The 144179-nt window shown below is 42.5% G+C and overlaps 1 long non-coding RNA gene across 1 annotated transcript; it reads left to right on the top strand.

Annotated features, from left to right (window-relative positions):
• Positions 1-36444: 36444 nt before the first annotated feature.
• On the top strand, positions 36445-133516 carry LOC118631731. The gene is made up of 6 exons (XR_004959892.1): positions 36445-36482; positions 71409-71722; positions 75114-75764; positions 98892-98991; positions 131754-131997; positions 133420-133516. It is a non-coding gene; the product is annotated as an uncharacterized LOC118631731 (long non-coding RNA).
• The last annotated feature ends 10663 nt before the right edge of the window (positions 133517-144179 follow it).

Here is a 144179-nt window from a genome sequence, read left to right as displayed (position 1 = left end):
AGAAGACAAAGAACCCAATTAGAAAACGAGCAGAGGACCTAAATTGACACCACTCCAAAAAGGACATACAAAAGGCCAAGCGACATATGAAGAAATGCTCAATGTTACTAATCATCAGAGAGATACAAATTAAAACAACTATGAGGTATCACCTGACACCTGTCAGAATGGCCACCATCAACAAATCATCAAACAACAAGTGTTGGCGAGGGTGTGGAGAAAAGGGGACTCTAGTACACTGATGGTGGGAATGTAGACTGGTGCAGCCGCTGTGGAAAACACTATGGTGTTACCTCAAAAAGTTAAAAATTGAACTGCCATTTGACCCAGTGATCCCACTTCTAGGAATATACCCTACGAAACCTGAAACACCAATCAGAAAGAATATATGTACCCCTATGTTCATAGCGGCACTATTTACAATAGCTAAGATCTGGAAACAACCCAAGTGTCCATCCGTAGATGAGTGGATACAAAAGCTGTGGTACATGTACACAATGGAGTACTTTGCAGCTGTGAGAAAGAAAGATCTCTTATCCTTTGAAGTGGCATGGAGGGACCTGAAGAGTATTATGCTAAGTGAAACAAGCCAAGCAGAGAAAGACAAATATCACAGGATCTCACTTACTTGTGGAATATAATGAACTAAACAATCTGATGAACAATATTAACACAGAAACATGGAGGTGGCGTACAGGCTGACAAGCCTCAGAGGATGAGGGGTTTGTGGGAGAAGAGATAAACCACAGAACTTACATGCATGTATGCATGACCAATGAATATGGACAACAAAACTGGGGATGGGGTATGGGGGAAGGGGAGGAGGGTGACAATGGGGGAAAAATGAGAAACATCTGTAACTAAAACAAATTAATAAATAAATTTAAAAAAACTGTTTTTAAGAAAAAAAAAGAAAAGAAGAAGAAGCTTTGTGTTTCATGTACTCACAACTGTAAACCTCCTTTTGCCCCACCCTGTATTATGTTACAGGGCTTTATATTCTCCCAAAGATCACTGAAACCCTGCTTTTTTTTTTTTTTTCCAGTCATTTTTTTTCCTCCATGTTTATATTATGAAAAGTATTTAAAGTTGTATCTTCAAGTTAATTGACATTCTGTTCTCCAGTGTCTAATGTGCCATCTCATTCAGTGACATTCCCATTCCAAATGTAGTATTTTTCAATTTTTAAAGTTTCACTTGGTTTCTTTTAAAATCTTCCATTTGTTTCTTCATTGTGTTTATATTTTTCTTTAACTCCTTGAGTATTTGAGTATATTTATAATGATTACTTAAAACCCTTGTCTGCTAATTATTATCTCTATCTTTTCTGGATCTTTCTCTACTGATTGACATTTCTCTTAATTATGGACCCATTTTTCTGCTTATTAGCATGTCTGACAATTTTTGAGTGAATGTGGAATATTGTATATTATGTGTTACTGAGTACCGGATCTTTTGTTGTCTTCTTTTTTTTTTTTATCCTCACCCGAGGACATTTTTCCATTTTTTGTTCAGGTAGAGTAGGAGGGGGAGAGAGGAAGAGAGAGAGAGAGAAACATCGATGTGAAGGGACACATCGAGTGGCTGCCACCTGCACGACCAACCAGGGCCGGGGACAAACTGCAACCAAGGTACATACCCTTAGCGGGAACTGAACCCGGGTCTCTCCGGACCGCAGGCCGACGCTCTAACCGCTGAACCAAACCGGCCAGGGCTTTTGTTGTCTTCTTTCAAAGACAGTTTGATTTTGTTCTGCCAGGTAGTTAAATTACTTATGGACCAAATTGACCATTTTATGACTTGTTTTTAAGTTTTACTAAAAAATATACTTTATTCTGGCAATTTTAGAGCTACTATTACATCATAATATTTCTGTATTCATTTCCAAATACTCCTGGTTTTCCTTGAGGACTCTCCACTGTGGCTGGTTAGAACGTGAACATTTATAAGATATGTGCAATATTATTCAGCTTACAGTTTCCTAGTCATTCTTCACCTGGCTTGCTGAATCTTACTGAATACACACATTTTAAAAAATTTAGTCATAGATTCAAGAGAGCTTTTATAGATATATTTGATTCTTTAAAAATTTCTACCACCTCTCTCGTGATTTATTTTGCTCACTTCAGCCATCCTAGCTTCTTTGCACTTCAGTATCAGTCTCTCCAGCTCGGTGAGAATGCCGCGTTCTCTTCGGGTGCCCCACCTTACCCTCAACTGCGAAAGTACATCCAAGTAGAAATTTGGGGCAACTGTAGGGATTATATATTTTGTTTTTCTTCTCATAGAAGATCCTTACTGTAAAACGATGGAAAAAATTTCTTTCAGGTATTTTCTGGTTTTCTCATTATTTTGGGCAGAGGGAAGGTCTGGTCCCAGTCATCCATCAAGGCTGAATGAGGAAGTTGATATACTTCCTTTTGTAAGAGTTAATGGCATTATCCAAAACCAAATGATTCAATTTTAGGGATGAAAGGATAGCACCAGCTAATAGTCAAAGGCTTTCTGTTTCTGCCTCTGTTACGAGCCAAAATATCATAGTGCACTAAGGCTTTATGATGATGTCCTCCTTTCGTTACTGTATTCAGGTCAAATCCAATTGCCAATTGAACTGCTATTACTGTTCTTTCAAGATTGTTCGAATTTAAGTTCTTCTGTCATTTGTACTCATGCCTCCACACTTCATCCATCAAATTTAAGTCAAGTAGGACTATTCTGCTCAAACATCCTGTTACCACTTCTTTAATGTTAGAATGTTCTGCCAGATTTGTTATTTCCTCTGCTAAACTGCCATGTAATTGATCAAAAAGTCCAAATATATTCATTATTTGTATTACAGCACTTAGCATAGTACTTGACTCATGACATGTCTTCCCCTATTTATTAATTGTGTAAATAAACATATTTGTAAAAGCATTTTGGTGTATAGTTATCACAATAATTTAAGTAACCATAAGGCATCTCTCTTCACCTTTGCTTTTTGTTCCAACTCACCGAGTGAAGTTCAGATCTTTATGGCTATCTGCGTATACACATGTATGCTTTGCCAACTCTACTGGATAATTACAATGTAATTGGATAATTGGATAATTGCAATGTAAGTTTTAGGTATCTGATAGTCAAATTTTACTGTCTACTATATTTGAGAAATTTTATCCAAGCCCTTACTGTAAAGTGGTGGATTCTAAATATCTTATTTCCTTCTTGTATCTTTCTTTTGAGCTCCAAACTGGGCATTTTCACTTGAATATGCCACAGATGTCTCATTTTTATTTTATAAAATATGTTTTTATTGATTTTTTAGAGAGAGAGGAAGGGAGAGAGAGATAGAAACATCGACGCGAGAAGGAAACATCGATTGGCTGCCTCCTGCGTGACCACCACTGGAGATCAACCGCAATCTGGGCATGTGCCCTGACCAGGAAATGACCTGGGACCTCTCCGTCCATGGGATGACACTCAATCCACTGAGCCACACTGGCCAGACAGGTGTCTCATTTTTAATATATTCCAAATGGGGCTCATCATTTTTTTTTCTCAATTCTGTCCTCTCTTCCTCTGTTTCTTTTTTTTCTTTTTTCTTTTTAAATCCTGTCTTTGGCTAAGATCCAAAATCCTTAGCATAGTATACAAAGTTTTTCAACATCTAGTCTCTGATGAATTCAACTTTATTGCTCATTACTCCTCTGCCCTGAACTGAAATGCTCTTATATCCCATGCCTCGCCATACATTTTACAACTTTATTTATTGTATTCATTCATTTATTTCTTTACTTATTCATTATTTTAACCTACTAAAGTGGATGTTTTCTGACATCTCCAGATACATTCCCACCCTTCCTACCTGCTCTGGGCCTTGGACTCTTCTGTATGGACTACACTAATGGGTCTCTTTGCCTCTGGTATCTGGTTGGGTTTGATCCTCGAAGGGTCCAGGGAAGAGATCAAAGTAGGAGGTGCTATAGACTGAATAAGTCCCCCTCAAATTCATATGTTGAAGCCTAAACCCTCAATGGGATTGTATTTAAAGGTAGGGATTTTAGAAGGTAATTAAGGTTAAGTGAGGTCATAAGGATGGCGTCCTAATCAGATAGAAGTGTGGCCAAAGAAGGAGAAGGAGAAAAAGAAGAAGAAGAAGAAGAAGGAGGAGGAGGAGGAGGAGGAGGAGGAGGAGGAGGAGGAGGAGGAGGAGGAGGAGGAGAAGAAGGAGGAGAAGAGATCTCTTTCTCCATGTATATGCATAGAGAAAAGATTATGTGAGAACATGATGAGAAGGTGACCACATACATGCACACCAGAGAGAGTGTTTCCTGCTGACACGTTGATCTTGGACTTCCAGTATCCATACTGTGAGAAAATAATTTCAGTTGTTTAAGTCCCCCAGTCTATGGTATTTTATTAAGGCAGCTTAAACAGACTAATACAAGACCAGACTAATAAAACTATAACATATATATTATACTAATACAGTATATATATATTCTGGAAAGGAAACATATCTGAATCAAACTCCATAACTGAAGAAATGTATATGTGTATGTAATTATATATATATATATATATATTTATTATTATTTATTTATTTATATTATATATATTATCCGTAATGCTTGGCAGTAGAGAATATTATGATAAACAAGATAGACATGCTTCCTGACCTTATATAATTCATAGTCCATTGGATAGTACTGTCATATATTTATAAATTCTTCTCACTTGGTCTACCCTATAGGTATTTATGGGGATTAGAAAAGCGAAGTCAGAAGGCTGTTACATCAGAAGTACCTGGGCTTTACCAATAATTCTGCCACTTACTGTACAATTTCTTCAGCTATAAAATAGATGAAATGAGATCACATATACCATTGAACAAATAATCATGAGTGCCTGCAAGTGCCAGACTAAATAATACAGAGCACTGAACGTGAACTGGCATATCATCACTCAGAGCGCTCATAATACAGTCAGGCAATAGAGTGACTGAAATATATTAAGAACTCAATAAACTTTACTTCTTAGTAGATTACCTTTGTAAGTGTTATTTATCTTATGATTTACATGTTTGTTTCTCCTTGTTGTTATAATTTGCAGCTTCCACTCTACCAATCCTCAAGGTCATAGACTGTTTATTCATTTCTGTATTCCTGGTAGTCTTTATAGTACCTGGTAAATGAATGAGTAAATGGGTTAAAATATCATAAGAAACACTATTATTTGATGAGTTATTTCCATGAGTAATACCAGATATCCATATCTAAATCTTTGAACCAAAACGATTGTCTAGTGAACCAGATATAAGTTCATTACTTTCTGTGAGTACGTGACTGTTGAGAACTTTACCTCCAATCCATGGACTTGCCTGAGGGGTCAAGGGAGTTTAAAAAATCTTTGGCACAATGTATATGAGCCAGTCTAGTGCTTAGCATATAGTATATGTTCCTCAAATGCTTGATGCATTGAATATAAATAAGAAAATATCATTTAGAGCCTCTATATAGTGGCCAACTTCCTTAGCCTGGAGGTAAAGAAAGGTCAGTTGTCCCAGTTGATCAGTTAGTAGTAGGAATAGAATATAGACCAGGTACCTTGATCTTTATCCCTTCATAGGAATTCTATTGCAGACAAACTATTCTCTCTTCAAATTGTCAGCATAAAATTACTCATTCCAACATTTGCACTCATCAGGTTAAAGAAATGTGTGGTCTGGAAATTTCTTAGTTATGAAGATTCTAAAAGGAGTGGTCAGTCCTAAACCAATGCCAACAGCGATGGAGGAGACAGAACACGCTGCCGATTCCCAGGGGAAACTAGTTAGTTTTCCTTGCAAAGCTTCAGTTGGTCAGAAGTGTTTAGCAATAAAGTATGGGTTTTAGAGTGACGCACACCAGGGGCCATGTCTCGTTTCCTGTCTTCTCCAAGTTGTGGCTGCCTTCCGCACCACACGGAACATCTTCATCCCTCCAGATTTTGATATAAATAGAGCATTTAGCAAAAGTCCTCAGTAAATGGCAGTGACTCCCCCAATTGGCCTCCAAATAAAAGACAGGCCCAGAATTTTGTTTAGAGAGGTAGACGGTTTAACCTAAGAGTTAAGACTTCGGAGTCAGTCAGATGAGGGTTGGAATCCCAGTTCTGCCACTTGCAACTTTGTGACTTGGGGACGTTACTTAACTTCTCCACAGCCGTCAGAACGGGCTGGGTCAGGCTGCGAGAGTGGACACAGTGATGCATTTTCCAGATCCCTTTTCAGGACTGAAGAGTTTATTTTTCCAGCTGCTGGGAAGGTTCACAGCTCTCTGTCCTGTCCAGGAATTGTCCTTGGCTGAAAGTCACCTCGCCCAACATCACAATCCCCTCCTGTGGGTAGCTTCCATTATGAGTAATTTGTTTGGGGACAGAAAGGCTGGACCTCTGTGTCCAATTTGGGATGATTGGAAGAGGCTGTTCCAGCTTCAGAGCTTCTCACAGGTCCAGCCGAACCCGTGTAGAGACCATACTAGAGTCCGCCTTCTCTCGCTGTCCGATTCCGTTCTTTCCCTGGCTCCACAGGTGTTTGTTCTGAGAACATACCCCCGGAACTGCTCTGTGTGCCAGTCTGAGTCTCAGACCATCTTTTCATGGGAGCAGACTTGCAACCAAGCAATACCCCAAACCTTAGTGGCTAAATAAAACAAGTAATTATCTGCCGCACAGGGCTTTTCTCTGTATGGTCACTGGGCGATTTAGGCTGGACATGGCTCAGCTTTTGTCCATGGCATCTGGGACAAGCTGACTCTAGTTATAAGTTCCTGTTTTAGCTCGGAGAGTGCACACCAACCCTTCCGTGCACTGGCCTGAGGCTGACCCGTGACTTTTCCACCGAGACCCCGAGCAGATTCTGAGAACCAATGTGGTCACCAAGACAAGTGGGAAAGACGGAGGCAAGCATTTCAGGGGTCAGGCTGAGACAGAAGGACCAGGACACATTTCCTATGAGTAAGACTGTTCCCATGTGACAGATGTCATCAATGGGCGGGAACAAAAAGTCAGGGTCTCAGCCAATGAGTATAAAGGGTAGTGTCTTCCTTTATAAAAGATTTTATTCTTACCACATTCAGCTATTTTGATGAACACAGTCATGAATTTTGCCATATTAGCATGTCCACCTGAACACTTATTATTTAAAGATAATAATACATACCTTTTATTTATTTATTTATTTATTTTTTTATGGATATAGACATTTTAATGACAATTTGGTGATACTGAGGGAGTTCAGAATCACAGTAATACCAATAATTTAAAAGTTGTAGTAAACATTCCTTTTCTTTAATATCTTACTGGCTATCCTCGATCCACAGACTCTGGGATTTTGCAAGTTGCCCTTCTCCCATTTCCCCTTGCCCTCCAATGGCTCATCAGGATATTTTCCTAAGCAAAGGGAGTTCCCTCTGCAAGAGTTTGGGATCAGCTCTTGTAAAAATACTTATTTTCCGCACAAACAAATACACTTGTGCAAAGATAGTGTCCAATTCGAAGCCCGTTAGCTAGCTTTCTGTCTTATGTCTCTGTCTTGTAGCTATCTGTGGATTTTTTGTTTGTTTCGGATTACAGCAGCCTGTGGTTACTTTGACTGTCTGTGCCAAGAGGGAAAGGCACAGGTACCGATCAACCCAGCGGCAATGTGGGAGAGTCCGGGCTGCTTCTCATGCCTTCCCCCCTCAGGGCGCACAGACGGATCCGGAGGGCAAACGGGCAGGCATAGATGGGAAAGGTTGCATTTGGCCAAAGATGACGGGCCCAGCTCTTCCCAGGGCTTTGGCCACTCAGGCCTCTTGCAGCCAGCCCAGGACTGAAGAGGTCAGTGTGGAAGCACACCTATAAACACCGAAGCACACCTATAAACAAACATCGCATGGCTACCTATTGAGAAGCTCTGGAAGACTGTAGCCTCACTCAAGCCAAGGCAAATCAAAACAGCAGCTCATCTGTTTGGGCCAAAAGTTCCTGTCTGGGACACGTGATACTTTAAGGAGATGCGTAGTTTTAAAAAAAATGCACACAGTTAAATATATATTGCATTAAATTGTAATATATTTACAGAACTCTAAAAATACAAAACTGTGCCCTGCCAGTGTGGCTTAGTGGTTGAGTGTTGACCCATGCACCAAGAGGTCGCCGGTTTGATTCGCATAATACATACCTTTTAAGTATGATGAAAGAAAAACCAGAATCATTCTCTGAAAATATGACATTGAAAACTGCGTACATAACATGAAACAAAAGCCATTATGTTCTATGTGGAAAATGTTTCTTACTGGAAAACCTAGAGTACATGCTCCATTGTTTAAAAAAATGTTGACTAGCAAATGATGGAGAAGTGGGGTGGCCCTAGCACCTAACTGAGCTTTTCTCTTGACAATTTGGAGAATTGGAAGGGAAGTGATGTTCTCACTGTGTCATTCAGGGTGATTGCATGTGCCCTGACCTTATTGTACCCCTTAAATCAGCATCCCCAATGCTGACAAATTGAAAACCAAGGGTCTCTGTTTTGGTTCTTTTTTTTTTTTTTTCTCTTTAGTACAGTGGTTTTTTTTGTTGTTTTTTTTTTCAGCTTCATTGAGATACAAATGAAATCTAACATTTGGGTAAGGTGTGCTACATAAAGATTTGATATAGATGTATATTGTGAAATGATTACTGCAATCAAGTTAGTTAATACATCCATCACTTCACATAATTACCATATTTTTGTGTGTGTGGTGAGAACATTTACGATCAATTCTCCTTGTGACTTTCAAGTATATAACTCTCTATTGTTAACTATAATCACCATGCTGTACATTAGATCCCCAACACTTATTCACTTTAAAACTAAAAGTTTGTGTCTTTTGACCAATATCTCCCCATTTCTGCCAACCCCAGCCCCTGGCAACCATCATTCTACTCTCTGTTTCTATGAGTTTTGCTATTTCAGATCCCATGTATAAGTGAGATCATGCAGAATTTTTCTCTGTCTGATTTATTTTACATAGCATAATATCTTCAAGTTCCACCCATGTTGTGGCAAATGACAGAATTTTCCTTTGAAATGACTGAATGATATTCATATTTATATATTTCCTACCTTTTTTATGTCTTAGCAGAACTCTTTACATTGCTTCCCATTGATTCTTCTACATTCAGTGAGGTCTTTGGGTTTTTCTCACCTTCTTTTTAAAGGTGGATCTTTCTAAATCTTTCTGTATATAGGCCTTCGATGTTACTTTTGTCTCTTAGATATAAACACCTTAAGTGTGTCAAAACTCTATGAGTAGATCAACTTTTGAGTATCTCTCATTTCCACAGTAGCTATTCTGAATTAATAGTGTTCTTTTTTTTTTTTTTTTAATTTTTTTGTTGTATCCTCACCCGAGGACATTTTTGCATTTATCTTCAGATAGAGCGGGAGGGAGAGAGTGAGGAAGAGAGAGAGAGAGAAACATCGATGTGAGAGAGACACATCGAGTGATCACCACCCACACAACCCCAACAGGGGTCGGGGACAAACTGCAACCGAGGTACATGCCCTAGCAGGAACCAAACCCGGGATTCTCTGGTCCGCAGGCCAACGCTCTAACCACTAAGTAAAACTGGTCAGGGCAATAGCTGTTCTTAAGATTTTCTTAATCCATTCACTCAATGATGGACAGGCAAGTTGTTTCCGTGTCTCGCTATCGGGCAGAACGCTGCCCTGACCGTGGGGCGTGTCCGGTCAGTCCCACTCCTGGGTATAGAGCTAAAGGAAATGAAGTCACTTTTTTTTTTTTAATCCTCACCCGAGGACATTTTTCTATTTTTTGTTCAGGTAGAGTGGGAGGGAGAGCGAGGAAGATGAGAGAGAGAGAGAAACATCGATGTGAAAGGGACACATCGAGTGGCTGCCACCCACACGACCAACCAGGGCTGGGGTCAAACTGCAACCGAGGCACTTGCCCTTAGCGGGAACCAAACTCAGTCTCTCCAGACCACAGGCCGATGCTCTAACCGCTGAGCCAAACCGGCCAGGGCTGAAGTCACTATTTTGAAAAGGTTATCTGCACCTCCACATTCATTGCAGAATTATTCACATCTACTGCCTCTTGAATTTCACTAGAAAAGTGGTACTTTATAGGGACCTGCAGACAGAAGCAATGAATTCTACTGAACTTGGATCTTACGCCCCAGGATCCTGTTAAAATCATCAGTATCCGCTTCACCCAGAGCAGGCTCTCAAAATCTTGCTTGAAACTGGGCAGGATTTGCCCAGCTATCTTAAGCACTTCATGCTGGTTTGCTGTCTTTTTCTTATGTGGAGATATGCCTGCACTCATTCTGCCCCGTCTCTCTATTACACGCTTGTTCATTTCCTCCTCCACCATTCCAGGTCAGCATCTCAATTTGCCGGGGTGTGCTTTGCATTTGACATAGGCTTCTGGGTCCTCTACTCTGCTTGGGGCTAAAAATGATTCACTGTCTGCTTTGAATATGCAGACAAGAACATGTCATAAAACTCTCAAGAGATTGAAAACGTTGGATCAGAGAAGTTATATGCATATATGCACAAGCAGTGGACACAGACATTAAGTTGGGGAAGGCAGCGGAGGTCGGAGCGGGAGGAGCGGGTCAGTAGGGAAAAGAGGGGGGACATCCGTAATACTTCAACAATTAAAAAAAAGCAACCGGAAACTTTCTGAAGTCAGGGGAAGGGGATTTACACCACTTTGTACAGCTTTGAGAGCTGAAATGTGTACGCGTGTGTGTGTACAAAGAAAGGTGTACTAGCAGGGAGGCAGGGAAAAAATCCCTTAGTAGAGAAATCTAATAAGAATTAAGTGATGCTACCTTACCCTTTCAGATATTTAAGGAACGTGTCTTTCAGAAAGACACTTCATTGCCTGATTAACCTTATTTTGAATTTTTCTTCTCGGTTTGGCACCAAGACACCTACTCAGGTAAGGGAGAGGTGTGACAATCACCCCTTGCTGGTGATCCCATTAACACTGATGGCTGTTATGGTCCCTAGGCATGCATCCTCTTGGGAAACAGTTCAAGGGCAAGGATTTTCATGACTAATATGAGGAAGGACAGGAAGGAGGGGAGAAGACAAGTGAGGAGAAGGAAGAATGAGAGGAGAGGGGAGGAGGAGAGAGAACAGGACAGAGAAATGGAAATGGAATGTGTGAACGCTCTACTCAGATTGTCTCAGGGAATCTCGATGGAAAATAAGAAAACATCACAGGCCCAAACGACTAGTTACTATACCAAGTCCTCTTTCCTTCTCTAAAAAGTAAATGGCTTCATTTTTTTATCTTGACTCTAGAAGTGTTTAAAAGAAAAGAGAAACAATTTAAAACACACACACACACACACACAAACACCGTTTTCCTAAACACTTTGCCAGTTGAACTTGAGACAACTTTTTAAAATGAAAAGTTTTTAATGTAAACAGAGAAGAAAATAATAAATGCTCATCATGATGCCGACTTGAAGCAAATAGTTGCTCAGTCTGCTGGTGCCCTGGTTACCTCTTCAGATTGTTCTCATCATGCTGTAGGTGCTGACAGGTTAGGGACCATGCCTCCATGGTTCACTGGTTTCTCTTCAATGGCTAGAACAGTGCCTTGCACAACGTAGATGATACACTTATTCTGTTGAGTGAGAGAATAAGTATATGTGTGTGTGAATTGTATTTTATAAAAATGAGACCATATTATAACCATAATGTTGCAACCTAATGTTTTACATGTTTTACTGTGTACATTTTGCCATATCAATAAACGAACATTTACTTGGTTTTTAGGTACTCCACAGTGGTCTACCTTTGGCCTTCATGGACATATAATACTTTCTTAAAACAGTCCTTCAATGATGCATATTAAAGTTGTCTCCATTTTTCACTATTGCAAACAATATCGCAATACACATTTTTGAAAATATTTTTGCTATTTTTTTATTCTTTTCATGGGATAAACTCCTGAAAGTGGAATTTTAGGATATAAATCATATATCCTTTTGGCGTTTAATTCATATTGCCAAATAGCTTTTCAAAAGGATTTGGACCAATATACCTTCCCACCAGCCTCATATGAAAATATATTTCCTCAACAGTTTTGATTAAAAGATAGGCATTGCCAACCTTTTAAAATGAGCATTTCTATGACTCCAGGTAAATGAAACTTTCTTTTCAATCCGCTATCCTGTATTCTTTTCTTTCTTTTTGCTATTTGCATTTTTTCCTTTTGGGATTACTTTTGTATCCATTGACCTTTTAAAATCTACCTCTATATCTTTTCTTACTGACTTGCAGAGTTCTCTATATATTGAGAACATCCATCTTTATATTATCTTATATATTTCAAATATTTCCCCTTTTTTCTGTCATTTGCTTTTCAGTTCTGCATATAATAGTGGTCATGAAGGTAGGGATGCTGCTAGCATTGTTATTTTGGTGGTGTTGGTGGTGATGTTGTTTTTTGGTGGTGGTGGTACTGGTATAGTGATGATGGTGTGTCATTTTATTTTACTGAAGTCTAAATTGTACCAGTATTTCCTGTTTCTGCCTTCGGTGCCTCCCAAATACCATTGTCATGTAGTTTTTTAAAAACATATATTTTGTTCTAATGCTTTTATGATCATACACACTCACATGCATTTTAATTTTCATATTTCTGGACTTAATCAGGTAATCATCACTCACCATCTCAGGTTAAAAGACAAGGTTGAATCGATTGTTCCCTATCAGGGAGAGCTGTGCTGTGAAGGTACTGTGTCCCCAAGTAGAGCAGAGGCCATGACCCTCCCAGGGGGCTGGGGAAGCCGAAGGGCTGGTGGACGTGTAGGAGTATGGGTCATCTGGCATCTGCATAGGAAGGTTATTTAGGGTAGATCGCTGTGGCTTGACACCCAGAAATATATTCCTTAGAGTGTCAGTTACTGATAAGCTGTCTTTCCAAAGCCCGGGGCTGTCACTGATTGATTGACTTGGAAAAGTAGGTTCATGGAGAGACTGACTTGTTGATCAATTCAACAGGTTTGAAAGCAGTCTGGTAGTTACCTGTTACCATGGCTACAGACAAATCAGTCTTTATCTACTATTGTGGGAACTTTGACAATTCTCAGTAGGGATCTAATTTTTTTTCTCTCTAAGTGATGCGAAGAGAAGGGAAGATTTTGATTGTGTTTTAATGTGTTTATTTCTTTCTACAATGTGAGTTCCTTGAGGTTGGAAACCTTGTTTATTCTTTACTTCCAGTCCTGGAACATAAAAATGTTTTAGTAAGGTGAATTCTGGAAGCCAGGCTCTCAAACACCCACCCAGGCTATGTCCATAAACAACCATTTAAATGACCATGGATTCACAGTCTCTTTGGATTTTGGCACTGGGAAGATCTTCTTCTTATTATTATTATTTTATTTTATTTTTATCCTCACCCGAGGACATTTTTCATTTTTTGTTCAGATAGAACGGGAGGGAGAGAGAGGAAGAGAGAGAGAGAGAAACATCGATGTGAAGGAACACATCAAGTGGCTGCCACCCGCACGACCAACCAGGGCCGGGGGGACAAACTGCAACCGAGATACGTGCCCTTAGCAGGAACCGAACCCGGGTCTCTCTGTACCGCAGGCCGACGCTCCGACCGCTGAGCCAAACCGGCCAGGGCGGGAAGATGTTATTAAAAATCATCAAACGACACTGCTTCACATCCCCAATGACACTCTAGTTCTCTTTGAGAATTCAGGCAAAATTGACAAGAATCAGAAACATTATGATGTTTTCCATCATCATAACAGCCAATATGGTTTAGTACTTATCCTATCAGTCAGTATTAAGACCTTTTACATGGGCTCCGTCATGAGATCGTCACAGTAATCTTGAATGGTACTTACTGTGTTTCTGTTTTACAGAGAAGAGAACCATGTTTCAGAGAAGTAATCAACGAGTTGCATGGGAGCTTAGGTGAGGGATGGATGGAACTAATATTCATTTACTGAATATTATACACAAAGCTTTTCAAAATATGCAGACCTAATTTCCAAACTTGGTTATATCATATTGACCTTCGATAATTGAGAAGAATTTAATTGTAGAGAATGCCAAGGAACAAATGTTAACTGGCCCTCTGTGTCATAACATTTTGTAAATATAAATTTCCTCTTTACAATAACCCTGTTTGGTGGCTACTGCCATCTACTTTTTATAATATTGAACCCCAGGCCAAGAGAAATCAAGTAACTTGCCAAAGATACACAGTGACTGAGACAAAATTTTAAACATAACGAAGCTGTAAAAATCCAGTGACTAGATTATGCTGCTTACCCTCTTCTTGTGTCTAAAACAAAAGTTTTCAACCTGGTAGACTCTGATTTTTGATACGATGACTGAATTATGAGCATCTTAGTTAAGAAGATTACAGGATGGGGTCCCAAAATCTTATTCTCTTTCTTTTCATAAATTTAACCTATAATCTGAGTTTGGCTGATTCACACAAGTTTTGTGACTCGACTGAACTCCATCTCTGTACAACCCGATCCCTCATGTCGTTGCTTTGATTCCTATATAACAATGACTTTTCGAATTCAATGTTATGTTATTTTCTGATTCAGTCATGGTCTTAGGGATAATTAATCAATGGATGTTAAAGTAGAAAGAAGATGAGATGAGCTGCCTAAGTTAAGGGGGATGTCGTTAACAGAGTCTCCCCAGGAGAAGAAGTAGCGAGCCCTGTGTCTCGGGGGGTTTCCACATTCTCAGTTCAGTCCTCCAAGTAGTCTCTGATTGGCTCTTGATGACAATGTGGTTTATTCCAATAAATGCTGTACTTTGCCAGATGTCGTATTGCAATCAAGAAAATGACACTAAAAAGTAGTCTAGTAATCTCATGGTGGTCACTAATTTCAGCTGAAAAGCTTTTACTATGCTTTGTGGGATTTCAACCACTCTTTGGCAAAATTAAATGTGTTATTCTCATGAGGTCTTTTAGAATAAGGGTGATAGTTAAGTTTAGGAGGACCAACAAGTGAAAATATCATTAGTCATAAGTACAGGCTATCTATCCCAAAGTGGCTACAGAATGGCTCCCCCACCACCACCCCGGCACAGAGACTCTATCACCTAGAATGAGCACATCTAATAAATATTTGTTGAATGAAATAATAAATGAGGGTTAGGTAACTCTGGGTCTTTTCTCTCAATCAATCAGTCTTCTCATCTGTGCAGATATTTGGCATTTTCATCTGGAAAAAAAAGACATTGATTAATTCAATGTTCATTATATGCTACCATCTTGAAGACACTTTTGAGTAGAGGGAAACAAAAATGAAAAAAGAAGAGATTTCTGTGCTCAGAGGCCTCAGAGTTTAGTTGTGGAGACGGACATGTCGACAAGCAAATAAAGCAATATAGTAATTCCTCTGGTAGACGTATAAACTGCAGTGTGCAGGAAATGCCTCTCTGCCTGAGAGAGCTATGTCAGAGAACCTTCTTGGAGAAAGAGGTATTTAAGTTAACTAGTATAAGAATAGATGAAATGCAATGGTTCTCCGAGCCAATGGTGGGTACTGGAAACAAGGAGAAGAATTAGGAGAATATATGAGGAAGCAAAAATGCAAGAGAGTTGGGTGGGTGGTGAGGTCAGAAGGGCTTTGCAGAATGTCGGTAGGAGATGCTGTTTACCTTTGACATGCAAGTCGCTCCTATTTATTGAGTGCCAGTATATGTGAGTCATTCAGCTAAGTGCGGAAGATTCTGAAAATTAAAGAGATATTCCTGGCCTCTGTTATTACAAAGATTCTGATAGTCCAGGGTGGAGAAAAACAAATTAAACAAGTCATTCCAATCGATTGTGGTGAGGACAATGGTAGAAAAGTACAACAGGCTTTGGCAACACATAACTTAAAGAACCTAACTAATTTGGGGGAAAGGGAGATTAAAAAGGTAAAGAAACCGGGACTTGAAGGATGATTAGGAACCAGCCAAGCAGAAGGGACACAGTAAACTGAGAGAAAATGTTGAAGAATGTTCAAGAAACTGGAAGATCGATCCATTAGGTCTGAGATCTTAGGGTTTCAAGCAAGGTGTGTGAGAGCTGAAGCTGAGGAGATGAGATGGTCAGATCACAAAAGGTATTACTAGCCACATACTGAGTATCAGTGAACATTACTGCAAAGAGCTACAGGTGTCAAAGAAGTCGTTTAAGGCACTGAGCAGGGAAAGAAAAGCAGTTTGCCCTTCCATCTCTCGGCATGGCCGAGTCTTTGTGTCTAGCCGCAGGAGCTAAATGATGAAGGAGGCTATAGCCACAGATTCTGGCCTCAGAGACAGGAACTTCAGTGCTACTAACCGAACTGCCACCGGAGTCAGCGTCTCTGCTTTCGTAACGCCTCCGCGTTCACGGTCTCACGCAGTTCCACGAGAAAGTCAAGGGAGAGCGTTATTATCCCACTGGGCTGAGGAAGAGGCCGCATTTCTGGCCAGTTCAGGCATATGGTCAAGGTTCATTAAGTGCTGTGTTGGTTTTGTAGCCGAGGCAGCCCCAGACCTCTGGCCTCCTGCCTTTTCCACTGCGTTTACTGTGTGGGTTTCCAAAGGCCCTTGCAAAGCCAAGTATTTTCATGAAGAATTGATTTCTTTTTCTATTCCCGTCCTCACAACGACACAGTCCTTCATCCCCCACTGTTCAGGCTGTTCCTAAAAACACTCCACCATGTTACCAATGGAGGCACCTTGCGGAGCCAGAAGCCCCCGTGAGTGGTGATGTAGGGCGGCTCTGGAAAGATGCCACTGTCCTTTGAGGGCTTCCCAGCCTGGCCTCAAGGGTTAGGGGACACTTTGCCTTCACATTTTAATTTGTTCGGATGATAAAAGCAATATGGACAAGAAGAGTCAGATCTCGGCTTTTATCACCTACCATCCAAGCCGGGTTGCCATTTCCACCTGTGGCGAATCAAGAGCTTGCAGACCGGCCCAGCCAGCTGGGAGGTGAGAGCTGGACAGGACCTCAGGCATCTCGTCTGTTCCCCATTTTATAGCTGGAGAAGCTGAAAGAGAACGTGACAAATCTAAGGTGACATAGGTCACTGGGGCCTGGGTGTGGTTATCCGCTGGTGTCCTGCCCTCGGGCCTGGCTATTCGCAGTCCCATGCTTGCAGTATATGTAACGCAGGAGCACTCAGTGTGTGCCAGGCACTGTCCACGTGCCTTAGATATAGTACATGTGAAACCCTCCAAAGAGCGTGATGGGGCGGGAACTATTATTTGACACACCAGGCACAAAGCTATTGAGTGAGTTTCTGAACCCTGCAGAAGTGGCGCATGTACTGGCATGTGGCCCAGCAGGCTGGCTCCAGAGGCCAAGCTCTCACGCATTACAGTCCACCACCTGTGGGTGGAGGACACACAGCGGGTACCACAGCACTGCAAGGAGGGAAGTGTCCAAAATGCAATCGAGGTGGACTTCATGATTTTGTGGAGAGACTCTGTTCTGTCAACCTACTTGAATGACTGTGAGCACTTTGATTCTCAGTATATTCCTGCTTGAACCGTGATGAGAAATCAAATCTCAGCAATGACCAGAAGACTAACCATAAGCCAAATGTTGCTGATGACATTAAAGCATGCTTAGGCAAAATTAATGCAGGTAGAGTGTTCAGCTTACTTCCGGTGATCATTCCAGTCCTTTCCCTTGGCACATCCCACTCTGAAGGTGGTGTTCCAACCGTAGGGTGGCTAGTTTTAAAGTGTGCATTGGTCACGTGGCGCTGCATTGGGAGGCGTAGCAAGATGGGTGCAGAATCTGAGATTTATGTCCCCCAGGAATGGTGGAGGAAGTGTGCAGCTTAACATGGGAAAAGAAGACATAGAAAGTGCGTGAGGCGTGGTATATATATATCTTTGAAGAACAGCTACACAGGCGGGGAATAAATGCTTCCTGCCCTGCTCCAAGGCCATATATTTCTTTTTAAAATATTTTTTCTTTATTGATTTAAAAATGATTCTAATTTTATTAAAGCTCTTTGACATGGTTCTGGTTTCCAAAGGAGAGGGAGTGAGAGAGATAGAAACAGCAATGAGAGAGAGAACATCGATTGGCCGCCTCCTGCACGCCCCCCACTGGGGATCAGGCCCACAACCTGGGCATGTGCCCTGACCCGGAATCAAACCAGTGACCTCTTTGTGCATGGGTTGACGCTCAACCACTGAGCCATACCAGCTGGGCAAGGCCGTATATTTCTGAAGTGGCATAGGTCACTCTAATAATAAATGTCGCACAAAATAGAATGGGACACATCATTAGAAAAAGCAGCAACGTTCCACGTCTATTGCTATACACAGCAGAAATTCGATACAAATTTCCCAAGAATTATTTCAGGCTTGGGTGGATGATCAGATGGGGGAGATAAGAAAGTACATTTGGCTCATGCGATTACCTCATTTCCATGAGACTTTCAGACTTTGGGAAATCTTTCGCCAATGTGATGTATTCAATATTGCTTCCCGGTCCTCGAGTGTATATTACTGTAAACCAAAGACGCATAATAAGGTGGGGCCCTGCTTCTCAGCATGGAAAGCGTGACGTGCAGCTTCAAATGAAGGAGTTAATTAACCACCACTTACTCCTAGACATGGGGCAGCTTCTGTAGATGGCTGGGTTTCACTTTTGTGGGTGGCAAAAAAAAAAAAAAAGAAAGAAAGTTAGTATAAAGCAAAATACGTTGTGGTGGCCACTAATGGAATTCCTTCTTTTGCTGCTTGGCCTGGTGTCTTGGGAGTAGAAGCATCTCTTGTCGATGGTGAATAGAAGCAGACATGAGTTATTATTATGGTCTCTGCCTCATAATTTCTGTGTCACCAAGACGTACTCTGTTTATTAGTGCACTCAGAAGGCTTTGGAATATTAGCCACATGAAGTCTCTCCCCATGGATTCTGTTTCCACGCTCTGCTGTTCCAGGGAACACACTGAAGAATCCCGTTCCTGGGGAGGAATAGCTCCAGCCTGCTGCTTTGCTGGTTCTGCAGGCCAAAGGGAAGGTTTCCTATAGGGCATTAAGTCAGGTGTGGTCCCCAGGGACCCTGGGGTTAATCTCCCTCTTCCCCTTTACACATTTGAGAAACTGAGACCCAGGGAATGAAGGGGACCACTTCACAACTATGGAAGATATTAGATTTGGATGTCATATTTCACATTGTTAGGATAAAATAGGGCTGATTACATGAAGCACCTCGGCCCTGTTTCGCACGCTGGGGGAACCTAGTGCCCTCCCCGCTCCCTTCCTTACCCAGAGAGGGAGAGCGAATCTCCAAGGACTGGGTACGGTACTCTGGTCTCTGCACCATGGTGGGGATGCGGCAGGTTTTTGGGGGAATGGGGAGCAGATTCTGATTCTAATCTCTTCATTAAGATATTTTAAAAGCTCCTAAAGGACAGGGATCAAACAAAATAATTTATTTCTCTTATGCTGGCTCCCCACAGCGCTGAGGTTAAGGTCAAAGTCCTAACCAGGGCCCAGAGGCCTTGTGCGCCAGAGCCCTGGGTACCCCTCCTCATTTTCCTCTTCCCCACTGTTACTGCATGGGCTGAGAACAAAGACAGCGCTCAGCAAGTATTTGTTAACGCGTTATCTCCGCCATCTCTGTGCCGACTCAGTTAGGAGCAGTGGAGTCGTTCCTTAAACTTAAAATCCTTCAGATTATTTGGATACGTCCTACATTATTCAAGGATTAAAAAAATAGTAGCATCAAATACTGGCAGGGCTTGGTGAAATTACTTTATTAATGCACTGGTTGGTGTGCACCTGGTAATTATGTTGCAGTTGCAATTGGCAATGTGTACCAAAAATCACAATGAAGATAATATCCTTATACTGTGGAATACTACATGACCATAAAAAAGAAGGAAATGTTACCTTTTGTGACAGCATGGATGGACCTGGAGATTGTTAGGGTATGTGAAATAAACCAGTCAGAGAAAGATAAATACCACATGATCTCACTTATATACAGAATCTAATGAACAAAATAAACTGCCAAACAAAATAGAACCAGAGGCATTGATACATGGAACAGACTCACAGCTGTCAGAGGGGAAGGGGATGGGATGGGAGACTGGATGGAATGAAATGAAGAGATCAGCCAAAGAACAGATATGCATAGACACAGACAACAGTGTGGTGCTGGTCAGAGGGAAATGGGGGTGGGGCTGGGTGGAGGGGGCCATGGAGGGAGATGAGGACATCCGTGATAGTGTCAAAAATAAAAATAAAGTGTATTGCTTGAAAAAAGATAGCCTTTGATCTAGTAATATCACTTATGGAACTTTATCCTAAAGGAGGAAAGTAATGGAAAATAAAAAAGGCCATGTTAATAGAGATATTCTTTAAAAATTCTTATAAAATTGCAAAAAAGAGTGAAACATTTGAATAAAGTATGGTTCCTTCATTTAATGGAATGTTATAAATAATTAAATATAATAATTACAGAAATAACAGTGACATTTACAAAATAATGTTAAGAATATCAAATAATATCTCCACTCTGATAATAATTATATAAATGTAAACCTATATAAACAATAATAGTAGGTACTTGGGAAAAATAAAAATTGTTTTATTAGATAATAGAAGTATGCTGGTTTAAAATCAAATATACACTCAGTTTTAGCCAAAGTAAATATATCTTTTAAAAGAAATGAGAAATGAATTAATAAATAAGGAAATGTTACTTATTAGAAACAAATTTTAAACACAATTTTAGTTTTCTGATTTCTATCTGGACAGGATATCGCTTCTTCCTACTGAAACGTGAAAGTGGGGAGGCACGTGGACTGTTCTTCACATGGGAGGTGGGCCTGCGCTGTGTTTTTGAGTTCTCTTTGTTACTTTCTCTATTCTTTTCTTTCAATAAAAAATATCTTCCTCCCAAACTTCACCTCTTATTACTCACCCTCCATCGCTTTACCCAAATGCTTATCCTCTAATAAGCGTCCTGAAGTCCTCCTCAGTTACTATCCCGTTGACTTATTCATAGGAGACTTAAAAAAATACTTATCCACCTATCCACCTATCCATCCATCCATCCATCCATCCATCCATCCATCCATCCATCCACCCATCCACCCACCCACCCATCCATCCATCCACCCATCCACCCACCCACCCATCCATCCATCCATCCACCCATCCACCCATCCACCCACCTCTCCATCCATCCACCTATTCATCCATCCGTCCGTCCATCCATCCATCCATCCATCCATCCATCCACCCACCCACCCACCCATCCATCCATCCACCATCCACCCATCCACCCACTTATCCATCCATCCACCTATTCATCCATCCATCCATCCATCCACCCATCCACCCACCCATCCATCCACCCATCCACCCACCTATCCACCCACCCATCCATCCATCCATCCAACAAGGAGACTAAGCTTTCCTAATTTCTCAGTGGCCATTTGGAATTTAAGGTATTCATTTGAGGCTTCATGTCTATTTTTCAAAGATTTTGGCAAGAAGGAAAAATGATAGAAACCTGTTGTGTCTTTATCTTTGTTTTTTGTTTTTTTAGTTATTTGTTTTGGCCACAATTCTTGGTGGAGCATTTGTCTAATTTAACTATATTTCTCAAAATACCACGAGCCAATAACCAAATGAATTGCCTTTATTGCATTGAAGTTGAGCTTTAGCATTTTTCCAATATCTGGTGAAAATACCCATTCACATAAACAGAAACTCCATAATAGCTACAAGTGGAAGTTCTGAGGTAATGTCTCCTTTCTCAAAAAAGCTTCCATTTGGAATTTTCCAGAGTGACCCATGAAACCGTCTGAGAGTCTTCATTCCCATTGGGTCAGAGGAACTTAGCGAACGCAGACAGGAGTGATGTTGAATGGCTGCCATGTTCCAATCAGTGCAAGATTTCTGGTCTCTAGCTCACAAAAGGATTCCTAATCACAGATGGAAAGGAAAATAGCAGAAGTGCTCTAGGGTACGGGGGTGGGAAAGAAGAAAGTGGAATAGCATTTGTAGAGTGTCTACAATGTGCCAGGATCTATACATATGGTTTTTCATATCACAGTTCATTCTCAAAAAAGGTATGTGATTTCTCAGAAGGCTCTTAACCCATTTTATAGAGAGGAGAAAATGAGATAAAAAAATATATAAAAAATTAAAAAAACAAAAAACAAAAAAACACCTTGCAAATAAAAAGCTTAAGATTGTCCAACAAGTAATTAACAGAGCCCATCAGGCTGCTCAGAGGCATTTTATAATAGTGATGTTCTATGTAAGTGAATGTTTTTTGGCTTTGGGACCAAATGTAGGTTAGATGAATAGGTAGAAAATGAGTAGATATTTTACTGAAGGACAGGCTAGTTCATGCATTCACAAATCTTTCATTCTCTCCTTTGTCATGCCTATGTAGATACTATAAATCTCTACCTGAAGTTCTTGATGTCTAAGTGCCTTATTTTCCAACCGTCTGGAGGAGTGTTCTGGCAACTAACTCCTCTTTTGCCTAATCACATATCAGGATGGCTGGAAGTGTTAGAAAAATAATGTTGCTAGCTCCCCAACCAATGACTGATAGGAGATGGTGAATAAATACCCCAGCTCCTTCACCCAGAGTGAGAAGACCTTGAGGTGTGACTTCTATGCTGACTCCCAGATTCCCAGTAGGACTCAGCTCTAAGGTCCCTAACTGGTCATAACTGGTTTGACAGTTTATCCTCTAGAAGCGGCCCTCCTTCTTAAATTACTTCCCCACTCGATTACAAGTGTTTGCTGGTGTCATCTCTCGGAGGAGCCGCTGGCCCTCAAATCTTTGTCTCAGAGCCTGCTTCTGGGGGACCCATCGAAGGCAACTCCTTTAGTCGGGAAGTACAACTCAGGTGTGGAGTCTGGATGGTCCAACTTGATAAGGCTGCCAATCGTCTCTGTAGGAATGACTCCCAATTTCTATGTAAGGACTAAAATAGGTCTTTCCTGATGCTCAAGGTGGACTAGGGAATGGCCCATGGACCAAATCTGGCAAGCTAAAAATGATTTTTATGTTTTTTAATGGCTGTTATGTAATACTATAAGTTACATAAATTGTTTTATACATATAATGTTTTGTAAATATAAATACAATGTTTTGTTTGTATAATGTAATTTATATATGTTATTATATAAGTATCCTGAATGTTGACTTTTGGGCCATAAAAGCTAAAATATTTATTATCTGGCCCTTTACAAGAAGTTTGCCAACTCCTGAACTAGACAGTACTAGTTGGAAATCCCACTAGTTCTTTAACCCTCCCACATTTATATTAACTGGGTCAATTTTGGTGTCTGACCCACCCAGGGGCCTGGGCCCTGGGCCCTTATTCAAGGTGTGTTATACAGGGTATATGAGCACCCCATCATGTGACCTGTCCTGAAAACACAGCCACGTTCAATCAGTTGTCTCTCTTTGAAACTTGTAATAGTGACCCTGGAATGGATATAATAGCTAGCAGGACCAACTACAATTTTGAAAATGATGCAGAGAAGGAAGCCATGAAGTAGAATTGGTTTAAGATAGATGGGGTAGAGGATAGAGTGTGGATACAGGATCAGAATTATGAGAGGACAAGACAAACACATGTTCTGAGGATGCTATAACCTTGAAATCATGAGTGAGCAGTAGCCTCCCGAGACAGAGAATAGACGTAAAAAGATTTCAACCCCAAAATCTAATTAAAACAAACTGTCTCCATGACGTGCTATGAATACCCTGAGGACAGTCATGCCTCTGTTTCCATTGTAGCCCTAGAACTCTTTGAATTTACCCAATAAGATTTGACTAACACTTAATAATTAAATCAATGCATTTGGTTTTTTCATCCCATACTATAACGAAACATCTTTTGACTGGCTTTTGTTGCCATTTAATTCTTATATAGTTATGCAAGTCTCTATGAGTTGCACATTGATTCTGCATTTGTATTGGAAGATTGACAGGCCAGAGCAGTGGTAGAGATGCCTCTATAGACTTCTTTTCACCAATCCTAGAGTAGTCATTAAATGCTGATTAAATATTTGCTGATTGGCATACCTATATATATATTTTTTCTCAATTTTTATTAATTTATTTTTGTTACAGATAGATGTTTCTCCTCCCCCTCAGACACCCTTCCCCCACTCCTCCCCCACCCCACCCCAGCATTGTTGTCTATGTCCATTGGTTATACATACATGCATATAAGCTCTTTGGTTTATCTCATCCATCCCCCCGCCCCCCTCCTCTGAGGTCTGGCAGTCCAAACCGTACTCCTTTCTCTGTCTCTGGGTCTATTTTGTTCATCAGCTTATTTTATTCATTATATTCCACAAATAAATGAAATCATATGGTATTTGTCTATCTATGATTGGCTTATTTCCCTTAGCATAACACTGTCCAGGTCCCTCCATGTTGTCTTAAAGGATAATAGGTCTTTCTTTCTTACAGCTGCATAGTATTCCATTGTGTATATGTACCACAGCTTTTTTATCCACTCATCTATTGATGGGCACTCGGGCTGTTTCCAGATCTCAGTGATTGTAAATGCTGCTGCTATGAACATAGGGGTCCATATATTCTTCCTGATTGCTGTTTCAGGTTTCTTAGGATATATTTCTAGAAGTGGGATCACTGGGTCAAACATATATATCTATATATATTTTCAAGAAGGCCTACAGAGTCTATTTAGAGTATATTTATATTAGGACAGTACCGTCCACAGAGTAAAGGACCCTTGCCTTATACATATCTAACTCTACCTCCCTTAGCTCTTCCCTAAAGATGTTATATGTGTACAATATCTGATGACATTCTTATCCTTTCTTATCTCCCTGGTGAATCATCTTCATCTCTTAAGTTTCATAAATTGTCTTTGAGGCACAGTCTTGGGCAATTCTATTCATTTTGCCACTCAGCACTACTATTACAAAAACATCTCTAAAAATATTCCATCGTTCCGGGAAATAATCGTTCCTTTGTCAGGCAGAGGTAAAATGTTTTGTTCTTGGGAATCAATACATACAGCAGCGATTTTCAATATGACAGATAGTTTTATTCCTTGACATGTACCTTCTATAGTTTTATTCCTTGACATGTACCGTCTAAAAGTGATTTACCTCCAGACAACACCATTAGCCAATGTTTCAGTATTATGGTCCAGCAGAATTCTTAGAGCAAAATGGTGTGCTAGAAGATTTGAGAAATGCTCCCAGAAGGCAGAGTCAACCCATAAGAAAACTCCTGTTCTATTTCTGTGGTATTTCGGCCACAGCGCGAGGCTGCGGGGCCTGTCCTGGGGTCCCCGCAGGAGGTGGTTTTGCATATGCCGGGGCATGTCGCTGCTCCTCATGCTCCATCTCATTGTTTCCCATTTATTTATTCAGATGGCTCTTGAGCACATCCCTCGCAAAGCCAACCGCAAAAATGAGCAGTTGCTGTTTATAAAATCCACGCATTGTTATATAATCCACATGACGGCACAAGTGTGAAATGCTGTTAACATGCAGCTTCAACCGCAGTTTTAACACTTGTAGAAAGCAAATGTGTTGCTGGGATGTCCAGGTTTACATTAGAACAATCCTGGTAGAAACGGAAGCTCTATGGGCTGGGTCTACTGCAGTGAAATTGCACCATGCCTGTTCCACGCTGAGGGACCAGGGAGCAGGGATTTAGACCATGTAAAGGGACACAGTCAGTTTTCCACAATGCCCTTGGTTGGTCCTGCCATAATCCAGTGTTCTGAGGTATTTCACTGTGTGCTTATTATGGCATGGTGTCCACTTCGAAATACAAACCTGACATTTCTGCTGTTGGGTCATTTACAGAACTAACTTTCATCTCTCAGGGAACATGGCATCATACCTAGAAAAGCCATTTAAATATGGCAGGAAAAACCAACAAAATAAAATGCGTTAAACACTATAATAACCAGAAATCCTTTGCTTTTGTTTACTTATAAAATCTCAGACCATGAATACCTCTATTTATGTACATATCCATAGCTTACATAATTTTCTTGAATAGAAATATCTTTGGATCCAGTTAACAGGAAATTTGAGTAATAGTGGGTTTCTCATGTGACAAAACACAAAACAAAACTGGAAGGTAGTGGTGGTTCAATGGTTCAATGATGTCGAGGTTCAACTATGATTTACTTGGCTTTTTGCTAAAGGGCTCAGGTGAGTACTGCAGCTGCAGACATCATTTCAGTATTCGAGTGAAGATGGTGCAAGCAACAGGCACATCTTTTTCACTGGGGAAACCAGGTCTTCTTTGAGGCCCAGGAGACTTCTCTTTGCATTTCACAGGCTACAGTTTGAGCCATGGCTACCCTGGAGGCAAGGAAAATAAATCGTAAGATGATAATGATTGATTTAGACAAATAATGCTCAAACACCCAGCAGCGAGCACATCATGATTCAGAACAAAATCCAGGTTCTTTTGGCAAAGAAGAAAGTTGTTCTGGCTACTGGGCAGGCACGTGACAATGTCTGTTAACCCCCCTTTCAGGGCCAGCTTAATGAAGTCTCTGCTCTGATCCCATTGGTTTCCCCATCTTTGCTGCTTCTCCATGCTCAGCCCAGTTAATTCATTACCAAAGGAATAATACTGATGCCCAATTCAGAAAGGAGTCTTGAGGATTAAATGCAAGTAAAATGCTTGTTAAAGCAGCCAGCCTGTGGTAAAGCCCTCAGTACATGTGAGCTGTGTTACAACAGTCATTTGTCAAGGTTGGGAAATTTTGATGTTGCTGTTTCATACAAATTTTAAGAAATGTCTAGAGTTAGATATGGTAGTTTTATGCTCTATGAAATGCCTCGAAATGTTGTGCTTCGAATAAATGTATTTGTTTATGGATTTAACACACATACTGGGCACCATAGAAGCAAACTCTAGGTCAGGTGTTGGAGATGCAGAGATGAAACTGTTGATGAGTTTAATAGTTTGAAGAAGTACATATAAAATACATACATGCATACATGCATACGTACATAGGGAGGTTCATTTGGATGTTCATCGCATAAGTGGTTCAGTGAGATTTGAGATGGAAAGATCAGTTCTGTTTAAAACTTGATTTTACACCCAGGGTATTCTTCCCATGTACAGAAAGGTTGAAATTAATTTGTCAGCAAAAGGCCCTGGCCAGGTAGCTCAGTTGGTTAGAATGTCATCCAGATACGCCAAGTTTGTGGGTTAAATCCATGGTCAAGGCACATATAAAAATCAACCAATGAAGGCACAAATAAGTGGAACAACAAATCAGTCTCTCTTAAATCAATAAAATAAATAAGTGCATAAAAAAGATGTCTGACCAAATTCTCATCTGCAGGCTCCAGGAAAAAACATCCTCTTCCAGTCTCATTCTCGGCAGGAGTGAATTTCTTACGAGTGTAGGACTCGGGTCCCTGTTTCCTCGGTGGCTGTCAGCTCTCAGCTTCGACTGGCCTTTGCATCCTTTGCTCTGTAGCCCTTCCGTCTCTGAGCCAGCAGTGCTGTGTCGGATGCTGCGGGCCTCTGGCTTCTTTCTTAATGCCCGCTGCAGAAAACGCTCTGCTTTTATTTTTTATTTTTCTAAATCCTCACCCGAGGATACTTTTCTATTTATCTTCAGATAAGTGGGAGGAAGGGGGAGAGAGAGAGAAACATCGATGTGAGAGAGACACCTCAATTGGTTGCCTCCCACATGACCGTGACCAGGGCCTGGGACAAACAGCAACCGAGGTACGTGCCCTTGACCAGAATCGAACCCGAGACCCTTTGGTCCACGGGCCGATGCTCTAACTGCTGAGCCAAACCGGCCAGGGCAAAAACTCTCTGCCTTTAAAGGGCTCAAGTGTTGAGGTCAGGCCCACCCTTGTACTCTCTTTATATTAAGATCAATTAATGTGAGACCTTAATCTATAAAACTCCTTCGCAGCAGCACCTGTATTAGTGTTTGAATAAATGGCAGATGCTTGCTTGTACACTGGGGCCAAGAACCTTGGGGGGCCATTTCAGAACCCCACTTCCCATGCCAACAAATTGTGAGAGAAAAAAAAAGTGAAAACCAAATAGAACATCAACCACAAAATACGCTGATGAGAACAGGGTTTGAGTGGAAGGAGACATGCTGTCATCTTTGAAGGGACGTTTAGCTTCCTGCTGTCAGCATTGATGCCGTGCGCTGTGACATTTGTCCAGTGCAGGCGTTGATAGGTGTAAATCAGAGGCTGTGCTTGAGTTCCGGCTTCAGGTCTCGTCTCACCAAGCTCCTCATCTTTCTCCATTTTTTGCCACCGTTGTCATTTGATCACCACCCTTTGTGCCACACTGATTCTGTGTGCTGCATAACTTAGGCTGTTGACTTCCCTCAGTGACTCTCACTCAGTCACGGCCGTGCCCATGTCATACATTCTCTCTAGACCTTTGGGCCCCTAAGTGGCGGAGGGTGTGATGGATTCTGAAGTCCATTTGCTTCACCTCCGTATTTTGTGTGTCTTTAAGAGAGAGAATCCGTCATTCCGGAGCATGTGATGGAAACACACGTCTTAGAACTCAGCACCTCGGACTTGCAAGCTCATCCTCCAAACCCTTCACCTGCGGGGTCAGTAACGGGAGACACATCCCACCCCCTGCTGAGAAAGGGCCCCTTGTGGCAAATGCCACCTTCTGCGCTTACTTCCTCCGTCCTTCTATGTTAATTGTGAATGAAGTGGCCAAATCATCTTAATAAAATTGGCCTCTAAACTTGTAAACTTGCATGAGTCAGGGTCATGTGCCCTGTAAGACTTTCTTCCTTCTGTGAAAATTGAGTTTCACTTGGACATTCTCGGTACAATGTAACAATAGGATGCTCTGTTTCAAGTTAGTCAGACCCAGCTGCTATGAAAATAATATGTTTGAGAAAATGGACTTGACATTTGATGGCCTTCCCATCCTTCTGACAGGATATAATCAACTCATTAGGGAGACACAGAAGCCTTGCTTGTGCTGCCACGTCTTTCTGGGCATGACTGGCACTCTGTCCCGTGGGTGGGGAGCTTTCGGGGAGAAGGGCTCTGTCGCCTGGGAGCCAGCGGCCAAGGGACCGCACTTACTTTCTCTTCCTCTGTGCACCGCCCTTGATCTGATGAATGGGAAACATTACTTTCTTAAGCCAACAATTTCTTTTTTTCTTCTCCTCTCTCTCCCCTGAATCTAAATTTATAACAAGGGCTGGAGTTTGACAGATTCTCTCCGCCTTCCTTCGGGAACAGCTGGGACAGCTCTCTTGGGAAAGTGATTAGAAGCAGGAAGTGGTGCTGGGATGCCTGGTTTCAGTTCCCAGGCTTATCCTGCGTTTTCCGTGGGACTCGCTGTGAAGGGCTCATCTCCACCTCTTTGCTCTTCTCCACCATAAAATTCCAGCTTCGAACCCCTGCTGCGCCGCGGTGCTATTCCCCGAACGCACGCTGTGGAGAAAGGGGAAGAGAGCCACTGCTACGGTCTAAACCTCAGCGCCCATGGACCTAGGACCTGGTTAATGTCTTTCGGCCACTTTTCTCATCTGCAAAATGGGGCCATTTTGAAAAGATACCGTGAGTGTCAAATGAGGTCACGTGTAGAAAACACCTCACGGAATTTTTGGCATGTCTCGTAAATTCTGCACTTAGATGCATTTGCCTGGAACTTTTTGTCATTTCTCTGAGTCTTTCCATTCATTCAATCAGTCAGTAAATATGTGCTTGACATTATGTTTTAACAAATACCTTATAATAAGATAATAATATTAAATGTTAAATTGAATTATTACCATGAGGATGATTTATATGCATTGTATGATTTTCAGCTTACAAGGCTTTTATTAAGGCTATCTCACTTAATTGTTTTGATTCATTGCATTATAACCTCCATCAGAAGAGGAACTATCTTTTATGTCATCACTGTTCCCTGAATACCTAGAATTGTTCTCAGTACATAGAAGGCATTCCTTAGAAATACACTGAATGAATTAAGTAATTAACTAAATATCCCTCTAAATACTTTCCAATCTCTGTGCTTGGCTTCCTCCTGTATACTTCCAACCAGGGACCAGCAAACTGTGGGCCAAATGCTGCCGGCTGCCTACTCTTGTAAATAAAGTTTTATTTAAACACAGCCATGCCCATCTGTTACACATCGTCTGTGGCTGCTTTTGCACTACAACAGCAGAGTTCAATAGCTGCCACAGAGACTGTATGGGATACAGAATAAAAAATATTTACTACCTAACACTTCAAGAGAAATTTGGAGACCTTTGCATTTACCAGACATAAAATGATATTTGCAAAGTGCAAATCTAATTGTTTCTCTCCCCCTACCTTAAATCCTCGGTGACTCTCATTTGCCTTTTATGAAGAAATCTAGAACTCCTCTGCAGTCAAGTATGTGATCCTGCGAATCTCTGAAGACTCGTCTGCTCCCCTCTCTGGCCAGGCATTCTTGCTGTCTGTCCAGGGCACCAGCATTTAGATAAAATGTTGCCTGTGCTGAGAGTATTGTTCCTGCCCAGTTCTGCTTGGTACGTCCCCTCTACTCTCTTTCTCCAATTTGCTTACATGATATTTCCTCTGGAATGCCTTCTCTGAAGTCCCCTCGCTAGGTGGGTCTTCATCTAGATGTACACGGTCTGGGTACATCTTGCACTTTTCCTGTTACATCACAGTTGAGCACTTTGCAAATGGTGAAAGCCAAGTTCTTAGGAATTATTTGATTTGACCATAGTCACTCTGCGGATACACTAAAAATCATTTAATTTTACACTTTACATGAATTTAATTCATGGTTTATAAATTATATCTCAACAAAGCTCTTAAAGATCAACCCCAAAGAGGAGAGATTTATTTTTCTACATTTTGCAGATAAGGAAAATAAGTCCACAGAAAATCACAGTTGGTCGAGCCAGGATTCCGATCCAACCTGAGCTGATACAAAGGCCATTTTGCCATTAAACATCCATCCCACTGAGGAAACTGACCCTATGTATCGCCCACTGTTTGATGTGAACCACGAGGACCGGCAGGATCTAGAATGGGAAAATGCTGCCGTGAAGGCCACCACAGTGCACGGCACGCTGAAGCCTGAGCACTTTGGTGAAAAGCAAGGACATGAGAGACGGAAGCTCAGAAAGGGGATACACCTCCCTCAGCTGATTGGAGTGCTGATGACCTTCTTCTTCAGGAAGTTATAAGCACGACGAGCCTACAGTAGATCCCCCGTGGAGCCAAGGGGAACCAGCAGCTCAGAGAGGTGAACTGGTTTGCCTAAAGTCACACAGTTGGAAAGTGGCATCACACATCCAAGACTGGATGTCGAGTTTTCCCATTTCTCTCTGCAGTGAATGGCATGGAAAAACAAGCCCCTTTATTGTGGCAAAACTTACTCACATTTTTACAATGAACTATTTAAAGGAAAAAATACCCCTCAGCATTTTCTCATCAGTAGGTTGTTTCCTGGAATAAGACACAATAAATACATCATAAGTTTGATTTCCTTAGAGAAAGAATGTTCTTTTATAATGAATATTGCAAGCGACAGAGTTTCCAGTGTTGCAAATGACTATTTAAATATGTGGAGAGATGTAAGCTGTTGTAAGGACAGCAAACACAGCTGGAATGTTCAATGACAGACCCGGTAACAATTCTCTTCATCGGGAATGTTGCACATTCACAGCCTTATTGTTCTCCACTTCTAAACATATGTGTTTAAAAATAGACTCTCATTAAGTCTGCGAAGACTCACCCTTCAAGTATTAAGGCCTCGGATGTCCTTAGCATATATTGTTCGAGTGATATAGGCCAGAGAGTCGTGTGTTCCAGGCAGGTCAGCCAGCAGACCCTTCTGGCAGGCTGGTCACCCCCATGAGTGACATGAGAGAAAGGGTTTGGTGTCAGAAGCCTACGAATAGGATTTATGATCTCAAGAGACATACCCCAAAGCAGGCAGAGGAACAGGTGCTTACAGAGGGCATGTTACCTTCCGATGTCTCTCTGAGCCTGGAAATTTGGAGATGCATGTTACTATCTCTATTTTATAGGAAACTGAAGGCCAGTGAGGTTATGTAGATTGGCCAGGTTCACAGAGAGGTAAGTGGCAGAGTTGGCATTTGAACTCAAGTCTGTCTGAAGCCCGAGACAATGTCCTTAATGACTCCACGCATGGCCTCCTGAATGCTATGACCACAGCAGTGTCCTGGCACCAACACTCTGAATGGTATCATCAGGACGGGATGGAAAAATCTGGATCTGGATCCAGACCAGAAGCACGTCTTCCTTCTCGATGTCTTTGGCCAACTTGTCTTTCAAGGAAACAGCCTCGAAGAAGAAGAAAACAGGCCTGATACCATCTCTGCTGCTGCGAAAGAGAGTCAGTGCGTCTTTGCAGCTTCGATTGCTTCACGGCGTGACATGATCTACAAGCCTTCCCCTGCTGACGTCACAGGGTTATTGTGGTACTAAATAGAGTCTCAGATGTAAAAACATGGGAAATACTTGACTCATTTAGGACCATGACTCTGCAGTGACTCAGACCTCCGAGAGGGGTGACAATCATCTCTGCTCCACCACTGTGCTTTGCTTCTGTGGTGATGTACCCGCAGCCCCTGCTCCTTGTCACCATGTCGCAAGTGCTTCCAGCTCTCCCCCCGGTTGCAACATTAAAGCACAGACATTCAACTGGCAGAATCAGAAGCCAACAGATGAATTCTAGGACACTAGTAATACAATCCAAGTCTCCCAAGTGGTTTGGGATTTAAATTCATCTTATCAAACAGGAGCGTGTATCATCTGGAGTCTCACCAGTTTATAGGCTTCAGGGAGCTCCCAGAGCGTCTGAAGTTGCACAGAAAATTGTGTATATGTGTACATGTCCCTTTTGCCGAGTGGAGGTCTCAGAGTTTCCATCAGACTTTTAAAGGACACAGTGAATCTACAAGTTACAAATTTGTTCTCGGAGAGTTCACTGTGACAGTCACCTAAATTAGAATCTCCAGTCACACCTGTTGCTCCCCTTTCTCTTAACCAGCATCCGATGGATCATCGAGTCCTACCTTCTGATATCTCCTAAACTCTAATTTCCCCCCAAACCCATTTTTGTAGTTGAGACTTTCTCAGCATCACTGCAGGAGTATTGAAATGTTTGGAATGGTCTTCCTACTTACATTCTTGCTACCTCTGAGCCGTCTTCAGTAGTATCACAGTGACTTTTCCAAAACACATGGGTAATCTGTCACTACTCTGCTTAAGATGGCTCTCTGTCATCTTCAGGGCAAAGCTCAACCTCTTTCCACTCTATCACGGCCATCAAGGACCCTGGCTGCCTGGCTCCATCACAACCTTTTAGGCAAGTCCATTCCCCCTTCCTTCAATGGACTCCGTTTTGGGTGATCCCTCACTGTCATATTTTGATTTTGCCACTTCCTCTGTCTGGAATACCCTTTTGCTTCTACAGCTAAGAAACTCCTTCTCAGTCTTCAAGGCCCAACATCATAATGTCACCTCCTCCTCACTTTTCCCCTAGAATAGTGAGTGACTCCTTCCTTTATGCCCCTAATCTCATTTCTCTTAGGATTGTTTCTACCAAACTGTATTTCCTTAATTCTGTAGATCTCTCCTTCCCATACTGTATTCTGCCCTTCCTATTTTCAGAGAAAACCCAGATGAGCAAGACCAGTCATTGACCAAAAATGCTTGGAGTACTATAGTTTATAAAGTTTAGTTTATATAGTTTATAAAGAAATAAATGACTGTTATGTAAAAAATTAATAATGTAACAATGAATGTTGATGAAGTGGGAGCGCTATAGAGAACAGAAAGGGGGACCTGGGGCCAGTGTGAAGTTTTCACCTTGCCTGATAAATCACACCTCATCATGGTTACTGCTTTGACCCATGAAATGGGAGTAGGTCAATTACAGTGTATTGGAGAGAACTGGGTCAATGAATACAGGCTACTGTATTGAATTAGGAGTTAGGAACCCTAGATTTTTAAGATTAGCCCTGCTGTCAACTCCTTATTTGGCTTTGGCCGCTTTGGTTCTCCTCTAAGTGTCTCAGTGATCTTAGCAAGACGGCGTTGAACCAGACAATGTCTCCAATCACTTCTAACACTCACATTTTATGAGTCTAAGAAAATAAACCACAACCCTACATTCTGGGCTGGTTTTCTGACCCTGTTTGGCAAAGACAAGTGGAGCTATGACAAGTACCTCACCTCAATAATAAAATGTGCCTTTCATGCTAGGGCCTTCATCCAGGGGGTAGTGGGAAGTAACATGTTGGTGGTATTGCTCTAGGATTCTGCAAAGATACCTCAATTGTGTGAAACACTGGCATGAGTGTCTAATTTCCCAGAAGAGTTTTTATGGGGCGCTCCTGAGTCTAAGATCCCCCCCTGCTCTGCAAGATCATCCAGTATTATGACTCAAGGCTTGGTAAGTTAATAGGAGGGTCAAGAAGCCAAAAGGCCGTGTTGGAAATCAAAATCTTAAATCTGGACCAAACCCCAAATCTGGCTTGAGCTCCTGGGAGCATATAAGCATGAATCAAATGTCCTTCTCTTAGAGACAACAGGCAGAAAGAAACTTTTATCGATGTGTTGTGAACTATTCCTCTCATGATAAAAAAAACAAAAACAAAAAAACAAAAAACAAAAACCAATGTCACCCCAGTAAATTTAATTAGAAGAAAAGAAAAGAAAACAACAACATTTTGGTGTAGTGAGAGGATACCAGTTTCAACCTGCTGTGTCAGTTCCCTTAGGCTCATCACATAATCTCCCTGGGCCTCAGTTTGCACATCTGTGTAATAGGGACAGCCTTCCTTTTACTTCTCAGTGTTGGAAGAAGCAGGTGGGTCTTTGTATGTAAAAGCACTCTGTAGGTGGTGAGATGAAAATACCCTTAAAAGGGTTGGTGATACTTGGGGGAAAAAATCATAGAAAATTCTAGCCTCTCTCCAATTCTTGACTCATCATATTGCTAAACCTGACTGGTTTATCTTCCCAAGATGATGAGTTTGGAACTTAAACTTGAGTCGCTTAATCTCTGAAGAGAGAGTCAAAGAGTGCTAGAACCCTGAACGTGTAGTCCTGAAGTTACAGTGATTACTAAACATCAACACTTACAGTGGTCACGTCCACTAACAAATAACGTTTACTCTCCACCAGACACTGATTGCAGAAGAAAGTAAAAACGAATATTTATTTGCTTTGGATGAGTTGTATATTTGAACCCGTATCAAAATCACAGGGAGCAGGGACCTGGAATCAGCCTCTGTAGCCTGTTCAGCCTCGCTCCCAAACCCTCACCTGGCATGACTACTTTTCTCCCAGTCCTGACTACCTCTGTTAGTTTTCCAGAGCTGCCATAACAGATGACCGAAAACCGAGTGGCCCAGCCAGGAGCTCCTTTGCCTCCCAGTTTGGGAGGCTGGGAATCTAAGATCAGGTGTTAGCGGGGCCAGGTAACCTCTGACGGTGTTAGGGGAGATTCTGCTGCAAGCCTCTTGCCTCGCTTCTGCTGGTTCTTGGTTTGTGGGCGCATAGCTCCAGTCTCCACGGGGTGTTCTTCTCCTTGGGTGTGTGTCTGTGTCTAAACTTGCGTTTTTGTAAGGAAGCTAGTCACATTGGATTAGGGGTCCCCCTACACAATATGACCTCATTTCAACTACTTACATCTGCAATGACCCTACTCCAAATAAGTTCCTAGTCTGAGGCGCTGGTGGTTGGGACTTTAACACATGAATTTGAGGGGGGACACCATTCACACCAAAATACCACTTTTTTTTTTTTTTTCAAAAGAGAAATCTTTCCCCTTTGGACTCTTTATCTCTACCGCCCACCATCATGGTTGTGGGCTCCCTTTGGCTCATTTGATCTATCTCCCTGTCTTACTTACCCTCTGGGTCTTGGGCTTACAAGATTAGTTTATTGAAGTTTATGTTAAATAGGATGGGCAATGGATAATGGATCCTATAAAAGGAGAGATAAAGAGAATTAAGAGTTATTTGAGGTGGACTGACATCAGGATGCCTCGGGGATATCTTATTGGCAGCATTAACTTCCTATCGGGAAATAGCCAATAACTTAATATAATACAAGTGTCTCCATTCTTTCCCTGTTTTGATTGACATGGCTCTCTTCTATCATTCTACTTTAGGCATGGGGAGAAGGATACCCAACATTTCTTGCAACATTCCCACTACTTTTAGTATCTTCCAGTACAGGGGAACTGAGGAAGAGACTCTCGCCGTGTATTCATTTCAACCTAGGTCAGTGGTTTTCAGCTGCGTTGATTTGCTTCTCCAGAGGACATCTGGCTGTGCCTAGACCAATCCTGGTCGCTGCGTTGAGGAGAGGTTGTATCTAGTGGGTATAGGCCAGCGATGCTGCTAAGCATTCTCCTATGTACAGGATAGTCCTGTACAACAAAGTGTCGACTGTGACAAGATGGAGAAACCCTGGACAGGTATGTGATTTTGCTTTTTAGAATGACTCTGAGCAAGAATTCCTAATGCCTCTAAACATAGGTGGGATCTTCTAAGTCCGTTTGACATTTGATCTGTGGGTTCTTTGTAGAGAACACTACGAAAGAATCCTCAGGACTCAGATCGACTTGGTATCTATCACCATACGCATTTGTTCTATTGTTACCATTTATCAAAGATGGGCACAGAACTAGTTGATTTCTAGGTCCCTTTTAGTTCCTGAAGCCAGTGAATTTCTAGTTTTAGAAATAATGCTACCTCTCTGACTATATTTAAAATCCAATGACCTCACCATTATCTTTCTACACATAGGTCCATAATATTTTTAAAGGCAGATAATCTTTAGGGGGTGACATTATCAGTAGTCTGACTTTGCAAGCATGACACTTTGTAAGTTACCTATTATTTAGTACCATGAAGATCAGCTCAGACAACAAATGATGTACCTGGTATGAAGCGGTGGACATTGGCTTAGGGGAGGAACACTTTTATTCTCAAATACCACATTAAAACATTAATATCCAAATTGGTAACCTATATATTCAATAAGATGAAATAATAATCAGAGGCCTGATACAAAGTCAGCTTTCAATATCTGTTTCATTTTCTGTGCCTTCTCTATAATTTGAAATATTTGAGAGAGAGGCCTTGTTGAATAAAAGGCAAGAGAGGTAATAATTCGTAGGCATCTACATGTTCATAAATGACACTTCAGTCTCGTCTCATTTTATTTCACAACAACCCTCTACAGTGATGATTAAACCCTCTATTTTACAGATAGGAAATTTGTGGCTCAAATAAATTATCTAATGTTCAAAATCCAGGATTGGTCTTGAGTTCCTCCTTGCACCATACTGAGGATGCTTCCTAGTCTGCCACATTGTTTCAATTAGAGGGGAAAATCTCATGTACCAATAGTCTCCAAGAAAGTAATTACATTCCTTTTGTGTTTGCAGATTATGCTGAATCTGACTGTGGAAAGGATTCTAGGAACAGCTAGTGTATTTATCTGCATAATTAGCCTGATGTAATTTTTAATCATTTTCTCCTCTTTAAATTGTTACTTTTATTATTTAAAAGTAGTTTGGTCTTTTAAACAGCATATACTTAAAATTAACTTATACAAATCTGTATTATAATTCCAGCTCGGACACTTATTATAACAATACTAACCTTATTGTGAAAGGTTAAAAAAAGAAAATCATTTGAAAGTATCTAGCACAGGGCTTGACATATGGAAAAGTTTCCATGAATGTTTAAACGTGCTACATAAAAATAGTGGAGGATTAAAAAAAATAATAATGAGTTTTCATTTTGTTAAAAAAATGTAAAACTCAATCCCCTCATCATACATATTAATCTTACTACTTGAGGTGGTCATGATCATTATTGCATGAGGTAATTTGAGATTCTGTAGGATACAAGGTTCCATGGAAATTTCCAGTGTCCTGAAACTTCATAGGGTTGTTGCAACTTAAAATATGAAACCACTTGGAATGGATGAAAAGTTCCTCTGAAATCTAGTATCTTTTTTTCATTTATGAATTCATTTACTTTAAACAAAGTGCCAACTGTAGGCCTGGAATGCTATTTCTGTCTCCCTCTGTCTACTGGATGCATGATATTCTTTAGAAGCTTTTTGAATTTTAGTACTTTTTAAATTTATAATTTATTTCTTTGATCTATCATTTATGGTGTCTAAAATGCTCATTTCATCATGTCTGTCATGTATTATTACTTCAATATTTTGTTCATTTATCCAATCATTTTGTTATCTAAGAGATATTTATTGAATGCTCAATTGTGCAGAATACTCTAAGGGGGAAGAAAAAGGTGAACTAAGAATGCCATCTATTTTTTTTTTTTTTAATTAATTTTTGTTACAGATGTTTCTCCTTTTTCCCCCACTGATTCCCCCCTCCCCCTCCCTCCCTGCCCTTTCCCCAGTTGGTTGTCCATGTCCACTGTTCATGCATACATGCATATAAGTTCTGTGGTTCATCTCTCCCCCACCACCCCCTCTCCTGGGGATTGTCAGTCTGTACCCCACTTCCACATCTCTGGGACTACCCCATTCCTCAGACTGTTATGTTCATTATATTCCATAAATAAGTGAGATCATATGAAACTTGTCTTTCTCTGTTTGGCTTGTTTCACTAAGGATGATACTTTCAAGGTCCCCCCATGTAGTCTCAAAGGATAAGAGATCTTTCTTTCTTACAGCTGCATAGTACTCCATTGTGTATATGTACCACAGCTTTTTTATCCATTCGTCTACTGATGGACACTTGGGCTGTTTCCAGATATTAGCGACTGTAAATAGTGCTGCTACAGACATGGGGGTACATATATTATTTCTGATTGGTGTTTTAGGCTTCTTAGGGTATATTCCTAGAAGTGGGATCACTGGGTCAAATGGCAGTTCAATTTTTAATTTTTTGAGGTAACACCATATTGTTTTCCATAGTGGCTGCACCAGTCTGCATTCCCATCAGCAGTGCACTGGAGTCCCCTTTTCTCCACACCCTCGCCAACACTTGTTTGACGATTTGTTGATAGTGGCCATTCTGACAGGTGTGAGGTGATACCTCATTGTTGTTTTAATTTGCATCTCTCTGATGATTAGTGATGATGAGCATTTCTTCATATGTCTCTTAGCCATTTGTATGTCCTGTTTGGAGAGGTGTCTATTGAGTTCCTCTGCCCATTTTTTAATTGGATTCTTTGTCTTCCTTTTGTGGAGTTGTATGAGCACTCTATATGTATTGGAAATTAACCCCTTATCTGATATATCATTGGCAATTATGCTCTCCCATACAGTGGGTAGCCTTTCCGTTTTGATGATTGTATCTTTCGCTGTGCAGAAGCTTTTGAGTTTGATGTAGTCCCATGTGTTCATTTTCTCCTTTGTTTCTATTGCCTTAGGTGATGTGTCTAAAAATTCTGCTGCGTATGATGTCTGAAATTTTGTTGCCTACAGTCTCTTCTAGGATTTTTATGGATTCATGAGTTACATTTAAGTCTTTAATCCATTTTGAGTTTATTCTCGTGTAGGGTGTAAGTTGATGGTCTAGTTTCATTTTTCTGCAAGTAGCTGTCCAATTTTCCCAGCACCATTTATTAAAGAGGCTGTCCTTACTCCACTGTATGCTCTTGCCACCTTTGAGAATGACATCTATTTGTATGGGTATTATTTTTGTCCACCCAATTTGGAACATCTGTAGCCATTCTGTAACCACAACAGATGTTAGTCTGGAGAAGCCAACACACAGGGGAGACCAAGCCAAGAGAACCATAGAGAAATACAACCAAAGCCATTGTAACACACCAATTCTGAAACCTGCCTTCTCTTTGGAGTTCTATTCCCACAACCTTCATGAACTATTTCTATATCATATAAGCTGAATTCAGTGCGATATTTCTGTTATTTGCAGCCCAAGATATTTTAATTGATATACATACTCTTTACTCTTGTGTTACTGCCTAAATTCCTCAAGATTAGGAATGGTTTATGAGTTCTGACGTTGATGGACACAGTTTGGAACCTGTGGGGGGTACCCAGAATTTGAACCCAGATACTTCTGATTTTATAGATCAGGATTTCACATAGCATTAAAAATAAGGATTCTTAATGTTTTCCCCATTCCTTAAACTCTTCTTTGAAACCCATCTAATATGAAAGGTGACCTTCCAAACCGGTGTAAAAAAAGTTCTTTTTTACTTACTAGTTAATGTCAACATTATCTACACACATTTTGCTCTCTTGATTTGAGAAAAATTCCATTAATTTAGTGCCTGATATTAATAAAATAATTGTTTTTGGTAAAGGAAGATAATTTTCAAAATTTGAAGTAACCACGATTTTAAAGGCACTTTATTTTTCATAAATTCTAATATTAGTAGTAACAAAGCATAGCAATAAGTATTTGTATCATGGGTTTCAGTCTTCAGAGCTTTTTTCTCTTATTTATTCCAACCCAGCAACCTCGTGTAGTTAGAAAGAGTGGACATTTGTTGATTTATGACTGTCCAGCATCCATTAATTTGAGGCACCTAACTAGCCCCCCCCCCCTTTTTTTCTCAGTGAGACTATAAATCAATGTCCACTGCTCTCCTAATAGAGGACCAGAGGCCCTGGAGGCTGGTGCAAACTCCTCCCTCCAGACTCTCTCTTACAGGTTTGTGAGCTATACTTAGTCAATCTGGCTCTTTCTCCCACAACTTTGCATGATGTGTCAAGTGGCTCGCAGCAGGGAAAATCAGTCTGACACTTTCATTCCTGGTGTGGCACTCTGATGAGACACTAGGATGCTTTTGTTGCCTGGATCCTGTCCTTTTGCACTTTTTCTCATCCTGGGCACTAGCTTATCAGTTTCCTTTGTGAGATCTTTGACAACATTCCAGTAAATGTCCTTTTTGCTTAATTTAACTAGATTCAGACTGGGTTGCTTCCAGGAAGGAACTCTAACAATGGAGAAAATGTAGTAGTAGCCTTTTAAATCTCTATATTGTGTATGAGAATGTAGAGTTGCAGTTAAACAGCAAAAAGTGAAGGCAGACCTTTAATAAGATTCAGAGTGTTCTGATATTTCTATTGCTCTTTCAGGTAACTCTTTATTTTTTTAATATCATTTGGGTATTCCTTGTGTGAAAGCAAGAGTTGAACATAATTTCACCTTGAACCCTGCATAAGCTAAAATTATCTTTGGCGGAATTAACAACAACAACAACAAAAATAATTCAAAGTAAAAGTGTTTTAAGCAAGATAATTTTTTTTCTCTCTTTTAGTTAAGCTAAATCTAAAGGTAAGGGCTGGTTTAGCAGACATGAAAAGTTGTCAGGTAGGGCCAAAGCTTCTTCTAGGTAACCTTTCAAATATTCCTAGAATGTGGCTTTTGTCCTCATGATCCAAGGTGGCCTACATGTGTTTCCATGTCCAAGGTCAAGGAGAGAACTGCAGAAGCGCATGCCCATATCCTTTAAAAAGACTTACTTGCAATACCACTCAGCATTTGTGTTTATACTTCATTGTCCAGAACTCAGTCATATTATATTCATAGCTGCAAGGGAGTCCTAGAAATACATTTTATACAAAGTAAAGGTTTTAAAGTTTAATTTTCTTTTTTTTGTTTTTTTTTTATCCTCACCTGAGGACATTTTTCTATTTTTTGTACAGACAGAGTGGGAGGGAGAGAGAGGAAGAGAGAGAGAGAGAAACATCGATGTGAAAGGGACACATCGAGTGGCTGCCACCCGCACGACCAACCAGGGCCGGGGACAAACTGCAACCAAGGTACATGCCCTTAGCGGGAACCGAACCCGGGTCTCTCCGGACCGCAGGTGGGCGCTCTAACCGCTGAGCCAAACCGGCCAGGGCTTAAAGTTTAATTTTCATTGATGATTATATATATATAATATATTATTTTTATATATACAAAAATATATAAAAATAATATATTATATATAATATTATATATCTATATCCTGATGAATTTTCTCAAACTAAGTCCATCTATGTAAGGAACACACCCAGATCATTAAACAGACCATTAAATGAGAATTCTTTTAATACAGAGAAAGGAGGGAATAGATACTTGGTGGCAACTTAGTCTCTGCCACAACCCCACACCACACTGAACCACCGTAATCTGCTGAATATTTGACTTAAGTGATCATTTCTTTTTCTAACTGGATTATGATCCAATGAGTATTTTCATCATTGCATCCCCAGCAGCAAGCTCCATGATCAGCACAGAAAAGATGCTCAGTAAATGTACGTTGAATAACTGATTAAACAAATGAACTTCTTAAACTCCACCAAAGCTGAAATAACTGGCTTGTACCTAAATTGACAGGAAACATTTCATAAAAAGTTTAAACTTTTACAGGAAAGGAAGGACAAAAGTGATATCAAATTTGAGCATATTTCCTTGTGGTTACTCCTGAGTAATTAGCTACTAGATTTCAGGCATTAAGCACTTTATATAGATCGTCTCATTTAATTTGCACAACAACTTACGTAGTTCTATCCATGTTGAAAACTAAGGCTCAGAGGGATTAAGTTTCTCATTCAAAGTTACCTGCTTAGTAGTATCCTAAAATTCCTGTTCCTGTGTCACTTCTCTATGTAAAATTTTTAAGTCTCTTCCTTTGTCCTTCTTCCTATAAGGACTCGTGCTAGGTCCATTTCTTTTTTTTCTCTGTTCCCCCAATACTCTCTATGTCTTAGGTCTTTTTGTATTTATTTTTATTAAATTTATTGGGGGTGACATTGGTGTATAAGATTATATAGGTTTCAAGTGCATGTCACTATGATACTTGATCTGTATATTGCATTGTGTGCTCACCATCCAAAGCCAAATAATCTTCTGTCATCACATATTTGGGATCCTTTACTCCCCCTCACCCTCTTCCTTCTGTTGACCACCATACTGTTGTCTGTGTCTATGAGTTTTTGTTTGTTTGCCTTGTTTGTTCATTTGTTGTTTCAGTTTTATATCCCACATGTCAGTGAAATTGTATGGTTTTTAACTTTTTCTGTCTGACTTATTTTGCTTAGCGTGATACTCTCAAGATCCATCCATGTTGTCACAAATGGCAGTATTTCATCTTTCCTTATGGCTGAGTAGTATCCTGCACAGTAGTAATACACTTTCTAATCTCCATTTTACCTTTCCATACATGCACATGCTATTTCAATTTGCTAACTTATTTGACCTTTAGGCCTAATATTAGATGTGACTTCTAGGAATTCTCGTGTGTCTCCCTGTGTTAATTTTCTCCCTTTTGTAGCCCTACCTTGGGTCACCTCTCATCAAAGCGATACTCAGCTTTATTATGATGCTAGCTTTCTTGCTCAATGGCCCTGGGTGATAAGCTTGATAGGAGGACTGTATTTTGTCCACGATTTGCTACTCAAACACAAAATAACCTCCTGGATGATTGAATGAAGGCATGAATGAAGTAGCAGAGCTATGATTCAAAGCCTCTTCTGGGCAAGTCTGAAGCTTGGATGTCTAACCCTGCCTATGACATGCAACTCAATGCAGAGCCCCTTCTCAGCAAGAGAGACCTGTCACAATATATAGGATCCAACATGGGCTTTATCTTCCCTAGAACAAATTTAACCACGTGGATTTGACACAGAATGTGACTTTCCCCTATGTTATGAAACATGTTCTTTCACACTGTATCTCTTTTCTTTAAAAAATATGTTCTTATTTATTTTTAGAGAGAAAGAGGAAAGATGAGGGAGGGAGGGAGGGAGAGAGAGAGAGAGAGAGAGAGAAACATCCATGAGAGAGAAACATGGAGCAGCTGTGTCCTACATGCCCCCTACTGGGGATGGAACAACCTAGGCATGTGCCCTGACCAGAATCGAACCTGCAACCTCTCAGGGATGGGACAAAGTTCAACCAACAGCCACAGTGGCCAGGGCTCTCATCTTGACCCAAACTGCCATAAAATGTTTCTTTGTTGAACTTGTATCACGATGCTTGCTTTCCACTGTGTTCCCCTTACAGGGGTGCCAGTCCCTCAAAAAGGAACATTCAAGGCACTGGAACCCTAATGGTCAGGGGTGAGGCTGGTCAGTCCTAACCGGGTGTGTCACTGCAGAGCACCGGTTGCTTTAGCAACTCCATGGACGGAGGTCTGCACACTGCCGTGTGCCCTGCGGGCCAAGTGCAGAGCTAGCATCCCTCACCCTCCGGGCATTTTCCATCCTTAACTCTTGAGATTCTGCGAGCTGCATAGGCGGGTTTGATTTGATGTCAAGAGTAGGTGAACTCAATAAATAAGGCGATTTCCCACTCTTACTGTTTCATTTCCAACCGAGCCCTGTCCAGACATGGCAGAGGCCATCGATCGCGGATGCAAAGCTGTGACTACGGCGGCCGGAACAGGGTGATATACGTGCTCTGTCTTGGTTTTTATAGAGCAGCTGTTTCTCAGAGGATCAAGCTCAGGTATCGAGAGTGTGAATTATGAGGCCTAATCAACTTGGTCATGCTTTGTGGCCTGGGAAAAGCCGCAGTGTTTCCCTTTTATGATTTGAGAGTGCACTTTTGCAGCCTGCGGAGCAATTAGCCAATCTTTGAAATGGATACCCTGCAAACACAGCGTGTCCTTGGAGAGTCACCACGACAGGTTACCGTGGGAGGGGAGGACATAAGGCGGTCCCCACAGCAACTGTCTTAGCTCTGGCGGAACGGCCTGCAGGGCAGGGGAAGAACGGACTGGAGGAGAGAGGAGATAAAACTTCCAGATGGACAGGAGCATCAACCCAGCATGGTTTTCCCTCCCCCCATGAAATCACCAACATGTCAAAGAGATTTCACAGCATGAAGACTAAAGGTTAAAAAAGATCACACTATTTACTTTTCTTTGAAAGTTCACCTATTTCTCTGATTGTAACGTTGATTTTGTCAGGCCCAGCCTCATGTTTGTGTAGCGGAAGAGAGGCCCTCTGGAAGGGTCAAGGGAGACCGGAAATTGAATATCCCTCATGTCTAAATAAGAACTTGAGCCAACCTGGAGTGGGAACTCTGTATCCTCGGTGTGGTTATTTCTCTCCTGTGCATTTTTAAAATTTAACAAGATAAAATATATTTCACCCAAAATTAACCATTTTAAGGTGAACAATTCAGTATTTAGCACATTCACATTGTTGCAAAATATGTCCATCACTCCAAGGAAAACCCTAAAGCCATTAAGCAGCTGGTCCCCATTGCCCCTCTCCATGGCCCCTGGAAACCTCCAATCTGCTCTCTGTTTCTGTGGATTTAACTTTTCTGGATATTTTATAGAAATGAAAGCATACAATCTATGACCCTTTTTGTCTGACTCCCACCCTTGCACACATTTAGAAAAATAGTATTAAATTAGATCGCTTCATGTCAGGTGAAAAGATAATTCTGTTCCATAACTCTGGTTCCAGAAAGCCACAGATTATTACTTTTTTGATATGGGTCCTAAAAATATAAAACAAAAGCCATCGACTATAAAGTATTATTGTTTTTAATATCTAGTACCATCGTCCACCCAATCTCCAAGCTTCAGACTTAGATGTCAGCCTGACTCCTCCCTTTCCTTCACCTCCAGCATCCAGCCAACCACCAAGTCTTCTTTCCAAGTCCTTGAGGATTCTTGAGTGTACTAATGTTTCTCTAATATACCGTCATTTACAAAACTTTCAAGAACTATTATTTCCTTTGGGACTGCCAAAATAGCCTTTGAGTTTGTTTCTTGACCCCCTCTAGCCCACTTTCCAAGCAACTTTTGGGTTTAAACACACATACACACACACACACGCACACACACACATTTATTACCTTATTAAAGAGCCTTTCAAGTTTTTGCTGCCTTCAAAATAAATCTGGACTGGTGTAACCTCATGGGCAAGTGACTCTGGCTTTATTCCTCTTCATTCTCCGTCTTTCATGCCTTTCCTGTGATGCATCATTTATTTCAAACTTCTTTCAGGTCTTGACAGCACCCTACTTTTTTGTTTTTACTATTTCCTTTTCTGGGAAGCTCTCGTCCCTCACCCTTCTTCACCTGCACATCCCTTACATTTTATTTTAGTACTTAGCTTAGCTGCCGCTGCTTCTAAGATGTCTTTCCTCCACCTCTCATCTCTCCAGCATCCACAGTTGTTACTCTTAGCACAGATCAACACTCTAAAATAGACTTTTAATTGCCTATTTTGATGCCTGTCCCTTCCCTGAACTGTACACCATTTGAAGAGAGGGGTCATGGCTCATTTATTATTGATTCCTCAGTGCCTCATGTAAGACCTGTTACTATTTATTGATGGATCATAGAATATTGAGAAAGCTTAATTGACTGGTCCTGAGAGGCCAGAGACCAAAGATTTACTATATAAGGCCATGACCTATTATGATTCTTAATCATTTGGATGAAATAATGCTCATCTAGGGTTAAAGACTAAATGTCAGAAAGTTCTTGCTCAGCTGTGCTGGAAGAAGCAGAGTCTGAGTAGTAATGGTTTTGGTCATTATTTCCATTGAGACTATTGTCTCCCTGAAATCTGGCCACGCACACACATGTAATTATCTTTCCCCCTTGTGAAAATTTTATAAGACTTAAGAGTTGGTTTAGTCACATTCTGGACTGGCTTCCTGACATTATTTTATGAAATGGAAGAAGAGAATTGAATGCAACAGCCCTAAAGGAAACTTACCCAATGAAACACATCTTGTGCCAGAATGGGCCAGTAGTTAAATGTGTCTGTGTGGTCACCGAATCTACTATCCTTGAGTTGGGGTTTGGAAGACCATCTTAAAGGACTGAGACTGATTGATCTTACTGCCACAAAATAGCCACAAATGTTTGTTGGATGTGTTTTTACAAGATTTGCCCCCCATGCAGAATTGGCTATGGCATTATGATCATCATAGGCAATTAATTGGGAGCACATCTGTCTTTCTTTGAGGATATGGTTGCTTCTCAAACTCTTTTTTATATCTCTTGGATGTAGCACAGAACACTGTACAGATTAAGTACTTAAAGTGATATCTTTAATCACACAGACTAGTCAGTTATGCCACAAGAGTGAAATTGTATATGATTCTTCTTTTTTCTCTAATGCTACTGTAGTTTTATAGGTCTCTCTCAATTATTGTTGCCATTATTATATACATTAATAAGTTCACCTTGCTCCATAAGGATAACAGTATTACTGATAGCATGTTATCTTCTAAACTCTGAGTGTTTAATTGTGATCCGGAATCAGAGGTGATCCTGAGACCAATGGTCATGGTTCTACTTGTTAGTCTTCTTTATTATCAAAAACCCAGTAGGAAGTATGTGTTATTATGAACAAGTCAATACAAAACACACATTTATTGTGAAATTATATGAGTCTCATATATCAAATGCCAGCTGAGGCTAATAAAAATGGTTGAAGTGAAATCAAGGACTGTCTACCCAGCGATGACCAGCATTCCATGTGTCTGGTCCACTGGATCACAGTCAGGCCTGGAATCTATGGGCCTCCTGTGTAGGGAGCATTGTCTTGGCTCTGTTGTGCCTCTTGGTGAAGAGCATTTTTTGGTCTCAGTGATTCCATTTTCTTGGAAAGATAAGGGTGCCTCTTAGTTTGGCGTTCCATACTTGAGAGAGAAGGAGGTTTATTCTACCCGTGGGAATCTGAGAGATCAATTAGAGAATGTCGTACCCAGTCAGTTCAAAGGAAGGAGAAATCTTCCCACATTCTTTATTCTGACTCTATTTCCCAAAGAATGAGTCTAATTATTTGAGTGAGTCATAAAAATTATCAGGGGTTATCATGCTTTTCTAAGTGTTGTGCTTCCATCTAACAGATTTCCCTCCCCTGGAGAAAATTAAGGTGGAGATGGGAAGAGTTTTGATGATTTACAAAGGGGAGAGCATTCCAGGATATGAGTGACAGTGGAAAAAGAACTAGTCATGCAGCCACGACACTGTAACTGTGTGGCCCCAGGTAAATCATCTCACCTCTTGGAGCCCTTGTTTAATCAGCAGATGCAGAAAATAACATGCCTGACTTTTTTGTTTCCTCCTAAAGACTCAGAATGTGAAATAGAAATACTGTTTACTAAAATGTCCATTATTATTTTTATGGACTTTTTGTATTCATTTTAAGTAATAAAATTGTATAAGGTAGCTCGACAAGGAAACTAGTTCAAGTATTCAGAGTTGTGCTTATCCTAATGGGACCATGGCATCTGCCTAGATAGGGAGAACATTTTAGGGCTCCCAGTTTAGTTGAGCTTCTTCATCCTGATTATAATGGGTGGTCTTCCTGGAGGAGTGTAATGGACTGAATGTTTATGTCTCCCCTAAATTCATGTGTTGAAACCCTGACACTCCGCAATGTAACAGTGTTTAGAGGTGGATTAAGTCATGAGGGTGGAGCCCTCATGAATGGGATTAGTGCCCTTATAAACAATCCCAGAGAGCTTCCCCATCCCTCTGCCATGTGAGGACACAGCAGAAGATGGCCATCTATGAACCAGGAAGCAGGGGCCTTCACCGGACACTGAATCTGCCAGAATTTTCTGCCACCTCAATCTTGGATTTCCCAGCTTCCAGAACTATGAGGAATTTCTGTTGTTTATAAGCTACTCAGTCTATGCTATTTTGTTAAAGCAGCCTGAATGGACTGACAAGGAGCTAGTCCTACTTTCTTCCTCCTCCTCATTGATTCCAATCAGGCAACGACAAAAACATATCCATGCCACATTAGTGAGTTTCGTCCTTTTTCTTGTCAATTTTATACAAGCAATGACTTCCCTTTTACATTACTGAGAGAACTCTTTCATTTTGGGGTTAGAGACTCTATATGCATCTCTGTGCCTTAGTTGCTTCATTTGTCAGAGTGGGCCAATAATTGCCATTCTTCTTACCATAAAGGGAAATTGTGAGGTCTCCATAGTAAAGATGCTTTGAAAGGGAAAGAAGTAACTCAGTGTGAATTGTTTATCTTTACCTTCTTTTTATACCACAGCACAGTGCTAGGCAGCTAAGAGGCATGCATGTATATAAGTAATTACTGAATGACTTCAACGATTCGAATTTCAAAGTTAACCTCTCAGTTAGATTGGAATGACCATTGCGGTTCTCTGCAGGTGGACAAGGCTGATGGGTTCATGCACTGCGAGGTTAGAGAAGGAGAGCTGCATCTTTCCCATGATGTGTCCCGTGCTCTCTCTTAATTAAATCAATCATAGTCTTCTTCCGGATACACAGACCGGTGGGCAACATTTTAGTGACAATAGATATATAGCGGGTTCCTTAACTTGGCACTACTAACATTTTGGGGTGTATAAGTCTCTGTTGGGGGGCCCCTACCCACTAGAGGCCAGTAACAACTTCTCTCCAAGTTGTTGAGAGTATTATAGATGTGCCCCATTTTCCCCATTTTGCCCCTCCACCCATCTCCCACCCCCCCCAGGCCTTCACCTAGCTGTTGTCTGTGTGCATGGGCTATGCACATACGCATATACGGTTTTTGGTTCATCTTTTCCTGCCTTCCTTCCCGCCTTCCCTCTGAGATCTGTCAGTTTGTTCCCTGCTTCCACGTCTCTGGTCCTATTTTTATTTATTTTATTTAAAAAAAATTTCAATTTATCTTTATTGTTGAAAGTTTTACAGATGTCACTCCTTTTTTCTCCCATTGACACTCTCTTCCCCATTCCCACCCGCCCCCAACCTTACTGCACTATTGTCTGTGTCCACTGGTTTTGCATATACGCATATCAGTTCTTTGGTTTATCTCTTCCCACCTCCACACCCCCCTTCCCTCTGAGGGTTGTCAGTGTGTTCCCTACTTCCATGTCTCTTGCTCTATTTTGTTTGTAAGCTTATTTTGTTCATTATATTCTACAAATAAGTGAGATCATGTGACACTTGTCTTTCTCTGACTGGTTTATTTCACTCAGCATGATACTTTCCAAGTCCCTCCATGACGTCTTAAAGGGTAAGAGATTTTTCTTTCTTATAGCTGCATAGTATTCCATTGCATAAATGTACCACAGCTTTTTTATCCACTTATCTACTGACTGACACTTGGGCTGTTTCCAGATCTTAGCGGTTGTATGTGCTGCTATGAACATGGGAAACATATATTCTTTCTGATTGGTGTTTCAGGCTTCTTAGGATATATTCCTAGAAGTGGGATCACTGGGTCAAATGGCAATTCCATTTTTAATTTTTTAAGGAAACACCATACTGTTCCATAGAGGCTGTACCAGTCTGCATTCCCACCAGCAGTGTACTAGAGTACCTGTTTCTCCACATCCTTGCCAGCACTTGTTTGATGATTTGAGGATGGTAACCATTCTGGCAGATGTGAGGTGATACCTCATAGTGGTTTTTGCATCTTTCTAATGATTAGTGATGTTGAGCATTTTTTTCACGTCTCTTGGTCATTTGTATGTCCTGTTTGGAGAAGTGTCTATTCAGGTCCTGTGGCCATTTTTAAATTGGGTTGTTTGTCTTTCTTTTGTTGAGTTGTATGAGTACATTATATATTTTGGAAATTAACCCCTTATCTGATGATTCATTGGCAAATATGTTTTCCCATACAGTGAGTTACCTTTTCAGTTTGATGGCACTTTTTTTTTTTTCTGTGCAGAAATTTTTTAGTTTGATGTAATCCCATTCATTAATTATTTTGTTTGTTTCCCTTGCCTTTGGCAATGTGTTGGCGAAAATTCTGCTTTGTGTGATGTCTGCAATTTTGCTGCCTAAATTTCCTTCTACGATTTTTATGGCTTCATGACTTATATTTAAGTCCTTTATTTATTTTAAGTTTATTTTTGTGTATGGTGTAAGTTGGTGATCTAGTTTCATTTTTTTGCATGTACCTATGCAATTTTTCCAACACCATTTGTTGAAGAGACTGTCTCTCTTCAATTGTATGCTCTAGCCTCCTTTGTCAAATATTAATTGAGCAAAATGTCTTGGGTCAATTTCTGGGTTCTCTGTTCTGTTTCATTGATCTATATGCCTCTTTTTGTGCCAGTACAAGGCTGTTTTGATTAAAATGGCTTTGTAGTATAACATGAAATCCTGAATTGTGATCCCTCCAACATTGTACTTTTTCAAGATTGCTGTGGCTATTTGGGGTCTTTTTTGGTTTCATATGAACTTTTGGAGTTTTTTTTCAAGCTCTGTGAAGTATGCTGTTGCTATTTCAGTAGGGATTGCATTGAAGCTATATATTCTTTGAAGTATGATCATTTTAATGATGTTGAGTCTTCCAATCTATGAACATGGAATATGTTTTCATATTTTTAAAAATATGTTTTCATTGATTTTTTTAGAGAGGGAGGAAGGGAAAGAGAAATAGAAACATTGATGTGAGAGAGAAACGTCATTCTGCTGCCTCCTGCAATCCCCCCCACGGGGGATCGAGCCCACAACCTGGACATGTACCCTGACTGGGAACCAAACTGGAACCCTCCATCCATGGGTTGATGCTCAATCCACTGAGCCACACCGGCCAGGCTATGCTTTCATTTTTTAATGTCTTCCTCTATTTCTTTTTTTTCATAAAACTGTCCTGCAGTTTTCTGAGAACAGGTCTTTTACCTCATCGGTTAAGTTTATTTCGAGATATCTTAAGTTTTTTTGTTGCAATGGTAATATAGATTGTATTTTAATTTCTCTTTCTGAGTGCTCATTATTATTGTATAATAATGCATCAATTTCTGGGTGTTAATTTTGCATCCTGCTACTTTGCCAAATTCATTTTTATTAAATCTAGTAGTTTTTGGTGAAGTCTTTAGGGTTTTCTATGTACAATATCATATCAACTGCAAATGACAATTTCACTTTCTCCTTTCCAATTTGGATGCCTTTTATTTTTTCTTCTTCTCTGATCACCGGGGCTAAGATTTTCAGCACTATAAGAGTGGTGAAAATGACCCCCCTGTCTTGTTCCTGTTCTTAAGGGAAATGCTTTTAGTGAGTATGATGTTGGCTGTAGATTTGACATATATGACCTTTATTATGTTAAGGTATGATCTCTCTATTTGCACTTTGCTGAGAGTTTTTAATCAAAAATGGGTGCTGAATTTTATTAAATGCTTTTTCAACATCTATTGATATGAGCATACAATTTTTATCTTTCATTCTGTTTATGTGGTGTATCTCATTTGTTGATTTGTGAATATTGTACCAGCCTTGCATCCTTGGGATAAATTCCACTTGGTCATGGAGAATACTTTTTAAATATATTACTGGATCCAATTTGCTAAACTTTGTTGAGGATTTTGGCATCTATGTTCATCAAGGATATTGGCATGTAATTTTCTTTCTTTGTAGAGTCTTTATCTGGTTTTGGAATTAGGATTATGCTGGCCTCATAAAAAAGAGCTTGGAAGCCTTCCTTTCTTTTAAATTTTTTGGAATAGTTTGAGAAGAATAGGTGTTAATTCTTCTTTGAATGTTTAGTAAAGCTCTCCTGTGAAGATGTCTGGGCCAGGGCTTTTGTTTGCTGGGAGTTTGTTGATTACTGCTCAATTTTCTTAATTGTTATTAGACTGTTCCGGTTTTCTGACTCTTCCCTGTTGAATTTTGGAAGATTGTATGATTCTAGAAATTTGTCTATTTTGCTTAGGTTGTCAAATTTGTTGGCATATAATTATTCACAGTGTTTTCTTACAATCCTTTGTATTTTTGCTGTGTCAGTTGTTACTTAAGTCTTCATTGCTCATTTTATATATTTGGGTCCTCTCTATTTGTCTCGTGGTGGGTTTGGCTAAAGGTTGATCAATCTTTATCTTTTAAAAAAAACAGCTTTTGATTTCATTGATCTTTAATATTGTTTTTATTAGTCTCTATGTCATTATTTCCACTCTGATCTTTATTACTTCCTTCCTTCTACTAACTATGGGTTTTTCTTTAACATTTTTTTTTTCTTTATTGGTTTTAGAGAGAGAAGGAGGGAGAGAGAGCTAGAAACACTGATGAGAGAGAACATTAATTGGCCGCCTCCTGCATGCCCCCTAGTGGGGATTGGGTTCACAACCCGGGTTTGTGCCCTGGCCAGGAATCAAACTAGTGAAGTCTATTTTTTTTTTGTATATGCCCCTAGCAGGATCCGAACCCGGGACTCTCTGGTCCGCAGGCCGAGGCTCTAACCGCTGAGCCAAACCGGTCAGGACCTGGTGACCTCTTGGTGCATGGGTTGACACTCAACCAGTGAGCTACACTGGCGGGCATGAGTTTTTCTTTTTCTTCTCTTTCTAATTATTTCATTTGTAAGGTTAGATAATTTATCAAAAATGTTTCTAGTTTCTTAAGGTAGGCCTGTAATGCTATGAACTTCCCTCTCAGGACTGCTTTTGCTGTGTCCCATAGATTTTGTGTTGTGCGTTCATTTTTATTTGTTTCCAGGAAGTTATTTATTTCTTCTGTGATCTTGTAACCCATTCGTTATTAAATAACATGCTATTTTGCCTCTATGTGTTTGAGTGATTGTGAGTGTTTTTATTTTAACTGATTTCTAGTTTCATGCCATTGCAATCTGAAAAGATGCTTGATATGATTTCAATTTTCTTGAACTTGTAAAGACTTAGTTTGTGTTCTAACATGTGGTCTATCTTTGAGAATGTCCATTGTGCACATGAGAAGAATGTATATTCTGCAGCCTTATGATGAAATGTTCTGTAAATATCAATTAAATGCATCTAATCTAGTGTGTCATTTGGGATTTCTATTTCCTTGTTGTTTCTTTGTCTAGAACAGCAGTTCTCAACCTGTGGGTTGTGACCCCTTTTGGGGTCGAACGACCCTTTCACAGGGGTCACCTAAGACCATTGGAAAACACATATTTCTGATGGTGATTCATAACAGTAGCAAAATTACAGTTATAAAGTAGCAACAAAAATAAGTTTATGGTTGGGTGTCACCACAACATGAAGAACTGTATTAAAGGGGTGTAGCATTAGGAAGGTTGAGAACCACTGGTCTAGAAGCTCTATCCAGTGATGGCAGTGGGGTGTTAAAGTCCCCTACTATGATAGTATTCTTTTCGATCTCTTCCTTAAAGTCCTCCAGCAGTTTTAAAATATATTTTGGTGCTCCTATATTGCATTCTGAAATGTTTATCAGGGTTATATCTTCTTGTTGGATCAATCCTTTTAATATTATGTAGTGTCCTTCTTTGTCTCTTGTTATAGCTTTCATGTTGATGTCTCTTTTATCAAATATAAATGTTGCTACCCCAGCTTTTTTATTTCCAGTGGCATGGAAATTTTTTTTCTATCCCTTCACTTTCATCCTGTTCTAAGTCTTTTGTTCTGAGGTGGGTCCCTTGTAGACAGTATATATATATATGGGTCATGTTTTGTTATCCAATCATCGATCCTGTGTCTTTTGATTGGAATGGTTAAGCCATTTATATTTAAAGTTATTATTGACAGGAACTTATGTTTGCCATTTTTATTCTTTATGCCTGTATTTCCTGCTCTCTCTTCTTTCTTCTTCTTCTTTCCTCCTCCTCCTCCTCCTCCTCCTCCTCCTTCTTCTTCTTCTTCTTCTTCTTCTTCTTCTTCTTCTTCTTCTTCTTCTTCTTCTTCTTCTTCTTCTTTTTCTTCCCCTTCCCCTTCTCCTCCTTCCTCTTCTTCCTCTTCCACTTCTTCTTCCCCTTCCCCTTCCTCCTCCTCCTCCCCTTCCCCCTCTCCCTCCCCTTCCCCTCCTCCTCCTCCTCCTCCTCCTTCTTCTTCCACTTCTTCTTCTTCTTCCACTTCTCCTTCTTCTTCCACTTCTCCTTCTTCTTCTCCTTCCACTTCTTCTTTTAACAGTCCCTTTAGTGGTCCAATTTTTTCATAAGTTTATTTTGTTCATTGGATTCCACATATAAGTGAGATTGTTATGTTTCTCTCTCTCTCTCTCTGATTGGTTTATTTCTCTTAGCATAATACTCTCCAGGTACCTCCATGCCATCTCAAAGGGTAAATGATTCTTCTTTTTTATAGCTGCATAGTATTCCACTGTTTGAATGTACCACAGCTTTTTTATATGCTTGTCCACTGATGGACACTTGGGTCATTTCCAGATCTTAGCTACTGTAAATAGCACTGTTATGAACATAGCATGCATATATTCTTTCTGATTGGTATTTCAGGATTCTTAGGATATATTCCTAGAAGTGGGATTACTGAATCAAATGGCAGTTCCATTTTTAATTTTTTGAGATACCTCCATACTGTTTTCTATAGTGGCTGCACCAGTCTGTCATCTTTTATTTTTTAATATTCTAAATTAGTAATAGAAATAGAAAAAATATATATACATATATATGTCTGCTTTCCTTCTCTGCGTGTGTGTGCGTGCACACACACACACACACACACACACCATACTTACTTGACTTGCAATTTCAGGGATCTCAATATCCCTAATGATAGCATTGGGACTATAGATTGAGATACTAAAGTAATGTACAAATCAACTGCTAACTATCTGTTGTTTTACTGAGTCACTCATGTAACAACAACTATTTATGGATCATCTACTAAGTACCAAGGTCTGTGCTTGGCTGGTGGATTTAAACACATGAATAGCTTTCTATAATATGAGGTAATACAATACATGCTGCTATAATGGAATTAAGAACATATAGCTATGAGAACACAGATTAACTCTCTCTCGGGGTGTGGGTGGTTTTGGAAGGATTCTCTGAGGAACATGAGAAGTATCCCACAATTAATCATTTGTACAAGTTTTCCCAGCTGCGTGTACTTCCCAAACAATCAATCACTTGTTTATGTTATTCTATAATTTTTAACTGCTAAGCCTTTTCTATTTAGTTGGTTCTCTTTGAGGATAGGAATGAGCTTTGTGTGTTAAGAAGTAGCAGGAAGGCTATTTGAAAGGCATTTTGTTTGGTATACCACATGCTATGACACTGAACAAAACAGACATAGTCCCTACCCTCCAGAACTTATGTTCCGAAAAGCAAAATTCTAGGCATTTTCCTTAACTCACTTCATGTGTATCTTTAGGTAAGAAAATTTATCTCTACAAACCTGTTTCCCCAGATATAAACTTAGGATGTAGGATGAGATGATCTTAATATGTCAGCATCTGATCTTCCATTATTCCATATTTCTTACATCCCTGCAGACTTTAAGTCACTAAGTCCTTTACAAAAAGTCAAGTCAATTCCTATTTGGTTTGGGGAAACAGAATGAATGGAAAACTCATCCTACTATAGACCCAGGTTCTGAGACATGGCACCACCTTCTTGGGTGACTAGATGCATCCATTGGAAAGTAAGGGAACTTAGAGGAAATGAGAAATAAAAAAATGTGGAATGTCGGGTTCTGAAAATACTTATTATGTTAGTGCCGAGGCTCACATCTGGCAGCATTATTTCAGTCTTGCAAGATTCCTTTCCTGGGTAGGATATGTAACTAAAAGTTCTTTATACCACGGATATGAACCAAAGATATCACCTTCATAGGTGATTTACAGCTAACTTATTTTACTACCCAGCATAAAATTAGATTATTTCTTTCTCTGGTGACAACTTAATTGTGACTAATAGTAATATAAGTAATCCATAACAGTTATAAATCATAGTTATAATTCTTGACCTCAATACTGTATGAATTCTCAAGCTCTTTCATATATAGTATCTCATTTATTCCTCCCAATGACAATGTGATTTAGACAGGGGTCATTATTCCTATTTTACAGATAGGAAACTGAAGTTCAGAGAGGTTAATTAACTCACCAGAATTCTCACAGGTAAGAAGTTGCAGAGGCATGATTCTACTCCAGATCTGTCCACAGAAATATTCAAAAAAATAAATAGGAATACACAAACCAAAAAAAGTCACAGCGAGAGAAGATATTTGCAATACACATGCTAACCATGGATTCTAAAAATATATAAAAAACTTCTACAAGCCCTGGCAGTTTGGCTCAGTGGTAGAGCATTGACCTGTGGACAAATGAGTTGCAGCTTTGATTCCGGTCGAGGGCAGGTACCTTGGTTGCGGTTTGTTCCCAGCCCTGGGTGGAGTCATGCAGGAGGTGACCAGTGGATGTGTCCCTCTCATGTTGATGTTTCTCTCTCTTTCCCTCTCTTGCCTTCCCTTCCTCCCACTCTATCTGAAGATAAATAGAAAAAAAAAAAAAAAAAAAAAGAACTTCTACAAGTCAATAAATAAAAGACAGGCAACTCAATAGCAAAACATGGGCAAAACACTTGAATGGGAATTTCATAAAAAGACTATATCCAAATGAGCAACAAGCTTAATTAAAGGCTGCTCACCTTCATTAGTCATCAGCGAAACAAAAATTAAGCTCACAATACCGTATCTCTATATATTTATTAGAATGGTTCAAATGAAAAAGATAAAATATATCAAAACATGTTGAACAATGGGAATGATAACTAGTAGGAAGTAACTAATAGGAACAATGGTGATGTTAATAGGACAATAGTGAAAATTGTGAGCAATAACAACTCTATACAATATTACTGGGAGTGTACACTGTTGTGTACAGGCATTGACAAAAATGATGCACAAGAATTTTTATAGCAGTGCTATTTATCAGAGTCCCAAACTGAAATAGTCTAAATATTATCTATCCACAGAGGGATGGATAAACAAATTGTTATATATTCACATAATGGAGTATTATATAGTAGTGATAATAAAGATTAAAACTGTAGCCCTGGCCGGTGTGGCTCAGTGGATAGAGTGTCAGCTCATGGACCAAAGAGTTATGGGTTCGATTCAGATCAAGGGCACATACCTTGGTTGCGGTTCAGTCCCCGGCCCTGGTCAGGCAGCCAATCTGTGTGTCCCTCTCATGTCAATGTTTCCAATGTCCCCCCCACCCCCACTCTATCTGAAGATTAAAAAATGAAAAAATGTCCTCAGGTGAGGATTAAAAAAAAGATTAAAACTGTAGTTAACAACATTAACTTATCTTACAAACATGGCTTGTAATGAAAGAACCCCTAAGCAAAAGAATTTCTACTGTACTCTTATTGGTGTTAGAAACAAGGATAGTAGTTGCCTTTTGGTTGAGGTGACCAGAAGAGTATACAGGAGGTTCTGGGGTACAGAAATGTTCAATTTTATAACATGGATGCTGGTTACACAGTTTGATCAGTTTGTGAAAATTCATTAGGCCCTACATTTGTGGTTCATGCGCTTTCTGTATGTATCTCATTCTTCAATAAACTTTGACTAAATCCAACAAATAAAGAACTGAAGGCATTAGGGCACCATGAATATCTCTGTATGCCAAGGAGAGAAATGACTTCATAAAAAACTGCCAACAAATTTGGGGCTAGCGTATTTAAGAGAATACTGGTGAGGAAATGAAGAAGAAGAAGAAGAGGAGCTGTATCAGTTTGTGACTAGACCATCAGCTCAGATGGAGAAGGAAAGCCTCATGTGGGTTCAGTGAATTGCTGAAGGCCCAACAGCTCATAAGAGGTTCACCTGGAATTCCAACCCAAGTCCTTTTATTTCATTGCTCCTGCTCCTTCAGCTACACTGTCCCTGCAGCAATGTTTCACTTCGACCTTAAAAGAGTGAACAATAGGCCCTGGCCGGTTTGGTTCAGCGGTTAGAGCATCGGCCTGCAGTCTGGAGAGACCCGGGTTCGGTTCCCGCTAAGGGCACGTACCTCGGTTGCAGTTTGTCCCCAGCCCTGGTTGGGTCGTGCGGGTGACAGCCACTCGATGTGTCCCTTTCACGTCGATGTTTCTCTCTCTCTTTCTCCCTCCCACTCTAACTGAACAAAAAATGGAAAAATGTCCTCGGGTGAGGATAAAAAGAAAAAAAAAAAGGGTGAACAATAGGAAAAGCAGATGATAAAAGGGTAGACACCATTGAGAAGCAATGTTAAATGCTGGTTTCAAGTCTGCCTTTCACTGTAAACTCTCTGAGGATCTAGTCCTTATCTATCTTGTTAGCTACCCTTTACCCAAGAATAGTTATTTAATTGAAAGAATGAGTACATGAATGAAAGCAAAGAGTGGGAGGAGAAAACACTTTGGAAGGATGACCTACTTCATCAAACTAACAACGTCTCTCATAGTTGTTGCTTTTTCATATTCTAAGTTAAGAAGCAAATAGAAGTGTGTGTGTGCGCGTGTGTGTGTGTGTGTATTTATACATTCCCCTCCTCATATATATATATATATATATTTATACATTCCCCTACACACACACACACACACACACACACACACACACACACACAGCACACTTACTTGGCCTCCAACTTCAGGGATCTCAATATCCCTAATTGCAGCTTACATTGCAGGCTACACAGAAGCAGTGCTGATTCCAGCCCTGGCATGATTCCTGTTTAAACATAATTCCCAGAAATCTTAGGCAGCTTGCCATGGTAAGGAAACAATTTACGTCAGATTTTGAGCAGGGGAATCCGTCGAGGGTGGGGAGGAAGGCGGGGGCGAGTCGTTAAACATGGTAAGAGTGAGGCTTTTCATGGACCCTACAGCTCATCATTATTTCCCTGATTCAGGATAAGGACAAAGCGGGTATTATTCCTCGTTGGCTTACTGTTGCCTCGACAGCTCTGCTCTGAAAGTCAATGGCTGCCTGAAGATTCCTTTGGGGTTACCAAATGAGTCTGGCTATGATGCTAAAGAATTTTCCTCTCTTTTGCTGGCGGTCTAGATGGTTTGCCTTAGTTAAAAGATTTCTTGTTATTAATTATGGATGGCCTTTAATGTTCCATTTAGTTCACAGACTGGTATTGAAATGACCTGAGAAATGATTCCATCAAACTTCTTCCCATTGCAGGAATTATTTCTATAACAAAAAATCCTTCTCCGTTCAATAAATATTTATCCATTGTGGCAGATATTGTTAGTATTCTACCTAATGCTTGACAACTCTTCCTTTTTACTTCTTGACAGCATTCTCATGGATTTTTTTTTTTTTTTTGAGTGGAAGCATTATGTCCACATCCAAGCAATGATTTTTTATCGGTGCAAGGCAATCACAATACTCCTATTCTTGCTCTCTTAGTATTCTTGGAAGCCTAGTGCACTTTTATTTTTGCCAAAGAGACCCATGAAATTTTCTTGCAGAAATCTTAAAGAGGTTTTGATTTTCTGATAAAAAGGACAGATCCATTGCAATGTTCTTTTAAATTCTGGCTTTGAATGTGAATATGATAGTTGCCACCTTGTGATCATGGAGATGATGGCAAAAAACCACAGACATTATGGATCTCCTGAACCAACACGAGTAACCAATCACCTCGAGACATCTTGTTATAAAAAACACACACAAAGGCACTATGGTCAGTTTTTCTGTTGTTGTTGTTTTCTTTTTCTTTACAATAAATATATGCATTAGCGATAAACTATATTCCAGAAGCTGTGTTAGGGAGGACGTGTGATGGACACAGAGGGGACTGTCTAGGTCCCCCTTCATGGAGGACTCTGCCCAGCAGTGAGGACTGGGATCAGCGAGTAGCCTCTAGCCATTAGCTCCTCCAGGGGCTACATCAGCTACAGAGAGCCACTTAACTTGAGATCTCACCTCTTCTTGGGCAGCCTACATCTTGTGACCAACTGAGGCAGGGCATACAGACACACTCATTGTGGGCTCATGTGGGACCCTGACGGGCCATACTTACTCCAGAGCTCCCCTGAGGTTGACTGAGGGTTTGTTTAGCTGGCGTTGTGTGAATGGCCTTGAAAGGCAGTAGCAAGAAAAAACACTCCTAATGAACAGAGCTATGGACGTTGCATCTGGTTATCATTCTGTGTGAAGAGATAGTTGGCCAAGGTTAAGATACACATGGACACACAGGCAGTGGCAAGCGGTCTGGTAGGCTGGTCAGAGATCTGGACGGAAAAAGACGGGACGATGAGGGACAGGACTTGGGAGTAGAGGCGTATGGATGAACATTTGGGAGGAGGCATGATGTACCTTTGCCTCACAGGGAAACAGCCACCTGAAAGTGTCTACCATAGGAAAGGCCCCAAATAGCCAAGTACACAAAATGACCGGTCTGGTTGACGCTAGCTAGCCTCTGTCATCCAGCACCCCAGCGTTAGTGTGACAGGCACGTGAGTGATGGGCCAAGGTAGCAGAAGTGAAGGCTACACAAGGACCCTGCAGCATGGATTCCATTGACCCACGCTGATGAACTGCAGACAAGTCAGGGCACTGGAGAGCTAACCTTCCAGCAACAGAAAAGAACACCAAGGGCCTCAAGAAGACCAGTCGGCCACCTGGTCGCCAGCTAACCACATCAGTGTAGGCTGGTGGATTTTTCTCTCAGGAACAGACACGGGATTTGGGGTTTGGATTTGCCTTACTGCCTGTGGGATTTCAGCAGTCACCCCTGTCTGAGAGCTTACAGCATGATCCACTAAGGTGGGATTCCCATGTAACACTGCATCGGACGAGCAACCCACTTTGTTCCACGGGAGGCGTGGACATGTTCCTTCTTGTATTGAGCCACAGTTGACTCTGCTAACGCTGTACCCTTCGTCTATGGTGCTGCCTTGATGCATTATTTTATAAACGTCGACTCATAAATGTATGCCATGTATTCCTGGCCTGGTCTGCTGTATACGTGCTGGCTGAACGGCGTATTGATGGGGTTAAGCCGACTTTGGGCCTTTAGATACTCTGTCTTCCCAGTCCATCAAGAAGTGCACACAATCCTAATGATTAATCAATATAATCAGACACTGATTATTAGGCCAGACTTCGTTTTATGAATGAAATGTGGAGAATGTAACAATCATGGGAACCAAAGAGCTCTTGTTTGTCTTGTTTCCCCTGTGGGAATGTTCCCAAGCAAAGTCAAGTCAATATCAGTAGCTTGCTTACTGAACAAAGGCAGTGGACTCCAACGGTCCTTTAAAGGCTGCTTTTGGAACTTGAATAGGTAAGTTAAAAGAGCCCAGGTTTTGGGAAATAGAAAGATCAGGATTCAATTCTCAGTTATAGCAGTAATTAGAGCAATTTTCTCATTCTCTCTGGACCTCAGTGTTTTATTTCATTACAAAGGGGTAATGATTTCTGCCTTAAGGATTGTTATGGAGGATTAAGTGGGATTTCCTGGCACTCCAAATGCAGGAGTCCCCATCTTTGGGGCATCAAAAAGCCTGAGATTGACTTCCTCTTCTTCCTTGGACTATCTATTGACCTTGACCCAATTTCCATCTCCATGCAAAACACATGGATCTAGTAACATATCTTCCCTCAAGATGTCCAGTGTCAATACAAGGATAAACCTCTGACTTTTTCTGCATCACATTTGAGATATGAGGATGTACAAATTGACTCTGTTTTAATTTACGTGATTTCCAAGTTTACTCAGGAACATCATTACTTGTCATGCCTTAGGAAGAACTACTTCTCGAAAGGACTATTTATTACTCACAGATTGGTTTTAGCCTCTGCCAGGTACCTTTCCTCGCCTTATTCCAAATTTTGCGAGACTCAATATATTCAACAAATTCTTTTAGAATATCTATGATGTGCCAAGCACTATATGAAGGGTTGAGGATATACATGTTAATAAGATCTGGTTTCTGCAGATGAGGTGCCAGGGATATAGACATTTCATTCAAATAAAAATGTGATCAATGTTAAACCAGAATTAGAACTAACATGTTTATGTCATTCTCTAAATCACATCTTCTCGAGATGCTGTAAGATGGAAGCCAAGTTCCTATTATTGTGTTTTCAGGAGGAAAGTCCTCGGAGAGTAATGAATTGGGATTGGAACATTTTTACTTTTGGATCCACCCTCAGAAGAAGCACCTAAACGGAATGTGAAGTTTGTAGTTTTTTTCCCACTTCTTCCTGCTTGTTGGAGCAGGCCTCTCGTTGAGAAGTTTCTACCGAGAGGAAAGTTCAGTTTGATGAAGGGAGTGGTGGTGGACGGGGTGTCGCTGGAGGCCTTACGCTGACAGTATGTTAAAGCACTTGATGTAACCCAGCTTCATCAATAATGGACTTGTTTTGTGTTCTTTCTTCTGATCCCCCGTCGATTTCTCCCCTGCAGTGATTGTATGCATGTTCTTCATGAGTCTAGTAATTCGTGTTTGTTTTTCATGTTACTCAAATGTCCAATATCCTTGGTGACTTTCTGTCTGCTTATTTCATCAGGATTTGAGCGAGGAATTCTGATTTCTGTCCAATGACTGAATTTGTCTATTTTCCCCTCTTAGTTCTGTTGATACTTACTTTTTGTACTTTGAAGCTATGGTATCAGGGGAATGCACATTGAGAAGGGGTGCATTTTCCCATAGGTTGACCCTTTTATTATCAAAATACGGTGCCTTTTTCCTCATAGTGATGTTTTCTGCTTTAAAATGACTATGTAGGCTAGTAGTATACATCAAACTTCTCTTATAATGCCGGCATTATATTTCTTCCAAACTTTTACTTTCAAACTTTCTATATTCTTGTATTTAAGGTATGTCTCTTTTGAGAAGCATATGGTTGGTTTATTTTTAATCTATACTGTTAACCTTTCTTTTTAAAATTGAAATATTTAGTCCGTTTATATTTAAAGTAATGACTACTATTCTTTTTATTTATATGTACCATCTCTCTACTTCACTCTACTAAACTCACTTTTTCCCATTGTTTTTGCCTCCACTTGGAGTCATTTTTAAAAGTTATTTTACTTTTTATGAATTTATTATGTGATTTCACTGTTTACATTATCCTAGAGAATTTGACTCAATTCTGTTCCAGCTTACTGAACTATCGTTGCCATGTATTTTAATTCCACATACACTTTATATTCCATGAGATGTGACTATTTTTATTTCTATACTTAACATTCACTTAGATTTACCCGCATGTTTACAATTTCAGTTGCTTCTCATTCCTTCCCATTTTCCCGAGCCCCTCCCATTTTCCTTCTTCCTGAACTCCCCAGAGTAATTCCTTTGGTGTAGGACTGAACATGAAAAATTCATTTTTTGTCTTTTACAAATGTGTTTACATCTCATTTATTTATTTTTTATTTTTTATCCTCACCTGAGGACACTTTTTTTGCATTTATTTTCAGATACAGTGGGAGAGGGAGCAGGGGAAGAAAGAGAGAGAAACATTGATGTGAGCGAGACACATCGAGTGGCCGCCACCCACACGACCCCAACCGGGGCCGGGGACAAACTGCAACCGAGGTACCTGCCCTTAGCGGGAACTGAACCCCGGTCTCTCTGGACCTCAGACCGACGCTCTAACCGCTGAGCCAAACTGGCCAAGGCTCACCTTTATTTTTTGAGAGACATTTTCACTGAGTATAGAATCCAGGTTAGTAGTTACTTTGTTCAACACTTTGAATATTTTATTTCAGTTTTTTCTGGCGCCTATATTTTCTTGTATGCAGTTAGCTACCACTCTCAAATGAACATCAGCATGAGACACAGTGGTAGCTAACTGCATACAAGAAAATATATATCTGTCTGTCATATTAGCTGCTTCTAAGCGTTTCCTCTTGCTCGGTGTTGGCAAATTCTTGACCGTTGTATTTACAAATATTATTTCTTCCCCATTCCATTTTTCTCCACTCCTCCTGGGACTCTATGGATGCTGGACTCTTGCTATGCGTTATATGCCTGTTAGACTCTTCCGTATCATATTCCAGAGTTCTCTCCTTATCTTTTTGTGTATGTATGAGTCAGATTTTTAATTTTTTTTTACTGATTTATCTTCCAGTTCACCATTTCTCTCCTGAACTTTGGAAACTATGCCTGTAAACACATGTATTGAATTTTTAAATTTCAATTGTTCTATTTTTCAATTTTCGAGTTCCCATTTGATATTTTTATCGTCTCTAGTTTTCTTCTAAAATTCTCCATCTTGACATCTGATTTCCTTAATACATTGAACATAATTATTTTGAAGTCTGTGTCTCGTAACTTATACCTCTGGCTCTCTTGCAAGTCTGTGCTATTTTTTACGTCTTGTCTCCTCATAGGCCTTATAATTTCCTTATTGATCACAGGACAGTGTGCGAGAATGTTACCTTTTCCCAGAAAAGATGTGTTTTGTTTCTGACAGGCCATTTGGGTAAGGATAGATCTTTTTAATTTGGTCTGAGATTAGATAAAACCTGTTCACTCATTCCTAAACTGTTAGCCCCTCTTGTGTTACAATAACCAGAAGGGAAATGTTATATTTTCTTTGGTCAGTTTGAACTGAACTCAGAGGAAAAACAGCCAGGACTACTGACCACCCTTTCACAACCAACACAGAACAAGGAAACCTCCAGGGATACACGTAGAGAGGGGCTGTAAGCACAGGCGAAGTTTGAGTAGACCGAGTCCCGTGAAGTTTTATAGCAATCTGTGCTATAGTTGGTGTCTATATCTACGTTGTCAGTTTGCTTTTAGGTAGAAGACTTTCATAATTGTTGTTTCATGCGTTTTACAAGTATAAGTTTCAGGGTCTGAAGTGGACTTAATAGGGCACAGCTGTAGTGGTCCCAGGTTTCCCTCAAAACAAGCACATAGGGCGTTTGGGCACTGGTGGGTATAAGACGTTCTATTGTCTCCACAGCAAGAGGACAAAAACATCTATCTTACGCATGCATACTAAGACTTTAATCCTAGCCTTTAAATTTCAAAGACTACATTCGAGTAACTAGCTCCAGATCACTTACTCCCAAACCTGACACCGTGTACATTCTATTTTGTGTGTGTTTGTATATATGTGTGTGTGTGGATTTTATATGCAATACCTCTTTATATATTTATAGACAGATAGATAGTTATATTCTATAGCTTCGCATTTTACTATTTATGTAAATATTTATATATCTCCTCCCACTCAGGTTGAGGTGAGGGACAAACAAGCACATGCCTCCTCTCCCTGGGGTGGGGGTAGAGTGAGCCAGCCCAACACCCTACAACTCTGCAACTCTGAGCTCCTTGTGGTCTTGCACTTCAACTCTGCATCTGCGGGTATGCCCACCCGCCTTTATCTAGATTTACAACATGCTAGCAAGAACATTTTGAAGAAAGCACATCCTTAATGCTAAATATATGCATATGACTGGTTTTACTGAGTCGCTGCTATTCAATTTCTCGTAGGTTTCTCTTTTTTCTCAAGTGTTGTAGGATTAGCATTTGTTACTTTTGTAATGTAATTTTTCATTTTTTTTAAACATGGAGTAAAAATGATTACCTCCAAATGTGTCCCGAAAGTCTGTTTAATGATTCAACTAAGTACTTGAGTTGTAATAAAATATTAAAATTATTTTGTCTTTTCAAGTAGTAACGGATCAGCCCTCATTCTTGCCACTTGTTAGTTTCCTGACAGTGTCTCGGGAGTGAAATGTTACGGTTTCTATGCAAAGTTGCATTCAAACCATACCTGAAGCCTTTTAAGGATCTACTAAATTAATGGCACTTGTATTACTTTAGACATTGTTAGGATAGATAGAACTTGTTTATTTCAAGTGACATCACCAAATAATGTCCCGTGTTTCTGCCTGTCTTCTCCACTGGGGGGCCGGAGGACCGTGGAGGTTCACCAAAGGCTGCTAGCCAGGAGACTGCAGAGAAACGTGTTCAAAAGAACTACCCAAACTTTGTCCTCTCGCTTTGCAGTCTACACAGAAAAGAACACTCACAGGCAAAGTAATAATAGGTGTGCTGTGCACGCGGACATTCTGAGAAGGGTATTGTCTGGGCTGCGGAGCTGTGGTTTTGGCTCCATGGCCGATGACCAGAGGCCGCTGAGGTTCAGGTCCAGAGAAGTGGATTTCTGCCCTGGCAGGCTCGTTAGGGCCGATGCGATCATGGTGCTAAAAGGGAAACCTTATGTTCACGTTAGGGCTGCCAACTGTCCAGCCGCCATCCCATCAGCAGTGGCCAGAACCGCTCTGAATTTGGGCTAGAGAAAACACAGCAAGAGCCAGGCTGGTCAATGAGCCTAATAATGATAATACTAATAATAGCGAATTTATTGAGCACTCCCTGGAAGCCAGCACTGTGGAGAACAGTTGTGTGCCTCATTCCATGTAATCCTCAGAGTGCCGGAGAGCCGAAGCTGTTACGACTGCTTTGCACCTAAGAAACGAGGCTGAGATGGATTAAATAGCTGATCCGCGATCACTCAGCTGGAAAGCGGTAGAGCTGGATTTTATGTGGTTGCCCAGGATCCCCACCCCTTGGCTTCTCCACCTCTGAAGTCCCACCGCTCAGCAGGGCACTCTGGTCCCCCAGAGCCTCTCCCCCACCAGGGCCTCCTCTCCCCTGCACCCCACGTCTCTTCACTCTGGCCCACCCCCTGAGCACATCTTGAACGTCTAAGATTTTTTGCTTTTGCTCCTTACTTGTGCCTTAAAGATATTTTCCTTTCTGTGCCAAGTCAACTCTACCACCCACCAGTAATTCCCTGGGCAGAGGGCACTTCCCCTATATCGCCTCCCTGACTCCCCTTTCCAGCCCTTGGCCTCCTTAGCTCAGTTCCCTCAGCACCAAGTTCACATTTCGCACTGAGTTCAACCAGCGATGGTCCGTCCGTGGACTAACTCCGGGCTGCTGCCTGGCTTTGTGTGATGCACAAGCTAAGAATAGTTTTTATATTATTAAATATTTGGAAAGAACATTAAAAGGAGAGGAATATTTTGTGATACGTGAATATTATATGGATTGCCCATTTCAGTGGACATACATAAAGTCCATTGGTGTACAGCCATGGCCATTTGTTTATGGCTGACTTTAAACTACAATGGCAGAACTGAAGAGTCGCAACAAAGATGTATGGCCCAAAGGCTAAGATATTTTCTGTCTGGTTCCCTCTATAGTCAATTTGCTAACTCCTGTGTCAAAGTACTGTCACGTGATGCTTCAGCATAATGGGCACATGTGCATTGCTGATTTTTTTTTAAAGTCCTCACCCAAGGACATTTTTTCCCCATTTATCTTCAGATAGAGTAGGAGGGAGGAAGGGAGAGAGAGAGAGAGCAACACATAGAAGTGAGAGAGACATCAATTGCTTGTCTCCTGCACAACTCCCCCCAGGGCCGGGGACTGAACTGCATCCGAGGTACGTGCCCTTGACCGGCATCAAACCTGAGACCCTTTGGTCCGAGGGCCAATGCTCTTTCTGCCGAGCCAAACTGGCCAGGGCATGCATTGCTGATTTTTATGTCACCTGTGCCCAGCACAGGGCTTGTTTCTTAGGAGACAATTACTTAATGAACATATGAGTGAAAGTGAAGGGAGGGTAAAGCAAAGGTTCTACACCGAGAACCAGCATCATTTCTGTGTCCAGCAGTAACACTCAAAGTAGGATAGTTGGATCGAACATTCCATCAAGGGATAGCAATTCAGTCATTCAGAGCTGGCAGCAGCCACCTTATTACCATCCGTGGACCGGAAGGATGCAGACGTGGGAGCAGTTTCAGGGCTCCCGAAAGAGAAAGTCACGTGGGTCAGCCTTTGGGAGTGCCTGCGGTCTTCTATAGAGACCCCCAGCCAGTGCTCCACCTGGGAAGGAGCCAAGAGAAGAACGCCCCGACCTCCCTCTCCTCCCTCTTCCCAGCTTCTGCGGGCTCGCCCTGCTGGAACCCACCCAGCCAGCTGCGGGGCCCTGTGAATGTCACGCATGGAGGTTGGCTCCTGCAAAAAGAGCAGGATGAAGAAGACAGTGACTGGAGAGGCAAGGGGGAGATATCCTATGCTCAGACCTAGTGACAAGTCACATCTGTGCTGCTGGCTTCAATTTCTTCCCCCATAAAATGGGCAAGTTCGATGATAACATTTTATAACAATAACTAAAATAATAACGACAACACTAGTAGGAGTTCTTTGTTGAGACCTTATTATGATGCATACAATCATTTTGTTGCATAACCTTCAGAAGAAATAGCATCCCTGTTATACAAATGGGAAAACCGAGGCTCAGAGAAATGTTGCATGATACCGTTCATACTGCTAATAAATCGCCCCATTTGAAAGTACACCTTCCTGAAGCCCCTCCCTCATTTCTACTTGCCCTGGTTGGGGAAATAACATCTTGGAGCTTTCGCTGTCTTTCAGGTTAAACTTTTTAGGCTACCTGGTCAGTTCTTCTGAATTCACTCAATTCAAACAGCCTTCCTTGATTTTACCTCTCGTTTCCTTTGGACACCAAATTCAGGCCGGGTTCCTCCCTATACCTTCCTGAAGGTAATTAAATATTAAAATTTAATATTCAGAACTGCCAACAAAACATGTGTCCCCTCCCCAACACAACCTCACCTCTTTCTTGTTTCTATCATAATAGAAGAGTTGGGCCTGAGTTCTGGTAACGGAGACCTCATCAATAAATGTAGTCTGCTGACAGATGTACCAGTGTTTTCCAAGGAACACACCGAAGACCGAACATTATAGGTCTGAACCCTGCTATGTTTATTTATTTATTCTGAGCAATTTGCTCAACAGTGGAACCCTTGTACATCATAACATGGATGTGATTTCTTAATTATTCATGCCATTAATAATTGAACCCATTAGTAACACTGTAATACCATTAATAATTGAGTACATAAAATGGAATCCTCTGGAATTAATTTATTATCATTAATTTTCTGTGCCAGATCACCAGAGCTCATTAGAATGGTGGTCAGGTTCTGTGCATCAAATTATTTAACTAGTCATCTTAAAAGGCCAAGGAATCGTGGAATTCACTTCAACCACTTCCTTTCCTAGCCATTAGCTTGTCTCTTTTGTCTTTTCTCTCTCCAGGAAAAGGGAAAGGCTTCTTGGGAGCACCTCCACAGAATTTAGCACATCTCACTGACGTATACAATGGGGCCTAATGAAGAGAGGGAGGAAGGACACTACCTACGGGGCCCCAAAGCCTTGCAACCGACGTGCCATAGGAGCAGGAGTGTTTCCGATCCGGGTCCGGGGCGCAACCCCTTTTCTGCCTTAGACCCCATGGGCTGTGACTGCTCCCTTTCCCAGTTCAAGCTTTGGTCACCCATTCGGTCCTCCAGAATCCCTCTTCCTTAAACTGACGAAAGAAAAATATTCACGTCTCCCCCCATCGCCCCTTGATGCTATCCCGAAGACAAGCCAGCTGACTATTCCAAGAGTTTTAGACCCCAGGATAACAGAGACACTGGAAGGACAGGAGAGCCACGGCCCTCCTGCAACGCACTGAAACCCACTGGGTCTAATGTCCTTATCTCCAAAGGGTGTGGCGCCTACAGCAAAGGCGAGAGTGGTGTCCATGGAGAAGCACCACCACGCATGCCCGTTCTAGCAAGGACCTGATGCCCAGGTGCGGAGAAGGTGACTACACCGCCTCTGGTGTCAGCACCTTCGAGGTCGGCTGAGGTGTGACGGTGTGCTACGGCTCAGGTCACAGCCTTCCCAGGTAGGAGGACCAATTCATTTGGTTTGCTGGGCACCATAAGTCCCGCATCCCAGCACGGGTCTCTGGGCTGGAGTCCAACCCGTGAGCACATCTTTAAAAGCAGAGACGTTTGCTGTTAACGTCTGACAAGACCAAGCCTCTGTGAAGCTCCGGGCGCATTGTCTGGAACAATGGGCCTCAGTGATCCTGCTCTTCCTCCCATTTCCCGCGCCCGCTGAGCCGAGCACAGCTGCCCACCAAGCCCACTGGGATCTTCTGACAAGAAAATTAATGTGATATATTCCCCCCATGAACTCTCACGACACTTCAGAACTTCCTAATGGTGCTTTCCACAGCCCAGCTTTATTATAGCGATCGCCGGACTTGCCTTCTTGACGCTCCTGGCCTTGGAGGCTCAGGCCCCATGACAGTGACGGGCACATTTTTGATGGAAGCAATGAGGGAATGAATGGATGGCACGTTGCAACCTACATCTCCCTCTCCTGTGTGCCTTCAAGTTTAAGAGAGCCCTCAGCTAGGAGGGGTTAAGCATATAAACCTGTGACGCCAAAATCCTGGCTTCTTTCCCTGTCTCCACCTGAAATCCCAGGCCCTGTTTTGCTTGTCTCGGTTTTATTTGTGCAGGAATAAATCGGCAGGCTAGACAGAGTTGCTCTAGTAATTACTTCTACGCTAAACCTAGAACTACTCCGCGTCTCTCTTTAAACATTGTCTAATCCAGTCTTGGAAATGACCTCAAAATGTGTCAATATTGCAAGTCTAACTTGTATTGAGGTTTTCCTGATAAGAAGAAACAAACAAATGTTGTTACCTAATACCTGATTCTTAATTACTAACCTTCTCTTAGTGGATTGAATGGTTCAGTTAGCTCTTTAGGGTCTTTGAAAATTTTATCTGTCCATACTGAAGGCTGTTTCTTTTGTGTCCCTGGAGGTATGTATAAATAGATACAATCACGTGCTCTAGAATGCAAATTGTGGCTCGTTTTTCCATCCCTCTGACCTTGTTTAACCCTCCTTCTGGATTTAGACTTCCTGATCAACCAGAAGGGAAAAATTCGTAGTATCACCTGGTCGCTTTGATGAAGGATACCAAACCCTTGTGATAGAATCGACTCGTCCCTGATGAAACTTATCAACTATTAATTAGTTCACTCAGCTGACCAGGGATCCACCTGCGTCAGATGATATTAAATGCTATAGGAAAAGGAAACATCTGGGACTCAGAAGCCCTTGAATTGGAAACTCTCTGCCTTCCTGCCACCGAGGTCTGAAATTGGGTACTGCTCTAAATGAAGCTGAAAACTCAGCTGCAACTGAAAATGTGCGGCCTTACGTTAGCAGGTACGGTCACCCAGCGTCCTGAAGGATGACTCCTGTATCGGTTTGTTGTTTATCTCCCTCTAATGCAAATGCATTCTGTGCATTTAGGATTGTTTCTGAAGAGTGCCCCGCACAGCAAATTTTTATTTTTTGAATGAATGAATGATGAATTTCTGAATTTTTAAACTTGTGAAATTTCAAATGGGAGGGATCCCCACAGCCATCTTGTGTAACTTACCTCAGTGCCCTCTAAATAGCCGTCACCTCGAACATAAACTGTGGTAGGAAAAGGGGCTCCTTACCTTTCAGAAAGGAAGCTTTGCTTCAACGTATCTTGCTTTAGTTGTGCCACAGAATAAGTTGATTCACAGGAAACTGTTTGCATGAAGTGACATCTATTTTTGTACTGGTTACAATGGGTTGATCCTCGTAGCTACTCCAAAGAGTTAGTACTTTTCATAAAGTCAGTTGCATTTTTTTTAACAAACATTTATGGAATCCCTTCTATTCTCCAGGTGCTTTTTTTTACCATAATTTGTATAATAGTGCATTGCAGTCATCTTTAGTTTACCCATTATCTAGATGAGCCAAATGAGTTTCAGAGAGGGTCTTACTAAGGCACTCAGCTAAAAAGTAGCAGAGAATTTAAGTCTACCATTGTCATTATGCTCATTGCAGATGACTTACACAGCTGCCCAATGCTTCAACGAAATTTTCTTACTCAGAAAATACTAGCCCCCCATGAGTGAGGACCATAGCATTACGCAGGCTGAGAGCAGAGCTCAGACACACATTCAGGGTAATAAAGAGTGGAGTTGAGTTAAAACAAGTTAACTAGATACAGATTTCATATTGTTGGCAATTACAGCGTGCCACTACAAAAAGAAAAGAAAAATTGGTTTGGCTCTGCCAGTGTGGCTCAGTGGATTGAGCATCATCCCATGCACCAAGAGGCTCCCTCTTTGATTCCCGGTCAGGGCACATGCCCAGGTTGTGGGCTTGATCCCCAGTAGGCAGCTGATCGATGTTTCTCTTTCATCAATGTTTCTCTCTCTCTTCTCCCTTCCTCTCTTTCTCTAAAAAATCAATAAAAGCTTATTTTAAAAAAGGTCTGATTCTTACGTTCTATCACCTCCTTAAAAATGACATTTATTCCAATCATTGAATTAACAAACACATCCTAATTGTATTCCTGTCATAAGCCATGGCTGGAAACAAAGGGGCATAGACCCTGCACGATGTGCATCCACTGTCTTGCTGGCGATAAAGGAACATTCACAGGAAGGTTCGGGACCACCTTGGAAGGCATGGAGCTGGGGTTCGCGCTGGCTTTGGAAGTCGAGGAGGGCAGATGTCCCATCCTGCTAGTCCTTGCAGTCATCTGTGAGCACATCTTTCTCCCTACCGGACTGCCCGTATCTGGAGGAAAAGAATGATGTCTGGGACATTCGACGTCCTATTAGCATACGGCACAGAACTTTGCCCACAGTTTGAGCAGGTGATGGTAGTATTGTGTACAACACAAGCTACTCAAGTAAATCAATCACCTTTCATGCTGCCCTACCTGGAGTAGGTCTAGGAGGTTGTGAAAGTGATTTCATCCAAGCAGACTGCTTGAACTGGCTGAGTGACTCCACAGAGACCCGGGCCACCAAATCAGGGGCTGATCTTAGAGAGGAAAGGTGGGGTGAGAGACAGGGCCAGGTGATTGGAGGTGCAGGTGGAGGGCCCCCAGTGGGACTTCTCATAAACTTAGGGAAGTTCATCCCCAGTGCGAATCTGCTATCCCGGAGGGCACAATGACCAGATTATGTCCTCAGCTGTGGGAGGGCCCGAGGCAGCCCTGTGAGGGAGAAGAAGATAGGGAAAAAAAGGGGAGACAAAAAGACCGCGGATCCTTCCCTCAACGCAGGACCCTAGGCTTAATGCCGGACCCCAAGTTGGCATAGAAGGCAAATCTTAAATGTATTACTGGATGGTGTTATATACTGGAATGGGGACTTTAATTATTAAAATGAGATTGTGGTCATGCCTCAAAGTGACCAGAGGACATATTTTAAAATCTGAGCTGACCTGGAGAAGTTGAGGACCTGCCTCTATAAGTCTGTTGCACAGGTGCACAGGGACAGCTCACAGACAGACGAACACTGCTTTCTGTTTATAGACTCTGGAGTCCATTCTGATTAACAAAACACACTTCCATGGAATTGACATCATGCAGATTACACAATTTTGAATCTGGCTTTATTATTTAGGGTTATAATATGATCACTTCCTCGTACTAAAAAAAGAAATTCCATAACGACGTCATGGCTGTATAAAGACCCATTCAATGAATGCGCTTCCCCAGTGATGGGTTGTTTGGGTGATTTGAAGTGATGACCGTTTTACACTCAAAGTTGTTGCATGCGCAGCCCTATAAGCAACTGCAGCGAGTGAGCTGAATTCTAATTCTTTTTTCATGAAGCACTGGATTAAGTGACTATTGCTGCTCACCCAGGGGAATGGACCTGAAAATTAGATTTTCAAGAAACTTGGGCCTCTTTCAAACAATGGGCTGGTTGTCCCAGCTGAATGGACGTCAGAAGGATGCTAGACAGGAAATGGGAGGAAGTGCTGGCCGGCTCAGACCAGGGCCCTCAGCTCTGCAATTAGCTCAGCTGTCAGCTGTGATGGACGGTACCAAAGATGCGGAGGGTTTGACAGTGAGCAAAACTCCCGGATTATTTCGATTCCAGGACAGATAGTGCACAGAGCTAAAAAAATGCCTTTTGCCCAAAAGTCACTGAACATATCCTGCACCACTGAACCCCAGGACCAGCATTATGTCATTAGGGCTATAAAATAACCTTGGTTGGTGAGCGAGACAAACTCACTCATTTAGCAGGTGAGGAACCTAAAGCTCAGATCATTTTCAAACATGATTTATTGTTGGGTAGCAGCATCTGAGGGCCAGACCCTAGGCCTTCTTACTTTTTATCTATCTATCTATCTATCTATCTATCTATCTATCTATCTATCATCTATCTATCTATCTACCTACCTATCACCTATCATCTATTTATCTATCATCCATCTATCTATCTATCTATCTATCTATCTATCTATCTATGATCTATCTATTCTTTATTTAAATTTTTTTCTTTTTATTGATTTTAGAGAGAGAGGAAGGGAGAGGGAGAGCGAAACATCGATGAGAGAGAACATCAATTGGCTGCCTCCTGCATGCTCCCCACTGGGGATATGCCCCACAACCTGGGCATGTGCCCTGGCCTGGAATTCAGGCTGCGACCTCTTGGTGCGTGGGTTGAGGCTCAACCATTGAGCTAAACTGGCCAGGCATCTATCTGTTCTTGATACTAGTTGCAGTATAGCCGTCTGCCCGTATCCACAGTTTTATTTTCTGTTTCAGTTACCCATGGTCAACCACAGTTTGAAAATATGAAATGGAGAAATTCTAGAAAGAAGCAATCCCTAAGTTCTAAGGTGCGCACCGTGCCGAGCATGATGAGATCTCGCGAGTCCGCAGCCTCCCGTCCTGGAGGGGAGTCTCCCTTTCTCCGGGTCTCCTCGCCGTCAGGAGCCGTCCTGGTCATCGGATGGATAACTGTCCAGGTCACCTGACTTCCCTGCATAGTGACCTCAAAGCACAAGAACAGTGACACCGGCTGGCAGGTGCCCCTCCAAGGGAGAGGTGCGCGTCTCCACTCCCCGGGAACAGGAGCAGTAGCCAGGCTGCGGATCGGCGGCGAGAGCGTGTCCTGCCCGGGAAGCTGAAGGAAGAAGGGAATCCGGCTGCCTTTGCTGTCACACCGCACACTGCCGAGTGTGGCCAGCGTGCGCGCGGGAAGGGCCCCGTACCCTGCAGAAGGCGGCCCTTGCTGCGGGGAAGACACGGACTGGAAGCGCCTGCTGGCCGAGGGCAGACAGCCTGGACGGGGACTTCAGCACAGGGTCCCCTGACACCAGCGACGCCAGGCCCCCGTCGGCAGGTGACGGCCGTGTGACAGACTCAGGGGGGTCTTGGCATCTCCTCACCTCACATCACCGTCGTCATACAAGGGTGAGTACGGTGCGGTATTTTGAGAGAGCGACAACCTTCACCTAATGTTTGTTACAGTATATTGCTACCGTGGTTGTATTGTAGTAGTTATTGTTCAGCTCTCCCTGTGCCTAATTGAGACGTTACACTGTATCACACGTATGTGTCTGTAGGAAGAATGTAGGACATGGGAGGTTGGTACTGTCTGTGGTGTCGTGTCAGGCATCTAGGGGGCTCCTGTAATCCGGTATTTATGTAAATAGATCTAAAATCTCCACACTGTTTGCCGTCATCTCGGACTGGACTGGTTTGCGTGGGTAATGAAGGCCCTGGAATGGGAGGCGGGCTGATTTCACCGGTCAGGGCATGCTCTACAATTCTTCAAATTCTTGAATTTCAGGCCAGAGCCGTGCATTTAGCAATTAGGGAAACTCAGTGAAGTATGGCCTCGCGGAGGGAGAGGGCTCTACTCTAAGTGCTTTTGAGAATACACACTGTTTCCTTCCCTTGATGAATACAGTGATCTAAGTGTTCCATTATTCAAACATGGGATGAATAATAATAAGGCACTGGCTGGAACTATTAAGGAGGGGAAAATACTTGGAGGGATCTATAAGTCTTTGTACTTAAACTTGTTCGACCTCTCTTCTTTTGGAGAAAAGATTCCCAAGCCTCAGTCTGACTCCTTTGCTACATGCTATCTGATTTTCTGGGCAGGTCAGTGTTGCTCAGACTCCCTGGCGGTTTCCAGTGTAGGACGCAATGGATGATAGAATCACCAGAAATAAAGACAGGGAATAGTTGCAAGGCTCTCCCTTCATCCTGTGGGGACAAATGCCGGATTCCACCCTATAATATGTTCCGCATGTAGTGTAGCTGAGTCTGATTTCAGTGGTGGGTGTAACCAGAGACCTTTGCCCCCACATTCATTGCAAGCGGCTGTGGACAACAAAGTCCACTCAAGGACTGACAAGGAGTCCTCTTGGAATGAATGTAATCCAAAACCCATCACTGGGTTTTATTAGAACCAGGGAAGGCGACAGAATCACTGGTCACGAGTCCGAAGAAGCGTAGAAAACCCCACAGCTTTGGGGACTAATGCAAAGCTGTTCTTGCCAAAGGCTAGTATCAGAATGTTTCCTCTTTGACTGATGGCCGAAGAAAGTGCTAGTATTGTCGAATTAGGGCCACTTATTTTGGCTATTTTTGTTTGTTTGTTTTTTCAGTGCTTCTGGAAAATGTGACCACAAAACTCTCTAAGACAGAGAATGTCTTCTGTTTGTTTAAATTCGAAACGCATCATCTCAGAGAACTCAAAACGCTTAAGAGCACTTAGTAGAATGTAGCCCAAGTTTAACTCGTTTATATCTTGGCACTACCCACGTATTGTGCTTATTTTTTTTAGAGGAAAAGACACTTTTGGAAGAATTGATGGAAGGAGCGCTAGACGGAGTCACAAGGCATAGCTGGGAACATAGATTTTATCAGTTATTCCGGTGTTACCCGAGGGAGACTCTGAGCTCCCCGGAGCCTCCCAGAGAGCTAGGGGTGTCATAAACACCGAATGACCTGGGCTCCAGCATTTCCATTTGACAAATGAGAAAAACATGTTACTGAGAGAAATTCACACATTGCGCCAACCGGTTGGCAGGTGTGGAGCGAGACTCGAAACCTCATCACTGAGGCCCAGTGGGTGAGCTGAGCCTACTCCACAGTGCTTCTTCCCCAGAGCAGACTCTTCTAGATCGCACCATTCACAGGATCCTCCGTCCCCCTCCCCCAGCATGTGCTTCACCAAAATTAGAACCAATATAAACACAAACCTTTTCTTTTTTTCCCCTTGCTTGAAGAATTTGATAAATTAATTTATTTTTGTTACAGATATTTCTCCCTTTCCCCCTACTAATTCCCCCCTCCCTCCCTGCCCTGTCCCCAGCTTTGTTGTCCATGTCCATTGTTCATGCAACATGCATATAAGTTCTGTGGTTTATCTCTCCCCCACCACCCTCTCTCCTGGGGATTGTCAGTCTGTACCCCACTTCCACGTCTCTGGGCCTACCCCACTCCTCAGACTGTTATGGTCATTATATTCCACAAATAAGTGAGATCATATGAAACTTGTCTTTCTCTGTTTGGCTTGTTTTGCTCAGGATAATACTTTCCAGGTCCCTCCATATTGTCTCAAAGGATAAGAGATCTTTCTTCCTTACAGCTGCGTAGTACTCCATTGTGTATATGTACCACTGCTTTTTTATCCATTCATCTACTGATGGACATTTGGGCTGTTTCCAGATCTTAGCTATTGTAAATAGTGCTGCTATGAACATGGGGGTACATAGATTCTTTCTGATTGGTGTTTCAGGCTTCTTAGGGTATATTCCTAGAAGTAGGATCACTGGGCCTGTTTGGCTCAGCGGTAGGAGCATCAGTCTGTGGACCAGAGAGTCCCGGGTTCAGTTCCTGCTAGGGACACATACCAAAAAAAAAAAAATTTGTATCCAAACCTTTTCTTGATATAAAAGCAACCAGGTTAATTCTGCACTCCAGTGCGCTTCTCACCTCCTCTCCTATATTTCTTGTTCTGGTCTGGCGCCATATGAGCCACGAAAGATGACATTTTTTGATGTTTAGAACATGAGAGGACTCACTATCTGTTTCCAGGGGAACATGCTACTTTTTGACCCAAATAACCTGTCCCCCACCAATGGAGGTCTTAGACTCATTGTACTAGGACAGGCTGGATGATACTATTCCATAGATTTTCCTTTGTGTGTGTCAAATCAACTGGATTTTGAAATCAAAGAGGTAAGATTTTCTACATTTGTAAATAAAATTATTTAGGTACATGAATTAATTGTAGGACTTTCCTCCGGACCCAACCAAGTGAAAATTCATATGAGATATACAAATACAAAGGCACCTAAACAGACTCTTATGCTTATAAAAACATACTTAGACCCTCTTCCATTCAAGCCAGTATACGAGGCAGAATCCCATCCACGTGGGGTCCTTGGACTCATAAAGCATTCTGGCTGGCTGAGAAGTCACGTGTGTACAAATAGTGGCAAGTGTACAGAGTTTAATGAAGGAGTGTGCTTTGCGAGTGCATCATTAATTAGTGTGGGCATCATTAATTAATTAGTGTGGGCTGAGACTGCTAAGAATGAGACTTTCTTGGAGATGTAGCACTTCAGCTAAAATGTAAAGAATGGTTCATTAATTAGGTAAACGGGGGGTGGGAAGAAAGTTCATTTTAAGCAGATGTCGCCTGCATTTGAAAATGTCAAAGGTGGGACAATCTACAGCAAGTTTAAAAAGGACAGCAAAGGGCCCGAGTGACTGAACTCTGGTGATAAAGCCAGGTAATGGGTTGCGGGGAGAGGCTGAAGTGGTGGGTGGGCGGTTGGGTCTTACCAAAGATCCATGACCGCTGTTAATACATTTTGGATTTTGGAGTTACCGTATCAGACTTGAATTGTAATTAGAAGAATGTTAACATTTCCATGTGAAGAACACATTTGAAAGGCACGAGAACAGGTTTGAAAGGACAAGTAAGGATGCAACTAGAATAGAGCCATGTGCACGGGTAGCGCTAACGAAGATGAAGAGGATACACTTTAGATGATAGAGAAAAGTAGACAAATTTGAGAAATACTTAGGGAGCATGCCTGGCCGGTGTGGCTCAGTGGTTGAGCATCGACCCATGCACCAAGAGGTCGCTGGTTCGATTCCCGGTCAGGGCACATGCCCAGGTTGTGAGCCCGATCCCCAGTGGGGGGCGTACAGGAGGTGGTCAACCAATGTTCTCTCTCATCGATGTTTCCAGCTCTCTCTCCCTCTCCCTTCCTCTGTCTCTAAAATCAATAAAGAAAAAAAAAAAACTTAGCATAATCCATCAGTTGTTGTGATGTTTTCCACATGGGATGATAAAAAATAAAAGATGACTCAAGATTAAGTTTCAAGTTTCTGTTTTTAATAGCTGTTGGATGGTGGGGAAGCTGGCAGTTATTCATACAGAAAACCCCGGGGAAAGAGCAAATTTGGGGTGGGATGGACATAATGTTTGGCATTTTTTTGAGCATTTACTATGCACCAGGGACTGCTGTGTTTTATGTACATCTACTCATTTAATTTTGGAACAACTCTGAAGTATATACAGTTATGTGTTGTTTATGTAATTCACTCATGGTTTTCTAGCTGGTCACCTAGCAGGACTGGTATTTCCACACAGAAGCTTTGATCCTGAAGCCATGAGCTGACTTATTACGTATTTGAAGGTCCGTGTGGAAAGGCTGAATAGAAAGCACAATGCATAGTTCTGAGGCTCAGCAGCAAAGTCTGAGCAAGAGATATACCAGGGAGTCGCTATATTAGTCATTGTAGGCTGTGAAATCCCAGTGGCTCAACACAGTCAGTGTTTATTTCTTGGTCACGCAAAGCCCAGCGTGGATGCTTCATTCTGGTGGCTCTTTAGGTAGCTCTCCCCTAAGGGTTGACTCTGGGATCTAAACTTCTTCCAGTTCATGGCTCCACCCCCCCCTGGGGCTTCTTGGAGTCCTTCATTGATCCCTATGTATTCAACTACCTGAGAGTGTGGAAATTTCTCAGGACTAGACACGGTGTGCATCATTTCTATCCAAATTGTAATGGCCAGAACATGTCATATGGCCCATCCTGGCCACTTACATCTAGCTGTGTGCTCAGGAGAAGAATGAATAGATTTTACACAAACGTATAGACAGCAGTTGAACCCACAGGAGTGAATAGGCTCACCTAGTGAATGACTATAGAATTAGAAAGATGGCCTCTGTCAGATACCCTGACAAGCTTTCTTGGATAATGAGGATGATGAATAACAGCTAAAACTTTTAGAGCACTTACCCTTCCACGCACATTTACATGTATCAATTCATGCACTCTTGACGAAAGCCCTCAGTGTCATGCTATTATATGCTTCTTTGGCTACAAAGAAACAAAGCCACATATACTAAATAACTCTCCCAAGGTTCGAGAGCTTACAGGTGACAGAAAAAGGATTTGAATGCAGGCAGTTTGGTTCCAGAGTCTGTAAGTTTAACCCATGTTTGATGCTACGTAATTGCGAACTTTAAATACTTGAAAACTGTTGCATTAATATGGGCGTATCCTTGCTCTGGGTTCCCAAGGGATAGGACTAGAACTAACAAGTGAATTTAAATGGTGGTAGATTGCAGCCCAGGAGAAGCTGGCTCTTTCTAGCAGCCTGAGATAGTGGGACCCACGGAGGTCCTCAGGCTTGAGAGGCGCAGACTCTGGGCAAGGATGCAGAGGGAGGATTCAGGCAGCCAGTGAGTGTGTGGGCGAGACAACATTTATGTTCGCCTCCAACCTCCAAGAGCTAGGAACATTTTAAAGTACATATTGGCCCATTTCTCCTCATGAATGTGTAACCCTCGCACCAGTCTAAGTTCTGAATTAGCTACTTACAATAAATTCCAATGCCTGTAGAAGTATTGAATTCACATCGGAAAGGAAGAGAAATAAAAGAAAAGCTGAAAGAAATAGCAGCCCCTGCCCTTGAAGTTCTTACAGTTTACTGAGAGAGACAAAACACCAGTCTTGTGCGTCATTCTTGCGAGTCACCAGAGGACCCTCTTTGGAATCTAGGAGAAGGGGCTGAGAAGTGATTTATAGGTGGCTGAGGACGCCACAGTTGACTCAGGTATGTTTTCTCTCTGCTCAAAGTTCTCTTTGCTTTGTATCAAGGTAGCTCTACAACTTCGGCTGCGTCCCAATCACAGGGTGAGTCTGTTCCACCAACCTCAGCTCTCTGATTCAGTCGATTTGGGTTGGGGCCCACAGAGCTGCAGTTCTAACAAGTTCCCAGGTGATGCTGATACTAGTGATTACACGTTGGGCATCACTGATTTAATAGAAGACGTATCACTCAATATCATGATCCTCTGTTTCTAGCTCCCCATCAGACTGCACACTCCTGGGACAGGGACCATCCGGTTTGTCTCTGTGTTCCCAGGGTCTAACCCACTCTTGGATCCTCGAGAAACTTGTGTTGCATAAATAATGTGAAAGAAGTGTGTGTTTTTCTAGAAGTCCATAGGGGTAAAAACATTATCCATGGGACTCAGGGGAGGAATCCTGTGTGTCCCTCCTCCCACAGATTTGGAAACGTGATTCACGCAAGGAGGTGTGTGGGCCCCACAGCAACACCATCCACACACAAACACCCCGTTTCAGAATTACGCACCGGGGTCTTCCGTCCCCGAATGGGCATCAGAATCTTGTCACCTCTCTTTGCCACCATCTTCCTGCCTTTTCTGATTGTCACAGCCACATCATGGAAGGAAAATACTCTTTCTTGTGCATGGAATGTGATTTTCCTCCTCCTGAAGTCCATTCCCTTTGGACTGTCTTTGGCTGAACTTTGCAGTCTTCACTGAAGAGGGAACCCTTTCCCACTGTTCTCCGGGAGAGCAGCCTTTGAAGTCACAGCTGGCTGGGCTAACTCATTTCCTCTGTCCACAATGTGTGTCTGATGCAATGTTGGCTGATGCTCCCTCTTGCCGGCTCCTGCTATTGAACCAGACCCAAGTGCAATGTTTAATGTGAGTGTTTGGCTTGGCTTAAATTTAGCCAAATCATCTGTACTTTGTTTCATTTGAAAGTGCGCTCGCGCTCTCTCTCTCTCTCTCTCTCTCTCTCTCAACTAGTTCATTCCAGATGTTTTTGATTTGTCCTTCTGCGGTCTACTCCACCCAGTTCCTAAATCAGTAAATCATTTTCATGCTTCTTCCAAAGTCTAAGGAAAGAAAGTGCTCAATTAGAGAGAGCAACTGATTATAGATTTCCTAGAGCTTACACTTAGGGATGGCTGCTCTCAGGAAATACCTTTGAAAGGTAGGGGAAACTATCTTATAATCGAGAATACTTCAAGTTGACTTTCAATTTCTTAGCATTTGGAATCACAGAGTAAGCATAATGTTGATGTGCTAATAGAAACACCCAAACTCACCCCCTCCTTCAAGGTTCAATATAATTGCTATTCTTGTTTGAAGTTGTTCTGTTACTTAAGTACAAATAGAGCCTCATTCTATGAACTCATGTGAGCGATAAAATGTAGAAACATATAATATTCATAGCCTTACTTCCCCCATCATCTCTAACCCTTTTCAGCTTGTTGACTGTGGTGAGGAGCGCCAGGGTAGACAGAATGCAAAAAGGGAGAACTGTTTGCTTTATTATTATTACGTAGAGTAAAAATCTTCTTATTGGAAAAATCCATAGATCTGACAGGCTAGCAAGGAAATTTACAGAGAAAAATAGTAGACTCCCTGCGTTCAGAAAGAGAGTTTTAGATGTTTTAGAGAGAAGAGATAAGATATTGAGGACAACTGATTATATAAGAGATTTGAAGAGAAATGGAGATTTTAAGAAATGTATCTATGTGGTTGGCTGGAGTGGCTCAGTTGGTTGAGCATCATCCTGTGCACCGAAAGGTCGCCAGTTCAATTTCTGGTCAGGGCACATGCCCAGGTTGCTGTCCCCAGTCGGGGTGTTGTATAGGAGGCAACAGATCTATGTTTCTCTATCACATCAATGTTTTTTTTGTTTTTGTTTTCTCTCTCTCTCTCCCCCACTTCCTCTCTCTAAAAAAATAAAAAATAAAAAAATAAAAACATCTGTAAAGAAAAGAAATGTCTCTGTGTGTTATTAATGTGATTTCTCTTTGGTGCCTTTTTCAGTGACTTTGGTCAACATTTAAGTCCTTTCCAAGACATTTGTTGGGGAGGGGGGTGAAATGTAGGTTTTCTTTTGGGTTTGATACCAAGATGAGACCTACTATCTAGATTACATCTATACAACTTTGTGCTACCAATTTTTTAAAAATGTCATCCTGCTCTCTGTCTACATTATTTTCTGACACCATGATACAGCAGAAAGAAAATTGCCTTTGGGGCTACAGGTTGGGGCAGCCCAAGTAGGCCAGACTATGTTTGGGAGAATGAGGTAGGATTAGCCCTTCCCCTGTCTCCCTTCCTCCCTCCCTACCTCCATCCTTCCTTCTCTGCCAGCTGCTCATCATTCCTCTTTAGCTCGAGTGGACAGCTTATCCTGGGTGGAATGCGGGAAGAGAAATGGGGAGAGATGGGAGAAAATGCTTAGTTAGTCAGTTGTAAGTTTGCTTCTTGTAAATGGAGCCTGCCCGAGAGGCTCAGCTAATCCAGTCTCTGAAGGGCATCTCCAGGGATGTCTTCATGGCTTTCTTGCTGGGCTTCTCCAAGCAGGAGGCCACAGTCATGGGCAATGCCTTTGCTCTTGGTCCGCGTGGTCCTGATCCGCATTCAGTGCACATTTCTGGCAGTTTACTCCACATATATTCTAAGAATTGCCCTGCCCTCTGGCAGCAGCTCCCTTTGGTAGGACGTCTATTTAGATGGGTCATCTTTCCAATGAGACCCCATATCAGAAGATTGCAGTTCACACACAGGAAGTGCAGGGACTTCCCAAACCTCCTCTCTACCCTCTTCCTGCCATTTCACCCGGCCTCTTACCTTCATCCTCTGGGCTTGTGTCACTCGGCAGGCCGCGTCAGTGCCCAGATCAAGGGTGCACACAGCATTCTCTTCAACAGTCCTACTGAAGAGCCTCTATTTAAGTTTAAGGTAAATGGTGGAGAGTGAAGAAAGGGGCAACATTATAGCACAACTTTTTCCAAATAAGTAATTTTCACAAAAATATTTCTCCTAATTTCTATTCTTTTGACCTCGTTTTATAATCTTGTGGGTTTCAGATCTAGATGACTCTCAGAATTCCCTTGACATTTCTGCAGGTGGTACAGCCTTCCACCTTGGAGTTCCTCGTCTATTTTATCTTCCTGCTTCAGTCTAAACTTCCGAGTTCACACCTGTTATAAACTCGGTGTCACCGTTTTCCTGTTTTGCTGCCGCCAGATGAAATGTAAGTTTCTTAACTCCAGTGACAATGTCTTTTGTAAAGTCCATGATATACCTAATATGACAATACTCACAGAGTACATCTACAAGAAAATAATTTTAATTAAATTGAATTCTTCAGGTTTGTCCTAATTAGCATATACATGGAGAGGTGGTATGGTTGAGTGTTCTATAAATATTTCTGAATTTTAAACAAATGAGTTATCAAGAGCTCTGGCTTTGCTACTAATTGGCTATGTTAACTCAGGTGAAGCATCACCTCAAAAGACACTTTCTTACTTATCAAAGACAGATGTTATCACCTCTAGGCCATTTTAGCTTTTGGTGCCCCATAATTTTATAATTCTGCACATGCATTTTTCTTACTATAATAGTGTCACGTGTGTACCTTCTCTAGTGAAGTAGATGTCAAGGGGATGAGGGTAGGGACCATGGCATCTGTGTTTTTGTAGAAGTTAGAGTTAGTCAGCTTTGTTTCTCATTCAAACTTCTATTAAGAACACTAGTGTTCTGGACAAGAGAGTATCAATAAAATGGATCAAGGGTAATGCCAAAGCTGCTACTACTGCGTAGCCTTTCTAATTGTTGGAGTTTTGGGTGAGCAGGACTCAGTTAAAGGACATAATGTCTCTATAGTGTGGTTTGGGGGGGCTCTGAGTTTCGGTTTCTCTTCTGGAGATTATAGTCTTTGTGAAATCTGTGCACACACACAGCAGGCAGGTTCTACAGGGTTTGGTAGCTGACAGGTCCCACATAGAAATGCTGTCAGTGAAAGCTCACAAGACAGAGCGAACACTACCTGTGGGGTTCAGAGAGCTCACACAGGAGAGAGAAACTTAGCTGAGTCTTAGAAAATGATTAAGCATTTATGCGGCAGAAAGAGGAGGAAGAAAGATTACCTTAGGTAGAGGAAGAAGGAAGCATTAATCATCTCCTCTCTCTTATGGGATCTGCAACAGCTAAGAAAAAGATAGGAATCAGAGGTCTAAATATCAGCTTTAGAAATACTTAGCAACAGTAAAAATGCACTTATCTTAGTATGCACTAATTCTCTTGTGAGACGCATACCATAGAGAAACTCACACGTATCCATGGAAACATATCACAGGAAATTCACAGTAGTGTGTCCATAATAGTGAGATACAGAAACCACCTAAATATCCATCACCATATATATGCAGTATATTAATCCATGGGAATATCATCGTCATTTAAGATAAATGTACTAGCAATACTTCTATCAACACGAGTAAACCCTGACAATATAATATGGAGCAAAATAATTTTATACAAATAAAAAAGGAACTATGTGAATATACTATTCATATATACGGTATATAAATAAGCAGAACAAACTTTAATATTGTTGAGGAATATATACATAGCATAGCTAGGAAAGCATCGGGGGAATGAGGATATAGTGGTGGTTCCCTCTGCGATAGGAAGTGTGAGGGAGAAGAACCGGAACAAGAAAGGAAAATCAAAGACTTGCAATTGTATGGGTGGTGTTTGAGCTCTTAAGCAAAGTTATAGGAGTGTTTTTCTTCGTAGTGTTCTCTAGCATTATCTGAACTTGTTGGATGTCTGAAAAAATGTCCCATAGACATACACATAATCTTCTGTATAAGCTTTATTACTGGCTCAGGACTGAGATCCGCCTGAATTGACTTTGTCCACCTGACGCAGAGCAGAGAATCCATGCTCCAGTGACCTTGTTGTCAAGGAGAGAGGCTGAGCTACTGTCCCCTGTCCTGTCAATCAGACACATCTTCCTGGGGCAAATGCATTAAGTGAGTGGTGAAGAGAAGGTCCTGAGTGTTTCTCCTTTATTTCTAAGAGGGCTGCAGTTTCTATGGTAGGGCTCAGTCCTTCCTATTTTAATTACCAGAACGCTCATTTTCTACTTATGTCACTTAATTTTTTAAAAGTTTTGCTAATATCAGAATGCATCCACATTATCCATAGCTACCCTGCTTTTATAAACTATGGCTTTGTTTCATGTAGTCACTTCTAAAGAGTTCCACGATTCTTATTTGGAAAGGCACCTTTGGAGTGGCCCTCATGCGCAGCCTGAGGCAATGCCAGGACCCGAGCTTCACTCAGCTTCCCTGGAGCAGCCACCTCCATTGCAAAAGGCTGTGAGACAGTAGAAGCTGATTAGGCTGCCTAGCCGGCGGGGTCTGTCGGGGTAACCAGGGCACCCCAGCTGCCTTGAGAGCGGCTGATGGAAAGCCAAGAAAAACCTGGCAGATTTTTCATCCTTTCAGGCATTGCTCCCATATAAGGCTTTCAGTACACAGCATGTTTCTCCCGAATCGTGAAGCAAGGAGGTGACATTGGGAGCATCTACGTGAATGAGTCTAGGATGGTTGGTGAGTCGGGAAAAGGGGATGTTGGGAGCTGGTTTCCAGAGTGTGGTTCTATTAGGTTCTAATGTCAAGAGCACGAAACTAGTTAACAATTAGGCACAGTTGTGGAAGTCAGAGTTAAACTGCCAGTTACCAGAATGACCTTCAATAGGTACCTGAGAACAGTAAGTACGGTTGAAGTCAGGGATCATGCCCATCCCCCACTGCCAAAATTCTCGGGGAGGGCCAATTCAGGACAGCAAGAGAAATGATAAATTAGAAAGCACCCATTGGTTTTATTTGATTTGTGACAGGGTCAATTCATAAAACTTTCATCCAGGGAGACTGAAAAAAGAAGATATGTATCATGGCCTTTATTGGGGAAAAGTGTACCATGACTAATCTAAGTCATCTGTAAGCCCCTTCCCAAATATTTCAGTCCGGAAGCAACACAAAGGAGGCCCACTGGTCAGATTACAAGAGGCATGTCACAGAAACCAGGAGTTACACAATGAGGTCTCCAATCAGGGTCCCCAAACAAAAAGCTCTTTGACTTTGGGAGAAAAGTTGGTGAATGTTTGTACGCCTTACTTTATAATGCTACTGGTCTTATAAGTGTTCAATGAAATAAGCCTGTATCTAAGGAAGGGTCGAATGGCTCACCCCCAAATGGGCTTCAGCCTTTCCCCATAAGGGGTGTTCCTAGATTTCTGAGCTGAGTCAAATTCCCCAGTCCCCCAGCACTGTCTGAGAATTCAGTCACGTGGACCAGACAGGCCTTTCTCATGCTTTTCTCTATGTCTATTGTCAGTCTTGACTAGGGGCCAGGGGGGAAATCACTACAATATTTCAGAAATGCTTATTCAGTTTTACTTTCCTTCGAGCGGTGGGTGGACCCGCGCTCTTCCTCTGAGCACATCTGCCACGGATTTGCATGTATAATAGAAAAGATTCTTTGTTCAAATGTTTTTGCTAAGTTGTGTTTAAATTTTTATTTCAAAATATTTTGTTGTGGTCAGAATGCACACTTTCCTAAGGGAAGCTCCCTTATGAGGGAAAGTGGGTAGCCCAAGGTGGGGGGCTGCCGAGGGAAGAGCAGAAGGTGGGCGACGCCACTGTGTGCGGAGTCCAGCAGTAGTCAGCTGCCGGGAGGAAACAGTCCGTTATCATTTAATCAACATGCCTGTGGGGTGTAGATACAAACAGATCTTAAGTCTACAAATCAATGGATTTGTACATATATATGGGATCATCCATGCCCCTTCTTAAGTTCATATCCACATTGTCCTTCCCACCTCTCAAAATCAAGTAACCAGTATTCTGACTTCTATCACCACTGTTTACTCTCTCCCATTCTTGACGTTCGTATAATAATTGGATTATGCGCTATGTACTCTTTCATGGCTAGCTTTTTCTTTCACCCATTCATTGCTATGTCTGTGAGGTTCCACTGTGATCTTGCTTGTAGTGGATGCTATCTTTTATGGTTGTATAGTATTCCACTTTATGGATATTCTGCAATTTATGCATTCCACTATAGGTAGACATTTCATTTCTATGAAATTCTTATCTTTGTCCTTTGGTAGACAAATATACTCATTTATCTATGTGAAGGAATTGGGTGCAAGGTCACAGAGTAGACATGCATTTAGCTTAAAAGTGGATAGTTTCAAAAGGTTTCCAAAGTGGTGATTTTCATGTAAGAGAAAATAGCATCCTTTTTGTGGGGGGAGAAGAAGGAGGAGGAGGAGGAGGAGGAGAATAGGAGGGGAAGGAGAAGAAGGAGGAGAGGGAGGAGAAGAAGAGGAAAAAGAAGAGGAGGAGGAGGAGGAGGAAGAAGAAGAAAAGAAAGAAAGGAAGGAAGATAGAATGAACAAAAAGGAAGGAAGGAAGGAAGGAAGGAAGGAAGGAAGGAAGGAAGGAAGGAAGGAAGGAAGGAAGGAAGGAAGGAAGGAAGGAGAAAGAAAGAAAGAAAGAAAGAAAGAAAGAAAGAAAGAAAGAAAGAAAGAAAGAAAGAAAGAAAGAAAGAAAGAGAAATATTGGACCCATACATCTAGAGTACACAAGACAAACGTGAGGTTATTTCTCAGTGTAAGGTGGAGAAGATGGAGGTAGTTTTGTTCTTAGGGAACGGCCCAAGGAATGACACTGAATTCCTCCTTTTCTTCCCTTTGCTGCTTCTCCTCACTCACTGCCTCTTGGTGAAGGTCCAGACCGTGGCCTACAGATGGGAGAATGAGATGAACATGTCAAGTGACATCCCAGAGCTGAACTGAAAATAACTTATGTTTCAATCCTATATCCAACAAGAGTCGGTGTTACTTTCCCTCAGATGTACTATGGAAAATAATAAGAATAGTAACAGTTAGAGATTAGTCAATAAGCTACATAATTATTCCTTTGTGCCACTTTCTCTAAAAGCTTAGAAGCATCTAGTAATAATGAATGTTTAGCTACTTCAGAAGCAAAAAACCTCCCAAACTATCTATATCCTCAAAGTGATAAACATTACAATTTACTGTCTAAAAATTTTGGTTGCCTTGAACAAGGAAGACAGCTTCAGGTAGCCTCTCTTTGGGAGCCGAGCGACCTGTTACCGCGACACTACAAGGCACTGTCTTGTTAATTATTCACGTAAGTGCTCGTTCAAGGCGTGATGAGTTTGTCATTCAAGGCGTGATGATCTCAGTCATTCCAAAGTTTTCTTAGGGTCAGCCCTATGAGGACATTATTAACTGCAAGCTTTAGGGGGGCATCTAACCAATATATGGGGCTTGGGGGTATTTTTAATTATTTGCTTCTATGTCCATGTTAAGTGGCGATCTGACAACAACCTGGCTTGGGCTCAATGCAAGCATATCATACAGATAACTCAGGTCCCGACAGGAGAAGGGACACGAAAGGTTTGAAATGTGAACGTGGGCATGTCACTCAGCGTCTTCTCCTGGCAGAAGTACAATTGGAGGAGATCATCTGTGAAGGCATCTGCCCGCTCTCGTGTTCGGTGACTTCACACTTTTCATCTGGCAACGTGATCGTCTAACCAGTGGATCTCAGGGACCCAAATCATCACTATTGATCAAAGGAAGCTAATCAGTTCAATTAAACAAATATTGAACGACTGCTCTTGGGCTGCCACTATTCAAAGAGGTCATTAAAAAGATGTTGGGTAAGTGGACGAATGGATAAGTACATGAATGCGTCGATGAAGAAGGCGCTTCCAAAAGACCAAGCAGACTGGTTTCTTTGAAAAAATAAACAATTAGCGTGCACAACTAAGTGAACTAGTTATAATAACAATATGAATTGAGAGCTAGAGCCAGCAAACGTCTGAGTAACTTTCCTGAAATACCAGTTCCCACCTGATGATGGTCATCGGTGTAGTGCAGGGAGGAAGAGGACCAGCAGCTATGGGAACACAGGCTGACCCCGTCACCCACCAGCTTCATGACATCGAGAACATCACACACTCGGTTTGAGTCTGGGTCTCTAACCACCAAGGACTTACTTGAACTATTAAGAACACTATTTTTCATAGGGTCAATGGAAGAATTAATGAGATTGTGAAGATGAGTTACTTTAAAATGGGAAAGAGCGACCCGAGTGTTTACTGTTATTATTAATAAACAACGTGTGCGGAAACACGGGGGAATCAGTGATCACTTGGGACTGGTGCCATCGGAGAAGGCAGGATAAACGTGACAGCACTCTAGCTGTGTTTTCAGCCCCTTCTGTTTTCCAGGGTGACTCGGGCACGGATTCAGGAGTTCCACATGCATCGAACATGTATCATGTGGCAGAACCTGACTAGGTTTTAAAGACGCACAGACGCCAGTCTGTGATTTTTGACCGTGAAAAGCTCACAATCCCGAGGGTTTCCTAACAGTTACTGACAACGTACTGTGTGCCAGGCACTGCTAGCTTACAGCAGTCATACGGTGAACATGGAAGGCACCGGTCTCGTCCTGCAGAGAGTGCACATGCAGGCATGAAAGGGAGATCTTTAATTCCAAACGGCGCCGTCGATGTTTACACGGAGCGTGGACCAATGCTTCATGAAAACTGAAACGCGTAAGAAGCGCCTGTGATCTTGTTCCAGTGCGAATGCTGAGCCAATAGGACTGGAGAGGGGCCTGGGATTCTGCATTTCTGAGAGGCTCCCCGCTGGTGCTGATGCTTCTGGTCGATGGACTCACTTTGAGGAGTCCAGTGCAGAGTAGTACTGGGTTAGTGTTGGGTAGAGGAGATACAATGAGTGGCATACCTTTAGAGACTCTAATAAAGTTGTGGTCTTAGTGAACTGAACTAAATCATGCATTATTTGGTTTGGGGGTTATAGATAATTTTGCTGACACCAATTAGCATTCACTTGGCTGGCCACTGGGTTAAAGGTGAGGTCAGAGCCGCACAAGATACCATGCCTGCAATAAACATGTTCATCAGAGAAACTGAGGCTGGTGAGGAGCTTTCTGTACTCTTCCTCAGGTGTGTCAGCGTCCTTCAGGTAAATCCGGTGTGCTCCTGCTTTGTTCTACAATTCCTATGAATTATTGATCCCAAGAAGATGCCTGGCTGGCTCATCCCCTTATCCAACTTTGCCTTTGTTCCCAAGTAGTCTAATGATTCATAAAAAGTGACATACACACAGATAATTACACCTACTTTGATTAATATTGTATTAATTATTTCTGCTTGGCACTGAGGCACCATCAAGAAGAAATAAGGTGAGGCCGAGAAGAGGTCAATTTGATCACCGAGGCTCTGTGGGAATTGGGTCATGTTTGATGGAACTTTTAACAATAAATAGCAAATGTCTAGACATTGCAAGTATGAGAAAGGCGGTTGATCGATATTATTGTTGACTTTCTTTTCAATCAGATCATCTTTGTTTATGATTATAGACTGTCTGTATAGCAGGTAAGCTACTGATGAAATTCTAAAAAGAAGTCATTTAATGCTTTTCTCCAGAGAATCTATTGATTTTTTTAAAGGGGAGCCATAGTCTGCCACTTGAAATGTAATAGCTATTTTCTCCAGGGTGTTGTTAAAGTTCAGAATAAGAGTCACTTGAAATCTTTTGTCTAACAGTATTTGTAATTAGATTATGTGAGAATGTTTCCCTGATCCTCACTCACCTGGTTGACTTGGCCTGTGATGAGTACATAAAACCCGATGTATCCCAAGTACCTAGAAAGGAGGAGAACGTTGTCTCTGGGATATAATGTTTTTGTGTCAGCTTTCCAAATATTCCTTTCAAATGAGTCAAGAAAGCATGTACTGAGTGTGTGTAAATGTGCCTCAAATTATGATGAGCACGGTAGAAGATGCTCTCACCCTAAACTGTCCTCTCTCACTGACGGTCCTTCCTCTTCACAGTGCCCTGAGCCAGAAACCTGGGCACAGCCTTCAACCGCTCCACTGCTCCCTGTCTCTTTATTATTATTTTTTTTCATCCTCACCTGAGGACATTTTTCCATTTTTTTGTTCAGATAGAGTGATAGGAAGAGAGAGAGAGAGAGAGAGAGAGAGAGAGAGAAACATCGATGCGAAAGCGACACATCGAGTGGCTGCCACCCACACGACCAACCAGGGCCGGGAACAAACTGCAACTGAAGTACATGCCCTTAGCGGGAACCGAACCTGGGTCTCTCTGGACCGCAGGCCAACGCTCCAACCGCTGAGCCAAACCGGCCAGGGCTGCTCCCTGTCTCTTCCTTGCTGCGCTGAAGGACTACCGACTGGCTGGCTAGGATGCTGGGCCACTTTTCTCCAGCCTGCCCCATTCTCATGCTACCTTTAACCCTCCTTTGGATTACTGACATTATTTTTTTTTACATTTCATTTTTCAATTATAGTTGCCATCCAATATTATTTTATATTAGATTCAGGTGTGCAGCATAGTGGTTGGACAGTTACACAATTTGCAAAGCTATTCCTTTCAATTACTCAAGTACTGGCCTGGCATCATACGTACTTATTACTGATTTTTAAATTCAAACAATGTTATACAATTTTTTAATTATAAAAATCCAAACAGAAAATGATGGTGTAATATAACAAATATCCTTGCCCTTCTCACCTGGTCATGAACAAATCTTTACATTTATACATGCTTCAGACTTTGATAAAACAACATACAAATATAGCTAAGATTTCATTTTGTATCTCTCTCCATCTCCTTTCCTCTCCCTCCTTCATCAGGGGCAAGATGCCTGTAGTGTGCATTATCCCAGGTTATGCTGTTATAATGTTTATTATGCTGCGTGCATTTATAAACAGCATAGGACAGGCTATGTATTAAAAGGTACACTATAATATCAAATGGTATATACCATTTTACAATGTACCACTTGTACTTTTTTTGTACCTATGTTTCAGTTTGTACATATAGATATATAGTTCCCATTATAATAGCTATTGTAGACCATTAAAAAAAACACAAGGTATGTATCTTCCTCTATTGATGGACTTTTACATTGCTTTGCTTTTTCTTTTTAGCTGGTACGAACAATGCTACGGTGAACATTTTTCTATGTATCTCCTTCGGTAGATGTATGAAAATGTAGATTATATCGCTAAATGTGGAATGTCTGAATTATTAGCATACATATTTTCAGCGTTACCAAATTGTTCTTTATCTTAGAAGTATATATAGTTATATATATGAAATGAGGGAGAGAAAGAGATTGGAGATTGATTTTGTAGAATTGGCTCATGAGATTATGGCGACTGGCAAATCTGAAATCCCACAGAGCAAGCTGGGAGGCTGTAGATTTAGGGAGCAGTTGATATTACGGTCTTGAGTTCAAAGGCTAGACACTCATGCCGAATTTCTATGTTGCATGTGGAGACAAAATTCCTTCTTCCTCAGAAAAACTCAGTCTCTGCTCTTAAACCTACTGTTGATCAGATGACACCCACCCACATTATGGAGGGAAATCTCTTTACTCAAAGTCTACTGACTTAAATGTTAACCCCATCTAAAAATGGTCACAACATTTAGACTGGTGTTCAACCAAACAACTGGCCATATCTAGCCATGGTGAGACATAAAATTAACCATCACAGCCCTGGCCGGTTTGGCTCAGAGGTTAGAGCGTCGGCCTGTGGACCAGAGAGTCCAGGGTTCGGTTCCCGTAAAAGGCACGTACGTTGGTTGCGGTTTGTCCCTGGCCCTGGTTGGGGTCGTGTGGGTGTCAACCAGTCGATGTGTCTCTCTCACATTGATGTTTCTCTCTCTCTTCCTCCCGCTCTATTTGAAGATAAATGCTAAAAAGTCCTCAGGTGAGGATACAAAAATAAAAATAAAAAATAAAAAAAAATCTAATTAACCATCACAGTATTCTTTGTTGTTTTGTTTCGTTTGTTCTTTTTTTTTATTTTTAAAAAAGTATATAACAACTAAAAAAATGGAGTTCCTTGTGGAATCAAGTTCATAGCAGAATTCTTTTTGTTAAAACCAAGAACCATATTTGAATATGACTTTCCTAAGGAAAATAATATGAGATACTTTATTATCTCTTATTTATTAAACAAATAATTTATTGAAAAAGTGAACATGTTTGTTCTTTCATAATAGGTTAAGGGTATTCTTTAAATATTTTGAATACTACTCCTCTATTGTAGGTTTTAAATATTGTTCTCAGTGTTTGGCTTGTGTTAACATTTGTTTATGGTGATTTCTCATTGAAAAATATTGTATTTTGATGTAGTTAAGTTTATCAGGTTTTTTTTTTTTTTTTTATGATTTGTACTTTTCATGTTTGTTTAGAATATCCTTTCCTCTCCCAATATCATATAGAAATTATCCTGCATTTCATTACATGTTTTAAAAGCATACTTTCTCATTTGGCCTTTAATCCACTTAAAGTTTACTTGTCATATATGTGTGAAATCAAGATAAAATTATTTTATATAGCCTTGACTGGTTTTGCTCAGCGGTTAGAGCATAGTCCCACTGACCAAAGGGTCACTGGTTTGATTCCCAGTCAAGGGCACATACCTAGGTTGCAGGTTTGATCCCCAGTCCCAGTCAGGATTGTCTGGGAGACAACCAATCAATGTGTCTCTCTCACATAGACGTTTCTCTCTCTATTCCTCCCCCCCTCCTTTCCACTGTCTCTAAAGAATAACCCAAAACATTATCATACACACACACACACACACACACACACACACACATTCAATATGCTTTTATAAACAATCTTTAGAACAGTTACAGGTTTACTGAAATTGTTACTATAGCTACAGAGAGTTCTCATATCTGGTACTCAGTTTCCTCTATCATTAACAAATTACATTAGAATGATACATTTGTTACAATTAATGTTACAATGTTGACCCATTATTATTGCACTAAAGTCCATGTTTTATTCAGTTTTCCTGAATTTTTACCGAATGTCTTCTGTTTACAAACCATGTATAAAGTGAATGTTTTGCAAATATTTCTCTTGGTCTGTGGCATTTCTTCTCACCTTCTCTCTCTCTCCCCTCTTTCCTTACACCTGTCTGTACCTCTGGAATGGTGTCTTAGTTCAGGCTGCGGTGACAGAAGACTGTAGACCGAGGCCTAGACAGCACACAGCTGCGCCTCGCAGTTCTAGAGGCTGGAAGTCTCCTGGTCAGTCCGCCAGCGTGGCCGGGCTCCTGGGGCGAGCCCTCCTCCTGGTTTGTGGAGGGAGGACTGCTCTCTTGCTGTGTCCTGCGTGGCAAACAGCAAGCAATGAACAGAGTCTTTTTTATTTTTTGTGGTTTATAAGTACTTTATTTTTATCGTTGACACTAATACAAGTGTCCCATCCCCCCCCTTCCCCCTCCACTCAGCCCCGTGTCCCCCCTACCCGTCCCCTGGTCATAACCCATTGTTGTGTCTGTGGGTCATGCATATATGTTCTCTGGCTAATCCCTTCCCTTGTGTCCCTTCTCGTGAGGACTGATCTCATTTGTGAGGGCTCCATCCCCATGACCTCATAATCCCCCCCAAAGCCCTTCCTGCTAATACCATCACATTGAGGGTTAGGATTTCAAAATGTGAATTTTGAGGGGACACAAATATGTAGTCCATTACAAATGGCTTTGCCTCACTAAGTTCTTACTTGAAATCATGGGATTTGTGCTTAGGTATTGCTTTCTGCATAAAGCTTTTCCAGCCTCCTCAGATCATAATAACTTCCCTTCCTTTTTGCTACTGTGATTATTTCTACTGAAGCATCGATCAGTCTACATTATTATTGTCTATTTACTTATTCATCTTCTCCATTAGAAACTTCCGATCTTTGGGGTGTGTGAATTGTTCTTCTAGTAGCTCTTGTGTTTAGTGTAGCGCTTGGCACATAAGAGATGCTCATCAAATATTGGTCGAATCAATTGTTATGTGAATGGTTCTTGCCAGGAGAAGACAAATGTAATTCATTTGTCTTGAGTGTGTGATACTGACTCTGTAGGCAAAGGGATTTAGAGGAGCCTGAAATTAAGTCTGAGTTAGTGTCAGCAAGAATATGAGGGTGGTGGGTGCAATGGAGTGCAAGACTTTGGCAAGTTTGTGCGCATGAAATAGCCGAGAATCTGGTTTAGGACAGCAACTCGAAAACGGGGGGAGGGGGGAGTGTAGCAGCAGTTTAGGATGAGAAACAGCTGGACCTAATGACAGATTTGTTTCAGTGAAAAAAGAAAAAAATAAGATACAAATAATTAATAATAATGCTTGCATTATCTAGTGCTTGCCAAAATGCTATCAAACATAAACCTTTCATAGTGCTGGTAGGCACATAAATTGCTACCAACTTTCCACAAAATATTTGGGTATTATTTCTCAAAAGCCTTCACATGAAAATACCATTTGACCCATTATTTATATTCCTAGGAATGCATCCCAAGGAAATCATCAGAAATGGGGATAAATATTTATGAACAAATATGTGCATTATTTATGAGAGTAAGAAACTGGAAACCACCTAAAAATCCAGTACTATGAAAATGATTATGTAAATTATGATATATACTCATGTGAAGTAACAAAGTATAATCATTAACAATTATATTTTCAATGCTTGTTATGATAATGAAAATACTTATGATCGAGCATTAAAAAAGGAAGGCAGGTTATAAAATTATATTATCTCAATTATCTAGAGAAAAATTCTTAGTACAAGGCTGAAAAATAGATGTCTAAAATATTAATGATGGTTGCTTCTAGGCAGAGAGGTGATTTTCTTCCCTGCTTCGCTGAATATATCTATAATTTCTGAATTTTTTTTACTGTAAGTATTAGCTTGCTCACCCAGAGGGGATTTTTAAAAAGTGTATTTTTGAAGTAGAGACAGTTTTACACTCAAACCCAGTGCTCCCTCCTCCATAAAATCTCATGTCCTCTAAATTAAAAAACAATAACCCCTTCCTCTTATCCTTTGTCATTTGTTAATTTGTCCATCCAGCAAAATGTGTTATACTCAATGCTGGAAAGAGACAATGTAACACGTATTCTCTGCCTTAGAAGAGCCCCAGCTTCTGGGACAGGTAATCATGTAATTAACAGTGATTAAGAAACATGTATAATACCCAGGGCAGACATTTCTACAGGGCGTTGGGACCACAGAGAAAGGAATGGCTAGCTTTGCTTATTGGGAGCTAGCATTTGAACTGGCTTGTAAAGTTGTCAGTGAGAGTCACTGATGAAAGCCAAGCCCTGGGAAGATGAGGATTGATCGTCTCAGGTAACAGGAGATGACAAAGTTCACGTTGAATTTACATGCTGATGGAAGATAGACTATGAATGGAGAGAATTTAGTCTGAGTAGGTGGAGGTGGGTAATTTGTGGACGTGCCCACCGTAACATGAGCCTGGGCTTGATGGCTGTGTGCTGGCCAAGGGGGGGCCTGGGAAGGTTTGACTTAGCGGAGAATTGACACAGCCAAGTTCTGCTTGTTTGATGTCAGTTTCTCCCCCAGCGCAGTCCAGGGTCTGGCACGCCCTCTTCCACAGACTTGGTGCTTGGCAAGTAGCGGTGGCAGGAGAGGATTGTGACTGTGGTCATGGCCAAGTTGTGTCTGGTGGGCAGAGATCCCTCACAGGTATTTCGGAATTGGAAATGGAAACATGGATAATAGTTTAGGTCAGGATTTCTCAGCATATTTTCATTACTGGCCCCCTAAGGAAACGTTTTACTTCTAGACATCCCCCTAGAGTTTGAATAACACAGATATAACACTGTGTATTTGTTTATGAACTTCATGTTCATCTGTGCCTCATACCCAAAGAGATACATTTTTTTTTCATCTTTCTCTTCAAGACCAACTTTTGTCCCCTTGGTGGTGTTACTATCCCTGTTGAGAGTGCATGAGTTAGAGCCTTTTAATAAAACGTTTAACCTTGATAAAATACACATAACATAAAATTTTCCATCGTAATTTCCTGAACTCTTTTTATTTTGTGAAACTGAAACTCTGTACCTGGAAACAACTCCCCATCCTCCCATCCCCCAGCTCCTAGCAACCACCACTCAACTTTTTAAAATAATTTGTTATTGAATTTATTGGGGTGAAACTGGTTAATAAAATTATATAGGTTTCAGGTGTACAATTCTATAATCTATTGTCTGTATATTGTATCGTGCATTCACTACCACAAGTCAAGTCTCCTTTCATCACCATTTATCCCCTTTTACCTTTTCTGCCCCCTTCCCTCTGGTAATCATCATACTGTTGTCTGTATAGGAGTTGTTTTTTCATTGTTTTTGCTCAATCCTTTCACCGTTTTTACCCAGCGCCCCCCAGACCCCTCCCTTCTGACAGCTGTCAGTCTGTTCTCTGTATCTATGAGTCTGTTTCTGTTTTGTTTACTTTGTTCATTAGATTCCACATGGAAGTGAAATCCCGTGGTGCGTCTCTCTCTCAGAATGGCTGATTTCACTTAACACGATGCTCTCCAGGTCCAGCCATGCTGCCACAAAAGGTACGATTTCCTTCTTTCTTACAGCTGAGCAGTATTCCATTGTATAAAGGTACCACAGCTTTTTTATCCACTCTTTGAATTTGACTACTTTAGGTATCTCACACAGGTGGAATTATGCAGCATTTGTCTTTTTTGAGAGTGGCTTATTTCACTTAGTATAATGGCCTTAAGTTTACTCCTGTTGTGGCATATGTCAGAATATCCTTCTTATTTATTTATTTATTTATTTATTTATTTATTTATTTATTTATTTATTTATTTCCTCACCCAAGGATATTCTCCACTGATTTTTAGATAGAGTGGAAGGAAGAGAGGCAGGGAAGGAGGGAGGGAGGGAGAGAAAGAGACGATGTGAGAGAGACACATCGATTGGTTACCTCCTGTATGACCCCAACTAAGGTCAGGAATCGAACCTGCAACCCAGGTATATGCCCTTGACTGGAATTGAACCCGTGGCCCTTCGGCCTGAGGGACGATACTTTAACTGCTGAGCCAAACCGGCCAGGGCTTCTTCCTTTTTAAAGCCTTAATAATATTCAGTTGTGTGTAGAGAACCCATGTTTATCCATTCATCTGTGAATGGACACTTGTGTTCTTCTCACCTTTTGGCTGTTGTGAATAATGTTGCTATACACATGGGTGTGCAAATATCTCTTTGAGACTCTTCTTTCAGTTACTTGGAGTATATACCCAGAGGTGGAAATGCTAGGTAATATGGTGACGTTATGTTTAATGCTTTTTACGAACCGCCATACTGCTTCCAGTAGTGTCGACACCATTTTATATTTCCACCAATGGTGCACAGGGGCTCTAATTTCTCCTTATTCTCACCCACATTTATTGTTTTCTGTGTTTTTTTTTATTTTATTTTTTTAACAGTAGCCACCCTAATAGATGTGAGGTGATATCTCTTTATGGCTTTGATTTGCACTCTCCTAATAATTAATAATGTTGAGCATCTTTTAATATACTTGTTGGACATTTATATTATCTTCTTTAGGTAAATTTTTATTTAAATTTTTGCCCATTTTTAATCCAGTTTTTGTTGTTGTTGTTACTGAGTTGTAGGAGTTTTTTAAATCAATATTCTGGATAATAATGCCTTATAAGATATATGGCTGGCAAATATTTTCTTCTACTCCATAGGTTTGGTTTTCTTTTCAATGTGTTGATTGTGTACTTGGACAGAGTTAGAGACTTTTAAAACTCAATGGATGTTTAAGTTCCCATGACCTTTGACTTTCTTTTCCTATTTCTTCTTTCCCTGGTAACTCGGGGGTTGGAATCCAGATGGTGGTAGCCTAGGCCTGGGCAGGCATTGAGATTCAACCTGGTACCTAAGATGCGGGCCATGGTGCCTTAGGAAAAGTCTAGGTACATGAGCCTGTGAGTTTCTGCATCACTTAGAGAAAGATGGATGTTGCCCAGTCATTCAACCGGACCGGAACATGATGGGAAGGATGAATCACATCACCCTCTTAAAAGAGCACAATGGCAAAGAGGCACGAGTGGATTCGAAGCACAGGTCCTCAGGATGAGAGCAGACATTCTCTGCTAAGTGTTCCCCTTTCACTCCATTTGTTAGTGTCACGGGCTGGTCACTGTTAGTTTAAGGCTGTTTGCACCTTGTTCACATAATCGAGCTGTCCACCTGTCTCACTGGTGTTTTCTACATGGACAACCAGGCAACTGACTTGAGGTTTCCTTTCACCTGGAGAGTGGGTCGGGACTAACATCTGGGGGTGCGCTCTCATAGACGCAGCCAGTCCAAGTCCAGCCAGAAAGTCCGTCCCTCTCAGGGAGTGAAGTCTTGACTTCTCTCTCAGTTTATGTATGAAGCCATTACCTTGCATGACGATTAAACTTGCAATAGGAGGGGGGAAAATCTTCTCGGGTATTCCTACGGGAGGGAAGTAATGCATTTAGAAATCTTCCTGATGACACGCCGATAGGATGAGTGCTGTAATCCCGTGTGCTCTCTGTCTGCGATGTCTCCTGGTGTCTAGGGTAAGTCAATAGAGTTTCACTCTCTAATTGAAATCAGCATGCTGATGGAGTCTGCTGGTGGAAATGAAAGGTAGCTGCTGTAATCTGTTGGGAGTTGAATTAATCCTCCGGGAGCAAGGCTGACCTAATTACTCCACTCAGAAACCCTGGGCTGGCTTTCAGGTCTCAGTCCACAGCTGCTGGGCTCGTCATTCCTTGAATTGCCTCAAACTCACCGAACATGTCATTGTGAGACCTTTTCACTGGGGAGTGCTGGTTCTTATGCTTTTCACCTTTTTATTCGAAGGTATTAAGTCAAATGAAAGGGCCAGTTTGCCAGGCGCACTCAGATGTTACGTACAGAAGTTATGATACTCAAAGTAATGCTGCTCAGGGGGATTATTGGGAGAAACATGACATTAAACTTGTCCCAGAATCATCAAGTTTAACCCAATGATGGCAACGAGAGTCATTTTTGAGGCCATATCATGACGCAGGCACTGCCCTAAGTATGTTGACAATATTTTCTCCTTTCATATCCACAACAGTGTTTGAAGTAGATGCTGTCACTATTCCATATGTATGATCTCTCTGTCTCTGTCTCCATGTCTATTTTTAGGGAAGCACCTAGAGTTTAATATCTGCCCAATGTCACACAGCAACTTAGTCTCAGAACCATAGTTGAAAATGATGTCCAACTCCAGAACTACACTGTCACATAAAATACAGGACTCGCAGTTAGATTTGAATTGCAGAGAGGCAATGAAAAAGAATTTTTAGTATACATATGTCCCAAATATTGCAGGGGACATGCAAATACTCAGAAGCTGTTTGTTGTCTGCCCTGGCCGGTTTGGCTCAGCGGTTGGAGTATTGGCCTGCGGACCAGAGAGTCCCGGGTTCGGTTCCCGCTAGGGGCACATACTAAAAAAAAAAAAAAAAGAAGTTGTTTGTTGTCTGCCTGAAATGCTAATTCAACCGAGTGTATCGCGTGGGCTGTTGGGCTTGTTTTATTTTGTGTTTGCTGAAGCTCGCAGCCCTATTTATAGCCACTGTTCTCAAGCACCTCGCTATATGTATACTCTCCACCTGAACAGAGAGGGCACTGGGCCCTGAGCCGAAACGTGTTCCTTAGGGTCCCATGGCGGATGAGTGGCGGAGCTAGCTCCTCGCACCCCATCTCACCCTAGACGGTCCCTCCCTTCTCTTACCATGTTAGACCCCAGGTTGTGAGGCTCAGCTGAATGCTGCAGAGACTTGGGGTTCTTTGCCCGGGAGTAGGTACACATTTGCGCTTGTCCGTGCTAAATCTCAGGAGCTGTAATTGGCATACACTTCAAACTTGGCGGGCCGAACTTTTGGGGGTGCTGAACATTCATCATTCTACAAATGCAGTATCTACATATTCATGTAGTATATGAATATGCGCGTTATGGTTTGCGGTCCTTTGAAGTGTTAAATCTTCACATGATGGTGATGGCCCCACAACTAGAACAGAGTAGCCAACATAGAGCGTTGCTTAGTAACTTAACAAAGACTTCAGCTTCATTTAATTTTTTTCTCTAGTCACGTGCTGTACCTCGTGGTGATTAAGACATCTGCGTTCTGATCCCAGCTGGGCCATTGGGCTTTGAGACCTTGGGCAAGCTTGTCCCTGCGTAAAAAGTGGCAAATGGGACTGGGTGTTTCTCTCCTGATGTCCCTTTTGTCCTTGATGGTCTGTGGTTTCAGCGCTTGAGCAGAATTGGCTCAGGTGTTCCAGCGCTGATTTTTGTGACTCGTATTATAATGGCATTCTAGGATCTTTGTTTCATTCACTTGTGGGTCGATCCCTTAGTTACACTCTTAGCCCTCGGTTGGCTGCTTCAATCAGACGGTTTGGCCAGTTTGTCCTCTATAGGGTCAGAGAATGGTGTCTGATAATTCTGTCATCTTTTCCCCATAGAATTCAGCACAGTTCTGCGTGATAGAAGGTGAATACAATCTTTTCTATTGATTGAGTAATTGATCATTTAAAAGTCTGTGGGCACCAACCAGCTGAAGGCCCCATACAGTCTGCCGAAACCCACTTTTCTTCTGTGTTCTTTGTCACCAATCAATACAGTGTTTCAGTCACCTAGCATGACTTTCTTTTACCCAGACATGGTACGCAGTGCTTTGCCTTTGTACTTTTGCTGCCTCATCTGTCATACCCCATCTTTTTTGCTTAGTAATGGGAGCCAACACTTTTAAGGTGCTCACTCCATGCCAGGCACTGCTACGCACGAGCTTATCCAGTGTCCCAACATCACGAGGGAGGAGGTGATACTCCTAGCCCCATTTTACAGAAGTGGCAACTGAGATGTGAGAGATTTACAACTTCTCCGAAGTTGTGTAGCTTGTACTTGTGTAGCAGGTTTCCGATCCAGGCCAACTGGTTCTGGATCCGTTCTTTCAGCCACTGCACAGGACAACCTCAGCCGCATGCGTTTCTGCCTGTCTGTGGCAGCTGTATAATGGCCCCCAAGGTGTCCATACCGCCATCTCCAGAACTTGTGAATACGTCACCTTCCACGGCACAAGGAACTTTTGTGACGTGATTTAGTGAAGGATCTGGAGATGGGGACAGCATCCTGGATGACCCGGAGGGTGCAATGTAATCACCAAGGAGGCAGGAGGGACAACATTAAAGAGAACTGTGAGCTCAGAGTCAGGGTCATGGTCCCAGAGACTGGTAGATGCCACGCTGCTGGGTTTGATGATGGAGGAAGGAGCAGAGCCGGAGCATGCAGCTGGCCTCTAGAAGCCGAAAAAGACAAGGAACCAGATTCTCCCCCAGACTTTCCAGCAGGCACGTGGTCCTGCTGACACCCTGACTTTAGACTCCGGATATCCACAACTACACAGGAATCAACTTGTGTTGTTTTAAGCCACCAGGTTGGCAGTGATTTGTTACAGCAGCTGCAGGAAACTAATACACCTTCCCCTAGTCCCAGCTGCGGTGACCCCTGCTGTGAGCCTTTCCCTGGCCTGTAGGTCGGCCGCCCCTCCCCCTGCTGTGCTGTGCGGGGCTCCTCATAGCCCTTGTTCATCATACTTACTGGTTCATGTGTCAGTCTTAGGCACATTGATGAGTTCTTGGTTTTTGATTCCTAAGGTCCTGCCCTGATATCTGGTATATAAACATAATGCACTAAGTGTTCATTGATCGACTGTCCATTCAGATAGCCCAGCGAGTGGGTCAGGGTCCAGGAATCTCAAGGAGAGCAGCTCAGGAACGCTATTGTATAGAGAACAGCGTCGTGGCAGACAGACCTGCCTCCTTAACAAGCTGTGTGACTTGGATGTACTGTCTTGACTTCTCTGCGCCTTGGTTTCCATATGGAACCACCATGACCACTTTCTATAGTAGTTGTTATAAAAATTAAGAAAATGTGGAAACGCCAGTGATGCCAGTCATTTAATTAATTATCTTATCTTTTGCGAGAGGCGACACCCAGTTCAGAGCCCTGGGTATTGTAACATCGGGCAGTTTCTTTCCTGGCAGTGCCTGCTTGTACCCACAGCTGCCGTGTGACCTGGCTCTTTGAGGTTCTCACTGAAGGTTTCTGCGTGGCGGAGAGAGTGACAGTCATCGCCCTGAGAAAGCACACGCTGAGCGAGGCCGGGTGGGGCTTGATTAATTCCTTCAGTTCGGGGAACAGAGCCAGAGTCGCGTTCGGAAGCCTGAGGAAGGCAAAGCTGCCTTTGGGGAAATGAAGGGAGACTTCCTGCGGGACTGTGCACAGCAGGGTATTTTTGTCTGAGGGGTAAGCTAGAAAAATCCAGCGGCTTTGCTGTGCCCATGTTTCTGCTGGTCCCCAAAGTCTTCGGTACCCGGCCGGTGTGGCTCAGTGGTTGAGCATCGACCCAGGCACCAAGAGGTCGCCGGTTCGATTCCTGGTCAGGGCACATGCCCAGGTTGTGGGCCCGATCCCAGTGGGGGGCACGCAGGAGGCGGTCAATCAATCTTCTCTCTCATTGATGTTTCTCTCTCTCTCCCTCTCCCTTCCTCTCGCTCTAAAAATCAAAACAATCAAAAACCAAAACCACCAAAAGTCTTTGGGAAGATCCACAGGTCAAAGGCATGACAGGCCTGTGGTTCGGGACTGTCCCTACCACCCTCCCTAATCTCAACTCCAGGGCTCATTCTCTTGTCTCTAGAAACGAGGGCACCTAGACCCAGGGTGCATACTAGGGCCACCTGTCATTGCCTGTGCCCTCCACCAGGCTACCTGGGGGGAACAGACATCAGGGGACAGTGAGGACAAGAGGAAGCAAACACCCCTTCGGAACAGGAAGGAGAAGCTCCAAACTGGTGAGAAAGGAGAAACCAAAGGGGAAGAGGAGGCCAGGAGGCTGGAGTTCCCGTCTGAATGGACGTGTGAAGCTGTCATGCTGTTCTCTCCGTCCCTCCCAGGTGTACCCCTGCCCCCCGCCTGCCCACACACCCACTGCAGTCACCTGGCCGGCCTCACTCCCACGTGTCCTCAGGGACCAGCTCAGGACCGGGCTTCCTTCATAGCCCTGGGGACTTGCGGCCCCTCACCTCCTGCTCCGGCCTGGGGCACTTTGCATGCCTGCCCGTCCTCTCCCGTGGACATGACGGCTCGGAGAGACGGCAGGATTATCTCCTTCAGTGTTCAAAGCCCTCCTCCCCAGTTCCGTCACACCTGGTATCAGGAGGCACCTGGAGATCCTGCCCGCAGCTCCGGTACATGCAGGCCTGGTTTGGGGTTATTACTTCGCATAGACTGTGGCATGCACGGCTGAGTGTTAAGGTACCAGATCCTGAATGAAATAAGATATCAATACCAGTGTATCAACATTCATTTGCTGGAATTGGCCATTCATTTATTTATTCATAAACAAACTCACTTTTTCAATGAACATTTATTAAGCACCAGTAGTTTATGACTCATTGTGTTCATTCTTTCGTTCATTCAACACATTCGCGAGTGCCCGTTAGGTGTTCAAGCTGTGTGTGTTGGTGAACATAAAAGGGATGCTTCTTCCATGCACATCTTGCAGGGTGCTGGGGAAGACAGACGATGCAAATGGAAACACACGCTGTGAAATTAGGAATTGCAGCCAGTGCTTTGGGGGAAACTGCAAAGGTGCACATAAGACTGAAAGGCAGGTTCGAGAAGGCCTCGCACGTGGTAGACCCTGGTCTCAGGAGGAGCTGAGACGGTGGGCAGTGCGGAGGGTGTGCTGGGACACCGCCTGCTAAGGACAGCTCCCGGAAGTAGAATGTGGATCAGAACCGGTGCGTGTGGGCGTTGCCCTTGGACAGAGAGTAGGGTGGCGAAGGCCTGTGGGGAGCGGGAACCAGGTGGAGGGGGCAGTGGGGGATAAGGGAGGACAGCTGTAATACTCTCAACAATGAAGATAATAATAATAACGATAAAATAATAATAGTAAAAGAACGAAGTATGGATGGCCAACTTCAATGCAGCCCCTCCAGAAGAGGGCTCCCGGGGGGGTGATGTTTCATCTCACTCCCAGACAATGAGCAGGCCTATTTGAAACCTTGCAGGCAAGGAGGTTAACATCCGGTCTTGTTTTTATTGATTTTTTTTTTTTTTTAGAGACACAGGAAGTGAGAGAGAGATAGAAACATCAATGTGAGAGAGAAATATCCATCGGCTGCCTCCTGCAAGCCCCCTACTGGGGATCAAGCCTGCAACCCCAACATGTGCCCTGACTGGATATCGAACTGGGACCTCTCAGTCCACGGGACAACACTTAATCCACTGAGCCACACCATCCAGGCTTAACATCTGGTCTTAACTTCTCTCCCACCTCCTGCATTTCTACTCTCTCGCTTATGCTGCAAAGAAAGAACTTTCTAAACCTCATATCTGAATATTTAAGTCCCCTAATCAATAACTAATATAGTCTCCCATCCTCTGTATAGGAGACTAAACCACATGAAACAGCATATTTCAGAACAGGATCTCAACATCAACTGTCCCCTTGTCCTCAACCTCGTTATTTTTTAGCAATGAATTCTAAACTGGTCTCCTTCATAGATTCATAGTTATCCAGAGGTGTTCTTTATAATTTGAGATGCTCCAACTGCTAGGTTTCTACCTCAAGGTCCAGATCAACAGTCTCCCGTGTGATACCTGCCCTCATCTCTCCCTTCAACCCGTCCTACACCTAGAGACAGTTAATCCCTCCTTTGTTTTGTTCTTTCATGATTCATGAACCTACCTCTGTTTTAGAAGTGATCTCACTAGAGTATAGTTATTTTGGAGTCTGTTTTCCTCACTAGACTATGTGCTTCCTGAGAGCAAGGATTTTGTCTTAGTAATCCTCGTACTTGCAAGTCTAGGCAGCACAGTGATTATATTAGAGGTGAACAGTCAATGGTCTCTAGTGGAATGAATGAATGAATGAATGAATAACGGGAAGGGACTTATTGGGTAAATTCCCATGGCAACAATTCAGCTTAAAGAATATAGACTGGCAGGAGGATCAGAGGGAAATTAAGAAAGACAAAAGAGACTGTACTTTAGGCTGTGACAGCCCTGGCTGGTTTGGCTCAGTGGTTAGAGTGCCGGCCCACGGACCAGAGAGTCTCAGGTTCGGTTCCCGCTAAGGGCACTTACCTTGGTTGCAGTTTGTCCCCGGCCCCGGTTGGGTGGGTGGCAGGCATTCGATGTGTCTCTCTCACATCGATGTTTCTTTCTCTCTCTCTCTCTCCCTCCTGCTTTATCTGAAGATGAATGCAAAAATGTCTTCCGGTGAGGATTAAAAAAAAAAAAAAGGCTATGAGAGATGTACAAAAAGTAAGAAACATTAGTTCCAAATTGCCAATTTTCTGAATTCATAAAAGCCATTATTGGCCACACACATTCATGGATAAATCTGGGAACTAGTGGGAACAGCCCTATCCAATATGTATGTTGTGGGGGAGGATACATTTTTTTAATTGGAAAACAAATATATAGCATGGAATGGATTTGAAGCAAATCGCACCATGAGCAGATTTTCTTTAAGTGGCTAAACAAAGTTTAAAAAGCAAGCAACAATAGAAGAGAATGTTCTGGTACAGGACAGGCAGTACAAAAAAGCAGTGTATGAGCACCTGGGCAATACACCTGTTTTGCAACAGTGCAACTTTTAAGTAGATGTTTTTAACTGTTCATAGTTCACATACAATATAATTCTGAATTTTCTAGTGGCCACATTTAAAAAGAAAAAAAGAAAAAGATTTATTTATTTATTATTTATTTTTTTTAGCTATTTTACTTAGCTCAATAGAGCTGACATATTATAATTTTGTTTAGCTTGATAGATCCAACATACTATCATTTTATCATGTAATCAATATAACATGTTAATGAGGTATTTTAATTCTCGGTTTTTTAGTGAGTTTTCAAAAGCTGTCATGTATTTTATTTTTTTATTTTATTTTATTTTTTTTTATCCTCACCCGAGGACATTTTTCCATTTTTTGTACAGATAGAGTGGGAGGGAGAGAGAGGAAGGGAGAGAGAGAGAGAAACATCGACGTGAAGGGACACATCAAGTGGCTGCCACCCGCACAACCGACCAGGGCCGGGGACAAACTGCAACCGAAGTACGTGCCCTTAGTGGGAACCGAACCCAGGTCTCTCCGGACCACAGGCCGGCGCTCTAACCGCTGAGCCAAACCGGCCAGGGCCTGTCATGTATTTTATATGTACATGTTTTACATCTCAATTTGGACAAACCTCATTTCAAGGGCCATGTGGCTAGTGGCTACCACATTGGACAGCTCAGAGCTGAAGCATTTGGTTATTTCCAAAAAGATAGAATACTTTTTTCTGTTTAATAAATTATGGTTTGCCTGCTGGTCTTCATTGCATAGGCAGGAAAACAAATGTTTAAGCAGGGGGTTTAATTAACATTTAATACAATTGCATCAGGCTGGTTTATATATGCTATTCCATGTCTTTGGAACTCGTGTTACAAGAGGTGGGGTTGGGAAAGTAGAAAGAAGAGGGGAAGAAAGAATTAAATTTCCATTCACAGACACTTTTGAAAAAAGTGTACATTTGTGTGCCCTTCCTAAAAAGTTGCCAAGAGCTTTAAGAATGTCCGTACCTACAGTCTGAAATAAGAACCGTGCTTCCGAGAAACATTTGGAAATGCAGGCGAGATTTAGGCATCAAGGTTCCCATTGCCATTTTGTTACACAGATGAATGGAAACAATGTAAGTCCAACATCTTTGGAGCTGTGAACCATGGTCCATACATGTAATGAAATATTGTGTTGCCACTGAAGTTCACGCTTAGGGAGATGTTGATGATGTGGGAAATTGCACAAAGCATAGGACATGAAATCGAATAGTCAGTATTCAACACACTGTCCAAGAGGTGCCCTGGGAGACCAACAGGAAGTGTACTAAAATGCTAACTATCTCAGGATGGTGGAATCTTGAGTGACTCACTTTTTGTTTCTATTTTGGTAAATGTTTCTCACGAGGCAAGTACTGTATCCCAGGTCCTCAGGCCGGCAGACAGGCATGGAAAGTACATTGCCCTTTCACTTTCCCACAGCTGCCAGAGCTTAGGATCCCCCTCACCCCGTTCCCTTGGCACACCCTGATCTCCCTGTGGCTTTGGGGATGAAGGGAGAGAGGAATGAAGCGAGAGGGGCAGGGCCTGAAGGCAGCTGAGTGATGGACAGCTCGCTGGACGCTGAGGTGGAGACCAGCCCTTCTGTCTTGGATTTCCAGCGCTGACTCCAAGTACCTCACACTTGCCTGGCCCCATTCCTCATCTGTAAAAGGCAATGATGGTGATTGGAATGAGTTCCTCTCAGCTCCTTCTGACCCTCTGTGATGAGCCCTCTGACAGAAAACTTAAGGCTAGCATTTTTTTCTCCCTTTTCAGTTTCAGCCGCTCTGATTCTATCATGACCACCCACCCCCATTCCCACAAGATGGTACAAAAGCAATATCGGCAGAAATAGCCCGCGAATAAGACCTTGGCTAATTCTTTATCATGCTTCATGCTCTTTTGGGAGACAGGGTTTGCCTTTGTATTGCAGACTTAATGTCTACGTTTTCTCTGTGCAAATTGAATTCAAACAAATGATTAGACAGACTAGTCTCTGAGATGCTTAGAGCCTTATTATAGCTCTATTACCTAACCTGGTACATTATTGGTTCTTCGTATATGTTTATTGACCAGAACTGTCCTTAGAATGCTAACTCCCAACAAATCAAACTTCTGATCTCTTGTAAAACGTGTGGGATGCAATGTTGTCCACCGTCCACGTCACCACAGTGTTCTCAGCTTCCCGAGCTTTTGCTCAATGTTCTTCTTTTATTAAAATAGGGGGTGGGGTGGGGTGGGGAGAGATAAACCAAAAACTTATTTGCAAATATGCGTAACCAATGGACACAGACAATAACACAGGGAAGGCAGGTGGGTGGGAGGACAGGGTCACGAGGGGAAAGAAGGGGGGACATCTGTCATGCTCTCAACAGTAACAATAAGAATAACAAATTATTTACTCATGTCCACTTGTGAACTGTTTTGGAGGTATTGTGCCAGTCCCTGCTTCAGGACACCCTTCAGTGCTTAGCAGACTACAGAGAAACTGTTGGGCTTAGAACATTTGGGATGCAAAGTCAAGGTTTTCCTCTTATGAGTTATGTGAACTTGAGCAAGATAGTGTCTGTCAGCCTCAGTTCCCATTTCTATAAAGTGAGGATAACAGTATCGGGGTCACAGGGCTGTTATAAGTATTTTTTAAAAAAGAGATGACACTGCTTTTTTTTCTTTATTGATGTTAAAGAGAGGGAGAGAGAAACATCGATGAGAAAGAACATCAACTGGCCACCTCCTGCATGCTCCCCACTGGGGATCGGGCCCACAACCTGGGCATGTGTCCTGACTGGGAATTGAACTGGTGACCTCTTAGTGCGTGGGTCAACCACTGAGCCGCACCGGCCGGGCTATTTCAAGTATTCCGTGCAGTCATTTCTGTAAATAACTAAGCTCCTGGGGTAAACTTGACATTGTTACCTTTTTAAGTAGCTATATTTAAGGTAGGTAGAGACTGTAAACAAATTGTTTTAATGAGGTACAAGTGTTATCTCTTGTAATGCTTGCATCCCGGTGGTGAGAAGATGTATTATTTTCAGCTTTGGAATCTGGGGAATACATGAATGGGGCCTAAAATTGGGGGTACGGGGACAGATAGAATACTTGTGTCAGGAAATATGCTTTCGAAGCAGTGCTGACATGAGCGGTGACTAAGGAGGTGCACACAGGGTCACGGGTGCAGAGACCTTTCGTGAAGTGGTATTTCAGGAGCAGTGATGATCTAGATACAGCCTGCAGAGGGAGGGAGCTCGCGTCTGAACAATACCCAGACGAGATCACAACCTTTATCTGCGTGAGAGGCCCCTGCTCCCAGGTGCCAGAGCTGGGCTTTCGGTTCAGGCGGGTGTGGCTGAGAAACTCAGTGTAAATGCTGAAAGCATAGCATCTGAAGTGCTAGTCATGGGTGTTATAATAAATGCAAATAGCATCTACTGAGCACTTAGTATCTGCCAAGACATATCTCAGCCTCTTATGCATTTCAACTTCAGTAATCCTCATCAAACTCTATGAGATATATCGTATTATATTCACCATGTTATAGAGGAGGAAACTAAAGTGATACTAACATAGTTTCCCAACATTGCAAAAGTAGGAAATGATGGTGATAAGACTGAGGTGTAAGCAATGTGGTTCTGGGATCCTTCAAGTTAGCAGTAATAGAATATTTTTAGAAGTCAAGCCTCAAATACAAGTTAAGACTTACAAACTTTATAACCTATGTCTAAATACTAGCTTAAAGAATCTCTAAGTTGAAACGTAATGGTTTGCTAAAGTTTTCCATATTTAATCAGAAGGGAGAATTTAAAAATTTGCCTTTTCAGGGCAAAGGGTAAAAGTAGACAACTAGGAAACAGTGGCTTTGGTTTGAATACTGATCAGCTTTCGTCTTCATCTGATTTTTATATTTTCCGAGGAAAAAGTACTCAGAGTTGCTGGCTGCCGGCTGCCTGGCTGTGTTTGGAAGGTGTAAAATAAATCCATTACTCTGTGTCTGTTAATGGTGTCGGTCAGCAAGCTATGGGCCATTCCTCTCGTTGGTATTCTTACCTAATTTAATTCATTCTGGTCACTACCTCACTTTTTAAAATCCCCTTGGTTTTTTTCCCCTCTCATTTTGATCGCCTATACTTAGTGAAAGGTAGGTGTAGAGAGAATGAAGAGCCACGGATTTGTGGATGTGAACGGTGAATAAACTACGTTGCCACGCTCCACTGTGTAAGGTGAAGACCACACAGCTACCGCAGACACCGTTTGTACCACCTGTGATGAGAATACCACTCCCTCAAGCTGGGCAATGTGTGGTCATGTACCTGTAGGAATGTCGCTGCGTGTGTGGTTAGGATGGCATTCATGTCTGTGTATGGAATGGGATGTGCCTAAGAATTCACGAGCGTGTGTGTGTAAGTGCGTGCTTGTGCCTGAGTATGAGTTTGGTGTTGGAGTGGGGGAGACTGGACACCTTCATGTCCATAAAGCCATGACATTGCAGCAGGACGGGTCCCATGTGTCCTTTGCCAAAGTGGAGAAGAAACATTTAAGTATGAAGTATGCCGGGCTGCACTGACAGAATGCCGATCAAAGCAGTCATTATCCCCAATCCTTCCAAACGTGTTCTTCTTCGAAGAATGCCCCCCTTTTTAGTCTGAATAGCATGAGTGAGTTTTCTTTAGTGTGGCAGAATATAATAAAAGCTGTATTTCTCAGGTGTCCTCACAGCCTCACAAACTTCTTCTTACTAATACCTCTTGTTCCTCATCTGTAACAATAACAAAAACGGCAACAGAAACCTAATCTATACATTATAAATAATTTTCTTGTACCTCAGAGAAGAGCTGAGAAATGAAATAATAAAACTTGATAAAAAGGCATTCTTCACTTTGACAAGTTATACAGATATATAATACTAAATTTCTGCTTTATTTCTGTCTTAATATATTAAATGCAATTCATTCATTCTCCAGTAAACCTTTACTGAGCAGGTACATTCCTTCGGGTACTGTGGTAAATGTCTGAAATACCCACAGTCCCCTCCAAGTACTTACAGCCTATAGGAAACACCTGCATAAATGGCATTAAAACAAAACACATGGTAAGACAGGTCTGTGACTTTAATACACCCCATTCTAATTGGGAGAAGAGGCTAATAATGCCTAGACATTCTGGTGGGTTATGAACCCTTTGCCACCGATGGCCAGTCCCACACAATGGCAATATCACTGTAGTGAGACAGATGTGGAGTCGGATTCTGCTTTTCTTTATGCCAACGCAAGACCTGGCACACGGCTAATCCCTACACTCTCCTGTCTGCCCTGTTTAACATAAGGAAGGTGGTGTAACCTCCCCACTTTCGCTCAAGAGCCTAAACTGTTGTCGTGCTTGATACTGAGTTATAATTTGGAATATGGTTGACATTCAATAAATGTTAGCTATTGTTATTTTTGTTGTTATGCTATGGTTTATTTACCTCTATTCATACAATGAAATCACATTTATTTCTTTGAATCTCTCTTTATTCCTACTACGAGTAGTAGGCTACACCTTTTGAATGACTACAAATGTCTCTTCACTTTTTTAAACTTGAACACTCAGTTCTGTGATCGATCCGACCCGACGCTGGTGCATCTAAACCATGCCACCGACCACCAGCTCACACCCCTGGATATTCCCGTCCTGTTTCTTGGATGAGGTCCAAGTGTCAGAGTGAATGGCATAGGATAGCAAATGATGGGATTATCTTTTCTGAAGCATCTGGACCGTGTTGCCTTGGTGCAGGGTTTGGACCACATGCCCTCATTAGTTCTTTTAGACTTGGGAGTCTTGGTGCAGAGAAACATTTCTTTCTTTGCAAAGGGGGTCAGGGAAAGGGCAATGCGGTGTTTTCTACTAATGGGATAACAGTTACAGTGGGAGATGGAGTCCCTCCAGGAGCCTGGCTCTTATTTTTAGCTCAGCTCACAGGACCATAGCCTATTTTAGCCAGCCCTGGGACTTTGTGCAGCAATCGAGGAGATGAATGTCCCGGCTGTAAGTATGCGCAGATATCCCAAGTGAAAGGAAGCCATGCATTTTAGAGAGTAGAGAGATGATGCTCATCAGCAGACCACGGAAGGTGTGTTTTGAATAAGAAAAGAGTCTTTTTTGGAGACTTTGGCCACAAAAATCCTCTGGCGCTGTGAGTAAAATGTTGTGTCTGCTAGTTCAGACCCGGGTTCCACTCCTGCCCACACCCGTGACCAGCTGTTTAGCACTGAGGACAACGGCTCATCTTGCTGCGTCTCGACATCCTCACCGGTGAAATTGAAACAGTGGTTCCCATCAAAAAGTGCCACTGTGAGAATTCAATGAGATAAGGGATGTTAGGTGCCTGCCACAGAGCAGGGGCCCAGGTCACGAGGGCACTTTCGTCCTGATGGGGGGTAGTGGGTTCTGCTGCGGCTTCGTGGACTGTCACTGGTTGTATCCCTGCGACATTCCCTTGGGCATGATGCTTAGCAAGGAGGTACAGGAAGTAGAGGTTGGTCTCTCCTCCGGATTAGGACACTTAAAGGCGCTGTGCAGGGCCGCGAGCCCATCTCTCTGGCCCCTGGTGCTTCTCCACTCAGCCTCACAACTGGTTTCCATCTCGGTGGGAAGTGTTTCTGCCTCGCCCCATCTGCGCCCTGCTCTTCATGGGAAGGCCCGCGCACTGTGAGGTGCAGGGTGTTGAAGGGCCTCAGGCAGAGTGTGGAAGTTGGAGTCCTGCTCATCATTCAGTCTAAATTGACGCTTCGGGACAGATTCTCTGGTTCTGTACCTCGTTTGTATTGAATCTTGCTCATTAACCCACATTCCTTTGTTTTCGTTCAATACATTCTTCTGTTCCAAGCTACCCTATAGTAACGTGTGATAGTTGTTTAAACATAACATTTTTCTAAAGGTGAAATAAACAGAAAATAAAATTTGAAACAAGATGTCTGGTTTTGATGATCTAAACATTTTTTTAAATAACCAAAATTTTGAAAATACTATTTGGCAGAAAGTAAAAAGTAAAATAAATACATCACACAATAAGCTGGGAAAATCATTTGAAGCACATCTATAAGAGAAAAAATATTATTTACAAACAATTAAATGGAAATAATCAACCAACAGTATGATAGGAGACATATATTAGTAATTAAAATAAAATAGCAAGTTAACCCATGAATAATTGAGAAAACTTACTAATTGTCAAATAAATATAAGCTAACACAGCCATCACACACATCAGTGATTTTTATTCTGGGTGCCACTCAGACACAGGGTTAGGAGATGGTAACTCTGGCCTTTGGGTCAGGAGAGGTAAAGGTTGGGAAGAAAGGGTAGTTTGATGACATGATGTCTCATATCACCCAAGGTCTCTTTCTTACCATGTATTATCTTGTGTTTGGTCATATACAGATTTTAGGGGCAATTTCATGCCAAAAATATGTAAGTCAAAGGAGATAAGAATTATTTGTGCCCTTTTTTCCACTGTTACCTGGCACATAGCAGGTGTCTGGATACAGAGCCAATCAGTACAATTGTCATGTAGGTCTCAGGTTAGTGAGGCATTGCGTCCTCTCAAGAGATGGACCAGCATGAAGGAGAATGGGCACAGTGCCAGGAAGAGAACTGTTTGGATAAGAAGAGGACACACGGTTTTTCAACATAAGCTATAGTGCAGGGACTCGGCGAGAATCTTACGAGTTACCTTATGTAAAAGCCACAGCCACCTAAGACGTAGGCATAGTTACCCTTATTTAGAAAGGGGAGCAGTGACACTCAGAGAGGCTGAACTGCTTGCTTGAGATCTAAGAGTAAGACAGAGAGGAGCAGGGATTCCTGTTTCCTGGATAGGTTAGGCTCACCGACCCAAGGTTTACACCCACCTCTAGATTATTCTTCAAGACCTCTGTTCTTTAAAGTTTAAAAAAATAACCCTAGTATTGTTTTAAGGAAAAAATAAATTATGTTTAAATACATAATTTTTGAATATGACTAATGATTATTTTTTAAACCCCCCGCCAAGGAGTGACCAGCTTTGCGCAGCAGTGACCGTGAGCTGCCCGGAGCAATGTCTCTGTCAGCCGAGCCTGTTTGCTGAGCAAAAGTATCTGATTACAAGTTCGAATCTGCAGGGTTTTTTTTTTTTTTTTTTTCCTTCTCTCAAGAGTGACAGAGATTCCATGTGATAAGTAAATGTCCATTTGAAAAAGAAATGCATTTTAAAAGAGAACATTTTAAATGTTCATCTTGTCGAATCGCTCGTAGTTTTGGAGATGTTCTCTGTCTATCACAGCGTACGTAGGTGACACTATGAACTGTAGTCACGTTGAACTGGGTTCTGATAGAGAATCTTGTGTTGGAGAAGATTCATTATTACTATGGTAAAGAGCTACCTGCAAAAATCCTACTGAAGAGCGTCATCTTTGGGACCTGAATGACAAAGAGAAGGCTGGAGCTGAGCGATGTCAAACTCCTTAAGACAGGAAGACATGAGTCAGGCAGACCCTAGATACAGGAGCTGGTCCCCTGGTATTTCTGCACAGCCAATAGCCACACCTCCTTTTCTTTTAACTGACCTCTTCCAACAGGTGTGGGCCTTGGGCACCACAATTTTATTATGTGACCCTATCTCCCCGGCCCTGCCTTTTCCTATGGCATCCAGAACCAAAAGTGGGCACCTGACCCCCAAAGGGTCAATCGTATTCTCCCAATTCAGGATTAAAAATTGAAACTCAAAGATGTTAGACTCTGCTGGTCACAGATGAGAGGCATGTGACCTTTGGAGGTATAAGGTGGCAAAGGGGAGAAAGCCAGTTTGTAGAAAGAATAAAGAAGACATGTAGCAAAACATGGGTTGGGGCATGATGTCATAGAGGGAGGGGCTAAGGACGTTTCAGCCTTGATGTTTTGGACAAGTTTTTGTTTCCAAGTTTTAATCTTTTCTGATTGTTTCCTTTCTTTGGGTTCCATGGAATATTCCTGTCTCCTTTTGATAAATTTCACCTTTCCCATTTTTCCTGCTTAAGTTCATTTGTGTAGTATTTTTTTAGTACGACTTGAAGAGGTTTGATTCCTTCCTAGACCGTCACCCTGCACAGAAAGCACCAGAGGCTGTTGCTCCGGGAATGCCATGGGTTGTGCCATCTAGGAGATGAAGCACCGGGAGGTTCAGTCCCAGCTTCAAGGCAGCGAAATTGAGTGCTGGGAGCCAGGCTTAGGTGACACTGATTCCGGAGCGCAAACCAACCTGAGGTCCCAAGGCAAGAAATACAGGGACTTTCCAACCTGGCTTGTTTCCCAAGGTGACTGTGAAGTCAGTGAGACAATAGATTTAAAAATGCTTCCCCCCTGTGAAGGGCGAGATAGTTGAGTGGTTTAGGGCTCGGATTCTACCATCAAACTCCCTCTGGTGCTTTCTGCCAGGGTGACCTTGGGCAAGTTAAACTCTCTTTGCTTTCGTTCTTTGAAATGTAAATTGAAGACGATAAAGATAGGTCCTACTTCATAGGGTTACTAAGTCCTTTAAAAGAGTTAGCCTGCATAAAGTGCTTAAAACAGCTCCGGGACTTGGTATGTGCTATGCAAGAGTATGTTATAATTAGCTCTTATGTAACTGTATTATTGGCCTTCACTGTCTCACAGACGTTAAGAGACTTGTGTTATAAATAACACTATAATCTACAGAGCACTATACATGTGATATAAATAATTTCTCGTGAGCTGAGGTTTTATGATACTGAAAAATAATAAAATAAATTTAAAAAGTGTGTATGAAGCTCACTTAGTTCATGCCAGGCACACTACACCTACTACTTAATTTAAACTTTAGTTAAAGAGGTCTACGCTGCATGTTGTTTTATTTTCATGGTCCAGGCGAGGACACTGAGGAGGAGATACCTTGAGGACCTTGGAGAAGGTATCAGAGGTGATGCAATGGCAGAGTCCTCCCAGGTGTAGACCTAAGACCGATTGACCTTGAACTGGCAAATCTACGGCCTTAATCTCAGTGCACATTCTGAACCTGACACGTATACGGTCATGTGACAAGCCTTCGTGTACATCCTCTGCGTTCTCAACGTCACAGGCAGTGTTTCCTGTAAGGATTCCTGTAAGGAAGCCCCACTCGGTGGCTGGCTGCTCTTTTCCTTACCTGGGGATGAGCCGAAAACTGAAATAAAATGATTGTGGAGTAGGGAGGAAGCGTGGTTGAGCGTAAAAGGGGGTTGACAACACGAGAGGACCCAGGAGAGCTGGGTGTTGCTCAAGGCGCATTGGGGAGCATAGGAAAGTGCCACCAATTGTTGCTACAAGGGAATAGCTTAAAATAATTGTTAGAAAGGTGAGCTGGGGAGACATATAACAATCTTTCAGCTTCTCCGGGACCGAACACTGTACTCATAATTCATAATGCAAACATAACCATATTATCATGGAAAACAAATTTTGGTGGACACACAACATTTTGAAAATTTTATTGTTTTTTTCTTTATTGATTTGTAGAGAGAGAGGAGTCAAGAGGGAGAGAGAGATAGAAACATCAATGAGAGAGAACATTGATTGGCTGTCTCCTGCATGCCCCCCACTGGGGTTTTGGCCCACAACCTGGGCATGTGCCCTGACCAGAAATTGAACCAGCGACCTCTTGGTGAATGGATTAATGCTCAACCACTGAGCCACACCGGCTGGACCATTTTGATAATTTTAAAGACGTGGATCAATTGATCCTAAAACATTTTCCTCAGTTACATCAAGCTCTATGTGTTAGAAGTCAGTCATACATACTTAAAGAATACTTGAGGAGTCGACCACAGGCCTTTTGCATCCCCTTTTGTGGGAAGAATGGAGCTCAATTTCCTCTTGAGTTCCAGTAGCTCAAGTGGTCAACCAAGTGAAGCAGTGAATCCAAAAGATGGCTTTGGGAATTTTCATGTTGTTTTTTTTTTAATCCTCATCCGAGGACATTTTTCCATTTTTTGTACAGACAGAGTGGGAGGGAGAGAGAGAGGGAAACATCGATGTGAAAGGGACACATCGAGTGGCTGCCACCCGCACAACCAACCAGGGCCGGGGGGACAAACTGCAACCGAGGTACATGCCCTTAGTGGGAACCGAACCCGGGTCTCTCCGGACCGCAGGTGGACGCTCTAACCGCTGAGCCAAACTGGCCAGGGCGGAATTTTCATGTTTTTTAGCTCTCCTCTAAGATGTGCAGACCACCATGACTTGCAGCCCTAGAACTGGCTTATCCTAGGCCAGAAGGTTTGTTTCTACTTACTTTGCCCCCCTACCCTACCCCAGCTTTATTGAGGTATGATGGACAGATTAAATTGTAATATATTTAAAGGACACAAACTGGGCATGTGTCCTGACCAGGAATTGAACCGGCGACCTCTTGTTGCATGGGTCGACACTCAACCACCGAGCCAACTGGCCGGGCCCATTTACATTCTTGCTGACAGGGCACAAGTGCTCCCTTTTCTCCATAGCCTCCTGAGCATTTGTCAACTATTCATTGTCTTTTTGATAACAGACACCCTAGCAAGTGTGAGGTGATACCTCATTGTGGGTTCAGTTTATATCCATAATGTTAGTGATTTTGAGCATCTTTCCATGTACCTGTTGGCCATTTGTATGTCTTCTTCAGAAATATGTCTATTCAGATCTTTTGTGCCTAGCTTAATTGGATTATTATTGCTTTTTGCTATTGTGTTGAGTCAGTTCCTTGTATATTTTGGATATTAACGTCTATTGGATATGTGGTTGCAAACATTTCCTCCCATTCCAAAGGCTACTTTTCATTTTATGGATGGTTGTCTTGGCTGTGAAGACACTTTTTAGTTTGATGTAGTCCCACTTGTTTATTTTTGCTTTTGTTGTAAAGTCCAAAAATACCTGCCAAGACCAGTGTCAGGGAGCTTTTTCCCTATGTTTTCATGTAGAAGTTTTATGGGTTCAGGAGGTTTTCGTTGTTGTTGTTCATCCTCATCTGAGGATATTTTTCCATTGATTTTTACATAGAGTGGAAAGGAGGTAGGGAGAGAGAGAGGGAAACATCGATGTGAGAGAAACACATTGATCGGTTGCCTCCCGCATGTCCCCGACCGCCAAGGTGGGGAACCACACCTACAACCCAGGTACGTGCCCTTAACTGGGAATTGAACCCAAGACCCTGTCTTCTGTGGGCTGACGCTCTAACCACTGAACCAAACTGGCCAGATGGTTTCAGGAGTTTCATGATTCAGGCTTTTAACGCATTTGGAGTTGATTTCGGTATATGATCTAAGATAGGATTTCATTCTTTTGAATGTGGACATCCTGTTTTTCTGGCACCATTTATTAAGGAGACGGTCTTTTCCTCATTATGTAGTCTTGGTACCTTTGTCAAAAATTAGTTGACCATATATGCATGGGTCTTCTTTTTAAAGTTTCTTCAGAAGGAGAAAGAAACATTAAAACTGTGGAATAAACAAGTTGGCCAGTTGTGGCTTCTTCCTTTCACCTTTGTCCCTACCTCCAGGCAGTGTTGTTCACTTGTACCTATTGCGTTGTGGGAGGAAAAGCTTTATTTTTGCATACAACAGATATGAGTGAGCGTGTGTGTCGAATGTGGCCAGGCACTGGGCGTGAAGTCTTTGCGAGGAGACGCGCAAAGGGATGCTCTCAATGTCTTCCTGACTCCCTGCCTCTCAAATCTAGGGCTCCGAGCATCATGACCACCGATGTCCCCCTGAAACCCCACCCCTGTCTGATCTCTGGTTGTAGTTCCATTTCTTCCTCATTTGCCTTTTACTTGCCAGCTTCTCATTTCACAAATATTTACTGAGCACCTACTCTGAGTCAGGCACTCTTCAAGGTGTTTGAAATGTATTTATGAAAAAAATAAGGATTCCGTATAGTCTCCTGAAGATACCTCCCACGAGCTCATCAAGGCATCATTATACTTGTTTTCCTCAAAATCCAATGCTATTTTTATCCTCACCCGAGGACATTTTTCCTTTTTTGTTGTTGTTGTTGTTCAGATAGAGTGGGAGGGGGAGAGAGAGAGAGAAACATCGATGTGAAAGGGACACATCGAGTGGCTGCCACCTGCACGACCCAACCAGGGCCAGGGACAAGCTGCAACTGAGGCACGCGCCCTTAGTGGGAACCGAACCCAGGTCTCTCTGGACCGCAGGCCGACGCTCTAACTCTGAGCCAAACCGGCCAGGGCCCAATGCTATTTTTAACTCCTTGTCTTTCTTCTATGAATCTTTCCAGTCCCTTGTCCATCTGATAAACACCTAACAATCTTTCAAGACTCATTTAAGTGTCTTTCCCGCCATGACGTCACTCCTAACTCCTTTCCACCAGACAAAGCTAATGTTACCCTTCTTCCTGCTCACATAGTCTCATCACGTATTTTTCTGCCCATTTTTCGCTTTGGACTGGAAGCTCCATTTGGGAAGAGATGACTGCTGTTGTTATGCAGTGAGGCCCACCGTCGACCCTTATCTAGGTGCAAAGAACACAAGGGGCAGGGAGACGGTCTAATCCTCAGGTATCTTGTTAAACCAATTTGTAATATAAACGAGTGAAGAACGTACTGCTTTAAAACATTCTTGTTTATGTTTAACTTTGTTTTAGTAGTGCTTCAGGAGAATAGTATTACTCACACTCATATTCAGAGTGTCTCCGAGAAATGTGGGAATGTAGGCGAAATCCAACATCCTTCATTGTAAGTCTATGAGACACCCTAGGGAATTTGCATTTCAACTTGAAACAATAGAATAAGCAGCCCAAGATGTAGAGGTAGGTGGTGATCTTTAGATCTCTTTGGAATGCATTCGTTTGGTGACTATTTGTCCCTATCTTTCCTGCTAGAGTACACGACACCTTTCCTGACTCATTCTGTTCGGGACAGTGTGTGATTTATCTCTGCAGTCTCAGCACCTAGATGTTTCTGGCACTCAATAGGTGTATGATGTATAAATGAGACATTAGTCAAACATCAAGTTTAATAGGTACTTGTTAAACCAACCAGCTATTCGAACCAAGTGGCTGAATTACCACAATGTCTTATTACCGAAGCATCACCACAGGCATTGCAAACTGCTGTTGCAGACTATAGTCAATTATTGAAGCAAATCTCAGAAGCCAAAGAAAATGAGCTGCCATAGAGGAATATGCTTACTACATGAAATATGAAATGAGAGGATGTGTTTTACTTTATGTTTAAGAAAACCTTGACTCTGATGAGGAGACATAATTTTTGTTGGACTAAACCTTTCGATATGAAAACAAAAAGTTTATTGTCCAATAAAATATTTTTAAAAACATCTTGGTTTTGTATCAGATGGCAGACCTACCACTGTAAAATACAGTTTCCACTAACTAAGTCGGTGATTTCCAACAAATATTTATTGAACACCCATGTGTCAGCTCATGTGATATAAAGATTCATAAAGCAGCCCCGTCCCTCCAAAGAGAATTTTAGAATAATGCAGTGGCCCCTGGGGAGAGGTGTGGTTTATTTAAGAGACAGCTGAATAAGTGATTGATAGATTTGAGTTTTAATTTTTAAAGCATGCGCAACCTTGGCCATGTCAATTAGGCGATGCACCCAGAATACATTTCTGGACAGCTTTCTTGTGCCTGACTGGGCTGGGCTCTAGCTTCAGGAAGTTGGCAATGCCTGGAACATAGGAAATACTCCATACATATTTGTTGACTGTGGGAATGAATGAATGCAGAAATGAATGAAGGAATGAATAGATGGATGGATGAAGGTAAAATGTCATATGGTTCTCTATGCCTGGTTGATAGCCTGGATTTGGTGGAAGAAGCATAATTAGGGAACAATGAGCCTGGCTGGTGTGGCTCAGTGGATTGAGTATTGTCCCATGGACTGAGAGGTTCATGTTTGATTCCCAGTCAGGGCACATGCCTGGGTTGCGGGCTTGATCCCTAGTAGGAGATGTGCAGGAGGCAGCCGATAGATGTTTCTCTTTCACATCGATGTTTCTATCTCTCTCTCTAAAAAAATCAATAAAAACATATTTTAAAAGAAAGAGAACAATGAATAAAATATTCATCTTCTTGAATAAAAGTCAAGAAAGATTCGAAGAGTTTTGGCCTGAACTGTGCTTTAGAAATACTAAGTTCTTCTTTCACACTGCTGGGGGGATGTTAATTGGTATAGCCACTATGGAACACAGTATGAAGATTCCTCAAACAATTAAGAATAGAGCTGCCATATGACCCAGCAATCCCTCCTCTGGGTATCCACCCCCCACATTTGAAACCACCTATTTGTAAAGATATATGTGCCCCTATGTTCACTGCAGCATTATTCACAATAGCCAAGACATGGGGACAACCTACATGTCCTGTGATGGATGAGAGGGTAAAGAACAGGCGGTGCGTATACACAATGGAATACTACTCAGCCACAAAAAAGGATATAATATTGCCATTTGTGACAACTTGGATACATCTTGAGGTTATTATGCTAAGGGAAATAACTGAGATGGAAAAAGACAAGAACCATATGATTTCACTGATATGTGTGAACCAATACAAACCAATAGAGACAGACAACAGACTGGTGATTACCAGACAGGAGGGGGATGGGAAAGAGCAACGAGGGTAAACGGGGTCAAATATATCTGATGCAAGGGAGCTAGAATTTGAGTGGTGAGCACACAATGGAGTTATATAGATGTATTATAAAGCTGTACAGCTGAAATTTATAATGTTATTAACAATGTTACCCCAGTACCTTTTGAAAATATGTTTTTATTGATTTTTTTAGAGAGAGAGGAAGGGAGAGAGAGATGGAAACCTCAATGTGAGAAAGAAACACTGACTGGCTGCCTTCTGCACACCCCCTACTGGGGATTGAGCCCGCAACCTGGGCATGTGCCCTGACCAGGAATTGAACTGGGACCTCTCAGTCCATGGGACGACTCTCAATCCGCTGAGCCACACTGGCCGGGCTTACTCTAATAAATTTAATAATAAGTGATTACTAAGTTTCCTGGCAGAGTTGGCCATTTAAGTCAGAGGAAGCAAAGGCCTAGAACAGTGAGAGACCATCGTGGTGTCGGAGACACGGGAATCTCAGTAGCTGGGTCACAGGGCAGGATACATGTGGAAGAGGATGGAGCTGAACCAAGGGGAGAGGCAGGTGGGGCCAGTGGAGGGAAATACGTGTCAGCTTCATGTGTGTGTTCATTCAAAGGTTGCCTGCGAATGGTACCGCCACCCTGCCAACCAGTGTGACAGTTTATCGTCAAGTTAAATTACACACACAACTTGACCCATTCCTAAGCATTTACCCCAGAGAAATGAAAACATCTATGCACATAACACTATACATGGAGGTTTACAGTTGCTGTATTTGTAATTGGCCAAAACTGTCAAGAACGCGAATGTTTTCTAATGGGTGAATAGATAAACTGTGTTACGTCCGAACACTGGAATACTATTCACCAGTAAAAGGGAAAGAAATATTTGAGAGATAACACCACTTGAATGGATCCCACAGCAGTATATGTATTTTATTCCTTGAACTCACAACATTACAAACATAAGTGTCATCAAGTACTAGAAATATTTTTCTCGTTGCCAGATGATATATTCTATTTCTGACATGCGGTTTCATTGACGACTCACATTTTCCCTACTTTTTTCTTTTAAAAAGTGATACACATTGTTCCTTGTATTTTAAATTTATAAATTTTTGGGTATTAATAAAACTCTTGTGACGAGTTCGTGGAAGTACAGAGATGTTCTATTTTGGTGGGAAATGTTAGACTTGGGATACGCAAATATTAACATATGAAAAAAGCCCCTTTTATGTGCTTAAATTGGATGAGGGTTCATAGGAAAACAGCCTGGGAATGAGATTGGAATTTCCCCTCAATGATCCTTTGGCATTTAGCCAGGATATGAAGATCCTTGCGGACCCCTTGATGATAATCTCTTGCCTTGAACCCTGACTTTCCAGCCTGGAGACAATGCTTGCTGCTGGGCCTGCCTTTAACTCCATCTACTCTATGCATGTTCTTAATTAAAAACATGCCCAAAGGTGAAACATCAAGAGACATTAGAGCTCACCAGTTTGCAGATGAGGAAATCAAAGCCTAAAGGGGTGAAGTTTTTTTGCCCAAGGTCACATGCAACCAGAACTAAGACCCAGTGTACCCAGATGCCCGCTGGAGCCCTGTTCTACACTCTGCTGGCTGACACTTCGACTATTTGCTTGCATGTTTTCCAGCGACTACCCAAGACTCTGGGGGGTAATCTTTTTGCTGTCATAAAACAGCCTTAAAAACAAATAGAAAGTATATAATTCCTTAACCCTGGTGCTTTATAGAAATACAATAAATTTAAGTAGGCTTTATTCCTATTTGTGGGCATTGCTTTGAGTTGCTTAGGGTGAAAGTTCTCATGTGAAGGAGAAAAGGACCCTTGCAAAGCAGCCAGACCTTGATTTGATAATCACCATTTCTTGCACCCAGAAAAAATGCTTCCGTCCCTTTTATGGGTGTGAACCTAAGCTTTGAGTTGCTTTTCAAAAAGTGGAGATGAGTGCATCGAGTCACGCACACCCCTGCCTTGTTTTGTTTATTGCACAGTGAGAGCGTGTTCCAGATGTTTTTCTTGAGTTGTGATCAGTGGGTATTGTCCAAATTTCAGCTTCTGAAGGGGCAACTGGCCCAAGTGTCAATCTGAGGTCTGACAGGGAGTAGCTTAGCACATCGAAAGTGCAGCAGCCCACGCATCCAGAGACTTGACGTGAATTATGACTTTGCCGCCAGTTTACCACGTGACCTCAAGCAGGTTACTCTCCTCCGTGAGACCTCATTTGTCCTCTGTGGAAAACAGGAAGGTCAGAAATGGCACATGGGCTACTCTCTTCAGACTTGTGCCTATGCAGACATCACCAGGAGATCGTCAGCCACATCTTCGAGTCCCAGGTCTCTGCCTGTGGGGACATCACTGTGCTGGAAATGCTCATTGTAATTTTTCATTGATACATCATCATTAACACTGTTTGATTTCAAAATGATGTTGGCTACATGGAAGATTGAAGAAGTAGACTGAAATTTACACCGGAACCAGATCTCGACGTGTGCACCTGGAAGGGACTGCATCCTCCTTCCTATGTCCTCACCCAGCACCAGGACACCAGTCCTCACTCCCGGTGAGTTCTCAGCCTTGTGCTACTCCTGTTTAATTTCTCTGCCAGTTGTACCTCCTAGAAGCAATGCAGAGTTTTTCATGGGTCCTTAGACAAAGCCTTTTGGATACTTAAGGGACATTATGCACAGGATGTACCCCACGCAGAAACTAGCACACGGTTAATAGCCTATTATTATCTTCATCATTGTAACTACTACAACTGTTACTACTATTAATAATTTAGAAAAGAGGCTTCTGCGTATCTATTAGGGATTATCATTAAATATGTATTCTTTCGCTTCTCTGTCTTCGGGACAACAGCCAAGCGTATTGTAGCCTCCAGATCTGAGTATTTACTCTCCGCTGTCTGAGGCTGGCTAGCCAGGCCCGATTTCACTAGCGGAAGCGAAGTGGTGGGCAGGGCTGGAGGACCGTTACTACTTCTGAACTCTGTTCATGGGAAATAGGGTGTGAAGCCTTATTGGCCAGGATTTCTCTCAGATGGGCAGTTTTCAGGTTTTCTCTTTTTATAACCAAAGAGAACAAAAGGGGGAGCGGAGGGAGGAGGAAGGAAGGAGGAAGGAAGGGAAGAAAAGAATCCGAGGTGCTCTCCTGGGCGGTCAGTGCCTGCTTTCCAAGGCGCGGTCATTCTCTGAGGCTTTCTCTATGCCCACGCCGATACAGATACATCTTTCTATTCCTTTCCTAGCTCTTGTGTACCTCTTTCATGGTTATAGTGCATTAGTGGTGTGAGTTTTCCTACACTGACATGCAATCTATATGACAGCAGAGATTTAGAGAAAAGGTCCGGTGAGTAGGTGCTTAATAAATATTTGTTCAGTCAATGATTTCTAGCGTGAGGCGAGAAGTGGAAATCGTTTGCAGAAGCCCCGTTTTCCCGAGTGAGGAGAACTTGTGTTGATATCCTTTTGAGGAGCAGAGGTACAGGTACCCATACAAGTCCATTATTCTTCACACATTCCTGGTCCAAGCCTTTGGAGGCCAAGATGGTTCATTTTACTTGTCGACATGACTGGGCCAAGGGATATGCAAGAGCTGCTTAAACACGTCCGGTGGGTCTGTGAGGGTGTTTCCCAAAGAGATTAGCATTTGAATTGGTGGATTGAGGAATTTATCCAATCACTTGTTACTTCTTTACACAGCCATTAAGGCTCCAGTAAACACAAACTGGAGAAAAGTTTCATTCGCTCTCTGCCTGACTGCAGTGCTGGGACAATAATCTTCTTGTCTCCTCCTGGTTTTCAGGCCTTGAGACCCAGGTGGGATCCACACCGTGGGCTCCCTGGGTCTCAGGCCTTTGCACCAGATCACTGACTCTACGCAGATCATGGGACTTAGCCTCCATTCTCTCATGAGTCAGTCCTTCAAAACACATCTCTTTATATGCATAGCCTATCTCCCTGGAGAACCCTGACTAATACAGAAACAGACTTTTAAAAATAATTACTATTCATCTGATCCTTTTTCTTATAAATGTTATATCCTTTTCCTTTTCCACTCCGACTACAGTTAGATTTTTAGATCAACAGAGCTCGAAGTAACCTCTATTGAAGGTGAACAGTGCTAAGCAAAGTAACTATATCCTCTGCCTCCCCATGTAACCATCAGCAAATCCACATTTCTAAGTACTGCTTTTTGGAATCTCTGTCTATCATCTATCTGTTTATAAAAATGCAACAATATGCTGCTATTGGTCTCAAGGTAGAGAGCAGGACACCATGCTTACCTCTCTGAAACCCTTTCTCGTGCCCCTCATGATGGGTTTGCTCCAATTTTGCACATAACAGATCTGAGGGATCGGACAAGCAATGTGCCCTAGGTTCTAGGTTCAGACCTTGCTGCCTCCGAAAGATGTGTGATTTTATAGAAGTGGGAAAGAGAATATACTTTTTTTTGAAGTTGGAGGATCTACAAGAAGCCAGGCACGAGCATGTGGAAGAGCACACGTGTCCAGGGAACCCCGAGTGGTAGAGGCCACCCGAGCAGTGTGCCGGGAACGGACACAGTGCTACCGTGTGGGTCCTGCACCGACGGAGCAGACTCGGACGCCTGAGCGACACAGCAGCGAAGGCAAACTGGTGGCCGTTAACCACGGCACTCCCTTCGGAAACGAAAGGGTAAAATCTGCTTATTGCGAAGAATACACAGCCTGTTCGTCCAACCTTCAGCTGTGTAATTGATGATAGAAATAATCATCAAAAGGTTTAGAACCGGCTAAAATTCATAGAAGTCTTAAAAAAAGAGAAAGAATTCCATGGTAATCCATGTTATATCCAATCCCTGAGTGGAAGTGATGCCAATTACTGCCACCTGCCCCTTCTTGTCTCGGTTACAACACCCCGGGGAGTGCCGCCCTGTCAAATGTCAGCTCTGTTTCTGGGGCCAGATGCAATAGCTCCCCTTGATGCCTGCCGGGGCGCAGTCCCACGTGCAAAGCAACATTAAATCTTCCCTTAGGCTAAACAGGGGCTGCCAATCGAGCGCTCTGTTTTCAACATACATGGGGAGACTGAACGTTCCCCCCAAAAGGAATGCACCAGATGCTGTACCAGGTGCTCTAGACAGGTTACTGCATTCAGTTCCCAACACCTGAAAGCCTATTTTTCATCCTTCCCAAGTTACACGGAAGCATATTGAGGCTTCAGAGTCACCACGTGCTTTATGTGGGAAAACAAGGACTTCAGCAGCATCATTCTCACCCCAACAACTATCCTCGACCCCTCCCGTTATAAACAGTCAGAATTTAATTAGATTTCTTTTGTATATTTTAATTACAAGCCCTCAATAATTTCCTACCCATTGTCTTCAATATTTATTGTTTCCATCCCCAACTCCCGCCAAAACCCTCACTTGAAGTCTCCCTGTCATCTTGGTGTTTCCGTGGTAATGAGGCCCGTGGAAATGACGGACGCTGAGGAGTGTCTTTGAGAGGGCCCACCACGACAAGTGTAACGACGAGAAAGTTATTGGCCACACGTGCAAGTTTTAGCCAGAAGAGCTGTCAGAAAGAGTGCACATGATAGTTACCGGCTTCTGACAGTGATGGGACCCTTCTTCTCCGTGAGCCTGGGAGGACGGGGCCTCCCGAGGTGCTCTGACGGGCCGGGTGTCGGTGGGTGTTCACAACAGCCCCGCGAGGCTAACAGGTCAGGAAATGCGTCATCCATCCGTCAAGTTCCTTGTTCAGTCTCCAAGCTGTAGGTAGCAGACCCCAAATTCACTTCTGAGTATTCTGCCTCCATCCGGGCTGTTTCCACAGCTACTCAGCTGTCTCCCAAAGCTTGCCTAGTAATTATTTAATATGTATTCACCCACTTATTGTTTCAGCGATATTAAATGTTTTTTTTTCCATTGGCCAGACATTATGCTGAGTGTGTGAGATTAAAGAAAAAAAAGGCTGACTCGCTGTTATCCAATGGCTCACAATCTTAGCAGAAAGACTGGCATGTAACTAATAATCATAATTTAGTAAAATCAGTGAAGAACAACCAAAGATTGAGAGATGGAGTTTTGTTTATTTATTTATTTATTTTATTTTTTTATCCTCATCCGAGGACATTTTTCCATTTTTTGTATAGACAGAGTGGGAGGGAGAGAGAGGAAGAGAGAGAGAGAGAGGGAAACATCGATGTGAAAGGGACACATCGAGTGGCTGCCACCCGCACGACCAACCAGGGCCGGGGACAAACTGCAACCGAGGTACGTGCCCTTAGCGGGAACCGAACCCGGGTCTCTCCGGACTGCAGGCGGACGCTCTAACTGCTGAGCCAAACCGGCCAGGGTTGGAGTTTTGTTTAAATGCTCCGTGGAAACTGCTTCATGTGACTTTTGACAGGTGATAAGATTTGGCCAGGTGGCTGATCATGTGAAAAACTTGTCATATGTGCTTTGCCTAAATGTCTGTTACATTTCATTAAAAAAATAATAGCTTCAAAAATATAGAATGACACCCATATCTTAATCCAATGAGTCATACTTTTGCTTCTCTGTATCTCAGGATGACATTTAATTACATTAGGTCTTCTTTGAATCTAGATACTCTTTCAATTGCTGGGTATGATTTTTACACATTTGTACAAATACACAGTATTATATTTAAAAGATTATTCTCTTTGTTAATCACATAAGGATTTCTTGTCTTATTAAAACAGGAGTGTTCTTTGCCGATTGCAGGAGTATTGGAATTTCACCTCAGGGAACCAGGTAGTTCACATTTGATTTCTTGCATTAATCACATCGACTGATGGAGACACCCTTCTGAAGGGCCGTGATTAATGTTTGTAAATCAAAGACTACCCACACCATGAATAGAAAGAGACACATCTAATGGTTGTTTTACACGCGCCATGTGATTAGCTGTAGTTCAGTCATTATCTCTGACATAGTTATAATTTAGTGTATAGCCATGTAAAGATTAGGTCTCATCCTTCCCAATGCTCTAGGTCAATGTTCAAAAACAGATTCCGTCCGGGTCCAGATAGATGGCTTGAGTGGAATAGGCCATGTGGGTAGTGAAATGGACGCCCCATCTAAGTGGTGTGATGTCAAATCAGCGACAGTGAATCGTTGCCATGAGACTTGCAGAAATGTGGGCGGTTGTTGCCAGGTCTTCTGATATTATAGAAGAAATAAAAAACAAACAAAACAGATGTTTATGGAAATCTCTGAATATTTACATTTTAGTATATTATTTGTTCATCACTCATTCATTTAAATAATGAGTTCAGCAAAACACATAATAGGGCTGGTTATGGTCCACCAGCCATTTGTGTAGACATTTAGCTCTTGATGCTCATGCCAAATTATGCAGATGACAACAAACTGTCCCCCACGAGAGAGTCAGCCTTGGGCCATCCTAAAAGCACAGGTGTCACTGACCATTCTGAGTCGATTTCTGATTGCTCCTACTAACACTATGTTTTTCTAGGCGGGGTTAAACTGAATGTTTTCAGTCATAGAGTTCTGTAGCATTGACCCCACAGATATCTAGACATCACACTTGATCGAGGTGTTAGTACCGTGGGGGGAGAATGTCTGAAGCGGAGCTGGGAGGGCGGAATCTAGTCACTGCCTACACCTGCTGCTTCTCCAGCTACATAATGTGGAGGTGTCTTGAGCAATCTCTGACATTTTATCCAAAAGATGCATTATTTAATTAAGTCATAATTATGGAAGGCTTGCTAAATACCAAGTCATTTCATTCTGAGTCTTAGATAAATATGGATAAACCAAAAATCCCACTCTTAGTCATGTTGGAGTTCGCAGGATAGAGAAACGTCTACCAAATCATCATGGATGATACATTGTTTAACTGGCTACACACATACAGCCTAGTTGATCAATAAATCAATGATGCATCTCCCTAGTCTGAACTCCTGTGTTGTGTTTACCTTAAAAACCATTAACTTAACAGTGGACTTTCTGCGATTGTTTTGACTTCTCTGTGTTTCCTTCCAGGTTAATCTGTATGTTCTAGGGTCATCATTGTTGGCATTAAATATCTTTGGGCCAGAGTTGTGGCATCTTTTCCTAATTCCAGTAAACTCATACCAGACAGGATGGAATTTCATATTCAACACAACACGCTCTGAAGTCTGGCTGAGTGAGTTTGAATCCCAGATTCACTCCTTTGTAGCCAGGAGTTCTGGGCAATTTCCTCGACAGCTCTGGGCCTCAGTTTCCACACCTGCACCATAAAAAGGTATTGTGAAGGTTACTGTGTGGATGAAATTAGTAAAAATGATTAGAACAGTGTCTGGCGCATAATATGTGTTCAGTGAATGTTACCTGTCGTGATCATGTGCCTCAGAGCTCAGGTGTCCCAGGGACATCCACTAGATAGATTTTCTCGGGTCTGATCACTGGTTTCTAGCCGGCGTTGAGGAAGAAGGCAGGGTGTGAGTGGCCTGGATCCCTGTGATGAAGAGCCACCCTCAGAGGAGAAAGGGCTATAACATAGAGGCTTCCCTGATGATCTCCCCAACACACACTGTGGGCTCCAATCTCATGAGACCACCTCTTACTCCACACTCTGTTCTGATAGCCGGCTGCTACTCAACCTTCATGATCAGTTCAATGCCGCTGACTTTGCGTAGCCTTGGTGGAGAAGCCAGGTGGTATTACGTGCTGCTTCCTGCACTCCCAGCCCAGGTGACCCTCCTCCATGACAACACTCAACCTATTCAATTGCATTGTCCTTGTCTTTTCTCTGCTCCACACGTGTCTTCCAGAGGAGGGGTCAGGTTGGTGCCTTTTATCTCCAGCACTTTGCAAAGTGCCTGCACCTCAGAGAGACTCGGGAAACGTGTGTTCAGTGAAAGAAGAAAAAGTGTTCAGTGGCAGAGAGTCTGATGGAACTGATGAGTGAATGATCGAACGAAAACAGAAAGGCATTATACGATCGTTGGCATCAAGTTCAAATTGTGTTTTCTTCTTGGTTTTCCCTACTTGAGAACAATGGTTGGCCTAATCTAATATAATCTTTTATTTTATTTATTTCTAAAATATCTTTTTATTGATTTTTTTTTTAGAGAGAGAGGAAGGGAGAGATAGAAACATTGATGTGAGAGAGAAACATTGATCAGCTGCCTCCCGCTCGCCCCCTGCTGGGGATCGAGCCCACAACCCAGGCATTTGTCCCGACCGGGAATCAAACCAAGACCTCTCAGTCCATGGGATGATGCTCAATCCACTGAGCCACACCAGCCAGACTCTAATCTAATCTTTTGAAAGTTAGTCAAATTTTGTTGCAAAATTATTACAGATATGAAAAGAAATCAGATTAGCCATCCGCTGCCACACGCCCCTCGGTTAACTTTGTATCCGGTTCAGCTCCGCAGCACTGCTCAGCCTGATCCTGCAGATGCTGCCGCGTCCTGTCCCCCAGGCGCTGCCTTGCCGTCCACGCCCTCTCTCCTCCTCTCCACCTCCGCCAATGCTGCGCAGTCTCTGAAGCTCAATTCAACTCTCATTGCCCAAAAGTCACCCTATCCATTTGGACTTCTTTAATATTCCACAAGGATCCTAATTACCATGACTCGCTGTTTTATTTATTTTTATTTTCTCTCTGACAACATATAAATTTCCTGAGAGGAAGGCTCACATATGCTCTATCTCCTTATAGGTCTTATATCGACAGTGACTACACACGCTTCTACAGCAGCTACTGGGGAAAATCTTGGAGCAAAGGAGTTTTTCCACTATAAGGGGAATTATAACGAGTATGTGTATTAAATGCTATTTATGTCTTTTATTTTACTAAAGATCTAAAAAAAGTTTTCTCCCATTACACACCAAAATAAATTTTAGATATAACAAAAATGTAAGCAAAAATAATGGAATTATAAACACGTAAAAAGTACTAAAGGTGAACAATTTAGACACTGATATTGGGCAGAACAAATAAAGAAAAATACTGATGATGGAAATTTTGAAACTGTCATTTTTGTGCACCAAACTACTGAGTGGCCAATGATAGTAACTGATGTGTCAGAAAAAAAAATATCCCAGATATATAAAGTATACTTACACATCAGTAAGGAAAATAAGCATAGCAATAGAATATTGAGTAAATACATAAATTATAAAGAATAAACACAAAATTAGATAAAGCGTTCATTCTTTGTAGTGATTCAAATGGAAATGAACTGAACACTGGGGTAAAAGTCAAGACTGTGGACAGATTACTGCAATGTTTCCAGAGGGTACTTGGTGATATGTATCAAAAAGCCTCAGAATGTCCATGTCGGCTCGTCCAGAAATTCCACCTACAGAGTGAAACCAGCCTGGAAGGACCTGCTTGCCAGCATTGTAACGGCTGTTTCCTTCTATTTACCTATTTATTTTTGTCTGTTCTTTCCTTTCCTTTTTTTTTTAAATCTTCCTTTTTATTCTTTCTATAGAGAATGTATTATGTATTTTTAATATATCATAATTCTTAAAGTAACTAAAAATGCTGTTAAAGAAAAGATATACAAACTAACGCTGTTGACTGTATCCCCCACGTATGATCCAGGGTGAACATAGACGCTTTGTTCTTTTATTCAGTTCATAGCATGTAAAATTATGAATTTTATCCTAATATACGATGAGAGTCAGCAAGTTTTTGTAAGAAAAAGCAGAGGTTTTGAATTTTGGACTTGAATGGAATTCTGGCCCCACCTCTCAGCTGTCTGTCTTAGGGCAATGCCCGCTGTCCTGGGAGCCGGAGCCGCATCCATAACAAGGACAGAGGTTTCTGAGGCCTCCCTTTGCGGGTCTGTCGTGAGGTTAAATGAAATCAGCTAAATAGAGAATCTGGAAAAATTCCTGGTGCCCAATAAATTGTTGTCATTCCATAAAATGCACCTTTAGAGACATTAGCCAGTTAGCTTTAAATCGAGGAATGTTTCAGTCAGTACAAATGTATTATTATAGCTTGAACGGAAGATTTGGGGAAGGGGGAACGCATGTGCTTTGTACGCGATGGGTGCTTGGAGTTCGTGTCTTTGGCTGCAGAAGGTGGGCCTGGACTAACCAGAGGCTGGGCTGGCTCCCCGACCTTCCTGCTGGATTCCTTCCGCCGCATGAGCACCTTTGGCCAATAATCTGCCCGGTGCGTTGGTTCACTACTTACTAGCCACGCTGTTGAACTTGGGGCCGGGGCCTCACCGGCAGCCACAGGGCTGATGTCTGCTCTCAGTTTTGCGGGAACAGCTGTGCTGACAGAGCAGAGGGAAGAAAACAGATGCAGGGAAAAGAGGCTTTAATGCCGGCGGCCGAATCCTTGCTCGGAAACTTTCCCACAGAGAAAACCTCTCTAGAGCCAGTCTTCCATTTGCTCCCTTTTTAGAAACCGAGTCTGACAGTCTTTATCACTTTGCCGTCTCTGAATGATCTTCAAACACGCAGGGTCCCTTGGGGTTCCCGTACCCCCGACAGGCACGCCCTAATCCCCTCCCGATCGGGCAGGGTTTTTCTCAGATGCGCATGATGGATGCCAGAGATGTGCTGGCAGGTGGGGCGAGGGTCCTCTCCAGGCCCTGGGGGGCTGGGCATGGCCGACCAAGGCCGGGGATTGAGGTAGGATGCACTGGTGACCGCTCGTGTATCCAGGACAAGGACCAGTCCGACGGGGGCTGTGTTTTCAGCATGTGACACAGAGAAGGTGTTCAGAAAAGGTTTGCCAGTCTAGAGGTGAGTCTTGCCTGTGACACCTGCCGAATTGTATGGTCGTAGTCAATGATCTAATACGAAGTTATGCTCAAAACAGTTTGTAAATCTCCTCCTCCTCCTCAGTCCGAGCATACAGCCGCCAAGTTTCTACACCCCTACTGGAATATCTCTAGGGCAGTCCCACGGAGACAAATATTTATATGACGTGGAAAGCAGTCTCATTTTGGATCAGACCGGGCTGGGTTTAAGCTGTCCAGATTCAATTACTTTGTTCATATAAAATACCGGAGATCTGGGAGGCCAAAAGGAAATACTACTTTCCAGCGAGGGTGTCCGAGAGGCTCCACTGCCGCCGCCTCAGAGAAGCCACCCTTGGTTTTCACATGCAATGTTTCCCCCTTCAGCCCTGTTGCTGGTTTAGGTCCCCCTGTAACTTATTCTGGGCCTGGCCCAGAGCAGATGCCCAATGAATAAAACTCTCTGGCTCAGGAGCCTGGGCACAAAGCCTTGGTGGTAGGTGGTGGGACTGTCCCTCGGACTCAGGCACGCGTTAGTCTTCATCCCCCGGTGTCTGTCCTTCCCAGAGTCTCAGTGCTGGGTCCGCCTGATTCTCACACCACCGTGTCCCTCCTCATCGCCTCGCCTTTGCTCTTCCCAGCTGGGACGGCACCTTTTGGGTTGAACCAATATGTACTTTGGTGTAGTTCGGAGAACTATCTCTGGAAACCCTCTGGGAGATACATGGGGGTAACGCAGATTCCAGGGATACTGCCGATGCTGACAAGGCCCATCTTCCGGGGCAGAAGGCGAGATAGATGGGGGATAGAAGTGGGATTCCGCTGTCCCCCACCCATCCTCCTCCTACGCAGTTTCATCCCTGGTAAAGGGGGGAGCAGCAGGGATGGGGGCTAGTTCTGGAAACTTGGAGTAGGGAGAGAGACGTGAGCAGCAGAGCCAGCAATCTGTCCAGTGTCAGTCAAAAGGGGGAGGTGCCACCTCATTTCCGGCCTACTAGCTGTGTGGCCTTGAACACGTCCCTTCAGGGCTCTGAGCTTCATTTCTTCAGCTATCAATTCCTCCTGTTCAGCCGGATGGGGTGAATCACAGAATTTAAGCAAATACAGAAGAACCAGGACCCACAAAAGAATGGAACCGCTGCGGCTCTGGGAATCCAGTAGAAGCCACTGAGCTTCTTGTCTTTTTTTTTTTTAATCCTCACCCGAGGACATTTTTCCATTTTTTGTTCAGATAGAGTGGGAAGGAGAGAGAGAGAGAAACATCAATGTGAAAGGGACACATCGAGTGGCTGCCACCCACACAACCAACCAGGGCCAGGGACAAACTGCGACCGAGGTACGTGCCCTTAGCGGGGACCGAACCCTGGTCTCTCTGGACCTCAGGCTGGTGCTCTAACCGCTGAGCCAAACTGGCCAGGGCTCTTGTCTTTTTTTTAAATGCTACAACAGGGGCATCAACCAGTTCCAACTCTTGCTCCATCTCTGCATCACTTGGTTCAAGATTCAAATTCCAACAGAAAAAAAAGTCAGATTGCTCTAGCTCAGATCGCGTGCCCACTCGTCCCTCTGATGACAGTCTTCCTACAGCATCAGTGGATGGCAGAGGAGGGTGTTCTATGACCAGAACTGCTCGATAGGGACTTGACCACAGAAGAAGGGACTCAGCCAGCCCGTGGTGACCAGCAGAGAGAGGACTGCAGTCGTAACTAGCTTGACCTTGCTTTTTCCCAGCCCTTTATATGTCTTCCTAGTGCCTCCAACTGGCCAAGCCAACTGGTAGCTTCTGGGCAAGGGAGCCCATTGATAAAGTTTATACTACATCAGCCTTCCAGGGAACACAGTGTGGAGAAGACTGTGCAGAATGTCTTTAGTACATTCATGGCAGTGAATTCTTCCTTTCTTCTTCTTCTTCTTCTTTTTTAAAAAAATAAATAAAAAAGGCCTCATGATTTCTCTCATCCAGAAGGAAAAATTGTGTGTGCCGTCCCTGGTTCAGGAAATTCCTCATAATTTGGAAATGGCCAAGGCCATGAGTCAGCGGGTTTCTCCCCTCTTCTTCTCTGGTGAGCCCGGGCTCAGCACGGCCCAGCTCCAGCTGCGGGGCGCCCCCTCCTTGAGGCGCCTCATGGAAGCTGTGGGTGGCAGTTCTTCCTACGCTGGTGGCTGTCGGAGCTCCTGCCAAGGCTGAAGGAAGCCACTTCAAAAGAGGCTACCACCGCCAATGATAAATGGAATCAGAAGGGTCCTGCTGTAGCCCGGACCGCTCTGATCACTTTTCACCAGGCCCATTCTGCAGGGAACATGCTTCTTCTGAGTGGGTTTGGGTGACACTGGGGCCTCGTCGCCAGGCAGCCCTTCGTCAAGTACAGACTCTTGTCGGTCTCAGGAAGGTGGGGAGATAAGAGTTTCGCTTGAAGGGAAAGGAAATGGGGCTTTTGCCATGGACACTCTGGGTGTTCCCTCTCGTTTCTTTTTTTTGCTAAATAAGGTTGGAATACTTTTCAGTTTACTCTCAGCAAAAAAAGATATTTTGTGATCTCTGCATGCGTTAAAAATAGACTGACTCGAGTTAAAGTTACATTTTTTTATTCCATAGTTTTCAGATGAATTCAATTACTCTGACTCCATGGTTTAGGAAAAGAGACAAAAATGGATATTGGAGTAAATGAGCATTTCATTGTTCTAAGGGCAGGAGGATGGACCGAGGGGCCACTGAGATGGAGCCCCCAGTGCAGAGTGAGCGTCCGCTGGACCCGCGAAGCCGGGTCTCTGTCTTGTCTCGGCTGCAGTGCGTGCGGTGCGTCAGATGAGAGGGTGGAGATCCAATCAGCCACCGCGATCCCACACCCAGAGCGTTCGATCTGCAGCCCGTGTGCTGGACGGGCTGTGCCTCCAGAAGGCGGGCCTGCCTGTGATCAGGGAGGGCTGCCACCCTTTGTGGTGTTCCCCCACCCCCGGCTCCACTGACATATGATCGACATGTGATCTTGTGTTCGTTTAAGGCCTTCAGCATAATGATTTGACATATTGCAAAGTGATTACCAGATTAAGTTCAGCGACCATCTATCATCTACAGAGTTATAGTTTTTTTCTTGTGATGGGAACATATAAGATATCTCTTAGCAACCTTTTTTTTTTTTTTTTGATACCTGCCCCCAGCAGGAACTGAACCCGGGACTCTCTGGTCCTCAGGCCGACGCTCCAACCGCAGAGCCACAAGGTCAGGGCTCTCTTAGCAACTTTTAAATGTCCAATACAGTATTATTAACTGTAGTCACCATACCGTACATGACATCCCTAGCACTTACTACTTGTATAACTGGGAGTTTGGCCCATTTGCCCAATTTCAATGACCCCCCCCCCCCAGCTCCTGCCTCTGGCAACCCCCCATCTCTTCTCTGTAGCTATCGTTTACCTTTTAACTTTCCCAAGTTGAGTTGTGGTTTTAAAGGTTTCCATTGCGTTTTTCTTTGTGCCCTTTTATGTTTTAGTGTTTTTGCAAGGAAGAAATGAGGATAGGGTTGTTTGTGTTGCTGGTTTTGCGTTTGACCTCAAGGTGACGGAGCAATAGTGTGCCGTAATATGAGGGAACTCTGGAAACTTCTGCACCCTGCCACTGAGTCCTCTCGATTGTGAACATTAAAGAGTCACATTGACTTCCTAAGATTTCTCTGCAGATAAGAGATAAAGGTGTAAACGTACTGAGGTCATTCAGTAACGGGGGCCCTTCGGGAGGAGATGGCTGAGCCGCAGTCTGCTGGCCTTGACCTTGGCTGGCGCTGAGTCTGATCTTGCTGCGATCTTTCTTCTCCCAGACAGTCGACACGGAACGTGGCCCAGAGTGAACGATGGGGCCCTGTGCTAAGTACTCGGTCTCCTCGGGCCGGTGGGGAAATAAAGGGTAGCAGCCGTACCAGTGTCTTTTTAAAACCTCAGTCACAAGGCAAACACCTTTCTAAGGGGAAACGGGCAGGAATCCATCGCAAGGGGACACCAAGTTGGCAGGTGCTTCAAAGCCAACCTTATGGCAGGATCCCCCTGTCGTAGGGGAAGACACTGATGCGTCTCAGAGTGGGGGGGTGGGGGGGGCAGGGACTCCAGAGCCAGGCGGTCTGGGTTTGAATTTGGACTTTTTATTTAGTGACTGACTTTGGATCAGTTTTTTTAACCCACTCTACCTGAGTGTCCTCACTTGAAATACAGTGTCCATAATTGTATAAAACTTAAAGGGTTGTTCTGCCGACTCCATGCATCAGTATTATTTAACTGCTAGAACAGCACTGGCACATAACACATGTACACACATGTTTGTTAATAAAAGAGGACGCCAAATGGCTAAATCTCAGCTTCAGGAAATTCCTAATAATTTGGAAGTGGCCAAAGGCATGAGTCAGTGGGTTCTCTCCTCTCTATATTAAAAAAAAAATTTTTAATTGATTTTTAGAGAGAGAAAGGGAGAGGGAGAGAGAGATAGAAACATCGATGAGAGAGAACATCGATTGGCCGCCTCCTGCACGCCCCCCACTGGGGATCAGGCCCACAACCTGGGCATGTGCACTGAAGGGGAATTGAACCGGCGACCTCCCGGTGCATGGGTTGATGCTCAACCACTGAGCCACATCGGCCAGGCTCTCCTCTATATTTTTAATATAGACAGTTCAGAAAAAACCTTAGATTATTTTCCATGGGCTCAGGAGTGCAATTCCCTGCTACGAATTATTATTAATGAGCCTAACGTCACTTGGGGCCGCTCCCCCTGGAGATGTCAGGGCTTTGGCCAACGCCTCAGGAATAAATGATGCGGATGAGCGCGCAGTCCCCGCCCTGACACTGAGCAGTCTGATCCTGCAACCGCGACGGGAAATTGCGACTGAAGCGCGTTCTCGCCACGCGGGGGTCCTGGCGGACACTGTAGTACGGCGGCTGTCCTGTCAGCGGAGCCCAGGTCCGTCTGTCATTCATTCAGTCCCTCTCAGAGCTCCTCGTCCCATCTATTCCCGGACGGCTGCCCTGGAATGTCAACCATCGCCTCCCAGCTGTAGAGCCGAAGAAAGAGTAAAAAAAATAGAGAGAGAGGAAAAAGAAAGCATATTGACTTTTTATTTTATTTTTTTTATTTTTATTTTTATCCTCACCTGAGGATATTTTTCCATTTTTTGCACAGATAGAGTGAGAGGGAGAGAGAGGAAGGGAGAGAGAGGGAAACATCGATGTGAAAGGGACACATCGAGTGGCTGCCACCCGCACGACCAACCAGGGCCGGGGACAAACTGCAACCGAAGTACGTGCCCTTAGCGGGAACCGAACCCGGGTCTCTCCAGACCGCAGGCCGACGCTCTAACCGCTGAGCCAAACTGGCCAGGGCCATATTGACTTTTTTTAAAAAAATGTTTTTATTGATTTTTTAGAGAGAGAGGAAGGGAGAGAGAGATGGAAATACCCATGTGAGGGAGACATATCGATCAGCTGCCTCCTCTGCACGCCCCCTGCTGGGGATCGAGCCTGCAGCCCGGCATTGCCCTGACCGGGAATTGAACCGGGACCTCTCAGTCCATGGGTGATGCTTAGTTTACTAAGCCACACCGGCCGGGTGCATATTGAGTCTTTTTAAGGGAGTGAGCCTTGGCAGAAATTCTGGAAAACAATTCTGCCTTTATCTTTTTGGCCAGAATTTAATCACATGGTCTTACCACCACTAGAGAGGATGAGAGTAGCCCTTCAGATGAGCATGGTGTTAGGGGATGGACATTAGATGGTAACCAGCCATCTTTGCCATCGGGGTCCTTGTTGCTCCCCAATGTGCTCAGCCCCACGTGCAGACCTAGGTGTATACTCTTAGGATCGGAGATGTAGGGATTATAGATGAGCCGTTTTACTATTCAAGCATGCGCTACTGTCCCCACAGCGTTTATTTATTTTTGTTAGTTCTCACCTGAAGATACTGTTTGCATTGATTTTTAGAGAGAGTGCACAGAAGGAGGGAGGGCAGAGAGAGAGAGAGAAAGAAACATCAATGGGAGAGAGACACATGGATTGGCTGCTTCTTGTACACGCTCTGACTGGAGCTGGGGATTGAACCTGCAACCCAGGTATGTGCCCTTGACCAGAAACTGAACCCACAACCCTCCAGTGCATGACCTGATGCTCTAGCCTCTGGCCAGGGCAACACTTCTTTTTTGTGTGCCTCCTCTATCCTCCCAAAAGATTTAATATAAATGGAAATATATGTTTATATACGCACAGCCAGAAAACACTGAAGTTTACTAGCACCTTCTCTGCTTGTGAGGTCGTTGATGTCTTTGATAGTCTAACTAGGACCAGCAGGTGCAGACCACAGGGAGCCAAGCACCAGGAACTTGTCTGATAGCTGGAAATGTTTGACTGAGATGCTTAGAGAGGTAGTGAGGTCCCTGTCACTGTGCTGATATTAAAGCCACCTCACAGGGGAGAGGAGGAGGCAGATGATATTGAAGGTTCTTCCTTCCCAGTCAGAAAGTTTCACATCCCTAGGGGCAGGGCATCAGTGCAAGAGGGGGGTACAGTGTAGCATTGAGGCAGTGGCTGACAGCTTGTGAGAATTACGAGCTTAGAATTAATCAAGTGTCATATCAATTTATTGATATCCCTTAATAAATTGGAACTTCCTAGGTGGCCACAGGCACAATACATTGCTCTCTGAGCCCATTTCCTCCCTGTCTGTGTATGCTTTCTCAACGGCTGTGCGTTTAGGTGTTTATATATTAGCTTCTCAGGTCGGGGTTGATGTCTCCTGGGGCGCAGGACCATGTCTAGCCATAAATAAAACAGTTGTTCAAGAAATAATTCTCTCTCTCTCCGATCTGAGTGAATTTTGAGGGAAATCAATATAAATTCAATTTGTTCTCCCTTTCCAGTTTCTCAAGCTCTGGAACTGTGCGGAGATTATAAGAAAACCTCCATTCAACGCATTCTCCCAGAGCCATGAAAAAGCAGTGGTTTTCTCTTCATAGATACACGACATCCAGACATGTTATCTGTAGATTACAAGGTGTAACTGTTATGATTTCCTTGGAATTTCAGGGATGAATTCAATGGAAGTAAAACAGTGAATACATTTTTAAAAAAATTAACCTGGTATTGCTACCTGTTTAGCATCAGTGAAAAGTCAAGTAGAGAGATGTGGAGTGTAAAAAAACTCTTTTTGATGGAGTACCCACTTTGTTCCAGAATTGTGCTAAATGCATTATCTGTACTGTTTTTTTTTTTTTTTTTATCCTCACCCAAGGACATTTTTGCATTTATCTTCAGATAGAGCGGGAGGGAGAGAGGGAGGAAGAGAGAGAGAGAAACATAGATGTGAGAGAGACACATCGACTGGTTGCCACCCACATGACCCCAACAGGGACCAGAGACAAACTGCAACTGAAGTATATGCCCTTAGAGGGAACTAAACCTGGGACTCTGGTCTGCGGGCCGACGCTCTAACCGCTGAGTCAAACTGTCCAGGGCTACACTATCTGTTTTAATTGTCACCTTCCCGGAAGGGAAGAAACTGATGCTAAGAGGTTAATGAGATGGTTTGCCTGGCACCAAACCAAACAGCTTTCCGTTAGCAAAACCAGAATTTCAACTCTATTCCAAATACCATTGTCTTTCAAATAAACTAAATTGCATCTTTGTAGGAAGCTTCTCTTTGAAAATAGATGTTTCAGCATTTGTCTGTAGGTAAACATCATTCAACCAATATTTCTTAATTATCTGTGGGAGTAGATTATCATTGTAGCAAATGATGGGGAAAGGGGCTATTTGAAAAATAATGTAGAGATTTCTTTGGCTGTTTTTTGATTCAAAGACATGGAAAGGGGGAACCAAAAATGGAGAAAAAAATAGACCCCTTCTGGGCATGAACCCTTACACCCACGTGACCCAGGCATATACCATGTGTTATTCCGCAGTCAAGGATGACTTCACTTCCCCTTACACAGGATTGCTCTGACCATGGTAGCCTACAGTTTGCTTGCCCATGATTGAGTTCAGCTTCTTTCATTTGTGGTCCATCCTTTCTAAGTTTATGCTTATCCTCTGTTTCTTGTCACTTGTCATCTCCCCAGGGAACCCTGGCAGCCATTCTAGCCTTCAAAGCCCTAATGCTAACCCTAGAGGCCCAGGAATGAGCACTAAGCCACTACCTGCAACATGGTTTTCTTTATTTCAACCCGTTGTCTCGAGAGTTTTTGTCAGTACCACCGAGGGCGTGACATGTGTGCTCTGCCAAGACTCCCGTGAATCGGAACCTCACGTTGCCGGCAGGAGAAGGTGAAGAAGTGTTAGGCTTCAGACCTCTCGCCAGCACGGGGCAGCTCTCCATGGACCTCACAACTTCTTCCTTGTAGCCATCTGCTGCGTTTCCTCAAAGGGACCCCAGCTCTTAACATCTTGCAAAATGATATATGTGAACTAATTATTAACTGGAGTATCCGGAGAAACAGAAACTTGAAAAAGAAAGTGTTGCCTGAGGTTAAGAAACAAGATCCCAGTACTGCTGAAACGAGTTTGCGCACACACACACTCACTCACACACTCTGTGCATTCTTGGAAATGCAGTAATGGAACAGACAGATTTTTATGTAATTAATAGTCTTAAAAATAACTCCATGGTGATGGAATAAGACTTGACTTGGGGTATTGAACACAATACAATATACAGATGACGAATTATAGAATTGTATACTTG

This window comes from Molossus molossus, unplaced genomic scaffold, assembly GCF_014108415.1.
Source record: "Molossus molossus isolate mMolMol1 unplaced genomic scaffold, mMolMol1.p scaffold_m16_p_16, whole genome shotgun sequence".
Lineage (NCBI taxonomy): Eukaryota > Metazoa > Chordata > Mammalia > Chiroptera > Molossidae > Molossus > Molossus molossus.
Note: the sequence above shows the minus strand (reverse complement) of the source record. Positions and strands in the feature narration are given on the sequence as shown.